This window comes from Neolamprologus brichardi, chromosome 2, assembly GCF_056152115.1.
Source record: "Neolamprologus brichardi isolate AB-2024 chromosome 2, ASM5615211v1, whole genome shotgun sequence".
In the NCBI taxonomy this organism is placed as follows: domain Eukaryota; kingdom Metazoa; phylum Chordata; class Actinopteri; order Cichliformes; family Cichlidae; genus Neolamprologus; species Neolamprologus brichardi.
In genome coordinates, this window is record NC_142105.1 from 2522671 (window position 1) to 2665287 (window position 142617).

Consider the following 142617-nt stretch of genomic DNA (forward strand, 5'->3'; position numbering starts at 1 on the left):
TCCAACTGGATAAATGTGAATACTTTAAAGTATTTGCGATAAGATTTAACAACGGTATGTTTATCGCTTTACAAGCCTTATTATAATTATTAAATGAAACGTCATTTTTATATTTATCAATAAATTCTTCGTAACATAGCAAGTTTCCGTTTTTGTCAAGAAGATCAAAAATAAAACATACAACCCTATCATACCAGTTGGATTTAAATAAAGACTTCTTATTGATGACTATAACCCTGTTATTCCACATCACAGAATTGTAAAGTGAAAAATTGTGGGTGAAAATTAGTTTCCCAAAATCCAAAGCCTGCTTATAGAAACGACACAACTTAGGAATCTTAGAAAATCGCATTTGAGCAAAAAATCTAAACCCCGACCTTATTAAAGAGTTTGTTTGGAATATGGTAGCACACAGATTGAGGATAGGAAATGCAATCGTTTAACCATGTGAGCCTGAATGCAGCAATAATGGATTCAAAGTCTAAAGCTTTTAAGCCCCCATTTTCATAGTCTTTAACCAATTGTGATTTGCATATATAATGCGTTTTATTTTTCCAGATAAAGCTGAATATAATAATCATTTTTGGAGATGTAAAAATTGAATAACAGGGGTATATGAGTCTTGAAAGTCCTTCTGCTTTAGACAGTAAGATATGACCTAATATGGATAAATCATTAATCATTAATCTAGCAGTTATGTTATTAATCTCTCGATCATTAATATTTTTGCTGATTATTAAACCAAGGTATTTTACCTCCTCTTTTACTGGAATATTGTTAATAATACTTTGATTACAGCTGTGCACAGCTAAGATTTCACATTTTGAAGATTTAGTGTTAAGCCGGATGCTTTTGAGAATGAAAGGATTTTATTAATTGCAACAGAGACCATATTTATATTCTTTAGGAATAAGGCAGTGTCGTCAGAAAATTGACTAATTTTAAATTCTTTATCAAGAATGTTTATGCCTTCCAGATCTGAAGAGAGTTTGATATAAATGGCATTTCTGTTGCAACAATAAACAATAACGGGCTAATAGGGCATCCCTGTCGAAGGCCACGATTAATTTTAAAACGATTAGAAAACCCATGATTGAGTGCAATACTACTTGTTATATCTCTGTACAACATTTTCACTACACTAACAAATCTGGGACTAAAACCCACAGCCTCCAGAGCTTTAAATAAAAAATTATGCTTCTAAGAATCAAAAGCTTTAAAGAAATCAAGAAATAAAATAAGGCTATCATCGATTAAATGACTGTAATCCAACATATCTAATATTAAACGGGTATGATGATGAATGAGACGTCCTTTTATAAAGGCTGTCTGTGTCTCATCTATTATTTGAGTTATTCCTGTTTTTAATCTGTTGGCATAGACGTGAGCTAACAATTTATAATCACAGCAAAGAAGTGTGATTGGTCTCCAATTATCTAAAAGGATAGAGCCCTTGTTTGGTTTAGGAAGTAAAGAAATTATTTCTCGTTTCATAGTTGGAGATAGCATCTGGTTATTTATACATTCATTAAATACCTGGGATGGAAAGGTGCTGCGCCTAACTGGAGGGCAGACTAACTGTGCATATGAAGAGCAGCGCCGCCCTAGGCCACAGTAACAAACAACAGCAACAGAACCTGAACAGTCAGCGCCCCCTGCTGGTCAGGCTCAGAACAATGTGGATCATAAAGATGAGGAGGAAAAGGAAGGAGAAGAAGAGCAGCCTGGTGCAGCAGGAGCAACAGGCAACAACTGCTCACACTGTCAAACCAACTCACCGGACAATTATATCCACACTCTTTGGCAGACAGAGAAAGAAAGCCAGGGACAACAACGTCACATTAGAAAGGTATAGTAATCATCCACAACTATTTTCAGTTGCAGATGATAAAGTATTCAGAAAGTTTATTCATGCAGGCCCATATGACAGAGAATATGCATCTTCTTTTTGTTTTCATATTTTAATTTATATTTAATTGTGTTGTGGTTTGCAGTGTTTTGTGTTGTTTCACTTTAAATTTGTAAAAGGAAAAAGCTGAAAATTTAAATAGTTAAAAGTTGAAATGTGAATAGTTGATTTTTGTATTATATGATTTATTTATTACATTTTATGTGGAGTGAATAAAAAAAAGTATATTTACGGTGCCCCCTAGAGACAAAGCACATACAAACTCCAAATCACGTACGAACTCTGAAGCACGTACAAACTCCAAAACACGTAAAAAAACATACAAACTCCAAAACATGTAAAAACACGTACAAACTCAGAAGCACATAAAAACTCAAAACACGTACAAAAGTCAACAGAAGTGCTCCAGAATGCTAGGCGCAGTGTTGAGCTTTTGTTACCTAGTGGCTACACAAGCCAGCAAGTACCAACGACCGGATTTGGTGTGTGGTAGTAACAGGTAAATGAACATTGTTTTTAAATTATTTGAATATATATGAGTGCCTGTGTATAAATACACAAACATGCTTTCAATTGTGTAATTTAAGTGATCTAGTAGCTCTGCTTTGGAAGTTCAGTTCATGCTAGAAATGTGTTTTGGAGTTTGTACGTGTTTTGTCTCTAGGGGCCACCGCATATATTTATATATAAACATATATAAATAAAACCACTCTTTTTACGTTAGTAATTCCTTTTGTGCATAATTTTATATTATTGTTAATAATAAATTAATTAAAGCAACAAAACAACCTGAAGAGCCGGTTCGGAGCCGAAAGAGCCGGCTCTTTTTAGTGAGCCGAACCGAAAAAGCCGGATCTCTAAAAAGAGCCGGAAATCCCATCACTAGTTGTGAGTGTGCGCCAGCAGCTGCAAGACTTTTATACAGCCGTATTTCGCACATGACTATGAAAGGCGGAAGAGAAAGTAGTTCCTTTGAATGTAGACAATCCGAATGATATAGTTTCTTTCCACTGTGTTCCTGTTAATGATAAACTACAAATTTACCCTAAATTACTAAAATATTGATATTTTAATGTGAGAATCGATTCTAGAACATAAATGATTGGTATCGGAGGAATCAATATTTCAGGATCGATCCGCACATCACTACTGTGTAGTAGAACTGAGACATTAGTTATTACAAAAATTTATTTCAAATAATATTAAAATTCTCAAACAGAATAACATTAAACATAAATATATAAAATGTAACTATTTACAGAGAGACTGGAATAAAAAGGACCCAGCTTAAAGTGGAAGAGCCTCAAGGAGAAGGAGGAGAAAAATAAGAACATTGTTTCTGCCCTGGAGAGCTGCTGCCTTATCAGAAAACTACTGATTGCTAGGGTCCAATGTTTACAAATTTAACACAGCTGTGCTGTTTTCAAAAACTAATTTATAAATTTGATATTTTACAAATTCTCTCGTGTGAGGCGGCATGCTCTCCAGAGCAGGAACAAGGCTGAGGAGGAAATGCTCCGTTGGAGACTGGCGTGGCCTCTTCAGGGACTCCGGGATGGCCAGCTCCACCGCCGATGGACCGTCCTGGGACCCGTCCCTCGTCCGCCTCGGAGCTGTCCTCCTCTGTGGGCCTGTAAAACACAGCACAAAACAACAAAGAAATGAGAAGGCTGCTACTAGATTTTCATTTTCAACATTGAAAAAAACAGGATATAAACAGATTGGCTGTAGATATTTAGTAAAGGTAATCACAAGGGAATCCAAGCGAGTAAAAAGTTATCAGTGCTTGCTGTACATCTGATGCTATAATTACATACCTGTGGTTGCAGCAGCAGGAGCAGAGGGACCAGGGACTGGGGAGCCAGGAGAAGCAACAGGGGATGCTCTGCTGCAGAATATTGTCTTGACTCTTTCAAGACAATATTAAATGTTAACAGGTTTTAAACAATAGTTAAAGAGAAAGTAAATACAGTGGTCCCTTATTTATTGCAGCAGGGGTTCTCAGAATAACTAGGCCCTCGCCACGCACTTTATACACTTTTTTTCACACACACATGAATATTACTCACAGTTCTCACAAGTTGATTCTCAAAGTGCAAACCTTTGTAGATTGCAAAACATAAAAGTATTATTATTCCAGACCCCAATCGGACGGCCAACTCCTCCTCCCAGCCCCCCCGCCCCAACAGGCAACAGAGAACGGGGGGTGTGAAGACTCCAAACCTCCCTCCGCCCGCTCATATCTAGTGTTGATGCATGTGTGTTCTAAGGAGCATTTAAAACCCAGGAGGGCATGGAGCTACCTGCCAGAGAGCAGCAGGTAAGCGCATAGCCCCTCCTGATAGCCCTCAATGTCTACATGTATTTAAAAATGAGAGGTGGGCAATGACACCAGGGGTGAGGTTGTACCCTGATGGTCTTCTGGATGCCGTGTAGTGTGCCCACCCCCAAGGTCCTATATGTATGTGTTATGAGAGTGTGAGTAATGTGAATGTTTTAGTTGTGGGATAAAAGAGGCAAGTGGCCCCTCCCTGAGGGGCCACTTGCCTCTTTTATCCCAAAGAAGAGGTTTGTTTATCTAACAAACAAATGTTTTCTGTTAATGATTCCTGCAAGCACGACCATGCATGTGTGTTAAAATCACAGCTGGGAATAACGTTTAGGCCAGTGAAGGCCACAGAAGTCGCTGCCCTTCTGTCGGAGTCGGAGAGGTGTTTGACTGATAAGCTAATGTGAGACAAAGGAATCTGCTGTGACAGTCTGCTTTGTCTTACGTGTCTGTAAAAGTTGAGTTTGGTCTTAACATTACTGCAGCGATTTACCAGAGATGTGCAGAGCACTGGAGGAGAGTTGTTCACAGCAGGCAATTTAGAATTATGCAATCCATACATTATTAGTAAAACTCCTGTTACGACATATTTTTAAATGTTTTTTACAAATTGCGTTATTAAAGTATTTAGCAAAGTATACTGTAGCAAACATTTTGAGGAATGTACCCAGGACTAGAAGACAGAAGTAAATTAAAATTCTCATAAAAATTTCAAACAAAGTATAACCAACTAAAATATGTTTTGTACTGAGACCTAGTGTAACTCAAATTGGTTTTAATCTGATTTAGCTTAATAAAAGCTATCACCACCTGCAACAGTCATAGGCAGTATGCAACATATATGCAGGGTGATAAACACTCCAAAAATGCTGTCCTTTTTTGTGAATAGTTGTTGTTGTTGTTCAGTACAACAAAATTGTGGGCAGTCCACACCAACTGTGCATCGTGTAAACATATAACTTGTTGGTCAGCAAGAATAAATAACAGACAAGAGGACTGTATATGACAAGAGGGATATATACAAACTAGAGAAATATCAAACAGGAAGAAGGCACACAATAGAGCACAGAGTACAAGGTTCATGGAGATGGGAGTGGCACGCCTGAGCTAAAGGTTTGATTTATTACAAGAATTTATCAACTCACCAGCAGGTGGAAGCAGAGTGTCTGTCATCACTTGATCAACATGCTGGGGCTGCAATGCTGCATTTATTCTACATTGACTTACATATTTCAACTAATCATAATGAAACAAAGTGCTATAAAGAAATTAGTATTTCATTTAAAAATAAAAACTGCATCGAACTGCTGGGCTAATACTTCTGACAAAGTACTATTCAGGTTTCAGAGCTCATCACAGCACAGAAACAGCTTTAGTGAAGGTTACAAATGATCTTCTTATGGCCTTTGACAGTGGAGTCATCTCTGTGCTTGTCCTGCTAAACCTCAATGCATGAAGTCAGATAAAACACACCAATTAGTTAAACTGCAGGAATATGTTAATAAAGACCTGGAAGGCCTCTAATTTTTGCTTCTAAATTCAGATAAAACTGAAAATCTTAGAAATATGATATCTAACAGGATTCTTACTCTGGATGGCATTACCTTGGCCTCCAGTAACACTGTGAGAACATTTAGGACCAGGATATGTCCTTCAATGCATATACAAGACTATTTTAGTCTTGTATATTTTATTTTTCCATGTGCGTTGTATCTGTAAAATTAGAAATATCTTGTCTCAGACTATTGCTGAAAAAATAGTTCATGCATTTATCCGGTCGTTAAGTCTGACGTCACTAGCCGTGTCTGGGCCTAAACTCCGCTGCAGGTCCATATATCAAACGATCACTATGGCATTACTGAGAGTTGAAAAACTGTCTAAAGTCTTTCATCTTTAATAAAATGATCAGCGTTCTGCTCTACCAGGTGTAACAATTGAGTTTAACATCCAGGCATCCATGAAAACGGAATTTATTACATTTAACGGAGTTAGAAGTTAGCAGGAAGTTAGCTCGCTAGCTTCTATCTAAATACAATATAGCATGTCCTGACTGTGGGGTTTTGGAAACAAATTCAAACGTACAGCTCTGTTATCACTTCCAACATAAATGAAGACAGAAAACTAAACAGCAGTGACGTTTGTAGGGTTACTGAAGTTTGGCTAGCTGGTATATAATGATGTGCTACGTGACCGCTAGCGACACAGCTATGTTAGCATAATATAAACAAGCTAACTTTTTTTCCTCTCGATAAAAGTTAACGTGAGTGTTCTCGGTGGTCAGGAACAAATGTAATCGCATGGCAGGATGCTGTAAAAGGACCAAACTTCAGCCAGGAGAACAACTGAGATAATCCATCCACAATACGAGGTTAGTCATTCATATACTGCTGCATGGGCTGGGCTGTAGCTACATCCTAAGGTTTTAAAAACTGAGCTTAAATAAATGATTAGCGGTAATAAAAGCCGAGGGAGGTCAACAGAGATCACTGACTGTTTTAGGAGCTTTTTGAGATTAAATAGAAGAAAATACAAAACATTAAACATGTTAACAACACAAAAGCCATATTAAACGCAGACTACTTTAGGCCCGGAAGTAGGATTCGTCACGTCATCATTTAACATTTTTCTAGGCTAGACTGCACTGTAATGTTTTGTTCATTTAACAACCCGCAACACACAAAAAATGCATGAAACATTCAGCAGCAGTTTGTGTGATCCGAACAAGGTGTGAATCCACTGAGAGGCATCTTTTTCTAGCAGTTTGCATCAATAGTATATGCATATGCTTCACTTGTGATATAAAAATAGTTTTATGAGAATTTCCATTGCAGCAGTGTGGTTTTCTTCTGTAATTGATCGTGCCTGTCATGTTTCGTCCTGCACATTGTGGTATTTGCTCACAATGATGTGGTTTAAAAGCTTCTACTTTAAAAAGAAGCATTTAGCATTTAGTTTTAAAAGTTGTAGTTGTATATTTTAAAGGTTATTTTTGTACAAATCTAGATTAATCGTAACAAAATGAGGCCACTTTCAGGAAGGAAGGTCTAAAAACTATTGACAGCTTCAGCTAAAAATAGTCTGCGGCAGCTTGTTTTGAACTAGTTACACGTCCTGTTGATGCGCAAATGCATTCTGAGTAAACAGGGTTGGTAGGGTGTTGAAAGCAGAAAAGTAGCCAGCCATAGTTTGCATCTTGCATGTGGCTTACATGTGGCTTTGCTTGTTCTTTCACAAGCATTGATACTGGGACATACCACAATACTGGAAAGTGAAAAAGTACAAGACTTTTGCTGATTCAGTCAAACTATTTTTAGATAGTTGCCTCGTCACTGGTAATTGTTAGCTTGTAAAGGTCAGTGTTTCCACCTATAAACATACATAAGGTCTGAGAAGTTTTGGAGAATCTTGATTAAGCAATGAAAAAACAAACAAAAAGAAAACACATGGAACAATAAGTGAATAAGCCCCAGGATTCAGCGATTTCCTTTATCTGTGCAAGAAGTTCTGCACTTTCCCCTGTAAGGGTGTTAGCATGTGTATGTGCCCATTTCTACCCCCTCCCGGTTTAGCATGTGAATAAGGGTGTTACATATCAATATACTAAAATATATTTTTACTTTATTTTCTTTTTTCATTTTTATTATGTCCTCGTTAAACTCTTTGGTCAGCACTTGCTGTTTTTAAATTGCTATATAAATAAGTGTGTTGGCAGGATGACTGACTTACAAAATGATCAGTTCTTGACATGTCTCCATGTCTCTAGTCATTTGTGGCTTCCCTTCATGTCCTATCCACAGCTCAGACACAACCAGTAGTCTCAGTTATGCAGAGCACATCATATATGAAGCTGTAATTCACCACAGGGTTGATAAGAACTTTCTAATCTACAATAAAATCTCTTTATATAATTTAAATAATGAATGAACAACCATTTTGGGTTCTGTGGGTTGTGTATTGGGTTATGTGTGGGCTTGTTCCCGTGCAGGATGCTTGAGTTTGAAGGCCAGATCAACACCTTGCACTTTTATTCTGTTTCCTGAACTGTTTTTGTCGCATAGTGGGACTTCTCTTAGAAATGAGATCTAAATCTAAATATCAGGAAGTAGGAACACGAGAATCTGGAGAAGTACCAAGGACTCTGAGAAGAGCTCGAGAAGATGTGGGGGGTGAAGGTAACAGTGGTCCCAGTGGTAATTGGAGCACTAGTAAGTAATAGGGGTGCAACGATACTCGTATCGATATTGAACCGTTCGATACAGTACTTTCGGTTCGGTACGCATATGTATCGAACAATACAGCATTTTTAATTTATTTTATCAACTTTCCTTCTGACGGTGCTGTCTGTGTTGAGCGCTCAGTGGATCTGCGCTCGACAGTGCAGCCTAGGTGGAGTAGTCGAACACAGATTCACTGAGCACAGGGCAAGCTAGCGAGACAGAAGTTAAGCTCTCCTTACAACATGGCAAATTGAACCTCCCCCACCCTCATTCAGATCTGGCATTTGGAACTATTTTGGTTTTCATGTGATGTATGACCCTGAAGGTAAGCGCGTCATGGACTAAAGTAAAACAGTATGTTGGATGTGCCAGCAATGTTCAATTACATGAGTGGGAACTAGTGCGTTAGCGCAGTTAGCTCGTTAACGTGTTGGCCGTCCAGCCCCGTGCATGGGGCGATCCGCGGTAGCTCGTTAAAGGAGATTTGCCGTGTTGTGGCGTTAACCTCATTTCAGATTAACGCTGACAGCACTAGTGGGAACACAACGAATATGACTGCACATTTACGCTGACATCATCCTAGTGCAAAGACAAGTGGAAGCAGACAAAAACAACAAGCACGCATGCTACAAACTTTAGCCGAGTCATTTAGACAGCCGTTAGCACATGATTCTCCTTATGGGGACCTGATATGTTTAATATGCTGCTGAGAATATAGCCCAGAAGAAGCGTATAGTATAGCTTTTATTTTGGAAAGAGACATTTCTCTGTAATAAACTCTCTTTTCCAAAGATGAGTGATTCCTCAATCAGATACAGGGCTCGCAAAATCGCAAGCCCGATGTCCCGGGCTAGCGATTTTTCCAGTCGGGCTGCCCTGCCCTGCCCGTCGGCCTATCGGAGGAAGGAAAAATATATGTCAATGCTTTTGCATTCTTTCGGAAATGTAGCTGGGTAATTATGTCATTGGCATTGGTGAGCCACTGTCAATATGTGACATATTGAAATCGCGTTTGAATTTTGCGCTTGTTTTTTGCTTTCACTTTGCAATCGCGCGAACTGTGTATAGAGAGCGACAGCACTGATTGGTGAGTGATGATAATTTGCGCACCAATTCCTCTGACATCGTCTTATCAATGTTAGCTTACTATGCAAACATGACAAGTGAAATCTCCCGCAGCTTAAACATGTGAGAGGTTGATCGCGCAGAGGATTGCTGAGCGTTATGTGAGTGCGTGTGTAAAAGCAGCAGGATATATATTTGAGTTCTGCTGAGCCAAATAAGACAGGTCAGAGTGAAGAAGGGACAGCCAAAGAAAAGCTTACCACAAAACGGAAAAGTTATGACAAATCAGACTATAAGGCAAAAAGAAAGTGCAGCTTTATGGTTTCATGGACAAAAGAATTTCTGTGGCTGCAATATGACGAGCTAAATAACCAGGGCTGCACATAAGTGGTCCTCAGGTGCGCATTCGCTGTCAAAATAAAAAACGCGCACAAGATAAGAAGTTGCAACGCGTGTTTGCATACATAAGATTTTCTGGAGGAGGACAGACATTTGTTTAGAACTAGAAAGATGTCGAAGAAGCTCCTTTAAGCAATTACTTTGGTGTTCCTCCACCTCCAAAGAAATGTCAGAAGGAGTCCGAACCACAAAAGAAGCGCGTATTCTCGGAAAAGTGGTTGCAGGAGGTGAGCTGGCTTTAAACAAATGATGAACGCACAGAGATGTGGTGCAGAATGTGCCGTGGAAATTTAATAAATGACAAATTAATAAAAAGGCATGAACATTTTTTGTATTGAAAAAATATCGAACCGTGACACCAAAGTATCGAACCGAACCGAACAGTGAATTTTTTGTATCGTTGCACCCCTAGTAAGTAAGTAAGTAAGTAAATAAAATTTATTTATATAGCACATTTCACAGATAAAAATCACAAAGTGCTTTACAATAAGATCAGACATACAAGTTAAAATTAATTAAAAGCCCGTTTGTATAAAAATGTCTTCAGCTGCTTTTTAAAGGAGTCAGTAGAGTCTAGACAGCGTAAAGACAACGGCAGAGAGTTCCACAGCCTCGGTGCCAGTGCCTGAAAAGCCCGATCCCCACGTGTTTTAAACCTGGTACGTGGGACCACCAGTAACCTCTGACCTGAAGACCTAAGTGCTCGGGATGAAGAATAAGGTTTCAACAGGTCAGAGATATACTGGGGAGCTTCACCGTGCAGAGCTCTAAAAGTTCATTTTAGGGTTTAGGGTTCATTTTAAAATTTTTAAAACGAACCCTAAAATTTACAGGCAACCAATGAAGAGAAGCCAAAACTGGAGTAATGTGTGACCTCTTGTTTGTACCAGTTAAAAGTCTTGCCGCTGCATTCTGTACAGACTGAAGGCGATCCAGAGCTGATTTGTTGAGACACGTAAAAAGACCGTTACAATAATCCAAACGAGAAGAGATAAAAGCACGAAGAATCATCTCATGTTCTGCCTTTGACACCAGCAGTCTGAGTTTAGAAATGTTTCTTAGATGATAAAAACAGACCTAGGTGCAGTGACTCCCAAGCTAGGCCAGTGGCTCCAGCAGATCCCGGCAACAACACTGTAGATCTTTGTCCAGAAGAGCGCAGTACTAGGAACAGCTAAGATCCTGCGCAGGACCCTCAAGTTCCCAGGCCTCTGGTAGAGGACCTGAGCTTGAAGGGCAAACCGCCTGAAGGGGCAACAGGGGATTTTTTTTCAAATACTAGGCTGCATACAGCACGCAGTGAACCAGTGTGCTTCTGTTTTGATGTCTTTTGAATTTTTCCTTCATCGTGTCACACCTCTGTGAAGGGTTTCACCTTCCCTGTCCTTTGAATGTAAAGTGAATGATTTATATGATTCTGTATTTAATCAGCATGTCAACAGTCTGCAAATTATAAAAAAAACAAGGTAACAGCTTACAAAAAAATAAGAACAATTTTCATTCATCTTATAGACAAAATTACATACGTTACAACAGAGATCTTGAAAATACTGAAAGTATGATAGAAATAAAAGACTCTGCAGGTGACTTCAAGTCCTTATTTGCAAATGAACTGAGTGAAGAGCAAACTACTTTGATAGTAAATTAAGGCTAATAGCAAAAGCACAACAAGACAGACAGACAGACAGACAGACAGGACACCACAATAAAGACTTTTGTTCAGTATTTTTCAGGTCATTGCATGTTTGATTATGAGTAGGTGTCTGCTAAGCTCTGATATACAGAAAACTAATTCAGTGCATCAGCACTGGCAGCACAGTATCAGTGAAGCCAGTGAAGGTGTAGTTGTAGCAACCAAAACTACTCTGTTGGCTTGTGCAACAAAAATACTTGGTTATGGTTGAAAAATGATCTTAGTTTGTCTACTCAGATATGAAACAAATTATGTAACATTTGTGTGCAGGGAGATAAAGTGTGTGGCAATGCGGCTGGGGCTGGTTTCACTTAATGTCATGTAAAATGGAAAATGTGACTTATTATTTAGGGCACAATAACTTGAAAAAGAAATAACTTAATAGCAGATAATTTAAAAAAAAAAAAGATGGATGGATCGATTTGTAGCACACCAAGCTGCACACAGCATACACTTCCTGCAGTCAGCTTTAATCAAAACAATGAGTGTACGTCTGTGGTGGCCTCTTTTCATATTTTCCCTCATTATTTCTCACCTCACAGAGAATTACTCGATAAACATCTTCTACTGTAAGTACTTGCCTACAATATCATGTCATGACAAAGGAAAAAAACCCTGTTTGTTGGTCATTCATGTTTCAAAGTGTTTTTGGCACTTACAGAACGGTTGGTAAAACTTTTAGTTTTTAAACTCTATTTTTTGTGTAAACAGAAAACAGAGTTCAGAATAAAGTTTACGTTACATTGTATTATCTCTCTGTAAAAGTAGAGCTAACAGGTGATCCATGTCAGTTTTGTCTATCATCATTTATTTTTTAACAGACTGACAAAGACCTAAATGAACTTCACAATTTTTTTTAACATTTACATTTACAAAACAATTAAATGTAACAATTTGAAGCTCAAAGGTCGATAAAGACTAGTAGATCAAGTAGAGTATAATAAAAATTATGGAATTACATTACAATTCTCAAAAAAGCAAAAGTGTAACACAACATAACTTATGTTAGCGAAAGCAGAGTGCTTTTTTTGTTCTGTCACCAGCTTGCAATAATGTGATTGCCTCTAAATATGTAAATGGTTTGCAAATTTTTACAGGAAGTGCATTTTGTGCTTCAGCCAATCACTGTGATTTCCACTTTGTAAACCTTAATCAGCTCATGACTAAATCTTCCTTTGAGTTTTTAAGTTTCCACTTGCCTGTTGTGGCAGCTGTTTTCCCATGTGTGTTCACTTTCCCAGTTACCCTCCAGTGTATTTAGGTCTTGTGTCTCTTACTGTTAGTTGTCTGGTGATCTGCTTATGCTCTCCCCCTTAGTCATAGCCACAGTAGTATAGTATCATAGTTTGATATCTCGAGTCATGTCACAGTTCAGTTTTGTTCCTGTAATCATTCAGGAGCTAAATAAACGATTCGTTGTTGGTTCGCACCTCTGCTCCATTTCCCTCTGTGTCTGCATTTGGTTCCACAGCTCACTCTCTTCGCATGATTTGCCTCCAACATATATATATAATATAAATTTACTTTTATGTTTATGTTAGTAAAAGCACTGTGCTGAATAATGTTCTTTGTTCTATCACCAGCTTTTAGTATAAAAAAAGGCTAAAGTATGAGTTAATTATTGGTTTACCTTAATTATACAAGATTAATAAAAAACAACTACAGCTAAAGTTTGACTTTTCTTTTATATACTGATGGAGTCGTGCTAAACGTGAACCGTATTTAACATCATGTGCTTAAAATGACAAATTTGAAATTACAAACAAACTAAAATTGTTTGATGATTAGCATCTAGATTCAATGGTTTGGTAAATGTTACAGGAAGTGCCTTTTTTTGCGTCAGCCAATCACTGTGATGTCGACTTTGCAAACTGTAATCAGCTTGTCACAAAATATTCCTTTGAGTGGGTAGACATCAGTTGTGCAAGAGAAGGCTGAGGTAACACAATGATCGGAAGACTGGCTTCTTTGATTCTTCTAAGTACACTGTGTGAGTTTACTTCTTCTACACTGCCAGATGTGTCATTGTAAAAAATATAAAACAAAATATATATTAGGCTTTGTAATATTCTACATTCTAACTGTTACTGTTTGTCTCTTTTCTTTAGCTGTGATGGAAATGAATGAGGTTCCTCAGCAGATCTCTGTAACTGTGGCTAAACTTGGAGATAATGTGACTCTGACATGTGTCTTTGAACAAGGGTTGTTTTACTGGTTTAAGCTGAATTTTGGATATATGATTCAAACAGTTACTAAAGGAAATTTAGGAACTGTTTCCCCCAATGGACAATCTAACAACTCAAGACTTAATGCCACAAAAGAGGGTAATGTGCTTTCTCTTACCATAAGAAATGTAAGCAAAGAAGATGAAGCAACATACTTCTGTCAAGCAGGATCATCAGAGAATATTAGCTTTATTAATGGCACAATTGTGGCAGTGAATGGTAAAGTATATTCATTTGATCGTTTATATCACAACTGTGTCTAAACCCAAACAATTACAATTAATACCATTAAATGTCTTTTTGTGAATCACACAGATCCTAAAACCCAGCAGAAATCTATCACCGTGAAACAAACTCCAGATGTGGAGTCAGTCAATCTGAGCGAGCCAAAGACTCTACAGTGTTCGCCCCTGTCTAAGGACAAAAATGGAAAACATGAGTCCCCAAATGAAGACAAAGTCCACTGGTTTAAAGGTGCAGCAGAATCCCATCCAGGCATCATTTACCACGGCAGTCTCAGAAATAAAGAGGACGGGAGATGTGACTACAGTTTGTCCAAAACTATAACAAACTCACCTGATGCTGGGACGTACTACTGTGCTCTGGTCACATGTGGAGAGATCCTGTTTGGTAAAAGAACTAAAGTGGAGATAGGTATGTTTTTAAAGTAATATTAACATCTTTATTAATCATTTATAATTCCTGTGAGTTTGTTCATGGATAAACAAGATATATTCTCAGGCCTCTAAAATGAATTTGAGTTAGATCGACTAGAAGTATTAACAGCTCAAAATACTTTAACATAAGATAACCTGATACTGAGTGGGTTATGTATACAGCTTATGTTACTAAGGTTATACTGCCAGGTTCATAATAAACTCACTTAAGGTTAGCATAGCATGCCAACCCATTAATCTTAATTCATTCTTGTGTGTAAAGAATAAAAAGTGCATTTGAGGTTGCTGAGAATAAATGTCGTCTGCACCCATTTTGTCATTAACTGCAGTTTTTAAAAATTACCATTGAACTTGTGATATGTAAACTATTGCTGGATGCATAAAAAAATGATAAACATCTATTTTACCTTATGATAATTTATCATTAAAGGAAATTCAATCAAGTAGTTGCAGTCTTAGATGCTTTGTTTTTAGCTTTTCCTGACACAAGTCTTTGCTTCCTAAATACAGAGATGTTAAGTGTCTGCTGCGATGTTTTCTCCTTCCAGAGTTCCCAGTCGTTACTGTGCTTGGGGCACTGTTGACCTGCTCTGTGCTTGTGAATTTTGCCATGTTCACGAGGTTAATTCTGTCTGGTGAAAATCAGCGCAAAGGTAATTTATACATACATAGGTATATATATATATATATATATATATATATATACATACATACCAATGAGCTATATTACTTACTCATTGGTTTTCACCATAATATGAATTCTAACAGCTGTCAAATACGGCTGTCAGCTGTGTATCAACCTGACTTCTGCACAACACAACTGATGGTCCCATCCCCATTAGGAAGGGAAGTAATTATGGTGGATGAGGTTCGCCCTGAGTTCCATGAAGGCTTTGGATGTTGTAGAGCAGGGGTCCCCAATCCCAGTCCACGAGGGCCGGTGTCCCTACAGGTTTTAGATCTCACCCTGGGTCAACACACCTGAATCACATGATTAGTTCATTACCAGGCCTCTGGAGAAGTTCAAGACATGTTGAGAAGGTAATTTATCCATTTAAATCAGCTGTGATGGATCAAGGACACCTGCAGGGACACCGGCCCTCGTGGACTGGGTTTGGGGACCCCTGTTGTAGAGCTATTTTGGTTGACACGTCTCTACAATGTTGTGTGGAGATCAAGGGTGGTACTCCTGAATTGGCAGACTGGGGTGGTGGTTCCCATTTTTAAGAAGGGGGGCCAGAGGGTGTGTTCCAACTATAGGGGCATCATACTCCTCAGCCTCCCTGGGAAAGTCTATGCCAGACAGCTGGAGAGTCCGTCCGTTTGTTGAACCTTGGATACAGGAGGAACAATGCGTTTTTTGTCCCGGTTGTGGAACACTGGACCAGCTCTTTACCCTCTCAAGGATACTCGAGGGTGCATGGGAATTTGCCCTACCAGTCTACATGTGTTTTGTGGACTTGGAGAAGGCATTTGACTGTGTCCTTTGCAGTATCCTGTGGGAGGTGCTTCGGGAGTATGGGGTGTCTGGCCCATTGCTATGCGCCATTTGATCCTTATACAACCGTTGCAAGAGCCTGGTCCGGATAGCCGGCAAAAAGTCAGACTGCTTTCCGGTGGGTGATGGACTGAGGGCTGTCCTTTGTCAGCCTTTTCATAACCTTTATGGACAGAATTTCTAGGCTTAGCCATGTGGTGGAAGGCTTTCCCTTGGGTGGTCTCAGAATCTCATCTCTGCTTTTAGCGGATGATGGAACCAAGTATGAAGAGGTTGGAATGAGAATCAGCACCTCCGAATCTGAGGTCATGTTCCTCAACCAGAAAAGGGTGGAGTGCCAACTCCGGATCAGGGACAAGTTCCTGCCCCAAGTGGAACAGTTTAAGTATCTCGGGGTCTTGTTCACGAGTGATGGGAGAATGGAGCCGGAGATCGACAGACGGACTGGTGCTGCGGCTGCCAGTCCATTGTGCTAAATGTAAAACCAAAGCTCTCAATTTGCCGGTCGATCTACGTCCCTACCTACCCTCCTACCCTCACTTATGGTCACAAGCTATGGGTAGTGACCAAAAGAATGAGACTGCAGATACAAGCGGCAGAAATGAATTTCCCTTGAAGGGTGGCTGTCCTCTCCCATAGAGATGGGGTGAGAAGTTCAGCCATCTGGGACGGGGTCAGATTAGAACAGCTGCTCCTCCACATTGAAAGGAGCCAGTTGAGGTGGTTCGCGCATCTGACAAGGATGCCTCCTGGGTAAGGTGTTCCGGGCTAGGGCTGGGTATCGTCACTGATTTCTAGAATCGATTCAATTCCGATTCACAAGGTCCCGAATCGATTCGATCCACGATTCGATTTAATTCGATTCGATTCGATTCACTTCGATTTGAATCTGGGAAATTTTGACAGTCAGAAATATTATAATTCAGATCAGTACAGTTACATATTTTTGTATCTATAAAAAGGAAGGACACACGCAAGACTTTATCAAAGGTGTGAGCGTCACAGCAGATGCCTTTGTGTCAAAGTAGCTGAGGATAAAACACAGAAAAACATGAAGGCGATTTTCCTGGGCTGGGATTTTATAAAAATATTCTGCAGTACATCAAAAACGAAAGAAAACCATTAATCAACACATGAACATTACCTCTGAAGTTACAGCGGTTTTATTAGAGACACGGCTAAGCATTTTGCATTTTGCATAATTCTAAAAAGTTTAAATTTGTTCAGTATTGAACGGCAGAAATTAGGTTTTCTTTTTGGAAGTATATAAAACGAAAAAAAAAACATCGGCCGACAGCGCTGTAAACAAGGGTAGACTTGTGCGTAACAAGCAAGCGAATAATGCAGAAAACAGTACAGAGAGAGAGAGGGGGAGAGAGCGAGAGAGAGAGCTGTGCATCGTGGTTGAAGCAAAACAGCAAAAGTCAGAGTGAATACATGACGACGTTTATGTGAAGTGTAGTTTGGATCTTCTTTTGCTGCTGGTTCGGTCAATATTGTTTGGAGGGAGATATTTTCAATTCAATTCAATTCAATTTTATTTATATAGCGCCAAATCACAACAAATGTCGCCTCAAGGCGCTTCATAGATACAGAGAAAAGCCCAACAATCATATGACCCCCTATGAGCAAGCACTTTGGCGACAGTGGGAAGGAAAAACTCCCTTTTAACAGGAAGAAACCTCCGGCAGAACCAGGCTCAGGGAGGGGCGGCCATCTGCTGCGACCGGTTGGGGTGAGAGAAGGAAGACAGGATAAAAGACATGCTGTGGAAGAGAGACAGAGATTAGTAACAGATATGATTCAATACAGAGAGGTCTATTAACACATAGTGAGTGAGAAAGGTGACTGGAAAGGAAAAACTCAATGCATCATGGGAATCCCCCGGCAGCCTACATCTATTGCAGCATAACTAAGGGAGGATTCAGGGTCACCTGGTCCAGCCCTAACTATATGCTTTAGCAAAAAGGAAAGTTTTAAGCCTAATCTTAAAAGTAGAGATAGTGTCTGTCTCCCGAATCCAAACTGGAAGCTGGTTCCACAGAAGAGGGGCCTGAAAACTGAAGGCTCTCCCTCCCATTCTACTTTTAAATACTCTAGGAACAACAAGTAGGCCTGCAGAGCGGGAGCGAAGTGCTCTAATAGGGTAATATGGTACTACAAGGTCATTAAGATAAGATGGGGCCTGATTATTTAAGACCTTGTATGTGAGGAGCAGGATTTTGAATTCAATTCTGGATTTAACAGGAAGCCAATGAAGGGAAGCCAAAACAGGAGAAATATGCTCTCTCTTTCTAGTCCCTGTCAGTACTCTTGCTGCAGCATTTTGGATTAACTGAAGGCTTTTCAGTGAGTTTTTTGGACATCCTGATAATAATGAATTGCAGTAGTCCAGCCTGGAAGTAATAAATGCATGAACTAGTTTTTCAGCATCACTCTGAGACAGGATATTTCTAATTTTAGAGATGTTGCGCAAATGGAAGAACGCAGTCTTACATATTTGTTTAATATGTGCGTTGAAGGACATATCCTGGTCAAAAATGACTCCAAGGTTCCTCACAGTGTTACTGGAGGCCAAGGTAATGCCATCCAGAGTAAGAATCTGGTTAGATACCATATTTCTAAGCTTTTCAGCGCCGAGTACAATGACCTCAGTTTTATCTGAGTTAAGAAGCAGAAAGTTAGTGGCCATCCAAGTCTTTATGTCTTTAAGACATTCCTGCAGTTTAACTAATTGGTGTGTGTTATCTGGCTTTATGGACAGATAGAGCTGGGTGTCATCTGCATAGCAGTGAAAATGTATGCTATGTCTTCTAATGATGCTGCCTAGGGGAAGCATGTATAATGTAAACAGAATTGGTCCTAGCACTGAACCCTGTGGAACTCCATAATTAACCTCAGTGTGTGAAGAGGACTCTCCATTTACATGCACAAACTGGAGTCTATTAGATAGATATGATACAAACCACTGCAGTGCAATACCTGTAATACCTACAGCATGTTCTAATCGCTCTAACAGGATATTATGGTCAACAGTATCGAATGCTGCACTAAGGTCAAGAAGGACAAGCACAGAGATGAGTCCACTGTCAGAGGCCATAAGAAGATCATTTGTAACCTTCACTAAAGCTGTTTCTGTGCTGTGATGAACTCTGAAACCTGACTGAAACTCTTCAAATAAACCATTCCTCTGCAGGTGATCTGTTAGCTGTTTGACAACTACTCTTTCAAGGATGTTTGATATGAAAGGAAGGTTGGAGATTGGCCTATAATTAGCTAAGACTGCTGGGTCTAGAGATGGCTTTTTGAGTAAAGGTTTAACTGCAGCCACCTTGAAGGCCTGTGGTACATAGCCGATTATTAGAGATAGGTTGATCATATATAAGATCGAAGAATTAATCAATGGCAGGACTTCTTTGAGCAGTTTTGTAGGAATGGGGTCTAAAAGACACGTTGATGGTTTGGAGGAAGTAATTATTGAAGTTAACTCAGAAAGATCGATTGGAGAAAAAGAGTCTAACTTAACATCAATGGAACTAAGAGTAGCTGTAGATAATATTACATCTGTGGGATGATTATTGGTAATTTTTTCTCTAATGATAAAAATTTTATTTGTGAAGAAGTTCATGAAGTCATCACTAGTTAACGTTAAAGGGATGGTTGGCTCAAAAGAGCTCTGACTTTTTGTCAGCTTGGCTACAGTGCTGAAGAGAAACCTGGGGTTGTTCTTATTTTCTTCAATCAGTGATGAGTAGTAAGCTGTTCTGGCTTTGCGGAGGGCTTTCTTATAAAGCAACAAACTATTTCTCCAGGCTAAATGATGATCCTCTAAATTTGTGACACGCCATTTCCTCTCCAGATTACGAGTCATCTGCTTTAGGGTACGTGTTTGAGAATTATACCACGGGGTCAGGTACTTCTGATTAGAGACCTTAGTTTTCACTGGAGCTACAGTATCCAGAGTCGTACGTAGTGAGGAGGTGAAATTATTAACAAGATAATCGACCTCTGTTGGGGTAGCGTTCAGATAGCTGCTCTGCTCTGTGTTGGTACAGGGCATTGACGATGATAACAGTGGCTGGATTATATTCTTAAACTTAGTTACAGCGCTTTCAGAAAGACATCTACTTTGATAAAGTCCACTCTCCACTGCTGCGTAATCAATTATTGTAAATGTAAATGTTATCAAGAAATGATCAGACAGGAGAGGGTTTTCAGGAAACACTGTTAAATGTTCAGTTTCTATGCCATATGTTAAAACAAGATCTAGAGTGATAGATAAAACTAACAGCTTTAGAATCAGCGCATAAAGGGCGTAAACACAAAGCGTGGACCCGCCGACAGATCAGAATCAGCTAGCTGTCGGCTTTCAGCCCCGACCGTGTCCGTGCGGTCAGGTGAGAAAGGCGACATCTCACTGATTCTGATCCGCAGGTTGCGTTGTGTGTTTAAGTCTTTGTGCAGAATCTGTGTTCCTGCTCTCATTTACTGTCTTAGCTGTTTGGTGGATGTTGAAATTTTGTGAGATTTCACCAGAGATTCTGGCATTTCGGGCAAAATAAATTTATATTAAAAAATCGATTCAGGATTTTAATGAATCGATTTTACGTTATCCAAGCCAGAATCGATTTTAATCGATAACTCGATTATAAAAACCCACCCCTATTCCGGGCATGTCCCACCGGGATGCGGCCCAGGGGCAGACCCAGGACATGCTGGAGAGATTATATCTCTCAGCTGGCCTTGGAACGCCTTGGTGTTCCCCGGGAAAAACTGGAGAAGGTGGCTGGGGAGGTCTGGGCTTCTCTACTTAAGCTGCTGCCCCTGCGACTCAGCTTCAGATAAGTGGAAGAAGATGGATGGATGGAAGTTTTTTACTTCTGGAAAAGAGACCAATGATATTTTAAACCAATGAGTCATGTTAAATAAAATGTGTGGATTTTCAGCATATTTCTGTATGATGTTTCTGTTGTGTGGGGTGAACTGTTAAAATTCACCTCTGTCAGAAATTTTAATTTTAAATCAATTCCTAGCAGTTCATGGACATTTTCCGGACTAATTTTCTTTTTCTAAAACTATTGTTAGCATTTTCACAACAATTCTGCATAGAAATAAACCAAAACAAAAATTGGCAGTGGGAAATGCTCAAACAATTGGTTCTTGATTTTGATGTGACAAGCACTTAAAATAATCCTTCTTCTTTTTATGAATAGGAAAAGTACCAGTCTGTAATGATGTTGGACAAGAAAGATCACCTGCCAACCAAATAAGTGATGAGGTACACACACACACACACACACACACACACACACACACCCCTATAGCAATCTATCTATAATGAAATGCATGACTTGACTTTGATCATAATATTGGATAGGTTGAAACACACAGAACGAGGAAGCTAAAGATTTTGTAAAAGAAATAGAAAGCAGTTTGATGTTGTGAAATACAAGAAAGGGCAAAAAAAGAAAACCTAGAAAAACTAGGTTTGATCTGAAAAGTAGGTGTCAAATGATGGTCTAGTAATCAATCACATCTGACATCCCACCTAGAAGTCCTTTAAAGTAAACAATGACATGTTTACTTTAGTGTAATATCACTTTAGATGTGTGTTTTCATGATCGTAACTAGAGAATGGTTATGAAACAGCTGCAGTTACCATTGCATAGAAACATGAAGTCATGTCAAACAAGACTGTTGCCTAAAGACAAACAATAAAAATAAAAAAATATCTGTGCATTGTTCTCTGTGTTGTTTGTGTTTATGTGTTCTAAGTGTTTAAAAATATTTTCAAAAGTTTGTTAATTTCTGTTAATAATTTACAGGAGGGTGAAGAAGTAGAATTAAACTACGTGGCTCTGGATTTCCCCTCAAGAAAATCTTCAAGATGGAAGAGTAAGAAGGAGTCGCCAGAGTGCACCATATACTCTGGCATCAGAGAGGGCCAGTAAAAGGCTGTCCCCATGAAAAAGGCAGAATGGTTTTTTTTTCTCGTTGTTTTATTGCCATAAGTCAAATTGTTTTAATTGCCTTTATGAAGATTTTTTGCCAAGATTCTTGTTCATGTACTCTAGACTGATTAAATAGGTAGAGTTGTTACCATATATATGCAATGTATGTTTATTGTGTGGCAGACTGGTGCCTGTGCAAAAAGATGTTTTTTAGTCTTTATACAGCATGTTTGTACTTTATGGTCTTGTAACCTCTTACCTCTTTGCTTGTTATACCTAAAGCTAAATAGCATCATGCTTATCTGCTCACTGTGGAAATACATTTATAAAAAAATTATAGAAATAAAAAATATTGATTGCATCCACCATTGGGTTTGTTATTCAAAAAAGTGATGCATTACACATTACTGGTTATTTTTCTTAAAAGTAATGTAGTATATTACTTATTTACTACTTGAAACTGAATGGCATGGTCAGATAAATACAAAATATTTAACGACATAAAAAAGGTTTTTATGGATGCTCAATTATCCAGGTAAGTAAATCTCCAAAAGTTACTGGATGTAGCGTTTTGTGGGAGAAACGTTTCTCAGTCTCAGTGGACTGCAGGTCTCCCCAATCTTATAAACAGTACATTTGCATAATGACTGAAACCAGCCCACTGAAGGAACAATGGGCTGGGAGGTTATGCAAATCCTCATGACCATTGATCAAAGACCACTCATCAATGACCATGAGTACTATTCTGCCCTCGCACTTAACTAGGCAGATAGATAACCATCATCTCATGTAGAAAAAACACACACTGTTGTTCCTTTCTGGCAGATTTATTCAATTGGATGCATAGCATGGCTTTTTGACATACATGAAAGGATGAATGGCAAAACTGTAAACAAAACACAAAATATCCTGTGTGAGCTGACATATGTAAACATTTTACAATCAGAAGATGATATGACCCATTGCAAAGCAAAGCAAAACTAAACAAGCTAACAAGCTAACAAGCTAACATTTGCGGGTAGCTAGCGCTAATTAGCGTCTAGCCTAATATCAAATGAAGCACATTATTAGATGAATTCACTTGCTCAAACTATCACAAGCAACTCACAGCAGTTAGTGCCAAACACACACTGGTAAAACACAACATTACTGCCAACTTACAGACTGTGATGGCTTAAGAGGTAGCATAGGCAGGCACAGGAGTAGCTAACTGTCCTTCTCCCGTTAGACAGGAAGTAGTGAGAGCCCGTTTGGTAGGATGTCAAAATAAAACGAACAGTGGCCCAGAAACAAATAAAGATTGCATGAACATATATAACACCACATAACATGTGGGGCGACTCTTAAGGAGCCAGAACAAATACCATTCACAGAGAGCTGGGGAATGGCTGCAATCACAGCATTGTAAGATGGTGACAGATGTACCCTTAGGCCCCCTCCTCGATTCAGAGATGGTCTTTCCCTTTTCACGTTAATGGCCTCCTTGATTCTGCGCTCAAACCAGCGTTCCTCCCTGTCCAGGATGTTACATCCTCATCATTGAAAGAGTGTCCACTGGCCTGTAGGTGTAAATAGACTGCTGAGTCCTGGCCTGACGAGTTAGCTCTTCTGCGTTGTGCCATCTGCTTCGCCAGAGGTTGTTTGGTTTCCCCGATGTATAAATCCTGGCAATCCTCCTGCACTTAACAGTGTACATTATGTTACTCTGTTTATGTTGGGGGACCCGATCCTTGGGGTGGACCAATTTTTGGCGCAGTGTCTTTTGGTGTTTAAAAGCCACAGAGACCCAGTGTTTAGAAAAAATGTGTCTCAACTGTTCCGATACTCCTGACACGTACAGGATCACTAGAGGTTTTTGCTTTGTCAGTGGTTGTCCTTCTCTATTGAATCGGCTGGAGCTTTTTTTTGGCGACTTCCCATCTTTGACAAAAGTCCATCTGGGATAACCACATTTACTCAGGGGCTTCTTGATTTGATGATCTTCTGCTTCCCTGTCCGCTGTGTCTGTGGGGATGGTGTTCGCTCTGTGTTGTAACGTCAACTCTCTGTGAATGGTACTCATGGCCATTGATCAGTGGTCTTTGATCAGTGGTTGTTGATCAATGTTCAGGAGAGTTTGCATAATTATGATGAAGGAACTGACCTCCCAGCCCATTGTTCATTCAGTGGGCTGGTTTCAGTCTGTATGCAAATGTGCTTCTGTGAAGAAGTCACTTGGATGAGTGAAGAAACGTTTCTCCCACTGAAAACCTTACGTCCAGATGAACAGAATCTACTTTTGGAGATACATAAAAATTCAAATCAAATTTGATCTTGAAAAAAAATGTCAAAACATCATATTGTGTAATATCTCATATCAAAAGGCCTGGAAAGAACTGTACAACACACTTTTTTATTTATCAATACCTAACAATCTCACAATGATGCCAAAAAGTTTAACATAACCACAAACTTCTTGAATAGATCTTAAATTGAGAGATTAAGCTAAGATGGGGTCTGATCAACTTTCTTTGTTAGGAGCAGGATTTTAAATTCTATTCTGGATTAGTTACAGCACGTTCAGAAAGTGTGTGCTTTGGCGTTTGAAAGCCACAGACACGTGGTGTTTTGAGAAAATGCGTCTCAGCTGTTCCGTTAGGGCTGGATATCGTCACTGATTTCTATAACTGACTTGATTCTGATTCACAAGGTCTAGATTCGATTCATTAAATTTTTACTCAGACAGTCAGAAACAATATAATTCTCATAATTTATCAGTACATATCTATATTTTTAACTCCCTTAAAATATTCTGCAGTAGATCAAAAACTGAAAAAAACCCCCATTAATCAGAATATGAACGTTGATGCTGATGAAGTGAAGCAGAGCAAGTTTCCAGACTTTTATTTGAGACACAGTTAAGCATTCTGCAATTTGGCATATGTTGTAAAAGTTTAAGTTTCTTCTATATTGAAAAGCAGAAACTAGGCTTTCTTGACACAACGGTAGACTGGTGTGTAATAAACAAGCAACTGAGTTTTCCCCTGATGTGTCTGTGTTCCTCCCATGCTCCTCTTGAGATTCCTTGTTTCCACGTTTTTTCTAGTGATCTGGGTTTTGTGTTTATTTATTAGTTCTTCCCAGTTTAGTTTTGTTATCTTGGCTTTTTTCAGTTTGTAAATTTCCCTTAATAAGCGGCATGCTCTCAGTTAATCTCACTTTTTCTCCTGTGGTTTGTGTTTGTTTTCTCACATAAAAAGTAAAACACATGAGCTGCCTCCGCAAATCATGACACTTTCCCTTTATTTTCAGTGTTGCCTCTTTCTAATGATACAGTCAGAATTCCGTGTTTGCTTTAACAATTCTCACGTTATCTTTAGAATACTGATACACAGAATTCTCACTGTTACTTCAGAATTCTGATTTTCTTGTCAGAATTCTCACCTTGTTCTCATTCTATTCAAGGCTTTACCTCAGAAGTTTCACTTTTTTGGTGGTATTTTGCATTTAGAATTCTGTCTCATCAGAATACTGATGAGGTAATAATGAGAGGACCATAATCTCTGATAAGGAAATGTTTCAAGTTCCCGAGATATGTCAGAATGTATTAAAAATCAGGGACCAAAATGGTGAAAGTGCACATGGAAAGGACTAGCTGGGGCCTGGTAGCTAATCACATGTTGGCTCAGTTCAACTTTAACAAAGATGTATTCAGTAAAAGACTAGCCATGGCGTATATTAGCATGGGAGAATTTCATTAGTTACAAGATAAGATTTGAGTGTTTGTCATCACTTGGAGAATATGTTGGGCCTGCATATTTTCCTATTAGACAACAGCAAATGAACGTAACCAATATTCCTTTTATGGATCCATTTTAATTATTAAAGTAGTGTTTTGTAGTCCTTTTAATTGTCGCATTACTTTGTTTTTTTTTGGAGTTTTACTCTTTAGAATAAAGACATAGTTGACATTAATGCCAACCGTTCATAATGAACCAGAGTGCTGTAAACAAATAATAGTGTTCAATTTAAATGTAAAAACTGTGGGAAACTGGTGGACTAACACTTAAGTAAAATGATAAATTACAAATTAAAAAATGCACAGAAAATTCAGTAATGTATTTGTATAATCCAAATGAGATGCAAATCCACAGGAGGTCTCTTTTTCACGTTTGCTTTTTATTTTTAGTTTCTGTGTGGGGAGCTAACATTTTGAACCCTTCCCACAGAGTCTACGTTTTTTTTAACACTAGCAGATATCAGAAATATTTTACTTCTGAAATAAAAGTTGGTCTATGAGAATTTCCATTGTAGCAATGTGGTTTCCTTCATTGTTTGTACAAGGAAAGAAATGTGATTGCGCTATCCTCCACAAGTTTTTTTGCTTATCAAAGTCAAGAGTCTAAGGACCTCAAGGACATTTGTGGTAAGTTTAAATTGCCATCTCTGACTTGGTTTAACTTAAATTATGTGTAGAAATCAAAGGTTGTACAGTTTAACCACCTGTGTGGTTGTTAGGTCTGAATATTGTTTTTTAGTCCCCCACACTCACCTTAAAGGAAACCAAACAACATTCATCGTGGTTTCTAATACTTGACACGTCTTTTTTCTTAGCTCCTCAGTCACACAAGTCAGATATGTGCTGGTCTGTAAACCTCATTCAGAGAAAGCGACAGTAAGATTAAATCACACAAATCTAAATACAACATATTTAACCTCATGAATCATAAAAACTTTCCCTCAACGGAGAATTATTTTGAACTTTGAAACAGTTGTAGTTATGTGCCTAAAAAGTGTTTTTGTACAACGTTACATTACTTGAAACAAAATGAGGCCATATTCAGGAAGGAAGGTCTAGACCTATCGACAGCTTTAGCTAAAAAGAGCCTGTGGTGAGTTCTTATGAACTAGATTCATGTCCTGTTGATGCCCAGATGCATTCTGAGTGAACAGGCTTGTTGGGGGTGGGAAGCACCGAAGTAGCCACTCACAGCTTGCATCTTGCAGTCCACTTGTGGCTGTGCTTGTTTTTTCACAAACACTGATACTGGCACTTACCGCAATACTTGAAAATGAAAAAGTACAGGACTCCTGCTGAATCAGCTGCCTGTGCACCGCCGATGTGATCGCTTTTAATGATCACTGCTTCCACACATGAAATCTTAGGTCAGGTCACGATCAGATTGTGCTGTTACAAAATCTTTTTATCTTTCATTTTTAAAAAACACACTTTGATGCTAGAATACTTTTGCACTTGCATGCCAGTATTGGAGACAGGATGTCTCCATGACTCTTGTTTCTGGCTCAGTATGTACTTTGCACCAGCTCTGCCTGCAGTGGTCTCAGTTGTCTTCACATAATACACAGCTTTAATTCCCCACAGGGCTGTTTAGAACTTTCTAATGTACGATATTGCTCATACGATTGAAATAATAGTATTTTCTTTATACCTTTTATATTTAGTAATATGAGGATAATATACTTTTTCATACACTTATACTTAGCAGTATCAATAATCCTGTAAACATACACGGCAGACCCAGTGGCATTTTGATCATCTTTATTTTACCAGTTGCCGTACACACACACAGAGCTACAGCTCTCCCGCTGCCGGCTCAACACAATAGCAACCAAATTAGCCCAAAACTCTAAACTTTTAAGCTGGCGTGGCGTGATCGCAGATGCTGCTCAGGTGGGTCAATCGCACCTGGAGCAACAAATAATTTGGATCATCCGAATTATACACTTTGATTAAAAGTCATTTTAAGAGCAATGGAATATAAATCCCTTTTTCATGTTTTACATGAAACAGCAGAGAAACAAAAAATATAGATCAGTTATCAGTTTCTTACCCGTATATTGATCGGCATGGAAACAAGAAGTAAAGCCTCAGAAATCTGTTGTAATGCATTGCTTTGTGAGAGGAAAGCAAAATTTTTCTATTACAGAGAGAAAATCCAGGCTTTGCTGTCAGAATCACACAATTTCAGCTATGCATTGAAAAACATCTGTCAATAACAGGTCACAGTAACTTGGAAAATATGTAGCACTAATTAAAGAAATCTGATTTGTAGGATGTTAAGCTGCACACAGCATATACTTACAGCAGAAGACAATGAGTACGTGTCTGTTGTGGCCTCTTTTCATGTTTCCCCTCATTATTTCTCACCTTGCAGAAAATTACTCAGAAAGCTGCATGTTCTTCTGCTGTGAGTACTTGCCTTCAACGTCATGTCATAAAACAAACAAACAACCCCCCCCCCCCCCCCCAAATAGTGTTTGTTCATCTCATCTCATTGATTATGACTATTATTAATTCTGAGTTTATTTATCGTTATGACTTCTAGTGTAATGTTTCTGTTTTGTACTTCCAGCACTCCAAATTTTCTCTGTTCTATAAATTCTAGTTCTTAAGTTTAGCTCCAGTTTATTTTGAAGGTCTTGTTGCCACATTTCTATGTGTTTTGTTTCCCCCTGCCTGTTGTGGCAGCTGTTTTCTCACATGTGTTCACTTTCCCAGTTACCCTCCAGTGTATTTAGCTCTTGTGTCTCTTACTGTTAGTTGTCTGGTGGTCTGCTTATGCTCTCTCCCTTAGTCATAGCCACAGTAGTATAGTATCATAGTCTGATATCTCGAGTCATGTCACAGTTCAGTTTTGTTCCTGTAATCATTCAGGAGCTAAATAAACGATTCGCTGTTGGTTCGCACCTCTGCTCCATTTCCCTCTGTGTCTGCATTTGGTTCCACAGCTCACTCTCTTCGCACGATTTGCCTCCAACATATATATATAATATAAATTTACTTTTATATTTATGTTAGTAAAAGCACTGTGCTGAATAATGTTCTTTGTTCTATCACCAGCTTTTAGTGTAAAAAAAGGCTAAAGTATGAGTTAATTATTGGTTTACCTTAATTATACAAGATTAATAAAAAACAACTACAGCTAAAGGCTGTTTGACTTTTCTTTTATATACTGATGGAGTCGTGCTAAACATGAACCGTATTTAGCATCATGTGCTTAAAATGACAAATTTGAAATTACAAACAAACTAAAATTTGATGATTAGCGCCTAGATTCACTGTAAATGGTTTGGGAAATGTTACAGGAAGTGCCTTTTTTTGCGCCAGCCAATCACTGTGATGTCGACTTTGCAAACTGTAATCAGCTTGTCACAAAATCTTCCTTTGAGTGGGTAGACATCAGTTGTGCAAGAGAAGGCTGAGGTAACACAATGATCGGCAGACTGGCTTCTTTGATTCTTCTAAGTACACTGTGTGAGTTTACTTCTTCTACACTGCCAGATGTGTCATTGTAAAAAATATAAAACAAAATATATATTAGGCTTTGTAATATTCTACATTCTAACTGTTACTGTTTGTCTCTTTTCTTTAGCTGTGACTGAAATGAATGAGGTTCCTCAGCAGATCTCTGTAACTGTGGTTAAACTTGGAGATAATGTGACTCTGACATGTGCGCTCTCTGAAAGTGATAAAGAGTTATTTTACTGGTATAAGCTGAATTATGGATATATGATTCAAACAGTTGCTAAAGGAAATTTGGAAAAAATATTATTTCAAATTAACAACTCAAGATTCAGTGCCACAAAAGAGGGTAAAATGCTTTCTCTTACCATAAGAAATGTAAGCAAAGAAGATGAAGCAACATACTTCTGTCAAGCGGGATCACAATACAGTATTACCTTTATTAATGGCACAATTTTGGCAGTGAATGGTAAAGTATATTCATTTGGTTGTCTTTGATAAGATCGAACCCTAAACAACTACAGTGAAGTTCATGTCTTTTTCTAATTCCTACAGATCCTAAAACCCAGCATAAATTTTTCACAGTGAAACAAACTCCAGATGTGAATTCAGTACATTTGGGAGATACGATGACTCTGCAGTGTTCGCTCCTCTCTGAGAACAAGAATGACACAGATCAGTGTCCAGATGAAGACAAAGTGCACTGGTTTAAAGGTGCATCAGACGTCCATCCAGGCGTCATTTACCACGGCAGTCTCAGGAATAAAGAGGACGGGACATGTGACTACAGTCTGTCCAAAACTGTAACAAACTCATCTGATGCTGGGATCTACTACTGTGCCGCGGTGACACGTGGACAGATCCTGTTTGGTGAAGGAACTGAAGTGGAGATAGGTATGTTTTTGAAGTATTATTTTAATATTTGCTTATCTGTACTAGTTGTTCCTGATTCCTGATGATTTGTGCGAGATAATCTCAGGCCTTTAATACTTTTATACTTTGATCATTGGTAAGTAAACTGTTACTGGATGCATAAAAATTAGCATCCAAACTAGCTTTTATGATAATCTTTTACTGAGATACTGCATACCTTGGAGACTGAGTTAATTTAAACCATCTATATGAAATGTTATTACTGTGGATTAACTGAGTGAGTAATGCACAGTATTATACTATTATATAATCAGAATGTTATTTGTCTGCTGGGATGTTTTCTCATTCTAGAGGAGTTCCCGCTCGTTACTGTGCTCGGGGCACTGCTGACCTGCTCTGTGCTTTTGAATTTTGCACTGATTCTCCCCAGAAAAAAAATCCAACCTCGTAAACACCACGAAGGTAAATTAATCACATGTATAACATACTGTGTACATATAATTAATATCAATAATTAATATACATATTAATAATTAATAATAATTAATAATTAATATGAATACAAAGTTTCCTTATTTTACTTTTTACTACAGTTTCCTGTTCTTAGCTGACAGGCGTGGTACTCAGTATGGTCGATATTACTTAAAATTGTTGCATTAACTATTGATATATATTTGCTAACTTTGTTTAGAAAAAGTGTTACATTGTATTATTATTACATTCCAGAATTCGAATCTTCACTAATTGAGATTTTCAGATTGATCCTTTCATCAATTATTGTATTTTACTATATAAACAGACTTGACAAATAGATTTTTGGATAAATGATTATTTATTATCTTAAAGCGATCTGTCATTTTTAACAAAATTAACAAACTTTTTTTAGCATTTCCATCACAGTTGTTATAGAAATTAATATACAGAAATAAACAAAAACAAAAATTGGCAGAGGCAAAATTATTCCAATCATACATGAAGTGACACATTTCAGTTGCTTCTGAGGCATGAACAGGGTCAGGATTATTTGCTAAGGGCACCGATCTTTCTATCGTTCGTAGCACATAATTATATCCCTGCTTTACTACAGCTCAAACTGCTACTTAATAGATGAAGTGACAAATGCAGATAGTGAAGCAGAAGTGGTTTCAAACTGGTTCCAGTAGACACATTTTAATCTAATAGATCCAGATTTCTGGATATTCCCATCATGTATATAGCACAACGAACTAAAGCTGCTGCGAGAGCAAATGGAGGCCCTATAACATATTTCTACAATCTCAAACGATTGGTTCTTGATTCTGACCAGACGAGCACTTAAAATAAATAATATTTCACTGTTAATCTTTTCTCTTTATGAACAGGAAAAGTAGAAGTCTTTACTGATGTCAAACAGGAAAAATCATCTGGGGATCAAATGAGTAACGAGGTACACACACACACACACACACACACACACGCACACGCACACATTATATTTATAGCTATCTAGCTATTATAAAATACATGACTAGACTTATTCTGCACTACTGATGACAAAGTGACTTCTTATTTTTAAGGTTGAAACACTCAAAACAAGTAAGTTAAACATTTTGTATAAGAAACTGGAAGCAGTTTGATGTGAAATACAAGTACAGACAGAGAAGATCAAAAAACGACATTTGCCCTGAAACTTAGATGTCAAATGTAATCAGTAATCAGTCGCATCTGACGTCCTCCTAGAAGTCCTTTATTGTAAACGATGACATGTTCGATTAGGTCACACTTTAGTGTAATATGTGTACTTTTGTGTTTTCATGATGGTAATTTGTGACTCGCTTTGAAACACTTGCAGTTGCCATTACCCTGAAACATAAAGTCATCTCATGTTAGACTGCCATCTGAGGACAAACAAACAATGGCTATGCGATGTTCTCTCTTTGTGTATTTATGATTTTCAATTTTTTATATTTTTGTTAATAATTTACAGGAAGGTGAAGAAGCAGAACTGAACTATGTGGCTCTGGATTTCCCCTCAAGAAAATCCTCAAGATGGAAGAGTAGGAAGGAGTCAGCAGAGAGCACCATATACTCTGGCATCAGAGAGGGCCGGTAAAAGGCAGATTTAAGGCTGATGCAGATGCCACTCCTCTGGGTAGATGAAAAAGGAAATTACAATGACAAAGACAGATTCTTTTGTAAGACGGATTCTTTTAACCACCTTAATGAAGATATTCTGTCAGGATTAGACAGGTAAAATGGGACACAACCATTAAGATACAAATGGATTCATAAATGAACTGGAAGCCAGTGAAGGGAAGCTAAAACTGGAGTAAAGGGCTCTGACTTGCTCGCACCAGATAAACATTGTATATAAAAGCATATATTCATGTTTCACGGTTGTGTTTGGCCTGAATAGTTACACAGTTGCCTCAGTTGGAAAAAGCAGCGTCAGGACTTAAACAGATGGAGTGCTTATGAGGATATCATGGTCCACAGGATCAAAAGCAGCTGTTAAGTCTAAAAGCACGAGTAGCACGCAGTCACAGAATCAACTGCTAAAAATATGTCAAAAGAATGGTCTCTGTACTGTTGTTTTGAATAACGTGAGTATACAAACATGGAAGTTTGTCTTGAAACAACAACTGTTTTCACCTTTATTTTTATTTTTCTTAAAATAGATTCTTGACTTTAATCTCAAAATTTCACATTTATTCTTAGAATGGGGTTTTTATTCAAAAAGTAATGCATTACTCTGTTTAATTCTCAAAAGTAATCCAGATATTACTTAATTATGCCCCAGAGAAAGTGATTGGGTACACGCCATCACATGAACTGAACTACACTGTCACAGTTTAACTACGTAAACTGTGGGCTACAGAGCCACACACTGACAAAAATCTATGTCCGTCATGAGAACATGCGTACTGTTTGATCTCTCTTTTAGTGTTTGAGCATAAACACAAAGCCGACAATACAATGTTTTTTTTAATTTCTTGTGGATAAATGAAGAAACCTGGGTTATCCACATACCAGAAAAAACAAACTTTACAAAACCTGGAGAACAACTAAACCACTTTTAAAAGGACACGCAAAATGGAAGCAAAATAAAAATGAATGAGGGGTGACTGAAGACAAAACTAAGCTGCCGTGATAGAGGCATTGTGGCTTGTGTTGTTGTGCAACGAGTGACATCTATTGACAGCCACATATCAGTCTTCAGAGGAAAACACAACCTCAGGAGGATGCAGTGTTGTACATACATATTTCAGTATAAACATTATGCTCCACATGCTGTTTTAATGAATTGCAATCCTGATATTTGTTTCCTAAATTTAAAATAAACATCGTTGAGGAAAATTCTCCATCTATTGAATTCATGGGCATAGAGGTGCCTCACTGTGCACCTTTTCTTGTCTTTTTCTCTACATTTCAATTTCTTGGCTCAAAGATTCTTAATATAAGCTGTTTTTTCTCAATGTCCAGCTAATTGATGCATTACCAAAGTGTTTGAACTCCCTCTAGTGGTTCAAAACAGAATCTTTCTGCCTGGACGAGCCTTATTGTGAGTCATAGATAACTGTAGGTGAGCTAGAATCAGTGGTGATACGGTTATAATCACATTAAGTAAAATAGAGCTTTAGTCTTTTTTTTCACACTCTATGTGAATATCTCCTAGAAACAAAAAGTTAAACCTGCAGTAAGTGATTCTTTATTTAAGTTTTGCTCACTAAAATACCTCAATCATGTATGTTTTCCCCTCCCTGAAGTATCACATATGGCCTTCTGGAAGAGTACATGAGCAGAAATATCACCATAACCCAATATTCATTCTTAACTTAAGGCTAGAATACAGAATACAGTTTTGCTTACTGCAACTGCTGCATGCACTTTTCATGATTTGGAGAAGCAAAGCATGAAATGGACACAGTGGACCGGTGTGTCCGTGACACGAGTTCCACCAAACATAGCGCTGGTACTTCCGAAAGGGCACACTCAACTTTTATTGTAAGAACAACAGAAGCTAAATAAAGGAGAAAAAAAGGTCATCTCACAGAGCAGAGAACTCAACAATACACAAAATACTTGCAAGGTAAGTATTCCAGACTCAAGCTCAGCAGCATTATCTTGCTAATATACCACAGTAGTTTTACCTCTCGGAGCCCTCCGTGTTGGTTTCCTGTGTGCAACCTGTATTGGGCAGTCCACTGTTTCTTTGAAATTATGGACTCATGTAGTGTGAAGTGAGTGGTACTGCACATTTGAACCTGAGTGGGCTGCCCTGTACTGTACTGGCATGAAATGTGGGTCACATGGATACCAGTAGGTAACCTCACATCTACATTGTGGGCATCCTGTGGATATGATGCCGGCATGTGGGCCCACACCATACCACAGAATGGTCAAAATCTAGGTGTGGGCTGCCCTACTGACTTGTGTGGATGTGTTGGTCATGTTGGTCTGCCCGCAGCGCCTAGATATGAGCACATAGGGGGCATATTTCCTGGGTAATAGGTCGAGTTCAGTAGACATGCTTTATTGGATTTAGGCACATTTAGGGACTATGTGCCTAAATATGCACTCACAGGCTTTATCTCGTGCTCAGCAGACTCATTATATACATTGCATGTGTATAACGGTGCTTTAAATGAATGGATTGAGTCTGCAACATAAGCATGTTAAGGATGTTTAAATATTACACGTGTCATAGCTGTGGCGTTTCTGTGAAAACCCTAAAAGGTTATTTAAAGATCATCAAGGCCTATACAAGATGAGGCACATCACCAAAGTGCCTGTTGTTACAATGTTACAAGTCTCACGTGTGTGTGTGTGTTTTTCCCCAGGAATCATTTATAGAGCAACATGATTTTTTTTGTATTTAACTAGCAAGTAACTAGCAGGTTGCTTGCTGTCAGTCTTTCCCTGATTAAAAAAAAAAGTGTTAACCCACTCTTTTCAATCTACATGGTTTTGGGCTATTAACACAGCTCATATTAATGGATGCTGGCCAAAAATGTACACATGTGATCTGCTGGAGGTCATTTTATGTTGTTTATGTTGTTATGCAGTGTTTGTGATGTTTTTTCTTGCACAAAGATGCAGATACTGATGCAGATACTGATGCAGATACTGATCCTGTGGCCGGGATGATGCACTTCTACAGCCCTCTCCTCCTGCCCTCTTGAGACTCTGCTGAGAGATACAGCAAGCCTTCTGGCAATGGCACATCTCATGTTATCAGTAGTGACAAAAACAGTAGCAAAGAGCAAAACTAGAACAAAAGGAGGGATAAACAGAACAATGGTCTTTGACCACCTTTCCTTGAGGTCGGGCATTATACTTCGAACCTCAGCTGCACCTGTAGTCAGGTGAATATGTATTGAAATGCAATTTTGCAAGTACCCAAATATAATAATAGACAGATTTTCTGTATTTTGATTATGAAAAATTTCAGTAATATTTAGGTGACTGTAAATTTCAGTTATTTTAAGCCATCTGGCAACCCAGCTACTATAAAATTTCCCACTTGAATTTCATTTGAGGAGAATGAGAAACAAATGTCATGACGAAAATCTTAAATGTTCACAATTTTAATAACAGAACTTAGAATCAACAAACAATAAATACCTTAAATCCTCTAAATGTCAAACACAAGCTTTTAGGATTTACATCACCAACCAAAAATGTCGGTCATTCAATTAAATTGATAAACTGACAAATGAATATTTGTATGGCATTTCATGCAATATTTGTAAAATGTAGATTTAAGTAATAATTAACATTTCCACTTTATACAAAACATAGTGTAGTAACATTTTTGTCTCCTATAATCACCAGGGCATTGGAAAAGAATTTCACAACTCACCAGCAGGTGGCAGCAGAGCCATAACATTTTGGGCCTACAATTCTTCTTCTTAATGCATCGGAAGTTAAATGATTTCAGTTTACTTCCATAAGACAATAAGACTGAAATTGTAGCAAAGGTTTTTGTAGTAATAGCAGGACTACATGTGGCCTTACTTTGTGTTTGACTTTTTACTCTGGAATGTAGTCATGAAAGGGGCTTGACCTTAGTAACCATTTACAAGAGAAAAATGTGCAATTAGTGTTCATTTTAAAAATAAACATACTGGGAAATTGGTGGGCTCATGCAACACAGCATCACATTCACTTTGTGGTCATCAAACAAGATTTTTACTGATCAGAGTTTCAATGATCTGCGTGTTTGCACTGAGTTGATTTAACTTACGCAAAACTTAAAAATAAGTATCTTGTAAATAATTCATTCATACATGATTCTTTGGTTGTAGTTGATTTTTCACATGCAGCAGCATGAACAACGAATGGAAAATTAAGCAGTGATGTGGTTGTGTGGTGTGAATCCACAGAAGGCTTTTTTTTCTCGTTTTTTATTTTTAGTTTCTGAACTTTTCCCACTTTGTTTTTTTAACGGCAGCAGTTCATATACAAAGCATTTACACATTTGTACTGTAAAATACAACAGCTGTGCTGTGAGAATTTCTATTGCAGAAATGTGGTTATCATGATTTTTTGTTTTGTGCTACTTAGTCACCCGGTACATGTTAATGTTTGTTCAAAGTGACGGCAGAGATGGCCGCCTCTTTTTCTTACCTTTATGCATTGTGCCAGTAAATAGTGAGCTTATAGTAAATAATAACATCAAAATTGATGTAATGAAGCATTTAAATAGAAAAACTTTGCTGCTGTTCTCCAGTGCATCGGTCATATCATCCCCATGCTTTTGCACCTTCTTGGTATCATGTCTGAGTTTTCATTTAGTGCAGCTCATTCTCATCCCCAGACTATCCAATAACTATCACTTTCTCGAAGCTACTAATGTGGCTAATTTACATACAACGTGTCTGTCAGGGGTTGCTGAGTGGAGGCGAGGAAGTGACCCAAACGCAGGACTCGTGGATAGTTAGGTGAAGGTTGGTGTTTATTGCCGATTCAGTGAACAAACAGAACAGAGGTAGGAAATGGCTGGCTGGCTGGACGACTGACTGACTGAATGAATGAATGAAGGACGGACTGAATGGCTGGCTGGCTGGCTGAACGCAGGCGGAAACGACAACATAACATCAATGACACGACAGAGAACTGGTGAAACCGAGGAACTTAAATACACAGGTTGAATCATGACAATGATTGGAAACAGGTGAGTACAGGGCTGAACATAATCTGACTAATGACACGAGAGACAAGCTGACACGGGGAAAAACAGGAAGTGAAAGCATTGATGTGGCAACATAACCTAAATGTGACAAAACTGAAAACACTGGGTCACCGACCCAGGAACCCTGACAGTGTCCTTTGACGTGTGTGCTGTAATGAATATTTGTCAGGCCATAATTGAGAGGTCAGTCACACATATATTGATGTAGTTCCTAAACCAAACTGAGTAGAAATGAAGATGAAAAGGGAGAAGAAAAAAGTGAAAAACACACACCTTAATCAAATGATTAGTTCATTACCAGGCCTCGGGAGAACTTCAAGAAATATTGAGAAGGTAATCTAGTGATGGATCAATGACACATCTAACTGACTCTGGAGTTAGCCACCCCTGTCCAAATTGAACCAATCCTGACTATCACCCCTCCAGCCTTCTAATGAGGACTCTACGGATTTGTTAAATGTGGGTGTTGTCAGGGGCCAGCAGATCTCTGACAGGAGAGTCATTGTACTAGCACTGAAAGACATGCAACAGGAATACAGCAAATACTGCTGACAAAGCAACATTACACAATGTGGACTGGGTTATGTGATGGCTCTTAAGATTGTTTTTAGTCCCCCATACCTGCCTCATAAGAAACCAGACAATATTCATCCTCGTTTCTAATATATGTCTTTTCTTTTTTCCTCTCTCCACAATTTTACGCAAGTCAAGGTCACATCAAGGTCTGCAAACCTCATTAAATAATGAAAGAGTTTAACTCTCAGAAGTTCACTGAAATTATTTTTTTTAACTTAAGCACACTTGTAGTTGTTCGGTGTTTAGAGTAATTAGTTTTGGCCTTATAATAATCAAGGCCATATCCAGGAAGGCTGAAAACTGAAATCTGTCTAACGGTTTAAGCTAAAAATAGCTCGGGGAGGCTTCTTGTCAACGAGCTACATATCCTGTCGATACCAAATATCATGTGCGTTCTGAGTAAACAGGATTGGCGGGGTGTCGGCAGCAGAGAAGTAGCCAGCCACAGCTTGCATCTCACAGTTCGCCTGCCACATGTGGCTTTGCTTGTTCTTTCGCAGCCGCTGACGAATACGCAGCAACATTCTTTGAAAGACAAACATGCAAAACGTTTGTTGTGATTTGGCACAGGTGCAGGTGCACTGGTGCTAAAACATGTGCATCTAATCAGTGCAATGTTCATTGTTTCCATACATAAATGTTTCTGGTTTTGGCGCTGTTGCACCAAAATCTTTCAGTTATCAGAAGTGTGCAGCAATACTTTTAAGAACTTCTCTGTAAAGGTATTAGAATGTGCATAAATATTAATTTGTCTAGTAAAGCCTATTAAATTGTTATAATAATACTTTCCTCTGCAGCAATCTCGTGTTGCATTTTTCACACAGATAAGTAGGGAGGAGGATTTTTTTACACCCCAATATCCTACACCTATCTGGGGCTGGGGTCATACATGCCAACTCTCCCGATTTCTCCGGGAGAATCACGAATTTCAGTGCCCCTCCCGAAAATCTCTGGGAGCCACCATTCTCCCAGAGATTGGTGGACAACAAAATTGAAAAAACATATCCCAGAATTCATAGCGGGGCCCCGCCAATTCCAGTTTCCAACAATGGCGGCAGCTACTTTGTTTTAATATTGCTCTTGTTGCTCTTTCTGTGTCACAAAATAAACTTTTAGCAGATTTTCAGGCGAGAATGAACCTGTGTAAACTTCAAATATCTGAGCCGGCGAGAACAGCGAACTCCCGGCACATCGTTTTCAAACCCCCGCAGTCTTACTCTACTCAGGTTAAACATGATATATAAGTCACTTAGATAATCTAAAACGTGATTGTTTGACTTTTTTCCGTGTTTTATTTGTTCCTGAGTAAATCGGTTTGGCTGAGATCAAAGTTATTAGACTAGATTAGATTAAATAAAACTTTATTAATCCCTCGGGAGGGTTTTCACACAGCTGAATAAACGTCAAACAGAAAACTGATTAAACAGAAGTGTGAGATGGTCGAGAATTTATGCCAGTGTCCTGTTATATTTAGATAGCAAGGAGCAGACGGCAGAGTTTCCCTCCACCGAGAGAGCTCGTCATGTACAATCACTCACTTCCGGCCTACCTGGCTTTCGGAGGACCCGGCCCACTTAGACCACGAAGGCCGGGTCCTCAGGTGGATGCAGCGTCTGAATTTTGACAGGGACAGTAATAACGGTGACAATTTACTTACTTTAAATAAATAATTAAACTCTGTGAAATTGAAGTTTTTTTTGTATATGTATATTTGAATGTCCCCCTAATTCTGAGGTGTCAAGGTTGGCTGGGGTTGGCTGTTGATTCGGAGGGATTTTAACTACATCCCGGGGACACTGCTGACTCTAGGAGACACCATACTTCAGAGGGTGGCGTAGTTTGTGTGTTTGTGTGTGTGTTTGTGTGTGTGTGTGGCTAGGCCTGGTTCTGGGGCTTACTGAGCCTTAGTCCCTCTGGGAAACTGTAAGAGTACTAGGATTCCCCTCCCTGCTGCTCCTCACTGGTTGTTGCCCCCCACTGCCTGTGCTAACATCTCTTTCACATGCACGGACACACACACACACACACACACACACACACACACACACACACACACACAAAGAGCAAATGCAATGTTCATTTGTGTACCTCCCTTTGTCTTGTCTTTCAGGTGCTGTGATTGTTTGAGTTTGTTACAGCTGTTACAGTTGCATCAGTTGGAGACCCAGACCTACCTGTTTGATCGCACCCCCTTTCTTTTCTTGTCCTCTGCTTTGTTCTCATGCTGTTCACCCCCTGTCTGCACCATCATAATAGCCACACAGATAATAATATGAATAATAAAATCAAAGATATAACGTTGATCCTACAGGGAGTCCAAGGTGCTCCTCTTAGGAAAGAAAATGTGTTTGGCACAACAAAGCTTTCAGACCGTGATGCTGCAGGACAGGAAAAAGAGACAACGAAACCCCCCCCCCCAAAAAAAAAAAAAACAAACATTAAGACTGTCTGATGCCCAGGGAGGGAAATGAGACAGACATAGAGACAGTAAAGATAATTTAGTGATCTGGCAGAGTGTAGTGTTAATTTGCTTTTGAACCGTCACAGTCTTTAACCTAACGTGCTTTCCTAATCAGCAAATAACTAGTTTTAACATCAGTTAAAGTACAGCGGCATTAGCATTAGTGTTGCCGAGTCCATTAGGCAATTGTAGCTGTAACAGGTACTTTTTTAGTATCTACTCCACTGGGGTTTCAAGCAATTCGATAATGTGACGTCCACAGACTGCATGCAACTGACTGGCAGATCACCCAATGTCACTCAATGAGTTGTGACAAACCTGGCAACGAGGAGAAAGGCTACAAAACACTGCAAGCTTGAGAAGAAGCCACAGACCAAGCAGCAGGTATATCACTGACTTCACATCCTCCTTTGTTGTGGGGTTTTTGTAGCATACTAATTACATCATGGGCCGCCTGGCGCTATTGCCATCTGGTCTTAAAGTCTGACGTCATTAGCCAGGTCCGGGTCCAAACTCCGCTTCAGGTCCCAAAGTCAAAGACACACTGCGGCGTCAGTGAGTTTAAAAACTGTCTAAATTATTTCATGATCAGCGTGGCTGCTCTACAATTCAGTTTAACATCCAGGCATCCACGAAAAACAGGATTATGAAATTTAACGGAGTTATCTCACTAGTTGTGCAGTATTATCCTAATATATTAATATTAGGATTAGGGAATCCCAATATTTATCTTATTTTACATTGTGTTGCTTTGATAATGTAAAAGAATCAGGGGGAATAATTTTGTCGTATATATTTGACTCAACAATACATACAACAACAAATAAAGTGTTTAGCCCAGCTCTGTTTGATTAGCACTCAGGGAAAGTTTCATATCACAGTTCATGAGATAAGAGGATTACAATCTGCTCTGAAGTGGCGAGGCTCACCAACCAGCAAACGTACAGAGACCTTTAATCATCAAAGCAGCTGATCTGCTTTTTGCACCAAGGAAGAACTATTGTATCATATGGTAATTGTGTTGATCTGTTGATTTTGTATTTAGTCACTACGTGGTGCAGCTTTTGAATCATCAGATTACAAATTACAGACTACAAAAAAATTAACACATAGCTTGCAAAAGAGAAAAGAATTTGAAATATTTTCAAAGGTACAGGTACAAAAAACAAAACAAACAAAACAAAAAGTTAATTTAATGGGAGAAAATGACCACTAATCTCCTGTTTTAATTTTTTAATTATATTTTTAGTGTTAAAAAATAGCATCTAAGTTAAAACAGAAGTCTTGAAAATACTGAAAGTGTACTAATAAAAACATGCACCACCACAAAGACTCTTGTTCAGTAGGTTTCACTACATAGTTATTTGTGAGTCCAGTAAACTTTGCACGAGACAGCTAATTTAGTGCATCTGCACTGACAATAGTCTCAAGATAGTTACTTCTGCAAAAACATTCTTTGGACAGTTAAAACCATTCTTCCATATGTTATGTTAGACTCTGCCCTGTATCCTAAAGTTACTCCATGATGTTGAAGTCAGGACTTTCACACCAAACTCTGTCTGTATGGACCTTGCTCTGTCATATAGGAACAGGAACGGGGCCATCCCCAAACTGTTCTCACAAAGTTGGCAGCATGAAATTGCCCAAAATGTCTTTTTATGCTGAAGTATTAAGAATTTCTTCCACTGGAACTTCCTGAAAAATAATGCCATACCATAACTTCCCCTTACATGGCCCACCACTTCATGGTGGAGTTGCTGTCATTCCTATTTGCTTCCGCTTTGTTATAATACCACTCACAGTCAGTGTTGGGACTAACGCGTTATTAAGTAACGCGTTACAGTAACTACGTTATTATTGTGGTAACGAGCACGGTAACTAGTTATTATGCCAAAATCAGGAACGCGTTAGTCGTTACTGGGATTTAGGTAGGGTCGTTACTTGTTACTTCGTGTGGTGGCTATCGCGGAGCTTCCACAGATTCTGTAACATTAGCAAGTGGTGGAGGCAGCAGGTGGAAGAGACCCGAGGCGCCCGCCGGTCCAAGTGTGAACTGAACTTCAGGTAAGAAGTTATGACCTGCAGTCTATCTGGGTCAGATATAAACCAAGTTTAGGTGGAGTTTATTTTCGTTATTCTGACTTTTTCCATACTGCTACTAGCTAGCATGACGGAGTTTCTATACAGCTGGGTGGGTGCTATGAAGTTAATGTTGAACTTTATTTTGTTCATAAGTTATTAGAGTTGCCAACCGTCCCGTCTGGTATTCAGAGAAAATATTACGTGTTTCTTATTGAGGCGAAGAGGAACAGTTTGTCCCGTAATTCAGCTACAATGAAAAAGACACAAAGCTGGAGTTATTCTGTGTCTTTGCTGCACAGCTGCCTCTTCTTCTCTCATTCTCTCCCCTCTCTCTCCTGTTGCTGCTTTAATCCTGAAACTGATCAATGATCAGCTGATCGGCTCTCTTGTTTGTTTATCGTCCACTTTGCGCCAGAAAGAGGAAACCAGCCGAAGTCGCGTTAAACAACAGCAGCACGTTTAAGCTTGATCAGCTGTTGTTAGAATTTATTTAATATTAATTTCTAGTATCAGCTGATGTTTGCTGGAGCCACAGCTGCAAAAAAGCTGCTGGTCATGATGTGGGTTTGGTTATCTGGTGAGAGGGAAACATGAAGATGAAACCAGGAGATGTCCTTACTGAATCATCAGAGCTGAACAGGTGATGGAGAAACAGGTTTACCTTTTAGGTGACATAAATGAGTTGAAGGGAAGTTATGAACTGTTTCTGAGAGACAAATAACCCCAGGATCCTTTTTAGGTAGCTGACAGCTGATAGCTGTGCAGGGGCGGGACTAGCAAAGTTTTGCCAGGGGGGCCAGGTAGGGCAATGAAAAGGAGAGGGGGGCACAAAGAAATACTTTTCTTTCTTATTCTCATTTAAAATGTCTCGCTTTTAAAAAATAATTATCTGAGTCTTACAACAAACGATTGATAGATTGATGCATATATACCATCAAAACAATGTACATCACTGTCACAACAGCGTTTGCTTTCATTCAAAGGCTTTATGATTTTTCCTATAATGGTGGGCCGGTCTCTAGTCAAAATGCCCGGGCCGATTTTTTGTCCCCGTCCAGCCCTGTATGCAGCTCATCTGCAGTCTGCTGTTACCTACATCTTCCTATTCAGAAGGCAGAATTTCCAAGTTCTGAGTACAATCAAAGCACCACGACTGCAGTTTTTGCGTTGGATGTAAAAAGCACACATGACGCTGTGACGTAGGCTAGAATCATGGCAGCAGTCAGTGACGGTCCAGGCGTGGGATTTCTCTCGTGGAAATATGCACATTATCTTTTCCTTTCTATTGGTAGGTGGCACAGTGCACTTGTGGCAAGTAAGCAAGCTAGAAGACTGGCAAAGTTATGGAAGCAACACATTAACAAGAGAATTCTGAGTAAAACCAAAGTTACTTTCCCTAGTAACTAGTTACTTTGAAAGTAACGAGTAACTTGAAGTAACTGAGTTACTTTTGATAGAAGTAACTAGTAATGTAACTAAGTTACTATTTTAAAGTAACTTACCCAACACTGCTCACAGTTGACTGTGAACCATTTAGTAACAATTGTGACGTCCTATCACCAACGTTCCCTCTAATGTTTCATGTGTCTGAGCGAACGCACAAACCTCCCAAGCGGACACTTGGACCACTGTGAGCAACAGCAGACGTGTGCACTGTGGTCACGCCAGCATCGAATCATCCACGTTACATGTTTATTAAAATAATCAAATTACAACATTTACATTTATGTTAGACTACTTTTAATTAACTGCTTTAGCCCACTTACAATGAAAATTAAAACAAAAATCTTGTTCATAATCTGTGTAGGATGTTAACACTATTGGAAGTAAAAATAACTTGAACTCCAATTTTGAAAACACAACTTTCTTTTTTTTTTCTTTTTTTTTTATAAAGCTCTGACTTGTATTATGAGTCTGTGGTCTGGGAGAGAGTCTGTAACTCTGTCTGCAAAATACAGTAAATAATGACCAATGTTGGCCAATTAATTATATAGTTACTTCTTCAAAAAAGTAACTCAGTTTTGCAAACAACAAAGTTTTTTGCAGCTGTTTACCTAAAAATGCAGCCAAGGTGTTTTTTAAATAAACATTTCAAACTATTTACAGAACAATCAGCTGTTCTGCATCAAATCTGATGCCACACAAATGATTTGTGCCACTCCAAAAATAATTTCTGTCACTATGAGATGAAGGAGAACAACAGCCTGATACCTGCAGGCCTGACAGCAGCAGATGTGTCACTGCTGTAACACCTGTAACACTCAGCAGTCGCCTCATTGTTCTGACACACACAACAAAACTACTGACTACACTACACACTAACTACACAAGATTTGTGCTAAACGCCGCAAATCTCTCACATCTGAAAACACCGCCGTCACTCCTAAAACTTCCTCCCTCCCTAAACAACAAATGCCATGTTTTGATTGGTCGACATGGTACATTTTTCGACAAATAGGAAAGGGCGGGTTTTTTAAATTTTGTTTATGTTCACAGGCTTTCGAGCGTTTTCCTTATAAAACGCTGTTTTCACCGTTTCTTCCTGCAGTAAATAGAAACAACGACAGTATTCAGGAAGAAAAACAAACATTGCAGATATTTTTTATCATAACTCTGGTTTTACGTGGCCGATCAACACAATTTAAAAACTGGTATAAAGTCCAAACTTTTTCCGTCAGTTGTTCCGTCTGTCCTGCTCACATCTCCAATGGTTGTACACGTTGTCATTAACGTGGCTTCACTCCTCATCAGCCGCTTTGCTCGCTGTGTCGGTACATAAGGACGCTGTCATAGCCTGTCAGCCACGTTGATTAGCTGCATATATGCGAATGTGAATCGCATCATTGGCTGGACTTTGGGATAAGGTGGCATCGTTCTAATCAGCCAGTCACTGACTCACACTGCAAAACAGAATTGTTAAAGTATTAATTTTAATTTCAATTCAGTTAGATTCTTTTTCTGCGCAACGCGGTTTTTTTCTGCGCAGAGACCGCGCCAGCAGTGCGCAATTGCGCACGTGCGCAGCTTAGAGGGAACATTGCCTATCAGGATACCAGGCTGGAGTTCACTGAGCTGTTCAAAGCAAGCTGTTCTTTTATAAACGCTTGTAGAAGCAATTCTTATTTGTTTGTTTGTTTATTTATTTGTTTTTGACCAAGAGAACAAAATCCAGTCATTATACATACACTGTAAAATACAAGCTTTAGAAATACAGCCATTGTTTTAAGGATATCTTTCTGTCTTTTAACCACCAATTTGATTTTACCATTTACCATTCAGAGATATGTGTGTAAAACAAATAATGTGATGGCAGAAAATAACCAATATATTTAAAAAACAATTTCATTTCATTCTTTACAGTGTACACAACTGCAACTAAGTTAAAACAGAAGCCTTGAAAATACTGAAAGTATGTCATAACAGAAGCCCTCACCACAACAAAGACTCCTGTTCAGCAGGTTTCAGTTCACTACATATTTGTTAGTGGGAGTCCAGTAAACTTTGGTTGCACATGGCAGCTAATTTAGTGCATCTGCACTGACAACAGTCTCAAGATAGTTATTGTAAACAAATTTGAATCCAGTGATACATGTTTTTCCAGTTTTTAAAAGAGAAAAACTCCATAGGTTGGAGGGCTGGTAGAGATGTAATTCATTCAGAAACAGCAGTTAAACTTAACTATGGAGACACCATGCAATGCCTTTTTATACTACTTTTATACTTATTTTTTTCGCGAGTTTGGGTGGGTTTATGAAAGAATAACCTAACCCTATAACTTGCTAGTGTTATAGAAAAATCATAACTTGTGATATATGAGAAGTCATGTCTGTTCTTGAGACTTAAGCTAAGTAAAAGTCATTCTATGTCCATGTAAATATACAGATAAATTACTATTTCATGGTTTGCCAATAGACTAAGGCAGCATGGAGGGAAATAAAATCTGGGTTTGCTAGAACATTCCTGTCCAGTTGATAGAAAGATTAATAATTCACACATATAGGGGACACACTAAACTAGGCTGGACCATGTGAATGAGACACATAGTTGCAGGAAGCATCCAGTAGATCTACAGAGATAAGTTGAGAAAGTGCTTACATACATTTTTGATCCCAAAAGAAACAAAAGTAACCATTAAAAAGCCCTCTTATTGCATTATTGTATAAAATGAGTACTGATGTCCTTCTGTTTCAGCTCATGTTTGGCTGTTTCAAGTATGCATGTAAAAAAAATTCAATAAAAAAAAGACTAAAACCAAATTTATTCTTCAGTGGGGGAAGAAACTGCCTAATAAAGAGCTACTTTAATGTTTTGTTCAACTATGTGCAGTATGTTGGATGCCTCAGAAAGCAGCTATCCAGATGAGTGGACAGCTGCTTGTATAGTGAATTCAAAGAACCACAGATTTACAGGTTACAGAGGGTTTGTTAGTTTGCAGACAGAAAAAGACGACTCTGCTTTTTTCTGCTTTTTTGGGCAATGACCAATGAACATATTATTATTAACTTTGTTTGAATATACTTTTACTTATTATCTATTTGTTTTCTGTAACTTTCTTCAGATTATCATTTTAAAGTCACAACACCAAATTATAAGTACACACACTGTAGCCATGTGAAATGGGGATTGCTTTGCTTGTATTATGGAAAATATGAGTTGCATCATGCACTTGCTGCAGTCGAGTACTTGTGTGGTGGCCTCTTTTAAACTCCCCCCCCAACAATCACTTCTCACCTCTCAGAGAATTGCTCAATGTGCTGTGGCTTCTTCAACTGTAAGTAGTTTCTTATTATATCATGTCAGATTAACATGTTTGGTCACTGATGTTTAAGGGTATCAGCCTCTGAAATAACTGTTCACAGTATTGATATAATTTGCTGTATAGTTTTACTTTCACACTTTCACTTTGACCAGAAATAGAATCAGAATAAAGGTTTTTGTTGTTGTTGCTGTTTTGTTTTTAGAATCAAGACTTTTAACAGTGATCAGAATACTTTCTCTCTTTTAGCAACGCTGAAAGTTTTCTGATCCCATTTGAAATTTTACCACACTGTAAAAGTATGATTGTTTTTTTTAAACTTACACATTCTTTAATAACTGAAGATAACCAGAAAAACCCAACAGATCAAACATGCATTGATCTGTGCTTTGCATTTAAAATAATTATTTGAAACCTTTTACCAAAATGTTGGGATGTAGATGCATAAAGTATTATTGTGTAACTTGTAAATCAGTAAAATCCTGATACAAGTTCTGTTTTGCTTCTTTTGACTTTCATTTTTTCCTCTCCTGTACCTTTAGTCTCCAGGCTGTCTTCCACTGCCTCCCTACCTTCACGGTAAATAATGTTTAAATATCACAGTCTATAGAGACTCCTGCCTGATTTTATCACCAGTCAATCACCATTAAAAACAAGAAAGGGCTAAGAGATCCCTGTTGTATTAAAATGTGCTTTGATCTTTCTATGTTTGTAACGATTTTCTTCTAAATATCAGAATGTTTTTCTTCCAAATTCCTCGCTAGCTTGATTACGACTTTGACTGGAAAAAAAAGACACAAATCAGTTTGTGTGCAGTCAAAACAAAACTGCAGCACTTGAGTTGTGCGCCACTGGATTGTACTGGCCATCACATAAACAAGTGTGTAGTTTGTGAACACTGAAAACTTTATTCTTTTAATTCATACTTTGACCTATGCTGCCTGGTTATAACTGTAGGAATTAGTTGTTATTGTTATTCTTCAGTTATACAAGATTAATAAAAGCAACGACCAATCAAAGTTATTCCTGCAGAATCAGCAGCGACAACAGTGTAGATTCACTGTAAATGGTTTGAATTTTACAGGAAGTACATTTTCTGTGCTTCAGCCAATCACAGTGATTTCCACTTGGTAAACCTTGATCAGCTTGTGACTAAATCTTCCTTTGAGTGGGAAGACATCAGTTGTGCGAGAGAAGGCTGAGGTACCACAATGATCAGAAGACTGGTTTCTTTGATTCTTCTAAGTACATTGTGTAAGTTGACTTCACTGAAACATGTGACATTGTAAACAATATAAAACAAAACTCTGTAAGGTTGAGTAATGTTTATATATAGATTATACCTTTTTAAGTGCTTTGTCCTGTCATGTTCTAACCAATACCGTGTTTTTTTGTTTTGTTTTTAGCTTTGACCGAGGGGGATGAGGGTCCTTTCCAGAGCTCTATAACTGTGACTAAACTTGGAGATAATGTGACTCTGACATGTAAAATCCCTAACGATGATGTTGGGTTGTCTTACTGGTATAAGCTGAATTTTGTAAACATGATTGAAACAATTGCCTCAGGAAGTTTTGACAAAATATCACTAAAGGGAAAATTTACCAACTCAAGATTCAGTGCCACAAAAGTGGGTGATATGTATTCTCTTACCATAACAAATGCAAGCAAAGAAGATGAAGCGACATACTTATGCCAAGGAGGAACGGCATACATAATGGAATTTTTTAATAGCACGTTTTTGGTCGTGGATGGTAACGTATTTTAATTTGACTGTTTTTGTCATATCTGCTTCTAAACCCAAATAATTACAGTTAATGCTATTTCATGACTTTTTATGATTCACACAGATACAAAAACGCTGCAGAAATCTGTCACTGTGAAACAAACTTCAGACGTGGAGTCAGTACATCTGGGAGATACGATGACTCTGCAGTGTTCGCTCCTCTCTGAGAACAAGAATGACACAGATCAGTGTCCAGATGAAGACAAAGTGCACTGGTTTAAAGGTGCATCAGACGTCCATCCAGGCGTCATTTACCACGGCAGTCTCAGAAATAAAGAGGACGGGAGATGTGACTACAGTCTGTCCAAAACTGTAACAAACTCATCTGATGCTGGGACGTACTACTGTGCCGTGGTGACATGTGGACAGATCCTGTTTGGTGAAGGAACTGAAGTGGAGATAGGTATGTTTTTGAAGTATTATTTTAATATTTGCTTATCTGTAGTTGTTGCTGCACTGATTTTGTGAGCATGTAAGAGAGCAATTTAAGTTTGATCGATCTTATATAAACATTATAATGTTCTTAAGCCTCACGGGTTTCTTTGACCTATGCAGTAGTTTTTCAGTTTACAGCCCACATGAGTTGATGAATTCACAGGTGGCATTTAGCTGCCTCTGTGACCTTTGCTTCCTTTTCTCTGTACTTTTCTGTGTATGTGTTTTATCCCCATTTCCTGCAGTGTTCTCGTAAAGGCCCGTCTGTTTCAGCTGCTCGTGTTGTCTTGTGTGCTTCACATGATGATTTTTGTTGTGACTATGTTAGATCACTGTTGTTAATATGAACACTTAAAATACACAATCCAATAGGAAAGTTGTATAATAAAAATATGTCACATGGAGTTTGCAGGCATGTTAATGAATTAGTTTTGTTTTAGTTTTTCAACTGTGTTTAAACTCTCCCAAATATGAACGTGCTGATGTTTAGCAGAGGGGTGCACTATGACACAAATGCAATAAGAGGTGATTGGTCTCATTATCATCTTTTGCTGCAGAAAATCATTAATCTTGTGATTTGATCACGACAAACCCACTGATGAGTAAGATAAATATATCTGTACAAAACAATTAAGGGAACACTTGAACAGTTATTCATATTAAAAAAAGGCTACAACTGTATTTGTGAACTCTTTCTGCACCACTCTCTTTTCTTTCCCGTATATGGACAAATTTCCATGAAATAGTAATTTATCTCTATTTTTTTTAGTTATATTGTACAATCCAATGGTGAGTAAATGAATGCATTCAACACGAGGTGCAACATTCATTTTGCCAGATTCAAAGAGCGTCACCTTTGTGAAAGTGAAAATTGAACTAAGCTACACATAGTTCACTGGCCCATTAATCTGGCTTTGTTGTACAGCTGTTACTGTGTGATGTAGGGAAGAAAAAGTGCTCTTGAGCTTGTCTGCAGGCATGTCATGAAGTTTTTTTTAATATAATTGTTCTCAAGTAGTGTTTAGTAAAAGTTGAACGTATACATAAAAATCATGACTGAATGTCTGAACTAACTTTTATGATAATGTATTACTGCACATGTAGGAAAATGAGTCAATGAAGTGGTTTGAGTCCAGAATGATTTTTGTTTCTGATACACAGACTTGTAAATGAGATGTTAAACGTCTGGGATGTTTTCTCGTTGCAGTGGCGTTCCCGCTGGTTACTGTGCTCGTGATACTGCTGAGCTGCTCTGTGGTGGTGAATGTTGCACTGATTCTCACCAGAAAACAAAAACAAAAACCAGATTGGAAACACAGCAGAGGTAGGTTACTGACACATGCATACACATATGTACGCATGTGCACACACACACACGTACACACATGCGCGCGAGTAACATCAGGTGTTTCCTTCTGCTGCTGTTGCTCATCTGCTTCAAGGTTCTACTCAAAATTCAGAGATTCTCTTCTGGATTATAATGAGTGTTTTTTTGAGTTACTGTTTTCACTGCTGTTTACTGTCATGCTCGTGATTGGCCATGTCTACAAAATTACATCTTTCAGCACTTTGCGTGACAGGTTTCAGTTTGGGTTTATTTAGTGGATGGTCCTCTGAGGGAAAAAAAGAGAACAAAGTTGCCAGTTCATGAACTGCAAAGTTTCTGAACTAGTAGAAATTCAAATGTCATATCAGGTAATATTACCTCTGACTGGGGTGATCGTGGCTCAAGAGTTGGGAGTTTGCCTTGTAATCGGAAGGTTGCTGGTTCGAGCCCCGGCTTGGACAGTCTCGGTCGTTGTGTCCTTGGGCAAGACACTTCACCCGTTGCCTACTGGTGGTGGTCAGAGGGCCCGGTGGCGCCAGTGTCCGGCAGCCTCGCCTCTGTCAGTGCGCCCCAGGGTGGCTGTGGCTACAATGTAGCTGCCATCACCAGTGTGTGAATGTGTGGATGACTGGCTATGTAAAGCGCTTTGGGGTCCTTAGGGACTAGTAAAGCGCTATACAAATACAGGACATTTACCATTTATTAGTTCAAGTTTTCTCGGCAGTATACCCCAAACATGTTTGTATTTTCATCGCCATAGTTTTTTACGAATTATGAATGTCAGAAATGAACTATGTCCCAACTTCCCATAGAGTACGTAAACAGAAGAGCTTCTGCTGAGCCTTTTATAGCAATGACAAAAGTTTGAGGTGACATTGGGGAAATCCTCACTAATAATGCATGATGTGATAGATTTCAGTCAGAATTAGACATAAACACTAGAGATCTATCAAATCTGTCTTGTGCATTTTCAAACACCAAACCTGAGAAGCCCACTTCCTGGATGAGTCACGGATACAGAAAGCGAAGCAGGAGTCGTATCACGTTTCGTTTTATGACCATGACAGTGACTCCATAGACTAATGCAGCCGTTGTGGTAGACAGATTTTACTTCTTGATGTAAAAGAACAGGATGTTCAGAGTATGAATCTTCTGGTGACAGCTAGAGTAGACTAAACTATGAAATGAATGCATCCATCATAATATTTATAGTAAAAAGAACTGAAGCTATGACAGCTAACTGAGTCCCTGTGCAGTATTAATTTAGTCTTGATGATTAGATTCTTGGTTCTGACCTGGGAAACATTTACATCAAATATTTTTAACACTGTTAACATCTCATTTTTAGGTCTTCTGCCAATGGTAATGTCTTCTTTTTATTAACAGGAAAAGTTACAGCCAATCAATCTCCAGTCAGTCAACAGGAGAGATCGACTGTGGATCAGCTGAATAATGTGGTATATAAAATATTAGATTTTCAGACAAACACAGAACCAGTAAGCTTAAAATTTTCTTTAAGAAAAACACTTTTATCATGTGAAATACATGAAAAATGTCAAATGAATCTGAAGCTGAAGTGTAAAATTACAGTGTAGTCATCGATCACCACTGGCATCCCTGTAAGAGAGGGGGCTGGACTGATGAGTCAACAAGAATTGAACTTTGACACAGAGAGACACTCGTTAATGTTCAATTTTCAACTAAACTCTTTGTTTGTTTTTTCATTTTCCTTTTTTTTTAAAATTTAACACTAAAAAAGTACTTTGGTTATGGTTATTAATTTATATGGTTATTCTTACAGGAAGCAGAGTTTGTGAGGTATTTGCAGTTAACTGTGACTATGTTCTGTGTGTTTTTAACCGTATAATGTAAATCATAGCCAGGCTTGAAATTGATTGTTCAATTACAGTTTGCTCTTACTAATTTGCAGGAGGGTGAAGAAGCGGGAGTAAACTATGCGGCACTTGATTTTCCCTCAAGAACAGCTACAAGATGAAAGAATAACAGGGAGTTACCGGAAGACGCAGCATGTACTCTGGAATTATTTATATATATAAATATATATATATATATATATATATATATATATATATTTACTGTGTTAATATTGTATGCATGCAATATTGATTAACCACTCAAATGGATAAATGCCAATAAATAATCTGCTGTCATTAAAACTATGTTATATGTACCTCATGTGTTCATGATTCATGTATTTGACAAAGACAAGTCACAGTTTATTGTTTTTATTCCTTATTTCAACTTCACAGAAATTATGCTTTAGAGCAGGGGTCTCAAACTCAAATGAGCTGCGGGCCACTTCTGGCACTGTCATCTCATTGGAGGGCCACTTTAAAGTGGCCACTTAAAGGGCCATGCCTGTAACACTCTGCCGTCATATTAAATCATTTTTCGTATAATAATTAAAAAAATAATAATTTCTTCACATCAATATGCGGGCTGAAAGTAGAGGTGACGTGGGTCACAAATGGCACGCGTGCCGCGAGTTTGAGACCCCTGCTTTAGAGTAAAACAAAGCTCATGTTTCCTGAACCTATACTTTTAAATTTAAGTTTACCAATACACATAAACACGTAATCATATTACTAATTATATTAATTTATAAAAAAACAAAACAGAAAGCAGTCACCGGCATGGGATCTGTAACACAATGTGAGGTTTATTTTAAAATTCAGGACATGCTCAATATTTCCTTTAGCATTCAACTCAACATAGAGAGCACACTGTCCTCAGCTTCTTACTCTTGTTTCTCTAGCAGAAAAGTTCAGTGCAGCATATTTTATATCATCATCAGCTTCAGTCTGCGTAGTAACAAAAAACATAAAAAAGTCGTTTAGATGAAGATACAAAAGTCTTTAGACATATTTAAACTAAATTATAGCATCATTTTCATTACTTACTGGTTGGTGTAAGTTGTCAGTTTGTACTTTCGATACAGCATTTCCTATTCCTGACATAAAAAAAATATTATCATGATAAATATATGATAGTGAAATACACTTAATGAGACATTGCCTTCTCAATTTACTGCAGTTACTGAAGTTTCACAAAGATACCCACTCTGGAGCATAATCCATAAAAATATCATCATCAGTCGGTTCAATAATTTTTTCTTATGATTTTAAAGTTGAATTGGTTTCATGTTTTTAAAATGCATGAATGTTAAACCAGTGTTAACGCTTACCTTTACATTTCTTACATATCCTTCGGTTGCAGAAGAAAACGTTTCCAATAACAGAAACGGCCAAACAGGCTATTAATATTGTCATTTGAATAAATACTGGTTGTGTTGTTTGCTCTATAAAACAAACAAAAAAATCAGTTCTTAAAAACATGTTTTGAGTATAACTTCCAGTACGGGAGACAAAATCAGGTACAGGTACCTTGAATATTAAGTTTAGTTCCATTTCCAGATATTATCTCCCCACATGCAGCCACAGCGCAGTAGTGAGTCCCAGCATCAGAGGAGCTGACGTTCTTAGAAAAGCGATAAACACATCTTTTCTGAGGGTCAGATCTGTTCTCATATTCATGTCTTTTCCTGTCAGTGTAGATGATGTTTGGATGAGATCCCGCTCTGAACCAGAAAACATTTTGATCTCCTGGACACGTCTTGTTCTCAGAATCAGAGAAGACTGAACACTCGAGAGTCGCTGTGTCTCCTGAATAGACTGGATTTGATTCCATCTGCTTTTGGACAACGATGTAGTTTGATGACCTCTGAGTGTTTCCTGTGTGATACAAAACACAAAGACGTTCTTCAAAAGATGCTCAGAGAAGTTCAAAATGTTTGTAAAAGTAGAACAGCTGCATACCTTTTACTAACAAATACATCCCGCTCCATTCACTACTAACACGACTGCCTTGCTCACAGTGATAGTAGCCCTCATCTTCTTGGACTATCTTCACAATAGTCAGGTTGACAAAATGTTTGTCAATTTTTGCCTCAAATCTTGATTCAGGAAACTCTGGAGTGTAAACAGGTTGTGTAGTTCCATAAAATGTAACAACTAGTTTAAGAGTATCTCCGACACTCTGCTTGTACCACTGGACTCGACTGCTGATCTCTGTAGTAGTTCTAGCACATGTTAAAGTTGCTGCTTCACCAAGATGAGCAGTTTTCACTGGAACCAGAGAATCTGAGTGAAAACAAAACATAGAAAAAAAAATAATGAGGGGAAAATATTCCAAAATATTCCAATGTATCTATTCAACAAAAATAATTATATTTCAAACATGTGATCAGAGTAAGAAATAAAAAAGCCCTTACAGCCTTCATGGAGAAAAACCAATACCATCCATAATATGACCATCTTGACACTGGTCCTTGTTGAGGCATTTCAGTAGGTTTAAGAGGTGACATGTGCTTGTTTGTTAGACCATCTGATTGGTTGAAGCATCTGATTGGTTAACACAGAACAGACTTAAAAGTACACTTCCTGTCACACTGATCTTAACATTTTTTGCCTCTTTTTCATCTTCTTCTGCAGTGTTTCAGATGTCTGTCTGATAGTAGTTTATGTTGTCAGATGTTAAGCACAGGAAAAGCAAATGGCAATTCTACTCCAGGTTGTAATACGTGCTGCAAGAAATACCTCACATCAAACTCTGCACTAGAGGAAGTTTACTATCTGTATTTTTTAATTGGTGCGGGGCAATAATATTTTGTTTGTCATAAGATCTGAAGAGCAGGATGAACAAATACTATACGGTTTAGCTTATCAAAAAAACACAGTTAATGTGCAATTTGTGGACGAAATTACACGAAAAGCAGCAGCAGATATTTTGGTTAATATCATATAAATTATCCCTATGGTGGAGCTACAGGTAAAGCCAGAATCATGCCAAGTGCAAGATCTCAACCATCACATGCCTGGACAACAGCAACACCCATGTGAGGATGCTCTCCCCTTAATACAGTACTGCCACACAGAGTGGTTTCAAAGCAGAGCAACCTGGGCCTCAGCACCTCGCTTTGCACTACCAGACCTCTTTAACAATAGACCCCAGAACATCAGTATGTTCTGGGGTCAGTAGAGATGAAATTAAGTTTTCTATTGTCAAAGACAGTTTTTCTTAATCAGGCTCTGTGCAAATTTTCCATTAAGACTGACATGCAATTCAACCAATTTGCAAACAATTCATCATTGCAATTCAATATTTTTATGATTTTACAAGGTTAATACTGAGGTGGCAAAATATGCATAAAGGCTAAAATTCAATTCAGTCCAAATTATTGTTATTTATGTAGCACCAACTGACAACAACAGTCCAAGAAAGAGAAAATATCAGTGAGAAATGTTTCTGTGGAGGAAACGACTGACGTGTTTGATTTTTTAATTGATCATTTATACAGCGTTACTCATCTTTAGTATATAATTTATAACTACAGACATAAATGTTTATTTTTGTTTAACAACCCCATATATAATGTGTTCATGGTATCATTTATAAAATCTAAATAAGTGATGTGTTTATAAGCACATTTATCTATATAATGATTAAGATATAACCTCATTGCTTGTGAGTGTGTTAATAGAGGTTTTATTGATACTTATTTCAGAGAGTAAATTAGGGTTATTTTATCTAGTTACTAATTGTTAGTTAATGAGATAGGTAGATGAGAGAAGAGAAGTGAAGAAGCAAGTGCAAGCAAGGTGGAGTGAGTGGAGTGGAATTGCCACAGAAGGATAGCAGCAAAAGTAAAAGTCAAAGTTCACATGACGGCAGTGAGCCCTGCTTTAATGTTTGAGACTTAGTAAGGGAGGCAAACTGATTCACTTGTGGAGAGCAGGGACTGTGCATGTTGTGAACAGTGTTGGTCAAGTTACTTGAAAAAAGTAATCAGTAACTAATTACTGATTACTTCCCAAAAAAGTAATCCAATTACTTTACTGATTACTTATTTTAAAAAGTAATTAGTTACTTTTTAAAAACACGATTTACAACCTGAATAGGTGATAAAGCGATAGATCTTTCAGCCCAATTCTACTTTTTCTGCATAATCATCATACAAAATGTAATCAAATGGAAAAGTCTCTTTTTAAAACTTGTTTTATTAGTTTTAATCTTTTAACTTTATGCATCAAGCAAAAATTTAATTATATGCAACATTCTCTGACTGGAAGAAATTAGTTTAACATTTAAACCTATTTTCTGCACATTCCAGCACATAAAATAAAATATTTTGTGTGTTTACACTCAGTCTTTCAAATAGATGCAAGTAAAACACAGCAGAAAATAAATAAAGTCAAAGACTAGCGGTCCTGTTGCTCTATTTTCACCATGATATTAATACATTATAGAAAGATTTAAGTTAAAAGAAGTTTTTCATTTAGGCAAAATATAACAACAACAACAACAACAACAATAATAATAATAATAATAATAATACATCGTATTATAATTGTAACTTTTTTCTTTCACTGGGGAATTACATTTAAAGGATTTAAGAACTCATCAGCAGGTGGCAACAGAGTATTTGTCATCATATCATTAACATGTGGGGCCTGCAAGGTTCCTGCTCCTCCTATCGGTGCATCTGAAACTAAATTAATTAATCTCAGGCAATAACACCAGTCATCATTACTTTTATGAATTTTAACTTTAGCACTTCAACAGTTTTTGTAGTACTTGTGTAGCAAACTGTTTGTGTGTCACCACTCACTAGAAGATTGTGCAAATTAAATTCGATTTTGTTCGTGTTGTCTGTTGACCTTAATAACGTCGAACATTCATAATGAAACGAAGGACTAAACAGTTTTGGCTCCTGTGTTCTGCTGTCACATCTCTCTGATCAGCTTCTTGTAAAAACTCTTCGGTTCATGTTTCACAAGCAGTGAGAAACGGATGATGCATGGAAAATTCAGCGGTGGTTATCTGGTGTGAATCCACAGGGGGGATTTTTTTCTCTCTTGCTTTTTTATTTTTAGTTTCTGTGTAGGGGGCTAATGTTTTTCTCTCCTTTTTCACAAGACATGCCAGATAAAAATAAGGTTTTAAACAACAGCAGTTTGCAGCATATCAAGCACTTGATAAGAACAGTTGTTCAACAATGTGGTTTCCTTAATTAGTCACTGCTCTCGCTTTAATGTTTGTAGAAAGTCTCGGGGGCTGAAACAGCTGATCTTCCCCTCACGCACTTCTTTTTCTGACCTTAATGCAGTCTGTGACTCAATATAGTTCAACACAATAGCTAAAAACACAAGCATGCTTAAGAAAACAAAACAACATCTGTTGATATTTGGATTTCAACAAAACTACACTGATACAATGCAATGCTTCCAGTGTTGCATTTGTAACTGAATTGTGCCTACCCCATGTTTGCCTACTGGTGGTGGTCAGAGGGCCCGGTGGCGCCAGTGTCCGGCAGCCTCGCCTCTGTCAGTGCGCCCCAGGGCAGCTGTGGCTACAATGTAGCTGCCATCGCCAGTGTGTGAATGTGTGTGTGAATGGGTGAATGACTGAATGTAGTGTGAAGCGCTTTGGGCTCCTTAAGGACTAGAAAAGCGCTATACAAATGCAGGCCATTTTACCATTTACCCTAATTAGTTTTTTTCAGAAAGGAAGTACGGTGGCCCTGAGAAGCCAAACAGACTTTTCTTTTTGCAGAATTTTTCTTTTTGCAAGTGTTTTTCTTTTTGCAGGTGTTTTTCTTTTTGCAGCATTTTTCTTTTTGCAAGTGTTTTCGGAAGTTGCAGTCCGTTTGGCCTCTCAGGGCCACCGTAAGGAAGCCATCAGAGGTGCAAACAGCCAAAGGGAGGATATCCTCTTAGCTATCGTGTCTGAGCATTCTTTTAATGCACCTTATTCTCCATCCTCGAGGTGCTATTTAGTACTATTTAGTCAAAGATGCTAGTGTGGCTAATTTATGTACAAAGTGTGTTTCTGCTGCAATAACAAATTAAAGGCCAGGCTTCTAATATCTGTCATGTCTTTCTTTTCAGTCACATGCAAATCACCTGGTGGTCGGCAAACTTCTTTCTGAGATACTGATGAGATTTAATTTGACCTCTGATCAAATGAGCCTTAAGTGCAACATATTTAACATCATGAGTGCATGAAAGATTTTACCTGACGAAAGTCGACTATTACATTTTAAAATGTGAGCACAGGTGTGTGGCGTTTGTGTGACTGAGAAGAATTACTTTTGTACGACTCTGCATAAAACTGAGCGAAACATGGCCATGACCAGGAATGAGCTTGTTAATTGTTTAAGTTTTAAAAAGCCAGCGAAGGCTTCTTGTGAACCAGCTGCATATTCTGTTGATAACAAAATTCATGAACATTCTGAGTAAACAGGTTTGAGGGGATGTCGGAAACAGAGAAGTGGCCACAGCCTGAATCTCACACTTCAGCCGCCACATGTGGCTTTGAGTTTTCTTCTACAGACTCCGTCACCGTACACACACCACAATTCTTTGAAATAAAAAAGTACAAGACTTGATTCAGGCAAACTATTTCTGCGCTGTTGCATGCTCACTAGCCAGTGTTAACTAGTTTACATGCACCTAAGTAGTGCAATGCTTGTTTTTTGCACACATAAACAGCTCTTGTTTATGCAGCTGAAATTTGTTAACACTTAGAAGTCCTTTACTGTCTTGATTAAGCAACGATAACACACATGGAACAATAGATCCAGATCTGAGTGACTTCCTTTGTCCGTGCAACTGGTTTAGTAGTCTTGTAAATGCCACAGTGTGTGTGTGTGTGTGTGTGTGTGTGTGTGTGTGTGTGTGGGGGGGGGGGGGTCATGAGTTTTCTGGTTGTTAGCTACAGCTAGTTTTTGTTTCTTTGGTCTTGCATTGCGATCGCTGTTATTATTTTTTTTCTGTTTAAAGTTCACTGATGTTTTGGTATTTAGAGGCCTGGTTTCTTTCCTTATTTCCCTTTTATTTCCTTATAACTGTGTCCCATTCCCCTGATTGGACCTCAAGGAATTGAACTTCTGTCTCTCCTGTTCCTCTGTCAGATTTTTTTGTGTGTTTTTTTTCAAGGTGCAGCATTACCAACTCCTCCAGCTTCTCCAGCTCACACACTCTCAATCCAGTCAGAAAAGTCTTTCCAGCATGTTTGAGAGTGGGGCATCCTCCAGGAATATCTCATCAACAAGGTGCCCAGAGGGGAGTCACGTCCGATGCATGAATCTTTCTTTGACCTCTTTCTTTCGATCACTACCAAGAACTTGTGACCACATTTGAGTGTAGGATTATAGATCGACAAGTAAATTGACAGCTTCTATTTTACATTCAGCTCTCTCTCAAACTCAGCAGACAGGAAAAATGTCTGCATTGGCCTCAATCCATCTTTGACCACGTCTACAAATTCTGTCCGTCAAAATTGCAAACCGGATCATTAACAAAGGGGGGAATCCAACACCCACCAGTAATTCCTTTGACTTCCAGGAAGGAACACCAAGCTCTGTTTGTGTGTTTACAAGGACCTTCTTCAAGCCTTCTCTCTCATGAGTAAATTATCAGACAATTACATTCGTCAAACATAAATTCAATAACACATGCAAATTAAAATGAGCAGTCACGTGTACAAAGAAGCCATAAGACAGACTACGGCAGATTCATGCGTTTGGATATCTCTGCTTTCAAAGCAGTGAAAACACAGCAGAAATCCCTAAGAAGTTATAGCGCTGCCAATCAGTGATCTACGTGAATGATGTCATTTCCTTGTTACCCAGAAGCTGAAGCCCTCAGCTACAAACGCTACAGCTAAGCTACCAGTATTGCAGCCAGTCTTGAATCATGAATTGCTGAGTATTTTCAGCGTGGCTTCACAAATGATGAAATCCTTGTGTTATTAGCTGAATCACATGGCGTTACTATCAGCAAACGTACTCTTCAAAGCACCAATTTGTTGCGATTCGATTTTGAGTGCACATTCCTCTGCGCCATAGTCCTTCCCGGTAACAAGAAAATTACGTCATTCACGTAGATTACTGATTGGCTAACTCGAAATTTTGAATTACTTTTCTCAAAATTTCCAGTTAATGAGTCTAAATTTTGAGAAAGATAACTTGAAATTTCGAGTTATGGATACTTTTTTTGTGTGGCGGAAAAACGGGCTTCCATAAAATGGTGAAGCCTCTGCACTCCGGCGCCATTATCTGTTTTACACTATCACATATCTTTATATATCAGAAACTAAATGGTAGAAACACACATCATTTCTAAGAAAAGGAAATGTAGTTTTGGGATTTTTGTAGTCAAATGTGTAAACTTAATTAATTACTTAATTAGTTAATACAAAATATGAACAAGAAAATAAAGTCATTATACTTTATGACTGGTTTCAAAGCAGCAACGCCACAGGCTATGCGACAGGTTCAGTTTACTGTGTTAACCACTGTTTAAAACTGTATTTATTTAGGATTTATTTGTTGTGTTTGCTATTAACACTTGTTGTTTGCCATCCGATGGGTCATTTAGAGTCTTTGCAGGGTTGGCTTTCCTCCAGGCTTATGTTTCACACCCCTGGCTGGTCTGAAGTGGTGAGGCCTACCCCCCAATTCATATGTTAATTTTTCACTCTGTTTTTCAGAAAGTTTAATCTTTTCTGTTGTTTGGATGTAAAGTGATTGATTTGTACAATGGCATTTTTGCAATTAGTCAAAATGAGTTTTCTTAACAGTCTCCCTGAAAATTCACACATAGCTTGCAAGAGAAAAGGAGAACTTAATTTAAAGCATCTAAGTCACGGGTCTCAAACTCAACTGAGCCATGGGCCACTGCTGGCACTTTCATCTCATTGGTGGGCCACTTTAGGGTTCAACAAGTACAAAAACAAACAAAAACAAAAAGAAAACACCCACTAAAATGGAGTATTTTGTTTGTTTTGTTAAACTTTCAAATATTGTATGACAAGACAAAACTGCAAACATGAATGCATTTTTTTCAATAAACACATTGGTGCTCTCTTTCTGGCCAGACACGTGGCAGCTCTTCTACTATAATCTGTTTGTATTTAATAAAATCAAAATGCAGACATAAGTGTAGACATTAGTTTTTGACCCCTAGCAAAAGTGTTTTCTTACCTAATTAAATCTATCATGAACTAACACAGCCAAAATATCAACATGTTTGTACTCTCTTGTTACCTGGGCCACGGCTCTGTCCGTGGTAACAGGAGCTCTGACTAATACTGCGCTTTCCGTGTCTGGCTCGTAGACAGTAAATAGCTTCACTGTCTGGGTCAACTTTACTAGCGAGAGACAGAGAGAGGCGTTGAAAGGCTGCTCCAACGGAACTTTATTGTTTTGTATGGCAAGCCATTAGTGCCAAAAATCGCCACTTTTCTAACCCGTTTGGTTAAGAAATGGCATAAAAAACGCTGTTTAATTATTCAAAACGCCAAAAAAAAAAAAGCGTTCTGTTCCGACAAACGCCGCTTTTTACATCACTCAGATTGTGCGTTCAGGGCGCCATCCGAGTGACGGCGAACACAGTCGAGTCTTAACAGCTTACTTACAACTGGGCTGGTCAGGCCCTCTTTTTGGCTGCAGTGGTTATTATTATATTTACATGCTTTCATCTTCTGTTTCTTGTCTTGGGTAAGGTGTATTCTCTGACTATAAGAGATGTAAGTTTTACTGTCACAGTAAATTATACCCAGATCATTCAAGTTAGACTGATCTCATATAAACTGCTTTCAGTTTTTAGCCGACATGAGTTGATGATTTCACAGGTGGCATCTGGCTGAGTCCGTGACATTTGCCCTCTTTGTTCTTTCTCTGCATTTCTGTGTTTTCTTCTCATTTCCTGTGGTGTTCTCTGTTACATAAAGGCACCTGAGTTTCAGCTGCTCACGTTGTCTTATGCAGGTTACATGCTGATGTTTGTTGTGAGGTTGATGGAGAAACATGCCGACTGCAGGCTTTATGTCATAAGCTGCAGTATGTAGCACAGTTTTTTAATTTTTTTAAAAACATTTTTTGAAGTTGTGCTAAGTAAAAGATTCATGGATCCATAAAAAATAGCAAACTTTATCACAAAGATAAAGCACATCTAGGAGATGGAGTCAGTGAAGTTGTTGCAGTCCTGAATGTTTTTGATTTGAGCTTTTGCTGAAAAGATTCCTTACTTCCTAAGAACAAACTTAAAGATGCTTCTGCTGAAAACTGTCCAAATATATGACACTGACCTGGTGTGTGCTGGTCAGGCAGACCAGAAGTAAATGTCAACACCAATTTACTATCATTCAAAAGAGAATCTTTTATTCGCCTTTGTGCTGCATGTGCTGTACGTGGATTGGACCCAGAAGCAGAATCAACACCGGATACTCGCACAGACCATGACAGCACGAGCCAGCTTATGTATATAGCTGTTTGATAAACAATCCAAAAGACACAATTTAATGTTTTAATTATTTCAGCTTCACAAATTGTTTACTTTACGGTGTGAATTGTAAGAACTTGTTGGGTGTTACTTGTGGGATTCTCCAGTATGATGATGATGATGTTTCATGTCCTGTTTCCACTGTTCTTTCTACTGTCGTCAGTTTCTGAACCTATACTTTGACATTGATTTTGAAGTGCTATTAAATTTAACTCTAAAGTATCCTTAAAATGATTTGGAGCTTTGTCACAACATGGAAAAAACGGTAACATATTAAGATTTTGTGCTTAGTCTGGTGCAAAGAAGGTTTCAAAACACAAACAAAATTCTGATTCTGCAGTGATTTTTGCATTTTGGTCCTTAATTATTATTTTGACAGGATCCTCATTTTCGGTCTCTCTTCTGATTAATAGATAGTGTTATATGCACATGCAGTGCATGTTTAGCAATGCACAATGATATATAATTTATTACTACAGAACTTATTACGTTTTTCTATTTGTAGTCACCAGAGCTAAATATCTTCTTCTATCTACAGCTAATATCTTGCAGTTCAAGATATTATAAAAAATAAAATAAAAAATAAACTGAATTGAACAACAGGTGAATCCTACATTCAAACTGCCTGGATTGTTATGATAATTTGGAGGACAAAGTTTTGGATAAAAGTTTTATTGTAGTCTCTGTGGAGGTATGGTAATGACTCAGTCTTAAAATAATACAACACAGCACACAGAACCAGAAAAAATAAGTTCTTGGGTCTCTCTTCATGTTTACATTTGCAACTGATCTGCGGAGTGACATTACTTGGTAAAAATGTAGGATTAGATATCACTCTTTGTCTGAAACAAGGCCCTGTTGTAAATGAGACACGAGTCTCAATAGGACTACATGTGTGAAAAAAGGTTCAATTATAATTAAAAATTGAAAGTGCACTTACATTAAGACAATTTCAAAGCAAATTAAGTAACGTGCTTTCCTTTGCTGCACTGTCGTACACATAAACACTAGATTATTTTTTCTTGGAGTGGGGGGCTGTGGGGGTTAGTTTTTAACAAAGATGGAAAAATTAGAAACTAAATGAGAAAACAAAGGGTGACAAATAAAAGGCCCAAACTTAATTTAAGGTTTATTTTAATATAATGTCATATTCATCAGCATTTAACTCAACATTTATGAGAAAACAGCGTCCTCGGTTTGCTCTCTTGTCCTTCTTCCTCGTGTTTTTCTTTCAGAGAAACTGAGCGCAGCGTAGTTTATATCATCATCAACTTCAGTCTGTAGTAACAGAAAGAGTACACAGTACACAAACATGTAGATGTGGAACTGTGCATACATATTTAACCTACACAAAATCTGTTTGATTACTTACTGGTTGGTACGAGTTGCCAGTTTGTACTTCTGTTGTATCACTTTTTATTTCTAAGATAAACAAAATAATAACAATAAATATATGATAGTGAAATGCACTTAATGGGACATTTCTCCTCTGATGTTTTTTTTTTTTTTTTTTTTACAAAAATCTTACATAAATGTATCATTCAAGTGAAGTGATAAGTTACGTTAATGAGAAGTTAGATTGTTTAATGAGGTACACAAAGAAATAACAACCATTATGTCCCTTAAACATTAACAGATAGTACGATGGTTGCCTCCTTACAGTTTTACAGCAAACTTGTTCTTATGATTTTATACATAAATGTTAAGCTACTGGCAACACTTACCTTTACATTTTTTGCATACTCTTCGGTTGCAGATGAAGAAAAGATTTCCAATGACAGAAACGGCCAAACAGGTTATTAATATTACCATTCCAATAAATACCAGTCGTGTTGTTTTCTCTACAAAACAAACAAAAAAGGTTTTATCACTGATCTTGATATGAGCATGTTTTAAGCACAAACTGAAAAGTACTTGAGACAAAATCAGGCACAGATACCTTGAACATCCAGTTTAGTTCCGTTTCCAAATAATATCTCCCCACATGTGGCCACAGCACAGTAGTAAGTCCCAGCATCAGAGGAGCTGACGGTCTTAGAGAAGTGATAAACACATCCATCCTGAGGGTCGGATCTTTCATCACATTGATCAGTTCTGTTTCCATGAGTGTAGATGATGTTTGGAAGAGATTTATTAGATCCATCTCTGAACCAGAAAACATTATGATGTCCTGAACATGTGTTTTTCTCAGAATTTGTCAGAACTGAACACTGAAGAGTTGCTGTGTCTCCTGGACGGAGTGGATTTGATTCTGTCGGCTGCTGTACAACAATATAGTTTGATGTCCTTTCAGTGTTTCCTGTGTAATACAAAATGTAATACAAGTAAATTATTCACCACATTCTCAGAGGCATTTAAAATTTTGTAAAAGTTGGTCAGTTCATTACCTTTTACTAACAAATATGTCCCACTCCATTCAAGTTTAATCCAGGTGTCTATTCCACAGTGATACATCCCCTCATCCTCTTGGACGACATTCCAAATGGTCAGGTTGCTGAAATCTTTACTGTTATGTGCAGAAAATCTTGACTGAAGAGACTCTGAAGGTTTTCCAGGAAGTGACACTAATAATTTAAGAGTATCTCCGACTCTCTGCTTGTACCACTGAACCTTTCTGCTGCCGAGCTCTTCATTTGGTAAAACACATGTTAATGTTGCTGTTTCACCAACATGAACTGTTTTCACTGGAACCAGAGAATCTGCGGTAAAAGAAGACGTTCAGTTTTATGTTATTATCTCTCTTATTATCTCTCTGTCTATCTATATATGAATCTATTCAACATAAATGACACGTTCAGTTTGGTCAGATGGTCAGATAAAACAAACAGAAACAAATCCCCCTTACTTCCTTGATGAAGCAAAAGCAATGTAATCCATAAGACGACCATCTTGAGAATGCGCTTTGGGGTTTTTCAGTAAGTTACGACGGGGAAATGAGCACACTGGGTTAGACCATAAAATGCATCCGATTGGTTAACAGAGAAAAGACTTAAAATACACTTCCTGTCACATTGGTCTCTCTTCAGCATTTTCTAACTCTTATTATCTCTGTTTTTTTTCAATTTTTCTTATTATTAATTGTTAATTTTTGACTATTTCTGTCTGATCATAATTCACGTTCTCAAATGTTCAGAACAGAAAACATAAAATGCATGACTTCTACGACTGGTTGTGGTGTGTGCTGCAAGAAATACCTAAAATACATCAAACTCAGCACTTCAAAAGAAATGTGCAAGCTGTATGTTTCATTGGTGACATTTTGTTCTTCAGAAGAGCTGAAAAGCAGACTGAACAGCGATGCATGGTTTAGCTTCTTGAAAAAACAAAACTAATGTGTAATTTGTGGAGTAAAACCAACAGAACTCAATAACCCACTTTTTAACACTTTTGATTGTCTCATTTAATCATTCATGTTATCCCACTCGACCTAAACATGAATGATTTGATACTTTTATCTACTATTATCTGCAGAACCAGCAGTCTAATCAGTTTTCCTTCTTTCTCTCTTCTTTCACTTTTTTAATATCAGCAGTATAAAAAGAACTTTAAAGCACATTTGGTATTTCTGCATCATGAACTGAACACATTTAGGTTTCCATGGCAATTCAACATGTACATTTTGCACATTATACAAAATTTTGTGTAATGTGTAACTGCACAGGATCATCTTTATTTACTAATGGAAACATTTTTAAACTAAAGTAATAGCACAATACACTACAGTCACTGCTCATATTATCAGTTGCACCTGTTTAATTCAAGTTATTGTTAGCGTTTTATATGCGTGTGTGCATGTGTATCTCCTTAACCAAAGTATCTAGTCAGGAAATCAATGATTAGATACTGCACATTTGTAGAGCACAGGTGAGTACAATCAGTGGCTGATTGGTCCCTTTATTATAATAATGGAGTGCATTTATACAGCGCTTTTTAAGACCCTTAAAGCACTTTACAATTCCACTATCCACTCTCAACACTGGTGGAGGCAGCTACAGTTGTAGCCACAGCTGCTGGGGCAGACTGACAGAAGCGAGGCTGCCATATTGCGCCATTGGGCCCTCTGGCCAACACCAGTAGGTGGTAGGTGAAGTGTCTTGCCCAAGGACACAATGACCAAGACTGTCCAAACCGGGGCTCAAACCGGCAACCTTCCAATTACAAGATGAACTGTCAACTCTTGAGCCACCTTTCCCCGGAGGTGCCACCCACGGGTCACCAGCCAGCCAATCGTCTGTGGGTCCTGGCACGCTTGGATTTCCTTGAAGGCCAGCTCACTTCCCCCGAGGCCAGGGGCTGTAACACTGATCAACTTGGAGTTTTCCAGTTAAACCATCTCAGCCATGATAATATACATGTACAAATGTTAGATAGTCATACATAATTTAATTCAAATCAATTTGATTTACACAGCGCCAAATAACAACAACAGCTGCCTCAAGGCACTTGTTGAATTTAAAAGCAGTATTTATGATTTTAAAATGAAAGGTAACTTATAGGTGTACTACATATGATGCTTGTTTCTAGCCACATAGTTAAATGTGATGAGGAGGAGTGGCAAAGGCCATCTCGGCCATTGTATTCATGATGGGGGCAACATGGCGGTTTCCAGAAATCAACACCCAGTCCTCTGGATTTTTAATGTATTCATTCTTAGTTTATAAGAATACAATTTGTTGGAAGACATAATTACACACTGATCAATGTATATTTATAAGTATTATATTCTTTTATTCTTTAAATAACCTAAAACAAATTTGCTTACTGTACTTTTAAGGCCAGGTTCTGTGCAAACACCAAGTAAGCGACTGAGAAATAGTTTAAATTTTCTTCCAAACAACCTGGACTCACTGCAAACAGTGTAACTGTAAATTATGAGCAGCAGACAATGATTTCTCATGATAATCTATCTATACAGTCACCTCAGTCTGTCAGTTACTAAATTAACAGCTTTGCAGGACAGCTAACATAGCAGTCCAGTAAAGTATCGACTCTACTCCATCTGTTAGTCTCCTCCAGTCTTCCACACACTTGTGAACAAACGGTTCTCCAACCTGGAGTCAGCATTTGACCCGTTTTCAGCTGAAAAGCAGGGCCTCAAACCCGGGGGTACCAGTTCTTTATGAGTGTTTGGTCAGTTAAAGCAAAGTGCAATCTAAAAATATACACATATCAAAGTGAACACAATCTCAGAATCTCTACCAGAAAGCCTTTCTGTTCTCTAAAGAATTGCATAGAGCCTGTTTGCAAGCTTCCTGTAAATTACTGACATCTTTTGGTGACAGCTGCTTATTGTCTTTGAAAGTCAGTTTGGCCCCAATCCACTGGGATTTTCATGTCTCATTACCAAAGGTTAGAGCTTGATAAGCTGACAGGCATTTGCACTTACATTTTTGATAACACTGCATTTTGACAGGTGACTGACAAAAGATTCGGGTGGTAGTAAAACGACCTTTTGTCATAAAACAGCTGTGTGCAGGCAGGATAGGAGCAAAACTGTGATGGTCCTAGGTTGGTGACCCAGTGGTTTTTTGTACTTTTAGTTTTTGATTCCACCATGGTTGATCATGGTAGTGTTTTAGTTTCTTTATCAGTAGCTCCTCAGCTCTTTAGCATTTCCTGAGTTCTAGTTTTAGGTTTTGTTATCTGGTTCTCCGTGTTCTGTGTTTACTGTTTTACTTTGAAGGTCCATGTCTTGTATTTTGTTTTGTTTCCTCCCCGGCTTGTCATGCTTAATTAGGTTCATCCATCTCTCCCTCCTGTGTGCAGTTTCCTCCTGTCCTCCAGTTTCCCTGCTTATCATCCCGTGTTTCCACACGGCTTGCCTCGCAAACCGTGACAAAAACACAGACTTACTGAGATGAAACAAAAACCCAAAAAACAAAAGAAAAAAGCCCACAGCTTTATTTGCTGAACGAATAAACAGTTCAACACTAAACTGGGAAATCTAAAGAACTGATCACGCTAGGAAATAGATGGAGAATCACACACAACTATCAGGGACTGAGGGAGATGCTGACATAAATACACAGAAAGATAATGAAAAAATGAGAACATACGAGGAGCACAGCTGACATGAATAATCATAACGAGACAGGGGGAGCAAAACTGAACAGAACAAACATGGAAACACGAGACCTTCACAGGAAAAAGGATAAAACAGGAAACAGAGGAACATGATGCACGAGTGGAGGAGAGGCAGATGAGAGGGAGTGAGGGAGAGAGCAGACATGATGGGCCGAAACATACATCAACATGATGGAATAAAACAGGGGGAGGTGAAACAAGACACAAGAACTCATACAACTGTAAACAGACACACAGCAGGAGGCCGAGGGTAAGGACACAAGGGGAAATCTAATAAACAAATCTAAACAGACCAACCCAGGTCTCATAGAATAAACCCCAGACTAACACAGCGGACCTAAACATAAAAAGTAATACAAAATGACAAAAGACACAAGAAAACTCAAAACACTGGGTAAACTGAGCCAGGACTATGACACCTTTGGCTCTGAAAGAGATGACAACGGACTGTTGAACAGCTAAAATCCTATATCAGACAAACAAAGGCCAACATTTTTAAGGTGTTGTGTTTACAAACTTAAAAGAACAGGCGATGCTACTCATGGCCCTTTATGAGGTTTGGAAAGCATTGCATGAAGTGTTATTTACATGTTATTTACTTTTTACACAGTGTCCCAATTTAAAAAAAGACTTTCAGTTATATTTAAAGAGTTATATTTTGTCCACACATGTGAGTAAATGAATGATTCAGAATGAGGGATCAAAATTGTCCCTGTACACATGGACAGGAGTGACTGGGACCTGCACCGGTAGTGGAAGATTTTATCAATTTAATGGGAAAGTGCCAGGTGATATCAAATCAAATAGTTACTTCTGAGCTCAAAATGAGCTAAGAACTATTTTAAGAAGCTTAAAATAAGTCAAGTGAAGTTTCTGTCCATGTCATGAGCAATATCCTGCAGTATAAAAATGCATCTTCATACTACATAAAGAAACACATGAAATGGGTGACAGAAGCAGTTGTGGTACCAAAAGTCTAAAGTTTAATCCCATTCAAAACCAGCCCAGAAGATGCACTGTTAAAAACAAGTTAAAAACAACAACAACAACAAAATATCAAGATAAAAACCCTAAACTGGCACATTTTTGCTAACATACCTGTGAATGAATCAACAGTAAAGAGAAACTTTTACCCCCAAACGTCTTCCTTTCATTCATTTGTGTAACTGACAGATTGACTCATGAATATTGGACTTTTTATAGGATATTTGTACAACGTAGAAAGATTAGGTAAAAAAAACCTTTTCAATTTATGCAAAATATAGTAGCATTTTTTTCTTAAATATTCACTGGGGAATTACATTACTTTACCAGCAGGTGGCAACAGAGCCTTTGCTACCACATTCAAACTGTATGGCCTCTAATGCTCCTGCTCCTCTTCTCACTGCAGCTGAAACTAAATGACATAACTCAGTTATGAAACAGCACTAAATAACCACATTCATCATTACTTTAATGTATCCATTTTAATTGTAGAACCAGTTTTTATGGTAATAGCAGGATTAAGTGTGGGCTTACTATGTGGTTTTGACTCTAGAAGACAGACAACAAACAAAGCCTAACATAGTTTATCTAATAACTTTATAATTTTGACTATTTACAATGTAAACAATTGCTAAACAAATTAGTGTTCAATTACACTTTGCAGGGGATTGGTGGGTTAACATTTCTGACACATACGGCGCCACATCCACCCTCTGATCAGCTACCTGTATTTTAATTCGTTTCAATTATCTACTTCTTTGTTTGCATTGACTCATTAAATGTAATATCATAAATAAGTAACTAATAGACAAGTAATTTATACGTGATGTTTCACAAGCAGTGAGAAATAAACCATGCATGAAAAATTCAGCTGTGAGGTGGTTTTCAGGTGTGAATGCATAGGGGGTATTTTTTCTCTCGTCTCCGTTCATTTGGGGCTTTGCAAACCTTTTCTTGCAAGGAAAGTCAGATGAAAATAAACACTTTAAATACGTTTTCAGTGTATCATGCAAATGCATGCTCTTTGATATGAAAGTTGTTCTATGCTGCATTGTGGTTTCCTTTATTATTTGTTCAGTTAAGGAAAGGTGTTGCTTAGTTACTGGTCTCATCTTGAAAGGTGTAAGCGACTGAGACCGCTAATCTGCCCCTCACACACTTCTCTTTCTGACATTTATGCATGCTGTCACTTAATATGGTAAGCTTAACACAATTGCTGAAAACATTAGTACACTTTGAGAAAAAAACACTATCTTTTGATATCGGGATTTAAAAAAATCTAAATTGATACAAAGTAATGCTTACATATTCATAACTGAATTGTGCCTGTCCTAATTAATGGTTATAATATGTTATCAGAGAAGAAAACATCAGTAGAAGAGCCATCAGACAGGATAGTTCATCCTGTCTGAACATTCCTTTATTCTTCCATCTTATTCTTATCCGTATGCCATATCATTTTGTCAAAGCTACTGGTGTAGATACAAGTTGTATACAAAGTGTTCGTGTGTGCTGTGTGTGGCATGTGATACACATTTGTAAGGCTTTTAACCCAAATTACTGCACAATCTTTTCTTATTGTCAGCCTGGCTGCAGGTAGTGCCTACACTTATTCAACAAGTCAAAATAAAACATAGTCCTGACAGGGGAAGGCTTCTTGTGAAAAAGCTACAGATCCTGTTGATAGCAAAATTCATGTGCGTACTGAGTAAACAGGTTTGGCGGGCTGTTGCAAGCAGACAAGTAGCCAGCCACAGTCAGAATTCTGACTTTTTCATCAAAATTAGTTTTTTCAGAATTCTGACAAAAAAGTCAGAATTCTGACTTTAATCTCAGAATTCCGACTTTTTTCTCAGAATTCCGACTTTAATCTCAGAATTCCGACTTTTTTTCTCAGAATTCCGACTTTTTTCTCAGAATTCTGACTTTAATCTCAGAATTCTGACTTTTTTCTCAGAATTCCGACTTTAATCTCAGAATTCCGACTTTTTTCTCAGAATTCCGACTTTTTTTTCAGAATTCCGACTTTTTTCTCAGAATTCTGACTTTAATCTCAGAATTCTGACTTTTTTCTCAGAATTCCGACTTTAATCTCAGAATTCCGACTTTTTTCTCAGAATTCCGACTTTTTTCTCAGAATTCAGGAAAAGAAGAAAAAAAAAGACGTGCCCACTTTTTTTCCCCAGTGGCCCTAATCCTCTTCTGTACCTTTGGGTGTCTTGAAAGGTGCTTTCAAATAAAATTATTATTATTATTATTATTATTATTATTATTATTATTATTATTATTATTATTATTATATCAACATTATCTAGTTGTGTCAGTGTATCCATCCCTCCATCCACCCATTTGTCCTGTAAATTACACACCAATGTAGATAGAATATTTAATTTGCTAGTGTTCCCCGTGGACTTTATGAGTGGTCCACAATTCTTATACTTCTAAACCTAAAAAAAGACGTAAGAGAAAATAATTCTGATATCCCAGAATTAATTACTTAATTTATTTACTGAATTGCTTGACCTACCCTGCTAATTTGCCCAGGCGTCCTCCCACAGTGACATGTTTTCTGGGCTAGATGCATAAGCACTGTTAGGAGTGCCTTTCTAGGATAGAGCTCTATAACTGTTTAAGTATTATATATTTAACATAGATAGCACTGTAGATAGATCGATTCCTGTTGTTTGTATTATTATTCACTCAGTTTTATTCATTCATTTATTTATTTTTCTTCATTCACATTTCTAACCAAGCACTCCATCTCACACACAACACACACTGGATTAATCCTAATAAACCAAACCAGTTTGTCTTGTGTCTGTAATAACTGGGTGTCCAAGACACTATAAGTTAAGAAGCTTAAGTTAAAATTAAGTCATGAATGTTGAAATGAATGACACGTGCTGTAAATGATTAATATGTACAGTTTGTCCAAAAGTTTAGCAAACTCAGGCAGGTCTTGTTTGGTGAAAAAACTAAAGTTGAGTTTGTTTGTTTTTCTTTCTTTCTTCCTTTTTCTTCTTCAAAGTCACACAGTGCTGAACAAAAGCATCACAGGTGTTGAAAACCTATAAAGTCGTTCTTCAGCTTACACATGTTGGTCACCTCACAGGTGTCATTTTGATGCCTTTGTCAGCTTTGCTATGTTTTTTTTTTCTCTGTATTTTTCCGTGTGTGTGTTTTCTTCTCATTTCCTGTGGTGCAGTCTGTCACATAGAGGCTTTTCATAGCTGCTCGTGTTGTCTTGCACAGTTCAGACGGTGATTTTTCTTGCACCTATATCAGAGACAGTGTGTGGTTGATGTTATCAGTTATCAAGTAAATTCCTATCACAACATGGCTTATACAGTTTGTGCTACTGCAATTTTACAGCTGGGCTTCAGTCAGTAGTGTTAGTGAGGTGCAGCTTAAGAAGTCACACATTTAAAACATATTCCTTCAGTAGATAATATGTCTGGCGCTTAAAGGTTACTGTATTAATATTACTGCTGACCATGTAATGCATTTAGTATGTTGATTTAGCCAAGTTAAAGAAGAGCCGCTGAAAAGTCTGACTTTAAGTTCAACACGTCTTATAACAGAACCCGTTAATCTTTATACACAGTGTGCTCATCGGTTGTTTAATGAAGAAAATGTGTGGTTGAGGCTGATGACAAAAATGCTGTTTGCAGCCATTTCACCATAAGCTGTAGTGTGAGGCAGATTTTCTAATTGTTCTGGAAGTGGTGGGAAGTTAAATTTTACTATGCAAAACATTATGAATGTCTTGAATTATTTTTTCCATCCTGGAAAGTTGAACCTGAGGAATGAACTAAAGAAACAACAGAGACATTTTCCATTTATTATGATAATGGTGTTTACACTTGTTTGTGAAGCTCTGTGAAATATTCACTGTGATTTTGTGATAACCTTATTTATATTTTATTTTAAATGAAGACGCTTTAGTATGCAGTACTAATAATATTCACTATATTACTGTATGTTTTACTGTACTGATTTAACCAACCTTAAAAACTTTTGATTATGCAAACCTCAGGTGGGTTATGTTTGCATCTGCCAATAAATATTTGTAACTGCCTGAATTACCAATTAATTACAAAATGAAATAAGCTCATATCTTAATCACCATATACATAAATGTGCATAAAATACTTTTTTAATTGCTTATTTAGACTTATAATGGTACCGCAACCTTGTTATATATTAGCTCATTAAGGATAAATATTTATTTTTACATTTATAAATGACATTTTAAGGCAGGTTAGCTTGTTCAATGATGAGGTTTAATGGATATGAATTTCAAATTTCTCTGTGCCATGGGCCATCTGTCCACTCTAACCTCCTCTGAGTGCTCCTGATATGAGCTTAAGTCCTTCATGACGAGGGCCATTCAAGAGTAATCCTCGGTATTATAGGATGAAGCTGGTTGATTAAAAAGTTCAATTTCTGGATGTAATCAGTGATTACTGTTAGCCCAGATGAAATATCCATGAACACACAGTGTGGTTCAACCAACTCATGGCTGCCTTTAATCTGTCTCAAGCACATGCTTCTCTTCTGAAAAACAGGTGAATCTCATACACACAAAATTGAAAATCATGACAATTTTAAATTCAAGTTTAGACTGAAAGTGAGCTGAAAAGAAGCTGCTCAGTTTTTAATTGTACTGAATGTTTCTCATTCCATTCTGGATCGAAGTCTTAGCTGAATATGAATTTATTTGACAGACTGGTGGACCCGATGAGCAGCTTCATCAGCTGCAGGTAACGAACTAAACAATCAGCTGAGAGCTCTGTCACCACTAATGAGCAACAACATACATAGATATGCACACAGATAGGATGGAGAAGCAATATGTCGAGTCAAGCAACGTTTATTTAAGATTAAAATTAAAGCACCAGAAGATCTGTTGATAGATGACAATGTCTGAAGAACAAAGGGGTCAAGTTTGGTTAACAGGTTTTATCATGCAAGGAAAATAAAACCACTCTTCTATTATGCAACAAGGATAAACAGCGCCAGACAGTCAGATTTGTGTTCATAAATTTGAATAATTTCAGCATTAATGACAAATGTGTCTTGAGGTGACTGTTGTGATTTGTCCCAAAATAAATAAAATATAATTAAATTGAATAAAGACTGATTACAGGACACATGGAATTTCTTTTTCACAGACATCATTATTATAGTCATAAAACTTTGCAATTTCTTACATAGTATTTATATTATTATAATTATAATTATATCATTATTAATACTTTTTATATTATTATTATAAATATATGCATGTATTAAGCATCTAAAGAATAAATATCTTCTCTTAAAATTGTTCTGCATTGCTTTAGGCCGCTGTGGGCATCTATCAGGTCACATCCATTGTGTGATTTCAGTAATGGCCATTTTCAACATTTTCAACATAATTACTTTGATGTGTTTAGAACTTAGATTAAAGCCAAGACATAAAAATAAGAAATAAGATTTAAAAAATGCAATATTCAGTCAGAAATACAGCAATTTTGCAGTTCAGCTCTGATCTACATGGATATACAAATTTACATACACAACTACAACAAAACTAAAATCTTATTAACTATAAGCAGTCATGCTTTTGATCACCTATTCAAGGCCAAAGGCCTTCACAGCTCTGTAGATTTCATGCTTCTCCACCACCTTTGACTCTTTCATTTCACATCTGTCAGCTTCCATCACGGTAAAGACAACAGCAGAAAACATCCATGTGTCCTTATTCTGGGAAATGGGGAAAGAAAAAAATATATTGGAAAGATCAAAACTTAACCATAAAAGATTCATATTTCTGAGATATTGCTGTCATTAAGTACTTTACCTGTTGTGTTTTCTGACCACACAAGTTTTTCTGCTGCACAAGTGCTTGATTACAGAATAGACAGATGGCAATAAATACAAATGTAAGATTTTTTAAACTTTTGATCTGCAGCGAACTGTGAGTAACTTTGATTACCTTTGTGATGATCATTGTTGTTTCTTTTGAATGTGTAAATGAGGACAGCTGTAACAATCAGAATTATACCCACACACAGCAGAAAAATAACTGTACTTCCTGGCAGTGACGACGGAGTGTCTCCTGAAACAATATTAAAAGTTACAACAACAAAAAGTTAGGGGTTGCTAAAATAAAAAGATGTTTGATGTTACCTCAAAGTTATAAAAATTGTATTAATTAATTGTCACTGTACATACTGGCACTTAAATATTATATAATTTACATATTATATGGATTAATTTAAAAATCAATGGGGCAGGTACCTTGAATATTAAGTTTAGTTCCATTTCCAGATATTATCTCCCCACATGCGGCCACAGCGCAGTAGTGAGTCCCAGCATCAGAGGAGCTGACGTTCTTAGAAGAGCCATTAACACATCTTTTCTGAGGGTCAGATCTGTTCTCATATTCATGTCTTTTCCTGTCAGTGTAGATGATGTTTGGATGAGATCCCGCTCTGAACCAGAAAACATTTTGATCTCCTGGACACGTCTTGTTCTCAGAATCAGAGAAGACTGAACACTGAAGAGTCGCTGTGTCTCCTGAATAGACTGGATTTGATTCCATCTGCTTTTGGACAACGATGTAGTTTGATGACCTCTGAGTGTTTCCTGTGTGATACAAAACACAAAGACATTCTTCAAAAGATGCTCAGAGAAGTTCAAAATGTTTGTAAAAGTAGAACAGCTGCATACCTTTTACTAACAAATACATCCCGCTCCATTCACTACTAACACGACTGCCTTGCTCACAGTGATAGTAGCCCTCATCTTCTTGGACTGTCTTCACAATAGTCAGGTTGACAAAATTTTTGTCAATTTTTGCCTCAAATCTTGATTCAGGAAACTCTGGAGTATAAACAGGTTGTGTAGTTCCATAAAATGTAATAACTAGTTTAAGAGTATCTCCGACACTCTGCTTGTACCACTGGACTCGACTGCTGATCTCTGTAGTAGTTCTAGCACATGTTCAAGTTGCTGCTTCACCAAGAGGAGCGGTTTTCACTGGAACCAGAGAATCTGAGTGAAAACAAAACATAGAAAAAAAATCATGAGGGGAAAAAAATGTAAAATTGAAAAATACTCTTGTTATTGTATATACACATACAAATCTATTCAACATAAATAATTATATTTCAGACATATAATCAGAATAAAAACGCACTTACAGCCTTGATGGAGAAAAAGCAATGCCGCCCACAATATGATCATCTTGACACTGCTCCTTTGTTGTGGTGTTTCAGCAGGTCTAAGAGGAGAACTGTACATGTTGGGTTAGACTATAACATGTATTTGATTGGTTAACATAGAACAGGCTTAAAAGTACACTTCCTGTCACACTGGATGTGTACTTACCTCCCCACACGAATGTTCTAAAACATATTTAGAATTTTTGTTTTAGAAAAAACTCTTTTTCTTGTTTTCTGAATATTTCAGATTAGTCAATTTTCACATTTGACTATCTGATAGGAATTCATGCTCTCAGACGTTAACCACAGAAACAGTAAAATGCAGTTCCTGGTCGTACTACTTGCTGCAAGAAATATCTCAAATACATTATACTCTGCACTTTAGAGAAAATTTGCAACCTGCATGTTTCATTGGTGCAAGGCCATGTCGTGTTGTTCTTCGGAAGAGCTGAAGAGCAGGATGAACAAATACTAAATAGTTTAGCTTCTTCAAAGACAGAACTAATATGCAAGTTGTAGAGCATTTCATAGAAAACAGCAGCAGACACTTAATTATCTTAAGTTTATTACTTAAGTAATAAAATTCTATCCATCCACTTTGGTTACCTCAGTTTTGTCAAGAAGAAATGCCAGACATCTTTATCGATAATCTGCAGCATTTCCAGGATTAATACTAAGGTGTGTCTCCTACGTTCGGCTCCTGCTTCAGTGGAAAATCTATGACATAACGTGTCCATGTCTTGGCCAATATCTTGCAGTGTAAAAATGCATTTACATAGTACTTATAGAAACACATGAAATAGGTGGGAGAAACAGCAGTGGCGCCAAAATATGAAAATTTATCCTCATTCAAAACCAGCCCAGAGGACAACTGGCAAAAGCTCCAAGGACAAAGTTTCTTTTTCATTACCATCCAATATAAGATAAGATAAATTATGATAACCGCTGCAACAAAGTACATAAACATCTAGAATAAAACCCTAAACTGGCACAATTTTGCTGACAGACCTTAGAATGAATAAGCAGTACAGATAATTATTCATTCATTGGTTTAACTGATAGATCGACACATTTGATTGGATGTATATTGTTCAATGACTTTAGCTCATAAGACAGCACCAAATAAGAGTATTCATCATTACTTTTATCTATCCATTTTAATCGTAGAACCAGCTTTTGTGGTAGAAGCAGGACTAATGTTAATGAGGTAAAATCATAAACAAGTAACTAATACAAAAGTAATTTATGGCTGATTCCTTGCTTTTTGTTTGGAAAATTCAGCAGTGATGTCGTTACCTGGTTTGAATCCACACAGGAATTTTTTTTTTTTTTTGACTTTTAGTTTCTGTGCACGGGGGTTATTGTTTGCAAACCTTATCAGGATTTCCAAAAACTCTAAATCTATATAAAGCATCGCTTCCTGTTTTGTACTCATAACTGAATTGTCCCTGCCCTAATTAATGGGTTTGAGAATCTATCAGAGAGGAAGGCTACGGTGCCATTTAATATCATATTCTGAAAGCTACTGGTGCAGACAGCTGCATACAAAGTGTCCTTGTGTGCTATGTGTGGCATGTTGCATGTGTGCTGTGACACATTTGTTAAGGCATACGTGAGAGAGGACTGTCCACGTCTTTTGAGTTAAACTATTGTATTTGATCTTTTTGTAACCGCGACCTAGCTGTGGGTAGTGCGTGCAGCCAATCAGCAAGTCGAAATGAAAGTCCTAACACTGAACTGGCTACACATCCTGTAGATAATATAATACTTGTGTGTTCGGAGTAAACAGGTTTGCAGAGAAGTAGCTAGCCGCAGCCTGTATCTAACAGTTTAACTGCCACATGTGGCTTTGCTTGTTCTTTCACAGGCACTGACGTACAAATACCACTGCACTGTGAAATGAAAAAGGATACATTGATTCGGTTAAACTATACTGGCCATTCTTAGCTTTTTGATGTGCTCCTAACAAGTGCAACATTTTTGTTTTCATACATGAACGGTTAATGTACATGCAGCAGTCATGTCAAGATTTCTCTGTTTCTGTAGAAAACGTGTTACTGCCTCTTTCTAAAAAGTACTTACTGGTTTAGCTTGTAAATAAGGCTGTTATATTATTGTTCAAATTATCTGGGTGCATCAGTGCATCCATTCATCCTTTCCTTTTCTGCCACTACACTGCTTACAGTGATGCTGAAGAAATAGTTCATGCATTGATTACTTCTAGGTTGGACGACTGTAATTCATAATTATCTTCAGTTGATTCAAAATGATGCAGCAAGATTACTGACAGGGACTTGAAAGCGAGAACACATTTCTCCTATATTGACTTCTCTTCCTGCTTGTTAAATCCAGAATCAAATTTAAAATCCTGCTCCTCACATACAAGCTCATGAATAATCAGGCCCCTTCAGTGACCTTGTAGTACCATATCACCCTATTAGAGCACTTCGCTCCCGCTCTGCAGGCCTACTTGTTGTTCCTAGAGTATTTAAAAGTAGAATGGGAGGGAGAGCCTTCAGTTTTCAGGCCCCTCTTCTGTGGAACCAGCTTCCAGTTTGGATTCAGGAGACAGACACTATCTCTACTTTCAAGATTAGACTTAAAACTTTCTTTTTTTAAATAAAGGATATAATTAGGGCTGGATCAGACATATGACATATGATGCTCTCTGTTCTCTTTGTATTATCATAGGGTCTTTACATTAAATATAAAGTGCATTTAGGCAACTGTTGTTGTGGTTTGACACTATGTTAACAAATCTGAATTGTGTTGAATTGAATGGAGGCAACCAGATGTCCCTGTCTTTCAGCCATCTCCTCCTTGGTCCTGGTTTATTATGGTTTATTTGTGGCTTGTTCCAGTGCATCCTGTGAACGCTTGAGTCTGAAGGCTGGGCAAAATGTCGTACTCTATCTGAGCTGTCTGCAGCTTTTGTGGAGACGGGTTTTGTTCTTCTAGGTGAGGCTGCTGAAATTGGTGACTGACTTTGCCATGAGAGGTTTGCTTGTGCTTCAAAAGTGTTTAGTTTGCTGATACGTATCACTGTAATATTTACACAAATGCCAGGACCTGGTTTCAGTGTCAGTGGTTTTAATGTTACAGTTATTGAGCGTAAAAGAGGACACCACTTGTGTGGCAGGATCCTTTACTGTTTCCTTTCATCATTTTTCACCTCTCAGGAAATTGCTTAGTAAGCTAAGGCTTCTTCTAATCCATGTACTTAACAATATCATGTCAGATGAAAACAAAAACAAAAAACAAAACTGTCAATTCTGAAATTAGTGTCAGACTAATTTCATGCTTTTAAATCTTGTAAACAGGTAAACAAAAAACACCTGAGGACAAAAGAGGGATAAAAACCACTTTAAAATTATTATTATTATTGTTGTTATTTATCTTATTTTATGCAGACACTGAAGATTTTTCTTGCTTTTTTGTTTTCTTAGCTTTAGAGCATCCAGGAGTTTGGACACCTGAATATCAAAGAATACCTTGTAAAGACCAATCAAGGACTGTTTTACTGAATTTATAATAGTCATTGTGAAATTATTCCCCTTCATACTAATATTGACTTTTTCATTGATGGAAAATCCACGTCTGAGCACAATACATGCTCTGGATGACTCATTTTTTGCAGAGCTCACAAGCTGTAGCTGCGAGACCGACAGAAGGATATATGACTGTCTGAAACATACAAATTGACAAGTTGACTATAATATTTTTTTTTTTCATATAACCATCGTGTCATATTGTCACCGTATCTTTTTGTTGTTGTTGTATGTTATATTTTGTGCCATAAAAATATGTATATGCCTGAAAACTCTACCTGAAGTATAAAAGTCTATTATCAGACATTACTGTTACCTTTAGATTTGTATTTTTTGTTATTGTGCTTTTGCACCAGTGTCTATCATTATTGTATATAATATATTAGACAGACTATGTTAACATGACAGTGTAACAAATGTGTAACAAGTGATACCCTGTGAAAACTTCTTGAATGCTGTATATATAATTATTACAACATACAATTAACACAGGCATAGACAGAGGTGCGAGAAGCATCAGTGTCTGTCTTTATTGTTATTATTATTATTTAGAATATATTAGAAGAACTATGCAGTGCATATGTTAAGCCAAGCAGGGCTTTGTAACCTTTTAATTAAAAGACAAAAAACCAACTGTTAGAACTCAGAGCAGTGTTGGATGAAGTTAAAAAGGGAAGAGTCAAGTTTGGTTAAAAAGTTTAGCATGCAAAGAAAAAGGCAAATGCTGGTCTCTCATCTATCAAGGATATGCAGTGTAACACAATCAGATTTTCTTCCAGCAATTTTTATTTCCACATAAACACTGATTACAGTACATAAAGATTGTCTTTAACACAGACACCATGACAAAACTTTACCATTTCATTAATAGTTTTATATTATTACAGTCTCTATGCAGATATTTTAATGTTGTTGTTTTTTCAACAGTGGAAGACTAAATGTGTTTCAGTCTCAAAATACCTTTTCTACGTAATATTTAAATTCTGTATCCATTGAAGTTTTAACAGATTTTTGTTTACAACACAGGTGTTTTATTTCATAAATTTCACATCAATTGTTTTGTGCCAAAAGATGAAACATTGTTATGCAAATCAGAGATAGTCAAGCAGAAAAGGTTAAAAATAAAAGAGCTGATCTGAGATTAAATGACCTTTCAGTCAAATTTGTGGGGAGAATCAGAATGAGAATACTTTAGGCTCCTGGCTAAATTTTCCTCGGTTATGAATATCACCCTAAAAATGTAATGATATTTACATTAATACTTTACAACAACCTTTCAGTAATTTACAAAAATGTTAATTAAAATGAAAATAAAACACTTAGTAATGGGAAATGTGAGGTAAGAAGGCAGGGGAAGGATGTTGGTGCCCATTTAATCACACCCATGGAAATTATGTCAATTTTTAACATAATTGCTTTGATGTGTTTAGAAGATTTATTTATTTATTTGGGCTTCATGAAAGACAGCACATACGATTGTAAATAAGACAGAAAAGCAACTGAAATTCTTGATACACTAGGACACTAGGAATCTTGCAGCTTAGATGTGTATGCAAAATTTCAACATATGAAAGCATATTATAAGCAACGCGCCATAAGTAGATAAAAAAATCCTCTACTGTAGATTGTTTCATACCAAGCAACAGTAAGTAGATCTAATCCAGCCCAAAAGCTTTGACGGCTGTGTAGATCTGCTGCTTCCCTGCTCCCTTTGCATCCTTTTTGTTGCAAATATCAGCTTCCATCACGGCAAAGACAACAGCAGAAAACATCTGTGTGTCCTTAATCTGGGAAATGTAAATGGAACATATTCAAAAATGTAAAAACGCTTATTAACCTTTAATATTTATTTTTAATTTTCATATTTGTGAGAACAATCCTAGTATTTAATACTTCACCTGTTGTCTTTTCTGATCACTAAGGTTTTTCTGCAGGACAGGAGCTTGATCGTAGTACAGAAAGACAACAAGTTAATATCAATTTAAGAATCTTTTATTTTGTTTATAGTGAACTGTGAGTAACTTCAATTACCTTTGTGATCACTGCTGTTGGCTTTTTTGGTTAAGTAAATGAGGACAGCAGTAACAATGAGATTTATACCCATGACAGCACAAAACACAAAAACAACTGTACTGGCTGTCTGTGATGACGCACTGCGTTCTGCAACAATAGTAAAAGTGAGAAAACAAAATTAGAGTTGCCTAATAGTAAGATTACAGTTATGAAATAAAAAATTGGATTAATTACTGGTACTTAAATATAAATATTATCTGATTTATGTATATTATATATCTTGATTTAAAAATCAGGCACAGTTACCTTGAACATCCAGTTTAGCTCCAGTTCCCAATAATATCTCCCCACATGTGGCCACCGCACAGTAGTAAGTCCCAGCATCAGAGGAGCTGACGGTCTTAGAGAAGCGATAAACACATCCATCCTGAGGGTCAGATCTTTTCTCACATTGATCAGTTCTGTTTCCATGAGTGTAGATTATGTTTGGAAGAGATTTATTAGATCCATCTCTGAACCAGAAAACATTATGATGTCCTGAACATGTGTTTTTCTCAGAATTTGTCAGAACTGAACACTGAAGAGTTGCTGTGTCTCCTGGACGGAGTGGATTTGATTCTGTCGGCTGCTGTACAACAACATAGTTTGATGTCCTTTCAGTGTTTCCTGTGTAATACAAGTAAATTATTCACCACATTCTCAGAGGCATTTAAAAGTTTGTAAAAGTTGGTCAGTTCATTACCTTTTACTAACAAATATGTCCCACTCCATTCAAGTTTAGTCCAGGTGTCTATTCCACAGTGATACATCCCCTCATCCTCTTGGGCGACATTCCAAATGGTCAGGTTGCTGAAATCTTTACTGTTATGTGCAGAAAATCTTGACTGAAGAGACTCTGAAGGTTTTCCAGGAAGTGACACTAATAATTTAAGAGTATCTCCGACTCTCTGCTTGTACCACTGAACCTTTCTGCTGCCGAGCTCTTCATTTGGTAAAACACATGTTAATGTTGCTGTTTCACCAACATGAACTGTTTTCACTGGAACCAGAGAATCTGCGGTAAAAAAAAACAGAGTTTTTTTCATGAAGTAAAAACATTTAGTTTTCATGTTATTATCTCTATGTCTACACAATTTATATGAATCTATTAAACATATATAACACATTCAGTTTGGTCAGATGGTCAGATAAAACAAATCCCCCTTACTTCCTCGATGAAGAAAAAGCAATGTAATCCATAAGATGACCATCTTGAAAATGCACCTTAGGGTTTTTCAGTAAGTTAAGAAGGGGAAATGAGCACACTGGGTTAGACCATAAAATGCGTCCGATTGGTTAACACAGAAAACACTTCCTGTGACACCAATTTCATCTTGATCTTTTATGATCTTTTTTCATCTCCTGTTACAATGTTTGTTCACTTCCTTTTTTTGACTCTCTATGGTTTAATATGTACTGCAAAAACTGCCTAAAACACCACAAGTTCTGCAGTTCAGGGAAATGTTAAGTTGAGGGACCGTAACATTTTGTTCTTCAGTTGTGTTGAAGAGCAGATTTGACTCGCACAGCATGATTTATTTTCTTCAAAACCAGAACTAATGTGTAATTTGTGGTGCAAATTACATATGAAAATTACATAGCAAACCAAACTGACTGTTCAGACTGTATCTTTTCTTTGCACTACTTCCAAGCACTTTTTAACTTGTAACTTTGTAACTAATCTAATGTGTGCCTTTGTGTTTTAATGGTATTTTGCATATATTCCTTTTGATTGTATATATTTCTCCTGTTTGCTATTTATTCCTGTTGTCTACTATTTAGACTTTATTCTGGGACAGCTGGTATGGAGCACCCACAATTTCATTGTACATGTACAATGACAATAAATGGCTATTCTATTCCATTCTATTTTGTCTTGTGAGAATTAGAGTACAGAAGGTGAGAAGGTGTGTCCAAACTTTTGACTGGGAGTGTATAAGTTTTAATTTTCTAAGTAATCACATTTCTAAAGGTACTACTGATATAGAATTTCCACCAGATCTCATTAACAACCCATCCAATCCACACATGCAATGAAAACAAACTATAGATGTGTACTAGAAAAAGTTTTATTTCCTGCGAAAATGGTGTGTGAATGCCATGTAGCAGAAATGTAGTGGAAGTGTTGCTGAAAACAGCAGAAGAAGGAACTATCTGCTGAAAAGAGGTGAAGAAGCTGAACTGTCTGCTGAAGACGGCTTTATTTGAAAGGAAGCAGAGGGAGAGAGAGCGGGGAAGACATGCGGCAATGGCCATAGGCATGATTTGAACCGGCGCCGCCTGCTCTCAGGGTGCCTACTCATCTCAGGAGGCAAACCGGCACTCATCCCAGAGAGAGATATGACGTAATGTAAAAAAAGAAAAAGTAAAACAGGGAGTAACGGGAATGCACACACAGAGGCGCAGACAGACACACGGAGACATGACTGAGGAAATATGGATAACATGACAGGGAACAGAATGAAACACGAGGGAAGCAAGTCTCAAGAACTCACAACAAAGACAATCACAGCCACACAGAGGGAGACATAGAGGGCAAAGACACAAGGGGGGAATACTAAATAATAAAAATCTAAACAGAAACAAACTAGGCACTAGAAAATCAACGTAAGACTACCAAAGAGGACTTAAACATGAAACATAATGACATCAAAACACGAGAAAATTCAAAACACTGGGTCAAATGTCTCAGGATGGTGACATCCACCACTTGTAAACAAAGCTTCTCTGCCTGGAGAAAAATTCTTCACCAATCAGGAGGATGAGATGGTATCGTATTGATAAGATGGTTACCTCAGGGAACTGATTTAAGATTTAAAGTCTGAAGTCATATATTGTCCACACATGTCAGTAAAAATAGGATTAAAAATTAGTGACCAAAATAGTTTTAGGGGCCTGGGGCCTGGTGGTATATCACATCTGTTTGGTTCCTTCTGCCCACACAAGTGGGCTTTACGAATCTTACGATTAGGTATGGTATGGTGGCATTTACAAATACAGGACAATTGTACAATGACAAACACAATGTAACTGCAGAGTGTTAAGTCATCTTTATAATTACTTTTTTAAATGTAGTGTAAAAATGCATTTACATTCTGCATAGAAAGAAAACAAAAGCAGCAGCAGCGGTGGTCTTTATTTATTAATCATTTACTGGTTTAACTGACAGATTAACAAATGCATATTTTTTTATTTTCATAATCTAATATTTTTACAAAGCAGAGACATTTACATGAAAGCATAATTTTTCATTTAGGCAATATATTTTGTAATTGTCTTCTTCAAGAATCACTGTGGAATAACATTAAAAGAATGAAAAACTTACCAGCAGGTGGCAACAGAGCATTTGTCACCTTGCTGGGCCTAGATGTTTCAGTTTTTGTGGTAGTGCTAAATAAACTGGGGCTAGTGTATCTTTTAGGTGAGGCTGCTGCAATTGTTGACTGCCTTTGCCATGAGGGGTTTGCTCGGGCTATAGCAGTTTTTAGTTGGCTGGTATGTATCACAGTAATATTTCCACTAGTACAATGGCCTGGTTTCAGTGTCAGTGGCTTTAATGTTGTGGTTGATGAGTTTAAAAGAGACCACTTGTGTGGCTCTTATTGAGAATTGCTCAATAAGCTAAGGCTTCTTCTAATGCACGTACCTGTCTGCAATGTAATGTTAGATGAAAAAAACAAAAACATTGTCAGTTGTTTGTCATTGATGTTTTGAGGGTCTTGGATTGATTTCAGCCTTTAAAACCTCTGATCAAAGAATTGATAAAACTTCTTGCCCAACTGTCATTTTCAAATACTGAATTTGATGAGAAGACGGTCTTTAAAAACAGACTATGAATACAAGGGTTTTCTTTATCACTACCAAAATCAAAGTATTCAGATCACTTTTGTGATTTTTAAGAGAGGAAGAAATCAAGAGATTTAGTGGAGAATAGACTATCATGAAATCATGCATTGCGTTACAATTTTTGGAGTAATTACAATCCTCAATGCCAAATCTATAACTGTAGGAATTAGTAGCTATTGCTTTATATATTTTTAACCTATATCTATGTACAATTTAGGTTTTCAAATACAGATTATGCTGGAGAATAATCAGTGAAAACAAACTGTACAGCTAAGTTTCACTAAAATGGTTTGTAAAATTTTACAGGAAGTGGATTTTCTGTGTTTCAGCCAATGACTGTAATTTCCACTTTGTACCCCCTGATCATCTTGTGACCAAGTCTTCCTTTGAGTTGGAAGACATCAGTTGTGCAAGAGAAGGCTGAGGTACCACAATGATCAGAAGGCTGGTTTCTTTGATTCTTCTAAGTACATTGTGTAAGTTGACTTCACTGAAACATGTGACACTGTGATATAGGGTTGAGTAATATTTGTTAAATTGAAGGTGCTTTGTCCTGTCATGTTCAAATCTAACTGATACGGTATTTTGTTTTGTTTTGTTTTTAGCTTTGACCGAAGGAGATGAGGGTCCCTTCCAGAGCTCTATAACTGTGACTAAACTTGGAGATAATGTGACTCTGACATGTAAAATCCCTGACGATGATGTTGGGTTGTCTTACTGGTATAAGCTGAATGTTGGAAACATGATTGAAACAATTGCCTCAGGAAGTTTTGACAAAATATCACTAAAGGGAAAATTTACCAACTCAAGATTCAGTGCCACAAAAGTGGGTGATATGTATTCTCTTACCATAACAAATGCAAGCAAAGAAGATGAAGCGACATACTTATGCCAAGGAGGAACGGGATACATAATGGAATTTTTTAATAGCACGCTTTTGGTCGTGGATGGTAACGTATTTTAATTTGACTGTTTTTGTCATATCTGCTTCTAAACCCAAATAATTACAGTTAATGCTATTTTGTGTCTTTTTATGATTCACACAGATACAAAAACGCTGCAGAAATCTGTCACCGTGAAACAAACTTCAGACGTGGAGTCAGTACATTTGGGAGATACGATGACTCTGCAGTGTTCGCTCCTCTCTGAGAACAAGAATGACACAGATCAGTGTCCAGATGAAGACAAAGTGCACTGGTTTAAAGGTGGATCAGACGTCCATCCAGGCGTCATTTACCACGGCAGTCTCAGAAATAAAGAGGACGGGAGATGTGACTACAGTCTGTCCAAAACTGTAACAAACTCATCTGATGCTGGGACGTACTACTGTGCCGTGGTGACATGTGGACAGATCCTGTTTGGTAGAGGAACTGTGGTTGAGATAGGTATGTATATTTTTTAAAATTACTTTGCTTAATTATATAGAGATCTTAAATGGTCACACTTCTAATTGGCTAAAATCTTTTGCTGATTTTTTCCTACATGCTAATTCACTTCATTGAATCAATCATCATTTGATAGGACTTTAAAAAATATCTGTAATTCTTATATTATGCATTAATGTAAATGTAATATTTGATTTGCTACTGTTACCTGTGGACTTGTGGACTTAAATGGCATAAAACTCTTAAACCTCTAAACCTAAAAAAAGCCCAGAATTAATTTCTTAATGCTTTCCACATTTATCATAAAGCATTTCATGGCTCACAGAGACTGACTTAAAATGTTATTAGTAAGTGAAATCCACTAATGGTAAAAACTATTCAGTGTTTCTTTTATGACATTTGATAATATTTTCCATTTACAAATTATAAATGAGAATGAAAGAATTTTGTGTGTTTTGTTTTCTGATTTTAGGACAAAAGTGGGACCCAGTTGTCATTGTGCTCGGCATGCTGCTGGCTCTCTGTGTGATTGTGATCGCAGTTCTTATTTTATCCTGACACTAAAGGTTTTTCTTGCTTTGCTTTCTTAAATTTAGAACATCCATGATTTTTGGAACCAGAATATCAAAGAAAACATTGTAGACAACAAATTTTAATCCAAGGGCTGTTGTATTGAATTAATGAAACTGATTATGAAATTATTCCTTTTTATACTCATATTGGCTTCATTAATGAAAACATATAAAAGGCCCATGTCATAGCATAATACATCTGGTGGACTGGTTTTTGTTTACTCACTGTAGCTGTGAGACTAACAGTAGGATTGACTAACTGTAACATACAAAATAACAACTCTCGCAAAACGCCTTGAATCAGCTGTTGTTTTTTTTATTTAGCACCAAAAATATGAATTTTCAATTAAAATTGAATTGATTTGAATGAATTTGGTCATAAAAAACATTGTATCATATTGTTAATGCATTTAGTTATTCTATGCTATATTCTGTGTTACATCTCCTTTGATGAATAAAGTCTATCCAAATTACAAAAGTCTACCTGTCTGTTCTCATAAAACAACACTGTGTGTTTGCACATCTCAAAGTGAATAGCACTATTACCTATATGTTTGTGTTTATTGTTATTGTACTTTTGCACCAATCTCTGTCTTTATTGTTATGAATGTATATGATAGATTATGCAGCAAATTTTGAACACCAGTCTTTACTACTACATACTACTCCTCATACATGTTATATTTCTGTATTTTATTTTTAATAAATTTGCAAAAAATTCAAGCAAACTTTTTTTTCATTTTGTCATTATGGGGTGTTGTGTGCAGAATTTTGAGGTGAAAAATGAATTTAATTCATTTTGGAATGAGACCTAACCCTAACACAACAAGTAAAGTGCTGTGAAAATCGAGTTTTATTGTCAACCCATCAAGTATACAGTGGGACAAAATATCGTCCTCCTGGATCAAAGGTGAAAACTGTAAAAAAAAAAAAAAAAATCAAATATACATGTATACAGAAATAAGATAAACTAAGAATAATCCCAACAGTACTTGAATAGAAATAGAGTAAGAATAGAAAGGAATGAGAATGAAAATAAATAAATGCAGCTCACACAGCACATACAGGGAGCAGAGTAGCGTAGTCATTAACACTGTCACCTCACAGGAACAAATTGTGCTGAATTTGCATGTTATCCCCATGTTTGCGTGGCTGCTCTCCGGGTACTTCAGCTTCCTCCCACAGTCCAAAGACATGCAGTTAGTGGGGAGAAGTGAATTGATATTTCTAATCGAATAGGTGTGAATCTGAGTGTGAATGGTTTTCTGTCTCTTTCAGAGATAGGCCAGAGTCCCTGCCAGGCCCTATGACAGTGTCAGAAATAAAGAGGAAGAGACATGTGACTACAGTCTTTCCAAAGCATCTAATGCTGAGTCGGAATTAATATATTTTTAATTTCATATTTTAATCTTTGTTTATCTGTACTGATTACTGCTGTATTGATTTCAGTGAATAGAGGTCTTCACATGGTAGGTTCAGGCTTTCAAAGGTTATATGAGTTAGATCAGCTTAATGTGTTCACAGCCCGAAGTGTCACAGTGGTTGGAAACTTACATACTACTTCTTCACTTTACAGACTACAGTTTTACAGTTTTTTGGTTATTTCATATGTGCCTTTCTGCTTCCTCTGTCAGCTTTGGTCTGTTTTTTTTCTCTGTACTTTTCTTTGTTTGTTTTCTCTTCATTTCCTGTGGTGTCACGTAGAGGCACCTGCATTTCAGCTGCTCGTGTTGTCTTGCACAGCTTAGATGGAGGTTGTTGTTGCTGTTCTGGTCACAGATAATGGTTGATTATGTTATCAACTTTCTCTGCTAACTCAGAGCTTCTGTTTCAAGCTCTGTCACATCATTTAATTCTTGTTATTTATAAAAGAGATTTAGTCTTCTTCCATTCCGCATGGAAATAAAAGAGTGAGAAATTTTGAAGAGAATTTTAATTAACAGAGAAGTAAACATGATCAGCAGGTAGTCTCGCTGAAACTCCAGGCAACTAACTGAACATCACAGGAAGCACAATCGGCCAACAGGCGGCGTTGCCAGCACCACTAATGATCAGCAATCTTTCACAATAAAAGCATTCAGAACGCTGATGTGATGGAGGATCAATATGTTAAGCCAAACGGTGGTTTGTTCACCTTTTTAATCAACAGACAAGGAAAACTGTCGATTTTACAGGTGTCGTATAACGTTAAAGAGGGAAGGGTCAAGTTTTAGCATCTTGCAAGGATATGCAGTGTAACACAATCAAATTTACTTCCAACAATTTTTATCCATCCATCTTCTTCTACTTATCTGGGTCCGGGTCGCTGGGGCAGCAGCCTAAACAGAGACGCCCAAACCTTCTCCAGCTTGAACATAAACACTGATTACAGTACATAAAGAATTTATTCATCACAGACTTCATGATGAAATTCTGTGATTTCAAGCATAGTTTTATATTTTTATAGTCTCTATGCAGGGATTTTAATGTTGTTGTTTTTTTTAACCTTGTAAGAATAAATATATTTAAATACCTTTTCTACATAATATTCAGATTCAGAGTAAATACAAGGTTTTCACATATGTTCTCTTTATGCTGCTCTTGGTTCTAACACAACACCGAACGCTATGTGTACAAACTTCAAAAACGTTTATGCAGAGACTATCAGACTATCTGCTACAGCAGGGCTGTCAAACTCAAATACACAGTGGGCCAAAATTCAAAACTGGAACAAAGTCGCGGGCTAACATTAATATTTATTGAAAAAAAAATTCTTCCTCCAGATTTAAGAATGAATCTTTTCTTATGGACTCAAACAAGTTTTGCTGAAAAACTGAATATGGAACAAGCAAAGCTTAATACTAAACAATATATATATTAGCTGTATAATGCCAGTAGGCCAGCTCTAATAGTAATTTGGCTTCGCGGGCCAAATGTAATTAGGCTGCGGGCCAAATTTGGCCCGCGGGCCAGAGTTTGACACCTATGTGCTACACTATCAGAGACAGTCTAAAAATGTGCTGGTCTGAGATGAAATTACCCTTCAGTCAAATCTGTGGGGTGTTTACTGGGTAAACATTTTCAATGTGAGTTGATATCACCCTGAAAATGGTATATTACTTAAATTAATACTTTAAAACAACCTTGCACTATTTTGCTGAAATGTTAAGGAAAACACTTGGTAATGGGAAATGTGAGGAAAGAAAGCAATTTTTAACATGATTACTTTAATTTGTTTGGAGGATTTTTTTCTTTTACTTGGGCTTCATTAGAGGCAGCACATAATAATAATAATAATAATAATAATAATAATAATGTAAATAAGACAGAAAAAAGCAACAGACATACACATTAGGTGTGTGTGCAAATGTATATGTACAGAACTACAACAGAACTTTAACACATAAAAGCATATTATCTATAAGATGAAAAAATCCTCTACTGTAGATTGTTTCATACCAAGCAACAGTAAGTAGCTCTAATCCAGCCCAAAAGCCTTCACAGCTGTGTAGATCTGCTGCTCCTCTGCTGCATTCACAACCTTTGTTGTGCAAATATCAATTTTCATCGCAGCAAAGATAACTGGACGCAGTGATTTTGAATCTATTGGCTGCTGTACAACAATATAGTTTGATGTCCTTTCAGTGTTTCCTGCATAATATAAAATCACATTATTACATTATTATTACAATCACATTCTTCAAAAAAATGTCAAGATACAAGTTTGTAAAAGTTGGTCTGTTTATTACCTTTAACTAACAAATATGTTCCACTCCATTCAAGATTACTCCATGCTGTCATTCCACAATGATAAATTCCCTCATCCTCTTGGATTGTCTCCAGAATAGTCAGTTTGCTAAAATTATTTGCATTCTTTGCAGAAAATCTTGATTTCAAAAGCGCAGAAGCATACACAGGTTCTGTATCTCGATATAGTGTCACAATTAATTTAAGAGTTTCCCCAACACTCTGCCTGTACCAGTATACTTTACTGCTGATGTCTTTGGATATATCACACTTTAAGGTTGCTGGTTCACCAAGCTGAACCATTTTCACTGGAACCAGAGCATCTGAGTTAAAACACAACAGCATTTTGTATTAGGTTAAAATGTTTTCAAAATATTATTATAAAAATATTATCGATAAATGCTCACAGATGTATTTGACAAAAATAATCCAGTTTCAGATTTATGGACAGAATAAATTTGCACTTACCTCCTTGATGAAGAAGAACCAACATCATCCATAACAGCACCATCTTGACACTGCTCCTTCTTGGGGGTTTTCAGTAAGTTAAGTTGGTGAACTGAGCGTGTTGGGTTAGATCATGAAAGGAATTTGATTGGTTAACACAGAAGACACTCAAAAGTACACTCCCTGTGTACACTCCCTAATCTCATCTGTTTCTAAAGCATATTATCTTTTTATTCTCTTTGTTCACTTTTCATTTTTGATTGTCTGGTTTAGTATTGCAAGAAATGCATCAAATACCTCAAGCTCTGCACTTTAGTGGAATGTTGAGTTTAGGGGCATTTTGTTCTTTAGCAGTGTTGAGGCCAGTGTTGGGTGTAATGCGTTACTGTAATTAAATTACTTTTCCACTGAAAAAGTAGAGTAACTAATTAATGTTCATTTTTAGGTATTTTAATTACAGTTGCTTACAATGTACTTGTGTTACATTGTAAAATAATTAAACTCGCTGAATATCATTATTAAATTTCAATAATTTATCTTCTAAACGTAGAAGTAAACTTTCTTTTTCAAAGTTCCACAGCAGTTGACAGAATCAACTATTTGGGATTTCCTGACCTGGACGTGTGAGCATACATCAAGACATTTAGTAATGCATGTACAGTACCGTGCAAAAGTCTTGAGCAGCAGTTCCTGTCTTTATATTTCTCTGGGAAATATAGTACATAAAGCAAAAACAGTTTGGACAATTCTGATGAGCTTGAACGTGAATATTTGATATATTCAACTTTATTCTTATATTGTTTTTCTTCTTCTTTCTTGTATATTGCTTTCTTTACTTTCACAACTTTGTGGTTTTGCTACCTAATTTCATTGTGCAAGCAACTGTACATTGACAATAAATCATCCATATCTGACCGCCGTTTTCTGCAATCATTTAATTTTCTCCAAATCGTCTCCTAATATGGACGAATGCTGGCTGTAACCTCAAGGAAGAAACTGGGAAGTGTTTTTAAAATGTGGAGTTAAATTTGTTAGAAAATGCATTAACCCTTTAAAGCTGGTCGGAGCGGGCACGCTAGCGCAATAATTTTTTTGCATATGAAATGAAAAATGTAGTTTTTTACTTGTAGGCCTTATGAGCCTATACTGGTGTTTTTATAAGTCATGTTTGACTTTATACTTTTCTGAATAGTTTCTGTGATGCTTAGAACTTGAATTTCACTGCTTAAAATAGTTTATTTTGATGCACATGCTGTTTTCTTTGCAAATTTGCATCATAAGATTGTTTTTCGTTTTTCCTGCAGTATATAAAAATTGGTGTATCTCACAAATAAAACTATGAAGACACTCAAAATCAATTTCCTGTGGTGGGAAACTATTTTTTGCAACTTTTTTGTATTTAAAGTTTTGAGGGATAAGCCTCTTAAATTTCTCCAAGTAGAAATATTTGTAAAAAAAAACAAAAACGATTTTCAATTCTTTTGTAGTTTATTGCACTTTTTTGCAATTAATGTAGTTACTATGGACTTAATGCCTACATATTATTAAAATATGGGCTATAACAGTTGTATTGATGTATAGCAACTTGAAATGCTCCCAAAAATGGCTCTACAGCATGTAAAAATATAATATAAGCTCTGGTGGACTTGGTTCTATGGTAGGTCTTAAAGGGTTGGTGGTTCATTGATTTCACACTGATGTCAAGTAGGCTTCTACAACGTTTCTTTGCCATTGCCATGTAAGATGACATGCGGTAACTGCTCCGTTAAAAAACAGGCAGCAACAAACATCTAGACAAAAACCTTTAATGGACTCAATTTTAGTAGCTGACCTTAGAGCAAATAAACAGTAAAAAGTTAAAAAACACTTACTTCAAAACTTCTGTATTTCCTTTTTATTCAGTCAAAATCTCTTCTTTTATTAGTTACATTTAATTTATATTTCAGTATAGTATATTTAATAGTTTAAAATAATAGTTGTATTGAATTTTTAAACAATACTTGTACAATGTAGAAATATTTAAGTAAAATTACCAATAAGTCACCAGCAGATGGCAACAGAGCATTTGTCACAACTTAGTCAACATGTTGGGCCTGCAGTGACCTCAGCTCAGTCATCCTTTAAGACAGCAGCAAATAAGAGCCGTCATCATTACTGTTACACACTCATTTTACTCAATAATGAGAGCTAATGTAACAACAGTTTTTACTGTAGTAACATGACTAATTATGGCCTTTTATGCCAATCCAGAAGATAGAAATATATTTAAAATCTAAATCTAAAATAATTTATACAATTGACCTTAATAACTTAAAACATTTATAATGAAAAAAAAGTCCAAACAAATTTGTGTTCAGTCGAAAAATCAACATTGCAGGGAGCTCGTCGGCTGTCTTATACATATTATGTTGTTGCTTTGAGTGAATTCTGTTGCATCATATCCATATAATACCAGCTTCCTTTTATTAACAAACAAAATACGGAGTTTTATTTTCAATCTGACTGTTTGCATTGAGTTCATTTTATGTAACAAACATAAATAAGTAACTTAGAATAGGTAATTTATTCACAATACTTGAGCTGATGTTTCACAGGCAGTGAGTGGAAAAATCAGCAGTGATGTGGTTGCGTGTTGTGAATCCACAAGGGGTATTTTTTTTCTCTCTTGCTTTCTATTTTTAGTTCCTGTGCAGGGGCTAACTTTAAACCTGTTTCCGCAAGGCAACTCAAGTTAAAGCAAATATTTTGTGCACTAGCAACTCGTAGCATATCACGTTAGCACTTGACATGTGATAGGACAACTGTTCTGTAAGAATTTCCATTGCAGCAGTGTGGTTTCCTTCATAATTAGTTTAGAAAAGGCAATGCACTGCTTAGTCACACAACATAGTTGTGTTGTAAGCTATGTTATGCACAGCGTCCACAAACATTAGTATATTAAATAACTGATTAGTGCCTACCTTGAAGTTTTGAGATGCCAACAGACAGGAAGCCATCAGTTGTGCAAATCACCATCTGATATTATAGTCCCTTAATACTAGCTATATCTTATTCTTATCTCTGGGGTGCCAATTAGTATTTGTCAAAGCTACTAAAATGGCTAATTTGCATACAAAGCGTCATGTGGCATGTGTACTGCAAGGCCCATTTGCTATGGAATATGTGAGGGAGGTCAGTTGCACGTGTTTTAACTCAAACTATAATATTTCACTAACTTTAATCTACCTGCATATAGTGTCTATATTTATCTGGAAGTTGAAGTGAAACACAAATTCTTAACAGAAATAACCCTAACCACCTCCCCTCCAGTTTCCTAATGAGGACGTTGCAGGTTTGGTAAATGTGGCTGTTATCAGCGGCCATGACTGGAGCTTCAGAGCACCAGTGCTAAAGAACACATTGCACACAATAGGAAAGCACAGCTGGTACCTGACAACATCATATAATCCAGGGGTCCCCAGTCTCAGTCCACGAGGGCCGGTCTCCCTGCAGGTTTTAGATCTCACCCTGGGTCAACACACCTGAATCACATGATTAGTTCATTACCAGGCCTCTGGAGAACTTCAAGACATGTTGAGAAGGTAATTTATCCATTTAAATCAGCTGTGATGGATCAAGAAGACATCTAAAACCTGCAGGGACACCGGCCCTCGTGGACTGGGATTGGGGACCCCTGATATAATCAGTATGAATTTGGAACCAACTGAATGGCTCAGAAAGGATAGCTTAACCTTTGAACACTGTAGGAGTGTCATGTTCCTGGGTCTGTTGAGCCAGCGTTTTAAGTTTTCGTTTATTTGGATGTTGTTTATGTTTAAGTTCATTAGATTAGCGAAGTTCATTTGGTTATTAGACTCCTTGTGTTTTCTTCCCCTGTGTTTAAGTTTCCCTCACCCTTTGTGTTTCATGCTGCGTGTCTTATGTTATCAAGTTTGTATTATCATGTCTGTCTCGTGTTTCCTGTTTTATTTTGAAGGAGGTGTGTGTGTGTGTTCTTTGTTCATTGTATTTAGTTTCACTTCCCTTGTCCTGTCATTAGGCTCATGTCAGTCAGCTGTTCCTCCATGTGTTCCCACTTCCCCGAATCACCTCCTGTGTATTTAAGTCCTCTGTTGTCAGGTCGTCTGTTGTCCACGCCATGCCATGCCTCCAAGTTTCTTGTCTAGGTTTTTCTTATTGGTTGTTTAGATTTCCCAGTTTAGGTTTGTGTTAATTTTGCTTCAGTTTGCCCTTTGTTTGTACCTTTTTTACCAGCCATATTAAACGGCTCGCTTTTTGTTAACATTTCAAGTTCTGTTCGCTGTTCCTTGGAGTCTGCGTTTTGGGTCCTTTTTGTCAACCCCTACAGTCTGCCCTCCCCGGACTGTGACAAGGAGTTTCCTTTACTCAGTATGAATCGGGTTGAAGGCTTTTGCTTATCAAAACCAAGACTCTAAAAGTAGAGTATGTTGTACATATTATGAAGCCTGTTGTGGTAAATGAACTAAACTTGAACAGTGTTTAAAAATCAAAGGTTGTTCACTTTTAACCAAACTGTGGTTGGTGGGTCTGCAAATATTTTGATCCCCTGACCCACCTCATAAGAAACCAGTCAGCAATCATTGTGGTTTCTAATATCTGTCTTCACTTTCTCCCCAATCACACCCAAGTTAACCTGGTGGTCTGCAAACCTCTTCTGACCTTTGATCGATTAAACTTTATATGTTACATATTTAACATCATCACATTTTAACCTGACTGAAATTATTTTTATTTCCATCTTTAGCACAGCTGTACTTGTGTGGAGTTTGTGATTGAAAGCAGTTCTTTTTGTCCACCTCTGCATTGATGCATTAATTAAACAATGTCCAGTACAGCAGATCTGAAAATGATCAGTTTAACAGTTACAGCTAAAAATAGCTTGCCGAGGCTTGTTTTCAGTGAGCTACATATCCTGTTGATACCAACATTCATATGCGTTCTGAGTAAACAGGTTTAGGCGGGGCGTCGGAAGCAGAGAAGTAGCCAGCCACAGCCTGCATCGCACAGTTCAGCCGCCACATGTGGCTTTGCTTGTTCTCTCACAGACACGGACGCACCTATACCACAGTGCTTTGAAATGAAAGGACAAGAACCTTGTTGATTTTGTCAAACTGCATCTGCACAGTTGCATGTGCATCGGTCATTGTTAACTAGTTTACATGCATCAAGCGAGAGCAATATTCTCCACACATAAAACATTCCTGTCTATGCACCTGTCATGCAAAAATCTGTGAATTCTGCAGAGTCCTGATTAAGCAACGATAAAACATTTGCAACATCTGAATGATTTCCTTTATTTGTGCAACAGGATTCACACTCTTCACCTATACATGTCATACTGTGGGTTTTTGTTGGGTTACTTAGAGTTTCATGGTAAATGGTAAATGGCCTGTATTTGTATAGCGCTTTGCTTAGTCGCTATTGACCCCACAGCGCTTTACACTACATTCATTTATTCACACACATTCACACACTGGATGTTTCTCATTGTTATCTAAAGATGTTTTTTTTATTGTTTCTATGTTTTTGCATTCTGAGTTCTGTTCATATGTTTGTATTCTGCTTTCAATTAACTCATTTTCCAGTATTTATTAGATCGGCCTGCTTTGTGTTGTCTTTTTGTCAAGTCTCTCTGAGATGTTTCCAATTTGAATTACTTCTTAATTCATTTTGTAGTTAAAAGTCTCTGTTTTGTGTCTTTGTCCTTAATTAGCGTCACGTATATTTATCTGTGCATCAGAATGATTGGAGGCAAATCGTGACCTACAGGTGAGTCACCAGCCTGGTTGCTGAATTGAGTGACTGGGTTCTGTGGTTAATCTACTCACTGTAGCTTTTGCTTGAAGTCTTCAGTTGTCCTTCAACGCACGTATTAAACAAATATGTAGGACTGCTTTCTTCCATTTGCACAATATCTCTAAAATAAGAACATTTCATGTCTCAGAGTGACGCTGAAAAACTAGTTCATGCATTTATTACTTCCAGGCTGGACGACTGCAATTCATTATTATCAGGAAGTCCTAAAAACTCCCTGAAAAGCCTTCAGTTAATCCAAAATGCTGCAGCAAGAGTCCTGACAGGGACTAGAAAGAGAGAGCATATTTCTCCTGTTTTGGCTTCCCTTCATTGGCTTCCTGTTAAATCAAGAATTGAATCCAAAATCCTGCTCCTCACATACAAGGTCTTAAATAATCAGGCCCCATCTTATCTTAATGACCTTATAGTACCATATCACCCTATTAGAGCACTTCGCACTAGAGCACTTTGTAAGTAGACATCTATGCATTGAATCATACTTGTTATTAATCTCTGTCTCTCTTCCACAGCATGTCTTTATCCTGTCTTCCCTCTCTTGCCCCAACCAGTCACAGCAGACGGCCCCCCCTCCCTGAGCCCCGTTCTGCAGGAGGTTTCTTCCTACTGTCCCCAAAGTGCTTGCTCATAGGGGGTCATATTCCCAACGACAACGCATCCGTGGAGGGCTTCCCCACTGTTGGGGCTCTGCAACCTGTCTCCTGGAGAGGGGGTGGACTCTGTCTCAGAGTCTCGGGTGGGTATCCTGGTATCCCCCCTGCTTGCTGCCTGTATGTTGGGGTTTCTCCCAGTCAACGAGTGGGTTTGTTCCCTGCGCTTCCGGGTCGGGGAATGGGTCCTGACCGTCGTCTGCGCTTATGCGCCTAGTGGCGGTTCAGAGTACTCAGCCTTCTTGGAGTCCCTCAGTGGGGTACTGGAGGGTGCTCCACCTGAGGACTCTGTTGTCCTACTGTGAGAAAGCTGAAGGCCCTGCCTCCCATACTACTTTTAAATATCTTAGGAACGACAAGTACAACAGCAGTCTAAAAGCGAAGTGCTCTATTGGGGAGATATGGTACTATAAGGTTATTAAGATAAGATGGGGCCTGATTATTCTAGACCTTGTGTGTGAGGAGCCGGATTTTTAAATTCAATTCTGGATTTAACAGGAAGCCAAGAGAAGAGAAGAGAAGGACATGTCCCGGTCAAAAACTACCAATAACCTCAGCTTTATCTGAATATAAAAGCAGCAAATTAGGCGTCATCAAGATCTTTATGTCTTGAAGACGTTCCTGCAGCACACTGCAGTTCAACCAATTGGTGTGTGTTATCTGGCTTCATGGATAGATTCATTTGGGTGCTATCCACGTAGCAGTGAATATATATGCTGTCACGATATGATTGGCTGGACATTCCCATCAGATTCCTGAGTTTCCTTGGCAGGGCTGTCATCTCTTCAGCAGTTCCACTCACCTGAAGCTGATCTGAGGCGATCAGGCTGGAGAGATTTAAGCTCTACGCTGACGTTCCTTTACTGGCAGTTTGTAATCGTCTCTCCATGCTCCATGTTGTTGTTGCGACATGCTTTACTTACCTTGTTGTCTTGTACCATAGCTCTCCTGGACTCTCCGTGACTCTTACATTTGGCTTCAGGCTCTCATGCCTGTTTCCAGCTACTGTCAAGTTCACCCAGTGATAGATCAATAAACATTGTTAAACACTGTGCCGCCTCCGCTTTGGGTTTCTGCGTTTGGGTTCAGTTCAGTTCTGCCTTTTCGGCCATTGTGACGTATGTTATGTCTTCAACTGATCCTGAGTCTATTAGATAGATGTGCTGCAGTGCAGAACCTTTAATATCTACGGCATGCTATAATTACTGAAGTAAAATATTATTGTCAACAGGATGAGCAGAGAAATGACTCGACTGTCACAGGCCAGAAGAATCATTTGTAACGTTCACAGATTCTGTTTTGTTGCGGTGATGAGCTCTGAAACTTGACTGAAAATCTTCAAATAAACCATCCCTCAGCAGATGATCAGTTAGCTTGTCATGGTCCGTGGTCCTGTGTGTGGAATGTGTGATGCGCGGGTAGCCACACCCCCAGGCTGGGCCATCACCGGCACACCTGCTCTCCATCGGGGTGATTACCTGAAGAGCTACTTCCGGCGTTCAGCGTCTGCCACCTGCCTGTCCTCCTGCTTAATTGGATCACCCGGTACATCATCTGGCCCATCCACTACCTCCACGGATTTCCTTCTCACGGACTTCCCTCCTGAGCTCCCACGGTCCCGCTCTGATCCCTCCCACGGCCCCGATTCCGGCTTCCTTGCATCATTGTTTTCCCGTGTTTTTTAGTTCCTCGTTTTGCTCCTTTGGTTTTCCCAGGTCGCCTTTTGTTGTTATAATAAAGTGTCATTTTCTGCTAGCGCTTGAGTCTGTGTTTGGATCCTTTTGTGCACGCACGCCGCCGCGCATGACATAGCTACCCTTTCAAGAATTTTTGAGATAAGAGGTAAGGTTTGAGATTGGCCTATAACTGGCTGCGACCACAGTGACATGTAAGTGAAATTTTAACTACTGCCATATTGAGGTACATAGCTGATAAATAGAGATTGACGCATTGATCAGTGGTATGACTTCCTTTTGCAGTCTTGTGGGGATGTGGTCTAAAAGACTGATGGTTTGGTTCACTCAGAAATTCAGAAACTCAATTGGAGAAAAAGCAAATATCCTAAAGCCTGCTCTTTCAGTCCACTCACTCTCTCACTCACTTCCACATTTTAATCATCATGTTTTATTTTTACATACATTCAAAATCCATGTATTACTTGTACCTTACATTTTCTCAGTACATGTTTATTTAAATAAAATAGGAATTTGTGGTCACAGACCGAGTAAAGAATGAGTGGAGGACCCAAGTGCGACACTGACGAGGAGTTAACGAAAAATGAGCCTTTTTTTGAGGCTGATACTTAAGCATACAAAAATAAAGCAAACAGGCTGAGACCAAACTAAGACAACTATGAATAAACTGTGACAAGACTAGAGAGACTATGAAAGCTATGAAGACTGATAATACTATGAAACATGAAGGGACACTATGAAGTCTAAAACTAGACATGGGGGAGGGAACACAGACGACACCACACTGAACGCAGGAAGATGGAGGGCTTAAATACACATGAGGTGACCAGGGGAAGTGGAGACACGTGAGGAAACAGCTGACTAGGACGAACATAATGATGCCACAGTGGAAGTGAAAACCAAGTACATAGAACTTCCAAAATAAACAGGAAACATTACGAGACATGACAAGAATTTGACCACAAGCACCACAGAGACATGAAACATAACAGGTAGACATGCAGGGAGACTTAGAACAGGGGAGAAGACACAAAAAGATCTACAAAGCAAAGGACTAACACAGCAGCCAAGGCATCGTAGCACTTAATGAGGTCAATTAAACTGAAACTAGAACACAAGTGGAAAACAAAATACAATAAAACTCAAACACTGGGTAGTTTCATTATTTATGTAACCTGTAGTGTCTCATGTCTCGTTTCCTGAGATTAGAGGATTACCATTCTGCTCTGAAGTGGTAAGGCCCACCAACCAGCATGCGTACAGTGAACTTTAATCATCAAAACACGAGTTTAGTTAATTGATCTCCTTTTGCTCCAAAGAAGAACTTTAATATCATAAGCCACGTTTATTTCTCACTCTTTATTTCAGTTTCATTCAAAGTTTCATCTTGTATGTATTTCGGCCATAAAGCAGTTGATTTGCACTATGGAAATATTTTAGTCAATATGTGGTGCAGGTTTTGAATTATCCCAAAAGTGTATAAATTAAAATCAAACTAACATCCACACATAGCTTGAAAGGGTAAAAAGGAACAAACTTTATTCATTTCATATACGAAAGCTACAAGAATGAACAGGATTCTTGAAAATACTGAAATTATACCAAAATCACCCGAAACCTAACAAAACCAAAGACAAACACCAGTGTTTTACTTCATTACATATTTGTTTTCGAGTGGGAACCTCAGTAAACAACTGCACTGAAAACAAAGTCACAAAGCACTTAGTATTATACAAAATGTAATCCAATGATTCATGTTCTCTGACAAGAGTTGGCAGTTAAACTCAGTCATGTAAATGATGAATTACACCTTCATTTATGCTGATTTAATATTAAGCTTTGCTTTATTTAAGTGGATTTAGAAAAAAAAAAAATCAAACAAAAGCTGCTTAGAGAAAGATCATAACATGTTGTGTATGAGAAGTTATTTCTTGAGACCGAAGTTAACGGTTAGCTTATTGAATGTGTGAAAAAATTACTGTTACATGGATTGCCATGAGACAACGCCAGCATAGAGGGAAATAAAATGTAGGGTTGTTATAATGTTATACTTTCTTTGCACAGTTGATAGCAAGATTATTAATTCTCGCATATAAGGGACAAAAACGTTGGGCTGGGCTGTGTGACTGAGATGGAGAGTTGCAGGAAGCAAACAGCTGCACTGCAGATAAAAGTTGAGAAAAGTGCCAAAAAGTTTTGCTTACACTCATTCTGATCCCTGCAAAAACACATGTAAGGCATTATAGATCTATTGTACCGCTTTGGTCAGTGAGAGGAGTGCTGATTTTATTGATTACAGATAGACAACTCAGGCTTTGTTGTTGTTTTAGATGCTTAAACACAACATAAAAAATGACTAAAACAAAGTTGATCTTTTTAGGGAACAAACCTTCTAAGAGGGTATTTACATCTTACATGTGTGCAGTATTGTAGCTACATCTGAAAGCAACTATCCAGTTGAGTTTGTCAATCATAGCAAATGCAAAGAGGATCTGCTGTTGGGATCAATCAAACCTAACTTTGTTTGATTGATCATTATTTATTTAGTTGTGGCTCTCTGCATTTTTTAAGTCTGGATACTAAATTTAAATCCAAAATCTGTAATTTGGGTATAAGGATGGTTTTGCTTGCATGGTTGGGATGTAAATTATGGAAAATATAAGGTTCAGGGTGTGAGATGAGATATAATAAAATAATAAAAAATATTATTTTAATAAAAAACTGTCAGTTGTTGTTCATTGGTGTTTGAGGGTATGAGGATAATCATAGGCTCCTAAATCTTTGTACAAATGATCGGTAAAACTATCTGCTCAAGATTTTTGTGGTTATCCTGTGTGGATTGTTCATCATAAACAAACTAAAACACAATTTTGTTTTGAATACAACTGTATTTCTATGTATGTATAATTTAGGTTTTCAAATGCAGATTATGTTACTCTGGAGAATCTTTGAAAACAAACAGTACAGCCTATATTCACTGTAAAGGGCTTGTAAAATATTACAGGAAGTGCATTTTCTGTGTTTCAGCCAATCACTGTGATTTCGACTTTCTAAACCTTGATCATCTTGTGACTAAATCTTCCTTTGAGTGGGAAGACATCAGTTGTGCAAGAGAAGGTTGTGGTACCACAATGATCGGAAGACTGGTTCCTTTGATTCTTCTAAGTACACTGTGTGAGTTTACCTTTTCTGTACTGTGGGATGTAGCATTGTAAATCATAATCATCATCTCTGTAATATTTTAAACTGCATGATGATTATACATATTTTTAAGTATTTTGTCCTGTCATGTTCTAACTGCTACTGTTGGTTTCTTTTCTTCAGCTTTGATTGAAATGAGTGAGATTCAGCAGATGTCTTTACATGTGGCTAAACTTGGAGATGATGTGAATCTGACATGTGTGAAGAACAATGCAGAGATTTCTTACTGGTATAAGTTGAATTTTGGATACATGCTTGAGACAGTTGCTAAAGGAACTTATAGAACAATATCCCTCAGTGGACAATTTAACAACTCAAGATTCAATGCCACAAAAGTAGGTCACGTGCATTCTCTTATCATAAGAAATGTAAGCAAAGAAGATGAAGCGACTTACCTCTGTCATGCAGGATCGGCATATGAAATGGAATTTATAAATGGCACGATTTTGGCAGTGAAAGGTAAAGAATATTTATTTCATTGTTTTCTTTTTATATCTGTGTCAAAATCAAAACAAATACAGACATGTATTTTTGTGAATCACACAGATCCTAAAACTCAACTTAAATCTGTTACTGTGAAACAAACTCCAGACATGGAGTCAGTCAAGCTGGGTGATACGATGACTCTGCAGTGTTCACTCCTCTCCAAGAACAAAGATGACACAGATCAGTGTCCAGATGAAGACAAAGTGCACTGGTTCAAAGGTGGATCAGAATCCCACCCAGACGTCATTTACCACGGCAATGTCAGAAATAAAGAGGACGGGAGATGTGACTACAGTCTGTCCAAAACTGTAACAAACTCGTCTGATGCTGGGACGTACTACTGTGCTGTTGTCACATGCAGTGAGATCCTGTTTGGTGAAGGAACAAAAGTGGTGACAAGTATGTTTTTGAAGTCTTATTTAAAATATTATTATTCATAGTGATCATTGTTGCCTGTATTTCTGTGAATATATACTGGAGGTCTTCACCTGCTAGTTTCAGGCCTCTAATAAAGCAACTCTACCTAGATCAGCTTGAAATACATTAAACATACAATGTTCTTAACGCTTACAGCCGCAGCCTGTTTGTGTTTGTCATATTGCAGGTGCCATTCTGCTGCCTTTGTTCTTTTTCTGTTCTTTTATGTGCATGTTTTCTACTCATTTCCTGCAGCGTTCTGTGTCACGTAAAGGCCTCTGCATTTTAGCTGTTGTTATATGCATTTAGTTTAGATGGTTTTATAGTAAGTATGTCAAGCTAGAGGTCACAAACACTTAGGATGCAATACAATCTCAAAATGCAACGCTTCATAACAAAATGGCACATAAAGAATACAGACAAGTTAGTATTAGTTTTGTTTTTTTAAACCCCATCAAAGATCTGTGAAGCCATACTTGGAACAGCTAAATAATAATGTGTTGATGTTCAGTAGAGGGTTGAGCTATGAAGCATCTTTGTGGTAGCTGGATTTGAGAAAACCTAAAATCTAGTCAGAGACAACAGGTATCATGTTCAGCTTTTTCTGTTAACCTAGATTTAACCTCTGCACAATTACACAAAGGGACACAATTAAAAAAATAGATGAAGTGAGCACTATTTACTCCAATCAGAACATTATTAGAGGAATGTGGGGGAAAAGGAATGTAGTACTTAACAAATGTAACTGATAATTTTCTTTTATCTGAGCTCTATTAGCTCTAATTGCAGATATGTAAAAACACCTAGAAGCATTAAGACAAAACATAAAAATAAGTCATATATGTTACAGATGCAGTACTACTTTAACCTCCTAGGACCTGCGTCCACATATGTGGACATCACATTTTGGGTTATTTAGACCAAAAGACTCAATTTTGCTCTACAAGGGCCTGATATGCACTTACAAGGACATTATACTGCTACTGTTCTATCAAAATTTTAAACGAATATCCTCATATGTGGCTCTGATTTTTCTTAGAAACAAAAATTAGGTAAAAAATAAAATCTGGTAATTCTTTGTTTTTACATCCATCAGGTCCCAATCAGCCCAAATATCAAAGAGAAATTAAAAATGCTGCTGTGGAAGAGTTCAGGTCTTAGGAGGTTAACTTCAGTTTCATATGGTGGTGTTATTATGATACGGCCTAACAAGTGACATGTGTATAAAATGTTTTCCTTCAGGCTCTTAAAGCTTACTTTCACTAAAAATAATTAGCTAAAATATTGGACTTTCAGCGAAATGAAACTAATATAACCTGCTACAGACAAGACTGTGTGTTCATCGTATGTTACCGTGGTGATAAAGTCAAGTAGACATCTGCCTTACTGATGCTGAAAATGCAATACACTCTGTTGTGTAGTAAAAAAAAAGTGCAGCTGAGGTTGATGAGAAAAAACATCGTCTGTAGGCATTTTTCCATAAACTACGAGGAGAGAATGATTTAATTTTTTATTGTTATTAACTTGGTAATGAGTAAAATATTAGTAATTAATATAAATCAATAAAAGCCATCTGCATGAAATTTAATTGGGTCTAACAGTGAGTCGTGTAGATGTGCGCTATTACACAATTACATAAATGGGATGTAAAGTGTCGGCTGGGATGTTTTCTCGTTCCAGATGAGTTCCCGCTCAGTGCTGTGCTCGTGGCGCTGCTCATCTTCTCTGTGCTCGTAAATTTTGGTCTGATTGTCTCCAGAAAAAAGAAGCCAACTTGTGAACAGTCCAAAGGTACAGTGGTGCATCACATTTCCATTACACCACATTTGTGTGTGTACACATTAATAGTATAACATTAGTTACCTTGGTAGTACCGGTTGCCTTTAGAACTGCCTTAATGTTTCACATCAGAAATTCAACACAGTGTTGGACTCAACAAGGCTTTGCTACTGAACTAACGAATCACATGATAAAGCATTAAGAAATGATACTAAAACCAGGACATAGCTATGTATTAAACAAACTATCTTAAAATAGAGTTGGTTCTTTGTAGGAAAGCTGTAACTTGGAACAAAATCTAACAGCCACCATGTTGAACTGCAGTCCTGTACTCTGCACCCAGTAATGCCTGGGTACAGAATTATTATCAACTGCATGGATCGATCAGACCTGCCGTGTGAGTCCTTACATATCTATGTCACCAAACTTTAAGTGGCGACTTTCTGGATGAGTCAAAAACGTAGATTACTCAAACGTTAAGCACAAGTGCTTTCAAACTGCTTTCATTAGCATGACAATGACTCCACTAGACCTAAGCAGTCATTTCAGCTGTTCACAGATTTGAATCTAATAGTCTATTTCAGAAGTGGTAAAGCAAGAGTTTAACAGCATGAATCTTCAGGTGCAAGCTCAATAAGGAATAGAAAATGATTTATTGATATGCAGAATTCAGTTAAACTATTTGGAGATTGGACTCTGATGCCCCATTGCAGCAGAATGCAACGCTGGTGGTGGAGATGAAGATGGAAACTTGGATGGAACCTGAGTAACATGAGAGAGGCAGGGATAGGGAGGAGGTGGGTTTCACAAATGAAAGAGGATGACAGATTAACAGTGAGATTTAATGTACGCGGAGTGGAGGCTGAATGGCCTGAAGAAGGCGGACAGAAAGATGATTGGACCAGACCAGTGATGTCAGCATTGGAACAATGGTAGTGTGGGAAAGTGGAAGTGATGTAAAGCATAAATTAACCAGCAAATACCCAGAAAGCAAACGTGTGACTACAGAGCTTCCTTATAAGCTTCATGTAGGAAAGACTAAACTCTCAAATGAATGTTTCCATGAATGAAGCTGTTTTCAGAGCAAATGGATGCCCTATGCAGTATTACTGTAATCTTGATAATTAGCTTCTTGGATCTGACCTAAAAGGCTTTAAAAATAAATCACTCTTAATGTTTTCTTTTCTGAACAGGAGGAGAAACTGTCTCCACTCAGCCTCCAATCAATGACCAGGATAGATCAACTGCAGATCAACTGAGTAATGTGGTACATATTATAAATACTGCAAAAAGCATGATCATAATGTTAGCATCCTACACTGGACAGATGCCATGGGTGGCAAAGTCAATGCAGATTCTTAGTGAAACACACAGCCAGCATTTTCTATGAGAAAACCGAGACATACTGAGATACAGGCAAAACTACAGGGTAGTAATCAATCAAATTCAAAAGGTTTTAAAAGTAAACTGTGGGAGATTTAGTAAAGTTTAGACATGAAAAGAGTTTGATTGGGCCTCAGTATCACACTTCACTTTCAACCTATGTTCTGTGTGTTTAATATAAATTGCAAAACTGTTTTAAAATTGTTATTAAATTCCAATTCTGTTTTTTATCTTCTAATTTATGTTAATAATCTGCAGGAGGGTGAAGAAGGAGGAGTCAACTATGCGGCGCTGGACTTCTCTTCTTCAAGAAAAGCTAAAAAATGGAAGAATAAGCGGGAGCTACCAGATGACAGCATATATTCTGGCATGATAGACTACCAGTAACATGCTCTCCTCATCAAGAATGAATATTTAACAATTTTCGTGCTGATATATTATTGTTAGTAGCACTGCAAAATAGATTAGGCTAGAGATGGGACATGTGTTTTATAATGCTGGATATTTAAATCAAAAATATATATGTTAAGATTATGTGGATCTTTATATTATGTACGATCAGATTTGAGTTGAGTAATATCAAACTGAAATGAATATCAATCATAATTTAGTGTCATTAAAGAGTGAATTTTATATTCTCCTTTATGTTTCATGAGACACTTTAAATATACATAAAATTGACGAGAACATGACATTCCACAAGAGGATATGCTTTTCAGGGGTGTCGAACTCCAGGCCTCGAGGGCCGGTGTCCTGCAGGTTTTAGCTCTCACCCTGGGTCAACAAACCTGAATCACGTGATCAGTTCATTACCAGGCCTCTGGAGAACTTCAGGACATGTTGAGGAGCTAATTTAGCCTTTAGATCAGCTGTGTTGGATCAAGGAAACATCTAAAACCTGCAGGACACCGACCCTCGAGGCCTGGAGTTCGACACCTGTGCTTTAGATTAAAACCAAGACTTAGCTAGATGGTGTAACAACTCGTAGGGTGTTACTGACGGGATTCTGCAGAATGATGGTGGCAAATGCTAAAGGTTCTCTTTTCAAATTTATTTTCCCTGTTATTGAACCTAAACTGTACCTTGACACTGATTATTAAGTGATACTAAATTTAAGTTTGACGTATCCTTAATAGGGATTGCAGCTTCGATGTAAGATGAAAACATGACAGCTTATTAAGATAATGTAAAGTTTGTTGTTTCAAAACATAAACAACAATCAGATTCTGCAGACTGATGATTGCTTCGTCTTTATTTAATATTCTGGCAGACTCTGTACCTATTAACAGATAGCTTTGTTAGCACTATCTAGTGCATGTTGGTTGCAAGGCAAGCAAGCAGATAGCAGTGTGCAAAATGAAATAGCTTACAACACATTTATAAAATGATAATATAAACAAACACTGAAATGAAGTAACATGTGAATCCCATACACTTGGACTGGCTGAACATTGGAAACCATCATAATATCACGAGTCCAAGGTTTAGGCTCAATGCTAAGAGAACGAGGCTCCTCAGCTTGTAATTGCAGCTGAATATTTCTTGTGTGTTGTTGCTTTCTTCACGGAAATAAATTAATGAGACTGAATTTTAGTCTGACTGCATCAGTTGACTGAAGTTTTCTAATAGTGGTTTTCATTGTTTTTTCTCAGTCTGTCTGCATCTGTTTGGTACCTCTGTGCCTCTGTAGTCAGTTATGTCTCTGTTTATTCTCTTTTTGCCTTTGTCAAGTCTGTATGTCTCACAGTTAGTTTCCTGTTTTAGTTTGAAAGTCTCTTGTCCTGCATGTGTTACATTTAGTTTTGCTTCCCCTGTCATTAGTCTGACTTCGTTTAGCTGTAATTTGTTTTTCCCAGCTATGCTCCATATTTGTAATTGCCTCATGTGTGTATTTAAGTACTCAGTTTCCTCCTGTTCTTTGTTACGTCATTCAATCAAGGGATGCTGTGTGGCAGGTAGAGAGTGGACCCAAATGCAGAACTTTGCAAACAAACATGAACTTAAAACATAGCACTGGCAAACATGACAAAACATAAAGCACAGTTAACTGGAGTAGGCTTACTGAAATGCTAACGCTGACTGATAGAGCGTATGCAACATGAAGGATATGATGACGGCATGGTAAATGGGCTGTATTTGTATAACAATAAGCACATAGATGTGTATTTATTCTGAAAGAACTCTTGTGCAAAGTAATTAAACATCCCAACACCAGCCCTTAAAATAAAACTGAAAAAAACCCCTCATAAATAAAACCTGATGCCCATAGTGTGAACTAAAGTGTCATAGGCACTAAATGTAATCTTCTTCTAACTGTGAAAACCAAGGCAACCATTTTTCACAGATAAAAAACTACAGATGTCACAAGTACAACAAATACTGACAGCACAAATTGCATTAGTGATGAAGCAAATTTATGGCAAAGACTGAAACTAACAATACCAAAAAGTCACAAACAGACTCTGTAAAAGGATGTCAGGTTTATTTTCAAGGACATACTCAGTATGTTGATACTTCATCAACATCAGCATTTAGGAGTAGACACTAGTCTCAGTGAACTCCCTCTTCCTTCTTCCTCTGGTTTTTCGTTCAGAGAAATTCAGTGCAGCGTAGTTTATATCAGCTTCAGTCTGTTATGATAAGAATACACAAACATAGTTTAGATGGTGATGAGGAACTCTTTAGACATATTTGAACCGAACAGCTGTAATTTCTATTACTTACTGATTGGAACAAATTGTCGGTTTGGACTTCTGTTATAGCGCTTTCGTATCCTTAAAATATACATTGTAACAAGAAATTATAATAGTGAAATGAAATGTCATATTACTCATTTACTCATAGACATAGATACATGCATTGAACACATTCAGGTAAAGGCAGTCACTGTGGGGAAGGAGGTGTCGTACAGATTCATTAACAATTAATTAACAAACATTTACCTTATTGTGTTATAGGAGAACTCATTTAAAGGTTTTGTTTGTAAAAGGCATGACTCTTTACCTTCAAGTAACACTTACCTTTACTTTTCTTACATACGCTTCGTCTGCAGACGAGGAAAACGTTTCCAATGACTGAAATGGCCAAACAGCTTATTAATATTGCCATTTGAATAAACACGGGTTGTGTTGTTCGCTCTACAAAAAAGAACAAAAAAATTACATTCTTAAAAAGTCTTATAACGTATCTTGATATTAACATAGTTTAGCATAAATGCTAGCAAATAAAACAAAATCATACCAAGTTCAACTGTAGTTCCGTTTCCCAATAATATCTCCCCACATGTGGCCACCGCACAGTAGTAAGTCCCAGCATCAGAGGAGCTGACGTTCTTAGAGAAGCGATAAAAACATCTTTTCTGATGTTCAGATCTTTTCTCACATTGATCAGTTCTATTTCCATCAGTGTAAATGATGTTTGGATGAGAGTTATTAGATCCATCTCTGAACCAGAAAACATTATGATCTCCTGGACACGTCTTGTTCTCAGAATCAGAGAGAACTGAACACTGAAGAGTTGCTGTGTCTCCTGGACGCACTGGATTTGAATCTATTGGCTGCTGTACAACAATATAGTTTGATGTCCTTTCAGTGTTTCCTGCATAATATAAAATGTATTACAATCACATTCTTCAAAAAATACTCTGAAACATTAAAAAGTTTGTAAAAGTTGGTCTTTTTATTACCTTTAACTAACAAATATGTCCCACTCCATTCAAGATTACCCCATGCTGTCGTTCCACAATGATAAATTCCCTCATCCTCTTGGATTGTCTCCAGAATAGTCAGTTTGCTAAAATTGTTTGCATTCTTTGCAGGAAATCTTGATTTCAAAAGCGCAGAAGCATACACAGGTTCTCTATCTCGATATAGTGTCACAATTAATTTAAGAGTTTCCCCAACACTCTGCCTGTACCAGTATACTTTACTGCTGATGTCTTTGGATATATCACACTTTAAGGTTGCTGGTTCACCAAGCTGAACCATTTTCACTGGAACCAGAGCATCTGAGTTAAAACAAAATGAAGAAAAACAAAATTTTGTTTTAGATGAATATCTTAAAAATATTATTAATATAATTATTGATAAATCCTGACAAATCTATTCAACGTAAATTATCAAGTTTAAGATTTATGTACAGAATGAATTAGCACTTACTTCCATGATGAAGAAGAAGTAATATCATCCATAACACCACCATCTTGACACTGCTCCTTCTCGGGGTTTTTCAGTAAGTTAAGTTGGTGAAAGGAGCATGTTGGGTTGGGCCATAAAAGAAATCTGATTGGTTAACACGGAAGAGACTCAAAAGTAAACTTCCTGTCACTCTGGTCTCATTTTGAGCTTTTTAAAAACACATCTTCTCTTTTCATCTTCTGTTGAAAGGTTTCACGTTGTTCACTCTTTATGTTTGACTGTCTCTGTTTGATTTTCATTTTAAATCTTAAGCACAGAAACAGTAAAAGGCAATTCTTCTCTTGATTGTCTTGGCTGTGATATGCACTGCAAGAAATACCTCAAATACATCAAACTCTGCACTTCAGAGGAAATTTGAAAGCAGAACGTTTCATTGCTAAGAGGTCCTAACATGTTGTTTTTCAGAAGACGTGAACAGCAACATGAAACAATGCTGCCTGGTTTTACTTCTTCAGAAAACATTATTTTATTTATTCATATAGGAAACTACCTAGAAGCAGATATTCCACCAAAAGTCACATTAACCACATGTCCAGAATAAGAGCAACATTTTAGTTGTAACTGTCAGTGGACTGAAAGTAGTCAAAGTGCTTTTTTACTGCAAGCCAATCCATGCAGTCATGCAAACATTCATACAAGCTCTTTTCCCAACACCTAAACACCGCGATGAACATTTGTGGACACATTCACATTGGGAGAAACCAGGGGGGCAGTATCTTCATGAAAAATACTTCAACATGCAAAATAGATTAGCTGGGGAATGAATGACTAAGCTTTTGATTGGTAGAAGACTCACTTTTTTCCTGAGCAGCTGCCACCCCAATCTGAGGATTCAAAATAAGCAGACTTTATTATTTCAAGACAGGGTAGTAATAAGGAAATGATGCACAAAAATATTAAGCATATCAAGGCTGAGCACTGGGGGTCGGTGTGCATCTGTGAGGAGACTCACAAGAGATTGAGATGCTTATAAAGCTGACTCTGACTCTCCTCTCACCACTGTGAGATTACTTATGCTGTAGGATCATTATTATATGCATGTGTATATTATGTGGAAACACAGGCAGCAGAAGCAAGTTTAGGAGCAAATGATCCTGCAGTTGATCATCTCAGCACATCTGAGGTTTTCTTCACTAATCACCTTGGGCAGTGTAGAAGATTCAGACTTTAATGTGAATAAAACTTTTATTAAAACATTTCTGAAAAGGATTCAGATCATCAAAAGGGGACAGAAAACTCCTACGCTGTCGAGTTTGAAAGTAAAACAACATCAATGTCATCAGTGTCTTGGGTTGACCAGATGTTTTAAGTTCAACCAGTTGTTTTATGAAATACACCCACTTGTTACGAAACTGTATATTTTAATCTGGTCCAATCATTTTTTAAAATGTATTAAAAAGTGATTGAGCCTCTTTGCACTTGGCTACAAACAGCCCCAGTGTGAGCTGGAGGTCACTGCTTGATGAAGGCATAAGAAGCCACATCATCTGCAAAAACAAAAACCTTCTTCCTCTTGTCTGCCTTTAGAAATTATGTCCTTAAAATTATGAAAACATTGACAGAAGGGGAGCTGTGAATGATGTGGCCTGAAAACTGTCTTGATATCACACATTCTCAATGCACCCAACCCAGGCCAAGTATGAAGTCATGTTTAATGAAAGAGTACAGATGGTAGTCAGAACCCGCACCCAAAGGTTATAGCATTTGACACAGCCGATCACATGGCAGGTTATCTCAGCTGTATTGAAATCATAAAAATAATTTAAATTGCTTTGAATATGGGATGGTTATTGATGCCACATGGGCTGGTTTGTGTTTTGAAGAAACTGCTGATCTACTAGGATTTTTCCTGCACAACCATGCTAGTGAGAAGCAGTTCTGTGGGAAACAATGCCTTCCTGAGGGGTACAGCAACAGATCACCACGGTAGGTGCCCTTCCTGTCAGGTACGAACAAGAAAGAGTTTCACAGAATCATCAAAATCTGATGATAACAGATTCTAAAAGTAATCTCAATTTCCACTTCAACATTCAGCTGGCAGTCTTAATTTGCTGTAAATAACACAAGAGTATTGCTCTATTCTGCCTTGTTTCAACAATCCAGCCTGTTGGTAGTATGTTGATGTGGGGATATTTCCCTGGCAAACTCTTAGTACCAATTAAATATAGTTTGAAATGCCACAGTCCCTTTATGACGACAGCGTTTCCACTTTCTGATGACTACTTTGATTAGGAAGCACACACAATGTCACAATGTCCCTGCACTCAGTGACGTCAACCTGCAATTAAACCAGATCTCATTCCAATACAGCACGTTGGGATGTGGAGGAATGGGAGAGATGCATTTAAGCGTTGCAGCTGATTTTCAGCAACTTCATGATGTTATCATGTTAATATGGACCATTAATATGCACCAAGATCACAGAGGAAAGTTTCCAGCACCTTGTTAAAGCGTCCAGTGTTGGGAAGGTCACTTTTAAAGTGTAGATTACAGATTACAGAATACAAAATGTATTATGTAATGTATTACATTACGTTACTCAATGAGAGTAACGTATTATGAATACTTTGGACTACTTATATGATATATTATCATGCATTTTAAAACTACATGAATGTACTATTGCTGCGTGATTTATTACTATTACTGAAAGTTACTCACCATACCAATACCTACTCGATTTTTAAATCTGAATATAAATGAGTAACAGTAGGTGGACATTAGGTAAGGCTGCACTTTTTGCAGGGATCTCCTATAGAAAATTATTCCGCACGTATATAAAACAAGTCCGCGGCTCCGAACTGTAGTAAAGGGACCTCTGGCTAATACGTCGGGTTCATGTCGGGCTCGTAGCCGAAAACGAGAGTTTTTTACTTTGCTGTCAGGGTCAACAGAGACAGAGAGAGGCGTCGAAAGGCTCCAAATTAGTAATAGCTTAATAGCTTACTTACAACTGGGCTCGTCAGGTACTCTTTTTGGCTGCAGTGGTTATTATTATATTTACATGCTTCTCCCATTTCTGGTCAGTGACAACTCTTACTTTATGACTCTTCTTTTTCTCCCTCCCTCGCTCACAGACACATAACAGGTATGGCAGTCCATTCTCCCTGCAGCACGGACTACACTGCCCATGAGGCTACATTCTTTAGGGCTATGCCTGTAACACTCTGCTATTGCCTTCATATTAAATCATTTTTTCAATAATAATTTTACAAAATATTTCTTCACGTCATTATGTGGGCCGCAAGTAGAGGTGACATCGTCCACGAGATTGCATTAGAGCCTCTTATTGCCTGTTTTGTTCGGGTTTCCAGAGGGCATAGCCTCACATATAAAACAGGAAAAGACCGCCATGTAATCCATTTACTTCAACAAAGTAACTGTATTCTGAATACCGCTTTTTTAAATGATAACTGTAACTGAACACAGTCCCCAACACTGGCTATGTCATAATGGATTATTGCATTTGACCCACTACTGGTTAGGTGTATGCAATAAAGTATTTGTTGAGTGTATGCAGATATTTTTTATGTTTTTATATTCTGTCAAATGTTTCTCAAACACAGTCTAAATTTCCACACACTATCAGAATTTTAAATTTGCACAAAAAAGAGCTTTAACCTGTTTTTCCTTCTCTTGTTTGAAGTCACAAAATAGCAGAAACAAATAGATACCATTGACCAAACATATAAAGCATTGGAGGAATTAAAGAAACATTTATTAATTCAAAATTTAAAAAAAGACAAGGACTACATACAGTTTCAAATTTTGCCCTCAGATATGCAATAACTCTAAGTTACAGCCTTTGAGAGCCCAAATGGTGGAGCAAACAAATTGCCAAGTCTCACATATAAGGTCAATAACAGAATATGAGGTTCCTTTTAAAATTCAAGAAATGCTCAACATTGTCATGAAGTTCAACATTTAACTGGAGAGCAGACGCTGTCCTCAGCAAACTCTCTCTTCCACCTTCCTCTTGTTTTTCCTTACAGAGAAATTAATTGAGGCGTAGTTTAGCTCTTCATCAGCTTCTCCCTGCTTTATAATTAAAACCATGAGCAAAAACTGTAATAAAGAACTGGTAAAGCAATATTTTAACTAACAATATTTGTTATTACTTACAGCTTGGTGCAATTTGTCATTTTGTGCTCCTGATATCGCACTTTCTGTTCCTGTAAATATGACAATATGAAAAAATGCACTTCATGTGGCATTCGTTCCTGAATTTGTCTGACATGTACATATAGAATATATGTTTATTTTCCATTTTCCAAGTGCAATGAGATCATTTTTGCCTTTAAGAAAGTCTTTAGCTTCTATAACACTTACCTTTATATGGTTTCCATAATCTTTGGTAGAAGATGAGGAAAACATTTCCAATGACAGAAATGGACAAGAACACTAATAAGGTCATTTGGATAGATATTGATTGTGTTGTTTGTTCTGGAAAATAAAAAACAAATAAATCTTCTTAAAAAGTTGTATGCCTCATTTTAGAACAACATGTTATTGTGTTTTAATTCCAGTACTTAATTCATAATCATACCAAGTTCCACTGAAGATCCATTTCCAAATATTATCTCTCCACATGTGGCCACAGCGCAGTAGTAAGTCCCAGCATCGGAGGAGCTGACATTCTTAGAGAAGCGATAAATGCATCTTTTCTGAGTCTCTGATCTTTTCTCACATTCGTTTTTTCTATTTCCATCAGAGTAGATGATGTTTGGGTGAGATTTTTGTGATCCTGCTCTGAACCAAAAGACATTATAATCTCCTGGACATGCCTGAGACTCAGAGAGGACTGAACACTCAAGAGTCACTGTGTCTCCTGGACGGACCGGTTCTGATTCTGTCGGCTGCTGGACAACAGAGTAGTTTGATATCCTCTGAATGTTTCCTTTATAATACAAAACACAAACATTCTTCAAAGCATGCTCAGAAGATATTCGATAAATTAGGGTGTAAAATTACCTTTTACTAACAGGTATGTCCCACTCCATTCAGCATGAATCCACTCTGTGATTCCACAGTGATAGATCCCCTCATCCTCTTGGATTGTCTTCAGAATGATCAAGTTGCTAAAATTTTTATCATTATTTACATTAAATCTTGAATCTGAAAATTCAGGACCATATTCCGGTGGTGTATTTTTATACAGTGCCAATATCAATCTAAGAGTTTCTCCAACGTTCTGCTTGTACCAGTAGATTGCTTTACTGCTCAGCTCTTTCGGTAAAGCACATGTTAAGGTTGCTGCTTCACCAAGTTGAACTATGTTCACCGGCACCAGAGAGTCTGAGTTAAAACAAAACACAGAAAAACAAAATTTTGCTTGAAAATTTTTAAATTGTTATCATTTCAAAAATATTATTGTTATTATCTATAACTCTACACATATATATATTACAATAACAACGTATATCAGCTTTATGAACAGAGAAAAGTAGCCCTTACGTCCTTGATGAAGAAATAGCCATGTCATCCATAACCCCACCATCTTGACACTACTCCTTTTTAGGAACCTCATTGCTCTTTCTGTGAGTGAAGGAAGTGAGATGAGTGACTGGGTGAGACCATCTATGCATATGATTGCTCTGATTGGTTAAAACATAATAGATTCAAAAGTACACTTCCTGTCACATTGATCTCAACCAGAGGTTTTTCTTTTTCATCTTCTATTGCAGTTGTTCAGATTGTTCAGTTTTCATATTTATATTCGAGTTTGTGATTGTAATTCATCTTCTCAAACAATAAGCATGGATAATAATTATTGGTACATACAACAAGATGTACCTCAGATATGTAACACTTCGTAGCACTTTGTATTTTTGAGTAAATTTGCAATGTTTCTTTGGTGGGAAGGTCATGAAATTTCTTCCTTGGAAGAGTTGAAGAGCAGACTGAACTACCAGAATAATAAGTGCAAGATTTATTTGTGATTTTTTTTTGATAATCACAATATGCAAGCTCTTTTTCTATTAGTTAGCTCCAGGTACACCCTTATTCAGAGATCATGGGTATCATGATTGTAGTTATGAAATCAATTTTTTTGTCAAAAGTTTTTCTTTCCTTTCCTTTTTGCTAAAGCATATAGTTAGGGCTGGACCAGGTGACCCTGAATCCTCCCTTAGTTATGCTGCAATAGATGTAGGCTGCCGGGGGATTCCCATGATGCATTGAGTTTTTCCTTTCCAGTCACCTTTCTCACTCACTATGTATTAATAGACCTCTCTGCATTGAATCATATCTGTTATTAACCTCTGTCTCTCTTCCACAGCATGTCTTTATCCTGTTTTTCTTCTCTCGCCCCAACCAGTCGCAGCAGATGGCCCCGCCCCTCCCTGAGCCTGGTTCTGCTGGAGGTTTCTTCCTGTTAAAAGGGAGTTTTTCCTTCCCACTGTCACCAAAGTGCTGCTCATAGGGGTTCATATGATTGTTGGGTTTTTCTCTGTATCTATGAAGCGCCTTGAGGCGACTTTTGTTGTGATTTGGCGCTATATAAATAAAATTGATTTGAATTGAATTTTTCATCCCCGGCTCAAACTACCATCAGGTTCCTTACCTCCAATTTTTTTCTGGGGGAGTACTGTGGTGTATCTTTAAGACTGACTAAAGCTCACCACAGTCCATTTGTTTGTCTTCTCCACTTCCAAACAAGAGTTGCTCCACCTGAGACAGCAACTCTTCAGAACTTCAGAAGGAGGAAGTCTGTGCTACTCCACTCAGGCAAGTCTGCTGGCCAGACAGGATGAGTCCTTGTGTCCTCAAGGCCTGTGCAGCCCAGCCTTATGGATTCTTTAAGAAACTGTTCATGTTGAGTCTGAGTCTGCAGAGGGTCCCATTGCGGTGGATGACATCATGCCTCGTTCCTGTACCAAAGATGCCACGTCCCAGTGGCTCCAGGGTTTCGAGCCTGTGGCACTGACTTTCCACGTCATGACGACCCTGGAAAGAGTCATCCTTGACAAGCTTCCAACCTATTGTCAGGCCACATCAGCATCCCCTTCAGTTCTCTTACCAGCTTACCAGAGCTGAGGACGCCATCGTCTGCCTGCTCAGTCGTGTCTATGCCCATCTGGACCAGCCAGCGAGCACAGTGAGGGTCATGTTTTCAATAACATCAGGCTGACCCTCCTGGGTGATAAGCCACAGCAATGCAGGTGGATGCCTTTCTGGTGTCCTGGGTTGTTGATTACCTCACAGGAAGACCACAACATGTGTGTTGCACAAGGTTAGCAGCAACACAGGCGCACCACAAGGGACTGTCCTCTCCCCTTTCCTCTTCAACCTCTACACCACAGACTTCAGCCACTGCACAGAGACCCGCCATCCTCAGAAGTTTTCTGTTGACTCTGTGGTGGTTGTATGCATCAGTGAGGGCGATGAGATGGAGTACCTGGCTGCGGTTGAGGCCTTTGTAAATGGCGCAAGCAAAAATTATCTGCAACTCAACGTGACAAAGACCAAAGACTTGAAATTGGACCAAACCTGTGACGCCTGTTTCAATCCAGGGAGTCGATGTGGACACTGTGGTGAACTACAAATACCTCGGAGTACACATGACAATGACCAATATTTTTTATGAATCTGTTGTGGCTAGTGTCGTCCTCTATGCTGCATTCTGGGGTAGCGAGTTGTGGGTGACAGATACCAACAGTGTTGGTCAAGTTACTTAAAAAAAGTAATCAGTAACTAATTACCGATTACTTCCCCAAAAAAGTAATCCCGTTACTTTACTGATTACTTATTTTCAAAAATAATTAATTACTTAGTTACTTAGTTACTTAGTTACTTTTTAAAAACATTATTTACAACCTGAATAGGTGATAAAGTGATAGATCTTTCAGTCCAATTCTACTTTTTCTGCATAATCATCATACAAAATGTAATCAAATGGAAAAATCTCTTTTTAAAACTTGTTTTATTAGTTTTAATCTTTTAACTTTATGCATCAAGCAAACATTAATTATATGCAACATTCTCTGACTGGAAGAAATTAGTTTAACATTTAAACCTATTTTCTGCACATTCCAGCACATAAAATAATTTTTTTTTTGTGTGTTCACACTCAGTCTTTCAAATAGATGCAAGTAAAACACAGCAGAAAATAAATAAAGTCAAAGACTAGCGGTCCTTTTGCTCTATTTTCACCTGTAAAGCAGGAGTGGGGTAGGCGGAGGTTTACCCTGGTGCAGGTGTGCAGCAGTCAGTGGAAGAATCCGCGAGTTTCTCTGTGAGTTTCCCATTACGTCGTAGCTACTCGGTGCTTGTTTGGAAGTTTAGGGTTTTTTTCGCTGTAAAAAGAAGTTTTCTTCCCACGCACAACGGACACTAATGTTTTTGTCACTTTTTATGGAATCAAACTCAAAGTAAGGTCAGTACTTCCACGCTTTAAACGCTGCACGCTCATACTCTCTCTGCACTCGATATATGATCCATTGTTGATCTGCACACAGCTGTTGTCACGAACGTCGCACTCGCTTACGTCACTGTCATGAGACATTCTCACAAAAAATCACGGATTTAGTAACGCAGTAACGCAGCGTTCCTACGGGAAAGTAACGGTAATCTAATTACCGTTTTTGCAATAGTAATCCCTTACTTTACTCGTTACTGGAAAAAAGTAATCGGATTACAGTAACACGTTACAAGTAACGTGTTACTGCCCATCTCTGGATACCAACAGAGTCAATAAACTGATCTACAAGGCCAATAATGTTGTGAGTAAGGAGCTGGACTCCCCTAAGGTGGTGTAGGAGAGGTGGATGTAGTCCAAAAAAATGCTGGACTACACCTCCCACCCACTCCATTATGTGCTGGCAGGTCACAGGAACACGTTCAGTGAGAGGCTGAGATTAACCAAGTGCACCACTAATCTCCCTGTATGACTCCTCCATCTAATGCACAGTTCACAGTGCAATAGTTTTGCACATGCTCTGTAGTAAAATTAACAAAGTGTTACAGTTGTCAACCATATTTCCCCTCTATAATATACTGGATATTTATGATTGAGCTATTTGTATATATTAGAGTTATTTCTTATATTTCTTAACTTTGTAATATATTGTGTTATTTAATTTAATCCAGTCTGTTGCAGCTATTGTCCTGGAGCAACTGTAACCACATAATTTCCTTTTAGTGATTCTGATTCTGATGATGATTGTGAATAAACATGCTCCCTGTGGGGACACTGACGAGAGATTCGGCTGGTAGTCAAGCTGCCTCTGGCTCTGTTTTCACTCCTCTTATATCAATTATGATATTGTTAAATTGTTATAGACATTTCCAGATGTCTGTATAAACAGAGGCAGTGAAATAGAGCAGGTAAGTTTTCCCTCACTAATCAGCTTTGCTAACATGTAGAGGAGTGCAGTGTAAATAAACGTTTAATAACTTTTCTAGACATTAACAATGAAAGCCTTAATAAAGAGAGCGGCACATTTTGAAACTGGACAAAGATAACCAGAGTAAACACAAAATTTATAATCATGATTTTATTTATTAAAGAAAAAAATCTGTCCAAACCTACCAGGCCCACAGTAACTGCCCTCTAAACCTATTAAATGGTATGTTTAGGTCTAAACTATGTTTAGGTGTTCACCTGAATAATAAACTGGACTGGATCCACAACACTGATGCTCTTTACAGGAAGGGTCAGAGCAGACTCTACCTGCTGAGGCGGCTGAGGTCATTTGGAGTCCAGGGAGCGCTTTTAAAGACCTTCTATGACTCTGTGGTGGCATCTGTCATTTTTTACAGTGTTGTATGTTGGAGCAGCAGTTTATCGGCAGCTGAGAGGAAGAGGTTGGATAAACTCATCAGGAAGGCCAGCTCTGTTCTGGGATGCACCCTGGACCCAGTGCAGGTGGTGGGAGACAGAAGGACTCTGGCCAAAATAACATCTCTGATGGACAGAGTCTCCCACCCCATGCATGTAGATGTTGCTGCAGAGCTCCTTCAGTGACAGACTGCTGCATCCCCGATGCACGAAGGAGCGTTTCCGCAGGTCCTTCCTCCCTGCAGCTGTCAGACTGTACAATCAGAACTGCTCCCAACAAACATAGATGTTTACATCAATACTGTAACTGCAATAAGTTAATTAACCAATTCTCACTACAACCTGGTTTGCCTCTTACCTGTAATTATTTTTATTTAATTTAATAACTGTACAGTACTCTCTGTTTATAGTAACCATTGTCCTTAATGTAAATATGTAAGAAAAATTGTGTATGTTTCTGTTCCGTGTCCTGTGTACTGTTTGTTTGTATATTTGTCTTTTTGGCTGCTGTTACAACCAAATTTCCCCTTGTGGGACAATTAAAGGATTATTCTATTCTATTCTATTCTATTCTATTCTATTCTATTCTAAACTAAAATCAAAAATTTGCAATAACTGAAAATTAAATTGTGTCATGGTCCTCCAGTCCTCCTGTGCTGGCTTTGGGGGAAGGAGCTGACTTGGGTTCAGTGCATATTTTTTACATTTATGATTTTCTAGTTTCTCTGTTACTTGATTGTGTTCTTGTATTAATCACACAATCTGCTGCAGGGGCAGGTCCTCCTCTGGTTGCCACCCTGCAGTCCAGCACGCAATGTGTTGATTAACTCACATGTTGACAGTCATGTGATCAGCCTGTCTGTTATTTAAACATCTTCTTAAGTAATGCAATAATTACTTTTCCTAGTAATTAATTAATTTACAATAAGTGTTTTGAAGAAGTAACTAGTAACTATAACTGATTACTTTTTTAAAGTAACTTGCCCAATCATTATGTTAAATGTCCAAATAACCATGGAGAATTAGCACCTCCAAGTTTGAGGCTGTGGTTCCTAGCTGGTCTGTTGTGGTGATCAGGAGTCAACTTGTTCAAACTACATCCCTGCCATCACCAGTGATCATGAAAGAGTACGTGAAAGTACATGAAACTATATAAATAATGCATGTAGTCATCTATAATTGGTTTGTGGTGCTTTAAAACCTCAATCTTAGCATTTTGGCCTGTGCCATGCTAGTCTTCTGGAGCTAAAAGCAACCATATTTGGCACATGGAGCACAAAATTACAAGCCAAAGCTTGCAAGCTTACTTAGTAAGGACTTTATGAGTTCATAGCACACAATGCTTGTGTCAGTGTTGGGATTGTTATGCCAAAAAAGTGAATGTATTACACATTACTACTTTTATTACTACTTTTCTTAAAAGTAATATAGTATGTTACTTACTTAGTCACTGAAGAAAGCAATTCATTACATCGAAATAGTTTCAATTTTCGCATCACAACCTTTGATCTGTATACAAATTTTCCTTTGATTTTTCGTTCTCCCTTCTGGATTAAATTCACAAATGACTAATGATTAATGGTGAGTTATTACTCACTATTAATCGTATACCGTATACCTTTTATAACTAGATGTCATTAAATAAACATAAAAAGCATCAGGAGAATTAATTTTGATTTATTGCAGAAAGGATGACAAGTTCATACAGTTCAATCAGGGATGACAAAAAATGCAAGAAAAACTATGTTGGCTTTGAGAGTCCAAATAGAATAAGTAAAAAACAGACCTTTAAGTTAAAAAGAGTAAAATCAAAGAGTTTCAAACACGGGTTCTGTAACAGGATGTCAGGCTCACTTGAAATTTCAGTTCTATCATTTAACTTGAGAGTAGACGCTCTCCTCAGCGGGCTCTCGCTTCTTTCTTCCTCGGGTTTTTCTTTCAGAGAAATTTAGTGCAGCATAGTTTAGTTCTTCATCAGCTTCGGTCTGCATTGTAAGTACAACACACAAAACAAATGTTTCTTAATCTGGTTTAGATGGTTATACTAACTTTTCAGACATTTTAACTAAACACCAATATTTTTTATTACTTACCGGTTGGCGTAAGGCGTCATTTTGTGCTCCAGTTATTGCACTTTCTGCTATAAACATGAGATCATAGTAACAAATACATATTACTAAAATGCACTTAATATGCAGTTTCCTTCTGAATTTGTTATAACCATAAAATTCACTGATAGAAATAAGTTTTCCAATAATTAACAGGAAAAATAACCACCATGGAGTGTTAATAATATTTGCAGTGCATACAATGACTGTCTCCCCCATGGATTTATTTTACATAAATGATTAGTCTTTAAATTATTTAAGTGTAATGGGATAATTTTAGATACCTGTAGCTCTTACCTTTAATTGGTGTACATGTTCTTCGTTTGCAAACAAGGAAAATATTCCCAGAGACAGAAATGGCCAAACAGACTATTGAGGCTATTTGAAGAAACTCAATTTTTTTGGCTTGCTCTATAAAAAACAAACAAAATAATATGTTCTCAGAATGTCTCATCACTCGTATTTTAACATATTTGAAGTATAAAAACCAGCACTGAACACAAAATCATACCAAGTTCGAGTGTCGTCCCATTTCCAAATAATATCTCCCCACATGTGGCCACAGCACAGTAGTAAGTCCCTCCATCAGAGGAGCTGACGTTCTTAGAGAAGCGATAAACACATGCCCTCTGAGTATCAGATCTTTTCTCACATTCATTAGGTGTATTTACGTTAGCGTAAATGACTGGATGAGATTCATGAGATCTGTCTCTGAACCAAAGAACTCTGAGACCTCCTGGACACGTCTTGTTGACAGAGTGAGAGACTGAACACTGGAAAGTCACTGTGTCTCCTGGATGGAGTGGATTTGATCCTTTCAGCTGTTGAACAACTACTGATGCTTTCTGATTGTTTCCTGGGGAATAAAAAAGACATTACGCTGTCATAGTAGCTTAAAAATATTGTAAATGAGTGTTAAGTTCCCCTAAAAAGGTTCAGGGGAATGTAACAAAATGTGTCCAGGTCGAAAAAAGGAGACAGAAAGACAAAATAGTTTTATTAAAGCTTATATTAAGGATGTACACTTACCTTTTACAAACAAATATGTGCCACTCCAGTTAGTCCTAATCCACTCTGTGAGCCCACAGTGATAGATTCCCTCGTCCTCTTGGACCGTCTTCAAAATAGTCACATTGCTGAAATTGTTATCATTATGTTCCTTAAATCTTGATTTAGAAAATGCAGGACCATATTCCGCTGGTGTAGATTTAAACGATGTCATAATTAACTTTAGGGTATCCCCGTGATTCTGCTTGTACCAGTGGACTTCTCCACTCTGGAGCCCTTTGGGCAAAGCACATGTTAAGGTCACTGGTTCACCAAGTTGAACTGTTTTCACTGAAACCAGAGAATCTGAAAGAAGAAAAATGGAAAAAGCTTTTTCTTGCAACAATCAATGCACGCAAATTTTTCCACATAACAAAAAACCCCTTACATCCTTGCTGAAGAACAAACAATGTCATCCATATGACGATCATCTTGACACTGCCCCTCGCTCAGGACTTCACTGGTGTTTTAGTGAGTGAAAGAGGGGGCATGATTGTATTAGATCAGACGCTAAAATGTATCTGATTGGTTAACACTGAAAAGACTTAAAAATACACTTCCTGTCACATTGGTCTCATCCTGGGCTTTGTAAAGCATATCACCTCGCTTTCAACTGTTCAGATGTACAGAAATGCATCACATTTTACATTTCAGATTATATGTTGCCTCACAAAAGGGGACAAAGAACAAGCAGAGTCCTTTTTCCAATTAATGTGGCAAAGTTCGTGGTAAAAGATTCAGCAGTCGCATTAAATATCACCCAGCTTTACCCCATGGTGGAGCTAGAGGTAAAGACAGGGTAATGGCAACTGCAACATTTTAGCTGTCCTCAATTAAATTAGAAAGACTTCTTTCACATCAGCTGGATCCAGAAAACCTAAAAGCCAATAGTACGGTTGTATCATGTGTCATGATAGTAGCCATGAAATCAAGTCATTATTTGTCAAGACAGTTTGTCTTAATAGGGCACTGACCAAACCCTCTTTCAAATGTGCACCATATAAACTTCCTCTGAACTGAAATACACGGATGGAGGTCAGAGGTCATAGAGAGAAATGGGAAATAGGAAAAAAAACACAAACAGAAAGGATTTCTGAATCTTTTAATCTTTAGTTTTTAAATGTATTTAATACACGCTAAATGCCCATAATTTATTTTTAACTTGCAAACTGCTTTGAGATCTCAAATAAAGTTAAAGTTAAAAAAAATTAAATTAAATTCATACATCTATTTTCTACTGTTTATAAATCGTGTCAGGAATCTATCTTATATACAATGTTCCCAAACACCTCACCGAAAAGGTGTCGAAGGTGCATCAGTGTCAGATACCTGCATCTTCAGCTGTTTCCTTTGATTCTGAACTTTTCAAAAAATGATCAAAGTGTGTTTGAGGTTTGACAAAGTTGCTATCAGCAAAGGCTTACCAGCAAACCTCCCACAGAGCCTTTCCTCCTTGTTATCTATGCAAAGCGTAAACAACAAAAGCACAGAAGTTAAGCTGGCTCAAAACTCAAGCATAAAATCAGAAAATGCATATTTCATTTCACTGGATATGCTCCCTTTCTTTTAAATCCCAACTTTTGTAATAAAGTTATACTTTTCATTAGTAGTTTTTGTTCCTATGACCTGCGTGATGCAACATCGCCTCCACTTTCCCATGCTGCCGAGCTCATTGCTGAAATCACTGGTCTAGTCATCTTTCTGCTCACCTTTGAGTTTTCACTGCTGGGATCACCAAATACCTGGGTTGACTGAATACTGTACTCTCTATGATAAATGCTTCAATTTCACATGGTTTATTGAGACAGAGAAATTAATGTATCTATTTTTGCTGATGACACTCTGATGACTCATCATAGCAGAACAAGCGGCAATAACATTTAGTACAGGACCCGCTGATTCTAGATGTTAGTGGTGGTGTAGTTAAAGATGGAGGTTCGGATGAAACTTTGAGTGAGACGGGTGAGGTGGGTTTCACAAATGAGAGTCTTAAAGGGAGAATGACCACTAGTGGTGTGCAGATCGATACTGAAATATCGATTCTTCCGATACCAGTAATTTATGTTCTAGAATCGATTCTCATATTAAAATATCGATATTTTAGTACTTTGGGGTAAATTTGTAGTTTTTCATTAACAGGAACACAGTGGAAGGAAACTATATCATAAATTGGAAGGAACTACTTCCTCTTCCGCCTTTCACAGTCATGTGTGAAATACGGCTGTATAAATGTGTCGCAGACCCTGGCGTGCGCACTCACAACAATGGCTGAGCGTAAACAGAGTCATGTGGAGACGTATTTTACCTCCACAAACAGCCAAGACACGGTTTGCGATACATGTGGCAAGACAGTGAGGTGTTGTGGCAACACCACTAACTTCGTCAAACACCTCATCGCTTAATAATGCAGAATTATCATATAGAAATAAAAAACCTGAAGTTGTGCGCTATTTGAGCATGTTGCCTGAGTATTCTGAGTATCAGCAGTCTGCAATCAGCACAATGCAAGCATTGTTTGGGAAACGATTCAGTGAGTTCAGAGTGGAAAAACCCACATTATGCTTCCCTGTCCCTCCTCTGACCATCAATCCATCCCTATTAAATGTGACTGCAGGTGTAACTCAACCTGATCTGGAGATCGAGCTGGCTGACATAGCTGACAAAGATATGTGGGAGTCCCAATTTAAACACTTGACAGAGGATGTTGCCCATAGAAGGCCAATAAGTTCAGAATCACAAACATGGAATGCCCCAGCGCCTACATAAACATGAAGACATATACATTTCGAGTCCTGTTGATCTTCGGATCCGTGTGTGACTAGCTATTCTCCACCATGAACTATGTTAAAAACAAAAACTGCTCGTGCCTCACAGATGACAGCTTACAGTTCTGCGTAAAGATGAAAGTTGCTTGTACAGCCCAAATTTGCAGATGCTGTGCGCAGAGGTTCAGGAACAGAAGTCCCATTAACCAGTTAAAATAAATATTTATGCAAATATTTGGAAAATATTTGTTTTTCATTGTTTAGTGACATGTTGTTTTTTTCCAATTTATTTTTTTTATTCAGGTCAACGCTCCAAAAGCCCAAAGGTGATATACAGATGACCCCTCACAATATTTTTTGTCTGCTACATGGATAATTTAAGTTCAGATTTTTAATTCATTTGAAAGACACCAGCGTGTTTCTCTTTTGTTATTATTTTTTTAAGAGTTCAAGATGATCAAAATGTGTTCATTACATAAATAAAATCTAATTTTCTCTGTAGCACTTCATGGCTTTCATAAGCAACACATTATAATTGATTATACAAAGCATGAAGGTAAAAAAAACAACAAAACAATATATACAGTGTTATCTGCATTTTAGATGTCAAAAAGTATTTGTGGCTCCCAGTGTTTTGTTTAGTTTTTTTACATGGAAATGGCTCTTTGGGTGTGAAGGTTGCCGACCCCTGAGCTAGCCATTCTGGGTGTGTCTCATTGACTAGCAGCTGGTTCATTTGTGCTGCCAGACGCTCATGGAGTGCAGTCAGCTTCTTCAGCCAGTAGGTGTGAATCATGTCAGGGCCTGGTACAGTCCAGCTCTTTATACTGGAAAAGCTTTCTTCTTAAAAGTCTGGCACTGTGGTTACTGGACCCTGTTCAGGTTCGTTGCTGTGGTCTGCTCTTAGAGCCACTAGCCACTGAGCATTGCCTTTATGGGTTGTGTTCTTGTATTGCTCTGGAAGGACACGGCCTTGGTGGTGCTGTTCATCTATTGTTCCCCGGCCACTGAGAGTACACCTTTAATGATTCCATGAAGTAAAGCTGCTATATTGCTTCGAGCTGCTGGTCAATGCTGTGAGTCTTTGCTTGGAAGTTTCCAAGTCCTCAGGTACAATTTAGATTGACAGTAAATGGACAAACTTTACTTTTATGGTTTGCTTGGTCTCTGACTGCTGGCTCACTTATTTACCTAAAAGTCGAATGGGAATCAGCCTTTAGCTTTCATGCCCTGTTTTTGTTAAACAAGCCTCCTGATTCAAGTGACAGACTTCACTTATCCTATTTACTCACTATGTAAGTATTTAAACGACATTTTGCACTTAATCATTAATTATTATTAAACTATCGCTCTCTTCCACAGTATCTTCTTTATTCTGTCTTTAGATGAAAGTATATGTAGTTCTGCTGAAGGTTTCTTCTGTTTCCCTTCCTACTGTCACCAAGTGCTTGCTCAAAAAGGGAAGACTGATTTTTAGGGTTATCTCTCTATTATTGTAGGGTCTTCATGTTACAAAACAAAGTGCCTCAGGTTGTAATTTGGTGCTGAATAAATACAAATGAATTGAATTGATTGGTCAGCTATCTCTTAAACACACTCTCAGACTTGGAAGTACTAGAGCCCAGTTAACAACAAACCTTCCCAGCAGGAATCAGTGGGCACTTGTTGAAGCCAGAAAGCCCACATAAAATATAAATTAAAAAGAAAAATATTCCCATGATCTCTGAACTGGAAACCTCTGACAATTTGACTATGGCTAAAAATTATATCCTTAAAAGTTATGGATATAATTATAAACAGAAAAATTAACAAAAAGCACCACTTGTGTAGCTCAACACCTACCAGCAACTAACATGTTCATAGTGCCATTTAGAAAGTCTATTTGATTAACAAGATATTTAGTACATCTGTACATGTAAGATATGAGAGTGTGGTAGTCGAGATTTATCGTTTTTATATTAATTCCATATTTTATGTTTATTTAGACAGTTTTTATTTGTTAAGTATTTTGCGTGACTTCATCGAAAGTAAAGACTATTTTTTCTTTATAAAGCATTTAAAAAAGAAACTGAAATGTAATGAAATGACACACACAAGGCACAAAGACACATAAAACATACAGATATTCATCCCCAGATGCAAACATAAACTGGACCCAAACGCAGACAATGGAGATGAATGTGGATCTTTAACAAACAAACCTTTATTCTTGACTGCACAAAAAGCTACAAAACAAAAGGTGGCGGAGGAACTGAGAAAAAACAAACCAAAATCTAAACCGGGAAAAGCTAAATTAAAGAACATGAGGAACATAGAAAACATTACCAAAAACCTAAAACATGGAAACCTTGAGGAGGAAATGCAGGATGAAACACGGGGATGACAAACAGAAGAAAACGCAGACAATCTGACAGAGGCAAGCGCACACTATATATTACACACAGGGAAGTGAGGAAATGGCAGAGAGGCAGACAACACAGCTCACAATAATGAGACGAGATGAGACCAGGTGGCAGCAAAACAGAATACACTGATGCACAGGACTCGAAGTAAAACAGGAAAGGGGAACATAGAACCAAGAACACTAGACACAACACAAGTAACACCAGGGAGGCACAGAGAGACCTAAACACTGGAAATAATAACAAATAACTAATAAACGAACAAAATCAATGAATATTAATAAACATAAACTGGGAGTCACTTGACTCCGGACCCTCAAAGAAAGTCATATTCATCATAATACATGTCATTATTATTGTTATTATTATTGCTGTTGTTGTTGTGATTATTAGCAGAGATGATGCATTGCAAGGCAGCTGTGCATGATATAACACTAACATGTAAACTAACATGGGACTATAGGTAACCTAGCATAAAAACAAAGAAAGCTATAATTCACATTGAAATTTCCATTCAACTATTTAAGGTAGAAACAAACGACATTATCTAATCTTAAAAAAAAAATTAAAAGCAGCAAATATAAAGTCAAGCTCACCTAACAGGAAAGGCAAACAGACAACGCAATGCTACTGGAGTAACAACATGGCTGCACGGCTCAGTTCAGCTGAACTCACCAACACAGTTTCTTGACTCTCACATTCCTGAATTTATACTGTCAGTCTGCACAAGTGTTTTCTCACACTACAGTTATCTCCAACAAAAACAATTTGTTTTTACAAAAACAGCTTCTAATTCAGCAGCACTCAACTTCATTTCTCTTACAAAGGTCAGAAAGCTGCTTATGGAGTGAGCGGGACTCAAGTTTCCTCTCCAGCAGGAGTGTGAATTCACTGATTAAGTAAATCACATAGTAGTTTGAGGATTTTTTTTGTTTTTGTTTTTCCTCTTTTGCAAAATTTAAAGTTGATGTGTTGATTTTGTTGTGGCGAATCCACTAAGCCAAAAAAATGGATCGGACATCAGTTGTAGAAACGATAGTCTTTATATAAGGCTTCAAAAAGGGGAATGTAGAACAAATAAACTGCTCGACATCAGAGCAACATATAATGGCTTCCCGAAACTTTCTTTGCTAGCTAAAAAAAACCCAGAGTAACTTTCATCTACCGCAAAGGATTCTGGGAAACGCAGTTTTCTAATGAAAATACCTGTTAAATGCTCCCCTTTAGCAGAAATTTAAATCTATAATTAACAGCTCTCACTAAACATGTGACTAACACTTAAATCACTTACAAAATAACCAAAATGCTTTTATCAAACAATAAACTGCAATAAAGTTACAACAGATTTTTCTTTTCTTTGATATTTTTTCCGTATTTTCTTTTATTTTCTGTGTTTTTGTTTTTTCAAGAAAACACACAAAACTCAACTTTGGTATTGAAATCAGGATTTAACTTGAGAGTAGACGCTGTCCTCAGCAAAGTCTCTCTTCCTTGTGCTTCTCAATTTTCTTTCACTGAAGTTCAGTGCAACATAGTTTACATGGCTGTCAGTTTCAACCTGTGTAATAAAGATATGCAATAATAACAACCAGTTAAAATAATAATAATGAGCTTTTCAGTCATATTTTAATTGAATAACAAGCATTTTCATTACTCACTGGTTGGTGTGAGGTGTCAATTTGGTCTTCCGATATAGCATTTTCTATTCATAAAGATGAATTTAATTATTAGAACAAATACAAAATAGTAAAATGCATTTGATGTGGCAACTATTTCAAAATGTATTGCCTAACATATAAATATATAACACAAAACATTTTATATGTATTCATATTCAATTCAATTCAATTCAATTTTATTTATATAGCGCCAAATCACAACAAAAGTCGCCTCATATTCATATTTAAACAATGGAAATGCTGCTTGAATAACAGGACAATCTTAGCTTTGGAAATCATCATACAACACTTACCTTTATTTTGTATTCTTTGGTTGCAGATGAGGAAAACATTTCCAGTGACAGAAATGACCAAACACACTGTTATTACGGCCAGGTGAATAAATGCCGACTGTGTTTTCTGCACTACAAAACAAACAACCAGAAAGATATATCACATTTTCAAAAAAAAGTCACTCATATGCTGCCAACATACCTTGAGTATAACTTAGTATCATACCAGCTTTCAGATCGGTTCCATTTCCAAATAATATCTCCCCACATGTGGCCACAGCACAATAGTAAGTCCCTTCATCAGAGGAGCTGATGTTCTTAGAGAAGCGATAAACACATTTATTCTGAAGGTCAGATGGTTTCTTTCTGCCAGCGTAGATGATGCCAGGATGAGATTTGTCTGAACCAGCTCTGAACCAGAACACATCACGATCCCGTGCATATGTGTTGTTGTCAAAGTCAGAGAAAACTGAACACTGGAGAGCTGCTGTGTCTGCTGGATCGACTGGATCTGATACAGCTGGCCACTGAACGACAGTATAGTTTGATGCCCTCTGAGTGTTTCCTGTTTAATAAAAAATATAAAGACAATTGTCAAAACATGCTCCAACACACAAACACATTTTTTGAAAGTATGCCAGTTTATTACCTTTTACTAACAAATATGTCCCACTCCATTCAGGATTAAGCCATTCAATGATCCCACAGTGATAGATTCCTTCGTCCTCTTGGACTGTCTTCAAAATGGTCAGATTGCTAAATGTTTTCGTATTACATGCGTCATATCTTGATCTAAATATTTCTTGACCATACTGAGGTGGTGTAGTTCCATACAGTGTTGAAATCAGTTTGAGCTCATCCCCGATACTCTGCTTGTACCAGTGGACTTCCAGAGTGCTGAGCTCTTTGTTGCTGGGTAAAGCACATGTTAACGTTGCTGGTTCACCAAGCTGAACGATTTTCATTGGAACCAGAGAATCTGAATTAAGAGAATACAGAAAAAAAATGATGTTCAAATGTTCAAATGCAAAATAATTCATTTTATTTTCGACACATTTTTTCTATTTGACATAATTTATCTTCATAGAATAGTTGTGGAGAAAATTAAAGAGCACTTACATCCTTGATGAAGAAAGAGCAAAGTAATCCACAGCACCACCATCATCACGACACTGCTCGTTGTTGAGAACATCTTTCAGTGAGTGAAGGAGGCAAGATGATCGTGTTAGGTAAGGCTGTACAATGATTCTGATTGGTTAACACATTTAGATTCAAAAGTACCCTTCATGTCACACTGGTCCCCTCCTGGCCTCTGTAAAACATTTCACCTCTCTTTGATATTCTGTTGTAATTATCCATTTGGTTACTTTTTACTTCTCTCTTGGTGGTTATTAGTTATTCTATTCCTTCCTTTTCTTTTCATCTGAAGGACATGAACAGTGGAACAGTCACCACTTCTGTTTGTGGTATGAAGTGCAAGAAATAACACAAAAACATTACATATTGAATTTCTGATGAAATTTTGACTTGGAGAAAAGCTGGCGCACAGGATGAAGCGAAGCCTTTTGCCCAACTAATGTGCAACTTTATTTATTTATTATGTTTTTGCATTTTTCATAACAAACCAATCAGCACTTGCATTAAACGTCACCCATGTTAACCCCATGGTGGAGCTAGAGGTAAAGACAGAACAATGTTACCCCCAAGACCTTAAGCTGGTATACTCTGTTTTACTTTCTCAATCAAAATGGCATGTCTTCTTTAGATCAGCTGGCTGTATAAAGAATATCAAAACCTCTATACAAAGATATGGTATATGATGACCTAAGTTATGAAATCAAATCATTATGTTCTAAGACAGTTTTCCTTTATTAGTCTGAGCAAACTCTGCACAGCATGGACTGATTTCATGTCCCCTTTGAGATTGCAGATTTGTACACTGCTCAAAAACTTCAGAGAGGCACTTTGAAAACATATCAGACCTCAATGGGAAAAAAGTCCTGAGGCATCTCCAACCAGATCAGGATCAGGGCATCACTGAGCTCCTGAGCAGTCTGAGGTGCAACCTGCTGGTGTCAGATGGACTGAAACATAATGTCCCAGAGTTGTTCTAATGAATATAGATGACTTGAACATGGGGCCCATTCAATTCCTTTATCCTCCAGGACTTGCCTGCATACTCTTGCAACACGAGGCCATGTATTCTCATACACCAGGAGGAACCCACAACCCACTGCACCAGAATAGAGTCTGTCAGTGGATCCAAGGACATCGAATGGCAGTAAGGGTACTGCTGCCTATCACTTTGAGGTCTGTGCATTCTTCCATGGATTTTCCTCCTCAGACCACCAGTGACACACCAACAAACTGGTCATGCTAAATGATATTACAGGAATGTTTTCCATGGCTTCTACAGACCCTTTCCATCTCTTACATGTGCTCAGGGTGAACCTGCAGGTCACCAGTGATGGATCCTGTTCGTCCTTGCACAAAGGAGAAGATACCAGTCCTGCTGATGGATAAGGACCTTCTATAACCCTGCCCAGCTCTCCTAGATCAACTGCCTGTCTCCTAGAATCAATTTAATTAAATTCAGTTCAATTCAGTTTTATTTATACAGCGCCAAATCACAACAGTTGCCCCAAGGCACTTTATGTTGTAAGGTAAAGACCCTACAATAATACATACAGAGAAAAACCCAACAATCATATGACCCCCTATGAGCAGCACTTTGGCGACAGTGGGAATGAAAAACTCCCTTTTAACAGGAAGAAACCTCCAGCAGAACCAGGCTCAGGGAGGGGCGGGGCCATCTGCTGCGACCGGTTAGGTTGAGAGAGGAAGACGGGATAAAGACATGCTGTGGTAGAGAGACAGAGATTAATAACGAGCCAGCATCAATATTCTTGAGACTGTGCTGGGAGATACAGCAATCATATTTGATGTGCTATTCTTGAGGAGTTGGGCTACCTGTGTAATACCTGTAGTGTCCAGTAGTAATTGAAAAATTGTGCTATCAGTTATAATTGATTTGATGCCATACGCTGATTGAAAGGTGTTTCTTTGTTTTTGTTTTTTTTGTTTTGTTTTTTTAGCAATGTATGTAGGTAAAAATTATTTGAATGTGGAGAAAACTGTTTATTGAATGGATAAAGCTTCTAGAAGGTCTTTGCAAAAGCCCATTCTTAAATCTATTGAAAATTTGTAGACAGTGAAAAGTCATGACAGTGCAAGGAAACCAGTCAATTTAAGTCAGCGCTACCAATTCTGCCAAGAGGAGTGATCCAGTATCCATTCAGAGTACCCAAAAGCATCTGGAAGCATAAAACCAAATATCACTGGAAGTGTATGCATATATCTAAGCCTATTTATAAACGTTTGACTCTGTGTTGATAGAAGAAAATGCACATACATTAAAACTTATAAACCCTATTATTCAAGGTATTTTTGTATTTATGCTATGTAATCATTCTACTTTGGCAAAAGAACAGTTAAAAGAGATCATTAAAAGCTCCAAATTGCCATGACATTTGTGCCTATGATGAGTGTAAATGCGTCCAGAACGGTATATGACCTAAATAAACTGTTTCTATGCAGTTCTCATTATACATCCATCAAAAGTTTAAGACCACTTGAAGAATGGCAAATAAATTGTATTTTGCAGGGTTAAATCTTAACAAAGTTCCAACATGTGACAAGAAGAAATGGTAGGGAGACAAAATATTTGTTAGAGCATGCATATTGAGAACAATGCTTAAAATGAAACAGGCTGTTTTACAGCTGACCTAAAGTTTAGGACCAAATCTGTGCAGAAATGTGGATTCATTGTCATTTTCTGTCAGGTAGTCACACTGTCATGACGTTCTGATGGCAAAGGCAAAAAAAAAGTTTCATTTTTGAACATGTTCAGGTTATTAAACTGCATAAGCAGCACACAATCACTGCTGAGGTGGGATGTAGTAAGACAGTGCTGGTGAGATTTTTTGGGGTCGGAGGATCCCATTGGCTGTCATCAAGACACTGGATGAACCTGGACCCAAATTAAGGTTGTTACTGGTGCCAACTTCAGCCCCATAACCATCAGATGGCATCTGAGACTGAAGGGCTTCAAAAATAAAAAATGTATTCAAAGGTCTCCTTGAACAGCACAAAGCTCACCTTTTGGACGTTGCAAGAGAGCATCAAACATGGGACAGTAAAAGGTGAAAGAAGGTTTTATTCTCTAATGAGAAAAAAACTTGATGTTTCCGATAGTTTCCAATGTTACTGGTTTGACAAGCAGATCCCACCTGAGATGTTTTCTTCAACCCACAGTGGAGGGGGCGCAATAATGGTCTCAGGTGCTTTTTCCTTCTGTGGAACAATGGAGCTTCAGGAGGTGCAGGGGCATCAAACGTCCAGATGTTGCCGAGAGCATCCCTCATGACTGAGGGCCCTCGTCTTTGTGGTAGCGACTGGGTTTTTCAACAGGACAACGCTACACAATGCCTGCAGGATAAGGATCTTCTTCCAGAAGAATAACATCACTATTTTGGCTGGTCCTGCATGTTGCCCTGATCCAGTTGAAAACCTTTGGGGATGGAGGGCAAGGAAAGTTTAAAAAAAAAAATTAACAACAGTTCCAGACAGTAGATGCCCTTTGTGCGGCCATCTTCACCACTTGGAGAAATGTTCCCACTCACCTCATGGAAACGCTTGCATCAAGCTTGCTGCAACAAATTTTTGAAGTGATTTTAAGCTAGACTGGTTCAGAGGAACCGTAATGTAAGGTTAAATCAAAGGTAAATAAAGAAAAAATCAACTGAAGTTCAAAATACAAATTTATGTGTGTCTTTTTTAAAAAAAAAAGCCTGTCCAGATTTATCATTACACTGGATTTTAATGTTCCATCAACTGTCAAATTTACACTCAAATTAGTGGGAGCAAAGCCTATTCTAGTCTATTAATGTGTTCTCTGAGATGAAAACCAACAGACTAATCATTCGTCTAATCTGTGTGTTTTTTATCTACAGTTCCATTTGTATAAAGTAAATGAAGCACAAACACACACACGGCTTCTCTAACATTAATAAGGTATAACCCATAAAGGTTTGCATATATATAGTATAAATTATTTACCGCAGTTTAAAACGAACCACTGAAAAAAAATGGCTGTGCCCAGATTGCTTACATATCAAACAGATACGGGATAATAAAATAATTTCTCTACTTTAACATAAAAGAAGACACACTATTAGCAAAACCACCCAAAATCTAAAAAACTGACCAGTTATTGTCCCTGTAGTATCTTCCCCTAAACATAAAAAAGAATCCAAAATACTGAATTAAATAGTTTTTAATCAAAGAAAACAAGGAAACAGGTTTATACAGATAAAAAATTCAGGGATTTCAAAAATGTGACAAGACTTTGTTTTAGTTTGAGAGCCCAAACTTGTCAGCGATGAGGCAAATAAACTGCTCACAGTTAGTATTTAATCAAGGCAGCAAAATAACAAGACCTGTCACAAATAATAGCATCTGCAATCATGTTTCAGCTTCAATTTAATTTTTAACGGGCTCTTCATCCCTGATATCAGCATCAGCTTTTAACTTGAGAGTAGACACTGTCCTCGGTAATGTCTCTCTTCCTTCTTCCTCTTGTTTTCCTTTCAGAGAAATTCAGTGCAGCATAGTTCAGCTGGTCATCGGCTTCAATCTGTTCATTAAATATTAGAAGACAAATATTGATGCTGAGCTTTTCATGTAGACAATATTTTAAGTAAATAACATTTATTTTCATCACTTACTGGTTGGTTCAACCTGTCAGTTTGTGATTCTGATACAGCACTTTCTTTTCCTAAAGATAAATAAAATTATTAAAACAAATATATAATAGTGAAGTGCACTTTTTTTATTTTAGATTGCATGATCCTTAATAAAAATCCTGCTGATAAGAACGTATTATTCATAAAAATAAGTTGGTACACTAAGCAGCGACAGCCACTCATTGTAAGCAGGTTTATTAACAATAGTGTGATTGACTCCTGATGATTTTACAGAATAACTTATTATATGATTTTGTACCTTAAACCCATGAATGATTGGTCTTTCCATTATTAAATCTAATGAGATCATTTATGACTTTTAAACAATTGTAATGTTTTATAACACTTACCTTGAGATGGTTTACATACTCTTGAGTTGAATATGAGGAACACATTTCCAATGATCGAAATAGCCAAACAAACTATTAATATTAGCATTTGAGTGAATCCTGATTGTGCCGGTTGCACTACAAAAACACAAAGAAAAAGTTTTAGCACTCAAATTGGTATAAAAATATCTTGTTTGTTGTTTAGAACAGTTAATGAAAAATCATACCAAGTTTCAATGCAGTTCCATTTCCAAATAATATCTCCCCACATGTGGCCACAGCACAGTAGTAAGTCCCAGCATCAGAGGAGCTGACCGTCTTAGAGAAGCGATAAACACATCTATCCTGAGTCTCAGATCGATTCCCACATTCATCACGTGTATTTCCATGAGTATAGATGATGTTTGGATGGGATTTATTTGATCCGGCTCTGAACCAAAAGACACTAAGATCTTCTGAACATGTTGCTTTGTCAAAGACAGAGATGATTGAACATTGCAGAGTCACTGATTCTCCTGGATGGAGTGGGTCTAATACTGTAGGCCACTGAACAACAGTATAGTTTGATGTCATCTGAGTATTTCCTGTGTATTGCAAAAGATACGGAGATGCTTTAAAGCTTCTAGTAGAACCTTTAAAGTTTGTAAAAGTAGCTCAGTCTTACCTTTTACTGACAGATACGTCTCACTCCACTGAATGGGATACATCCACTCAGCTATTCCACAGTGATAGATTCCCTCATCCTCTTGGACTGTCATCAGAACGGTCAGGTTGCTACATTATTAGCATTTTCCACATTAAATCTCTTTCTAGAAAATTCAGGACTATATTCAGGTGGTGCTGATTTGGACAATGTCACAATTAATTTAAGACCATCTCCAGCGCTCTGCTTGTACCAGTGGACTGTTATACTGCCGAATTCTTTAATGGGTAAAGCACATGTTAATGTTGCTGCTTCACCGAGCTGAACGGTTTTTACTGGGACCAGAGAATCTGAATTGAAAGAAAACACATAAAAAATAAAATGTTGTAAGATGTGGAAAATTTTTAATGCAAAATTAAATTTATTTGGTTTGTTCCTGCAGGTCACAATATAAATCATCATGACACGTTTTTCACTAAGAATAATTTTGGACAAAAGAAGAAAAAAGTACTTACATCCTTGATGAAGAAGGAACATTGTAATCCACATCACAATCATCTTTACACTGATCTATGTTAAGGACTTTGTTGGTATTTCAGTGAAAAGGAGGTGAGATGATTACAATAAGTCAGACAGTAATGTGCACCTGATTGGTTAACTCTGAAAAGATTCAAATCTACACTTCCTGTCACATTTACCTCCTCCTGGGCATAGTAAAAAAACGGCCACCTCTCTTTTATCTGGTGTTAAAGTAATCCTTTTTTTTTAGCTATTGTTTTGTACAATTCCGTCTATCCCTGGATATTTATTATTTTTGTCAGTGAATCTTAAGCATGTGTGCCGTATAGTCTTAGAAACATATTAGTTCATCATGGTTTGTATTTCAGAGGAAATTTCCTGGTTGGCTGTTTTGCTGGCAATGACAGTTTACTCCTGAGAAGCACTGAAGAACTGACTAAACCAATATCCCCTCCTAAAGAAGATAACCTCACCTCTTCAAAAACAGAACTGCCATATTTGCAGCAAAATTCATTGCGAATCAATCAACATTACTGAAGTAGTTTAATAACGATCACACATGTTAACCCCATGGTGGAGCTAGAGGTAAATCCAGAATGATGCTAAACTTATACTGCAGCATTTTACTGACTAAATCCAAATAGAAAGCTTTTCTTTGCATCAGCTGGATTGACAAAACCTTCAACCTCAGATAATAATTATGAAATCAAGCCTTTATTTGTAAATGCAGGCATCTTTATCTGCCTCGTTGAAAACTCATCGTTTTATGCATCATTAAAAGTTTCTTCTGGGCAACATGAATCAACTAAATGCCCCCTATTTCAGTCAAGAACAGGTAATACAGAGCAATGAAACACATTTCAAAAGTATTTCAACACAAATTATGAAGATATTTGATGATCATGTCAATAAAATCTATTTTCACCTTGATGCCTTCTCATTACCTGCTTTCTATTTTGCAATACATTCATTTTTATGATGTTTTTTATTTAAAGGGCTTTAGAAGATGTGATTTTAATCATACATTATATAGCATTTTATTCTATACACTTAAAGTACTTTATTTGCCTCATATTCACAGTCAATTTAGAATTACGAATTCAACTAACTTGGATGTCTTTTGATTGCGGGAGGAAGTTGGAGTACTTGGAGGACACCCATGCATGGAAAGAGAGATCATGGATGCACCACACAGAAAGGTCTCAGCAAGGACTTGAACTATAAGCCATCTTGCTGTGAGGAAACAGTGCAAACAAATCCATCAGTGGACCAACTATTTGCAACTTGTGTGCTCCAAAGAACTCTTAAAGTCATGAGAATTTGCATAATTATGATTAAGGAATTGACCTCCCAGCCCAAAGCAGTTGTTTTTTAGCCAAATCAAAGCTAAGTCAGTTATATTAATCACATATTCTCTGGAATAAATATCAATAAATGAAAATGTTTTCCAAGTTTGTGTTGTGTTATCACTGACATGATTCTGGATCTTTGACCAATTAGCAGATATCACCTGGTTCATGTTCCTATATTATATTCTCTGGCCTTCTTAGATTTAGTTTTGCTTCTGAAATCTGTTTATAGTTGTAGTTTATTCTAATTTTACTTTACACCGTCTCTCCTGTGTTCCCTGTGACTCGTTAAGTCTCTGTCACCGTGTTAGTATAGATTCTGGTACCCATGTGTCCTTTGCCTTGTTATTTAGATTTACTTCACCTGTGTATAGTTTCCATTGTGTCTCCACTCTGCCCTCACCTCTTGTGTTTTTGTTACCTCAGTTTGTTTCAGTTCCTTATTGTGTCATTCTGAATAACAAGGCATGGAGTAACCATTTCATGTTTACTGTTTGTTTGCTCATGAGCTCCCCCCCTCTTTGGATCTATGGCAGGCATAGCTGGACTGGCCATCGGGCATATCGCTGGAGATTTTTTGTTTTTATGGGCCGATCGATTTTTTTTTTTTTTTTTGGAAGGGTATAAATAATGAAAGGTGTTGGATTGGCCAATTGGTCATGATCGACTCTGGGCTGGACCAATTACAGCCGAGGAGGTCGGATGCACACTCCCCCTTGTTTAGCAATCTTATAGGCCATCCATCCGCTCTTTGTTACTTCGGAAACATGGCTTAAACAATTTCCACGACGTAATCCGATAACAACCGATCTCTTTACCCGTCGGCTTCCCGTGGCTGTCATGCAACAGGTGTTGTGCCAAAAACTGATTTCCAATGTTTGCGTGTATTTTTTATGTGTAATATCTATGTTGGTAAATAGACTTCGGTGAACAGCGTTTACAAAGGGGCTATATATGGAATTTAAAAATTATCTGTTTCTTCAAGTATCTTTACAACTCTGTGTTATTGTACTTACATTATAACCAATCCGGTCCTTTATCCCCACTTTAAATATTTTTACAGAACTATTGTAATATTTGAGCCATTTCTGCTGTCCAACTACTTCTTACAAAATACATTTTTAATGTTAATTAGACTTTTTTTTAACGACATAAATAAAGGTTACATAAAGTCACTGCCAAAGACTGATTGCGGCTTCTACCTTGTTACACTAATGTTGTTTGCAGCTCAATATGACTTTATGTCATCCATGAGGGATGCATTTGACATATGTTTCACATATTATAGCCCAACAAGTTACTTATAGCAATTTAAATACGAGCAATCAGTTTTTGGCAAATACCGGAAATCAGTTTTTGGCAGACAATCACTTTTTGGCACAACACCG

General features: G+C 37.6%; 12 protein-coding genes and 2 pseudogenes across 14 annotated transcripts; 5 read left to right on the plus strand and 9 right to left on the minus strand.

The window, feature by feature from the left end:
- Window positions 1-13559: 13559 nt before the first annotated feature.
- On the plus strand, window positions 13560-21963 carry LOC148106037 (uncharacterized). Its single transcript, XM_087852098.1, has 6 exons — window positions 13560-13602; window positions 13721-14056; window positions 14153-14491; window positions 15063-15167; window positions 21226-21290; window positions 21838-21963. The coding sequence occupies exons 1-6, from the start codon at window positions 13560-13562 to the stop codon at window positions 21961-21963; spliced, it is 1014 nt and encodes a 337-aa protein (XP_087708224.1).
- Window positions 21964-29175: 7212 nt separating this feature from the next.
- LOC118455839 (immunoglobulin kappa light chain-like) lies at window positions 29176-32171 on the plus strand. The gene is made up of 6 exons (XM_035915821.2): window positions 29176-29218; window positions 29337-29675; window positions 29762-30100; window positions 30431-30541; window positions 31441-31505; window positions 32046-32171. The coding sequence occupies exons 1-6, from the start codon at window positions 29176-29178 to the stop codon at window positions 32169-32171; spliced, it is 1023 nt and encodes a 340-aa protein (XP_035771714.2).
- A 16136-nt stretch (window positions 32172-48307) lies between these two features.
- LOC102785768 (uncharacterized) lies at window positions 48308-52669 on the plus strand. Its single transcript, XM_087852113.1, has 6 exons — window positions 48308-48382; window positions 48535-48879; window positions 48976-49314; window positions 50554-50670; window positions 52060-52130; window positions 52604-52669. Exons 1-6 carry the CDS (start codon window positions 48340-48342, stop codon window positions 52667-52669), a joined length of 981 nt encoding a protein of 326 aa, XP_087708239.1. The 5' UTR covers window positions 48308-48339.
- Window positions 52670-53423: 754 nt separating this feature from the next.
- Window positions 53424-55007, minus strand: LOC102787435 (signal-regulatory protein beta-2-like). The gene is made up of 6 exons (XM_087852120.1): window positions 54965-55007; window positions 54510-54833; window positions 54078-54425; window positions 53879-53992; window positions 53595-53644; window positions 53424-53495 (listed from the first exon to the last, which is right to left on the minus strand). The coding sequence occupies exons 1-6, from the start codon at window positions 55005-55007 to the stop codon at window positions 53424-53426; spliced, it is 951 nt and encodes a 316-aa protein (XP_087708246.1).
- A 9204-nt stretch (window positions 55008-64211) lies between these two features.
- LOC102787734 (signal-regulatory protein beta-2-like) lies at window positions 64212-65926 on the minus strand. Its single transcript, XM_087852124.1, has 6 exons — window positions 65884-65926; window positions 65426-65737; window positions 64978-65337; window positions 64763-64879; window positions 64411-64460; window positions 64212-64316 (listed from the first exon to the last, which is right to left on the minus strand). The coding sequence occupies exons 1-6, from the start codon at window positions 65924-65926 to the stop codon at window positions 64212-64214; spliced, it is 987 nt and encodes a 328-aa protein (XP_087708250.1).
- A 9752-nt stretch (window positions 65927-75678) lies between these two features.
- On the minus strand, window positions 75679-77339 carry LOC102788313 (signal-regulatory protein beta-2-like; annotated as a pseudogene).
- A 5181-nt stretch (window positions 77340-82520) lies between these two features.
- Window positions 82521-92957, minus strand: LOC118455840 (signal-regulatory protein beta-2-like). The gene is made up of 6 exons (XM_087852153.1): window positions 92915-92957; window positions 92449-92769; window positions 83185-83544; window positions 82897-83025; window positions 82764-82807; window positions 82521-82652 (listed from the first exon to the last, which is right to left on the minus strand). The coding sequence occupies exons 1-6, from the start codon at window positions 92955-92957 to the stop codon at window positions 82521-82523; spliced, it is 1029 nt and encodes a 342-aa protein (XP_087708279.1).
- On the plus strand, window positions 87165-88917 carry LOC118455841 (M1-specific T cell receptor beta chain-like). The gene is made up of 4 exons (XM_087852166.1): window positions 87165-87239; window positions 87369-87713; window positions 87810-88148; window positions 88621-88917. The coding sequence occupies exons 1-4, from the start codon at window positions 87197-87199 to the stop codon at window positions 88704-88706; spliced, it is 813 nt and encodes a 270-aa protein (XP_087708292.1). The 5' UTR covers window positions 87165-87196; the 3' UTR covers window positions 88707-88917.
- Window positions 92958-104203: 11246 nt separating the features above from the next.
- LOC118453511 (uncharacterized) lies at window positions 104204-108725 on the plus strand. 3 transcript variants are annotated; one of them, XM_087852146.1, is made up of 7 exons: window positions 104204-104246; window positions 104397-104732; window positions 104820-105151; window positions 105882-105885; window positions 106857-106975; window positions 108172-108222; window positions 108597-108725. In XM_087852146.1, the coding sequence occupies exons 1-7, from the start codon at window positions 104204-104206 to the stop codon at window positions 108723-108725; spliced, it is 1014 nt and encodes a 337-aa protein (XP_087708272.1). The 3 variants fall into 3 exon arrangements, with proteins under 3 accessions (XP_087708272.1, XP_087708265.1, XP_087708260.1); XM_087852139.1 differs by lacking the exon at window positions 105882-105885 and having other exon boundaries at window positions 104820-105158; XM_087852134.1 differs by lacking the exon at window positions 105882-105885 and having other exon boundaries at window positions 104820-105158; window positions 106857-106967; window positions 108149-108222.
- A 2144-nt stretch (window positions 108726-110869) lies between these two features.
- LOC102788600 (signal-regulatory protein beta-2-like) lies at window positions 110870-112538 on the minus strand. Its single transcript, XM_087852158.1, has 6 exons — window positions 112496-112538; window positions 112024-112344; window positions 111579-111935; window positions 111359-111475; window positions 111063-111112; window positions 110870-110968 (listed from the first exon to the last, which is right to left on the minus strand). The coding sequence occupies exons 1-6, from the start codon at window positions 112536-112538 to the stop codon at window positions 110870-110872; spliced, it is 987 nt and encodes a 328-aa protein (XP_087708284.1).
- A 4525-nt stretch (window positions 112539-117063) lies between these two features.
- On the minus strand, window positions 117064-118031 carry LOC148106038 (signal-regulatory protein beta-2-like). Its single transcript, XM_087852169.1, has 3 exons — window positions 117989-118031; window positions 117506-117829; window positions 117064-117431 (listed from the first exon to the last, which is right to left on the minus strand). Exons 1-3 carry the CDS (start codon window positions 118029-118031, stop codon window positions 117064-117066), a joined length of 735 nt encoding a protein of 244 aa, XP_087708295.1.
- A 6004-nt stretch (window positions 118032-124035) lies between these two features.
- On the minus strand, window positions 124036-125898 carry LOC102788899 (signal-regulatory protein beta-2-like). Its single transcript, XM_087852178.1, has 6 exons — window positions 125856-125898; window positions 125450-125773; window positions 124932-125276; window positions 124712-124831; window positions 124406-124449; window positions 124036-124297 (listed from the first exon to the last, which is right to left on the minus strand). Exons 1-6 carry the CDS (start codon window positions 125896-125898, stop codon window positions 124184-124186), a joined length of 990 nt encoding a protein of 329 aa, XP_087708304.1. The 3' UTR covers window positions 124036-124183.
- A 6177-nt stretch (window positions 125899-132075) lies between these two features.
- LOC102780365 (uncharacterized) lies at window positions 132076-133750 on the minus strand. The gene is made up of 6 exons (XM_006804551.3): window positions 133705-133750; window positions 133235-133564; window positions 132812-133150; window positions 132607-132717; window positions 132293-132336; window positions 132076-132192 (listed from the first exon to the last, which is right to left on the minus strand). The coding sequence occupies exons 1-6, from the start codon at window positions 133748-133750 to the stop codon at window positions 132076-132078; spliced, it is 987 nt and encodes a 328-aa protein (XP_006804614.3).
- A 2773-nt stretch (window positions 133751-136523) lies between these two features.
- On the minus strand, window positions 136524-139919 carry LOC118455285 (uncharacterized; annotated as a pseudogene).
- Window positions 139920-142617: the final 2698 nt, after the last annotated feature.

Excerpts from the sequence above, each read along its gene's own strand:
- LOC148106037 (XM_087852098.1), top strand. The coding sequence starts at position 13,560 with ATGATCGGAAGACTGGCTTCTTTGATTCTTCTAAGTACACTGT. Across the intron at positions 14,057-14,152 it reads CACAATTGTGGCAGTGAATG|ATCCTAAAACCCAGCAGAAA; the intron begins GTAAAGTATATT and ends TGAATCACACAG. Across the intron at positions 14,492-15,062 it reads AAGAACTAAAGTGGAGATAG|AGTTCCCAGTCGTTACTGTG; the intron begins GTATGTTTTTAA and ends TTCTCCTTCCAG.
- LOC118455839 (XM_035915821.2), top strand. The coding sequence starts at position 29,176 with ATGATCGGCAGACTGGCTTCTTTGATTCTTCTAAGTACACTGT. Across the intron at positions 29,676-29,761 it reads CACAATTTTGGCAGTGAATG|ATCCTAAAACCCAGCATAAA; the intron begins GTAAAGTATATT and ends TAATTCCTACAG. Across the intron at positions 30,542-31,440 it reads ACCTCGTAAACACCACGAAG|GAAAAGTAGAAGTCTTTACT; the intron begins GTAAATTAATCA and ends CTTTATGAACAG.
- LOC102785768 (XM_087852113.1), top strand. The coding sequence starts at position 48,340 with ATGATCAGAAGACTGGTTTCTTTGATTCTTCTAAGTACATTGT. Across the intron at positions 49,315-50,553 it reads AGGAACTGAAGTGGAGATAG|TGGCGTTCCCGCTGGTTACT; the intron begins GTATGTTTTTGA and ends TTCTCGTTGCAG. Across the intron at positions 52,131-52,603 it reads TGGATCAGCTGAATAATGTG|GAGGGTGAAGAAGCGGGAGT; the intron begins GTATATAAAATA and ends ACTAATTTGCAG.
- LOC102787435 (XM_087852120.1), bottom strand. The coding sequence starts at position 55,007 with ATGGTCATATTATGGATGGTATTGGTTTTTCTCCATGAAGGCT. Across the intron at positions 53,645-53,878 it reads GATATGTAAGAAATGTAAAG|GAATAGGAAATGCTGTATCG; the intron begins GTAAGCGTTAAC and ends TTTTTATGTCAG. Across the intron at positions 53,496-53,594 it reads CTGACAACTTACACCAACCA|ACTGAAGCTGATGATGATAT; the intron begins GTAAGTAATGAA and ends GTTACTACGCAG.
- LOC102787734 (XM_087852124.1), bottom strand. The coding sequence starts at position 65,926 with ATGGTCGTCTTATGGATTACATTGCTTTTGCTTCATCAAGGAA. Across the intron at positions 65,738-65,883 it reads GCTTTTGCTTCATCAAGGAA|ATTCTCTGGTTCCAGTGAAA; the intron begins GTAAGGGGGATT and ends CTTTTACCGCAG. Across the intron at positions 64,880-64,977 it reads AACTAAACTGGATGTTCAAG|AGAAAACAACACGACTGGTA; the intron begins GTATCTGTGCCT and ends TTTGTTTTGTAG.
- LOC118455841 (XM_087852166.1), top strand. The coding sequence starts at position 87,197 with ATGATCAGAAGGCTGGTTTCTTTGATTCTTCTAAGTACATTGT. Across the intron at positions 87,714-87,809 it reads CACGCTTTTGGTCGTGGATG|ATACAAAAACGCTGCAGAAA; the intron begins GTAACGTATTTT and ends TGATTCACACAG. Across the intron at positions 88,149-88,620 it reads AGGAACTGTGGTTGAGATAG|GACAAAAGTGGGACCCAGTT; the intron begins GTATGTATATTT and ends TTCTGATTTTAG.
- LOC118455840 (XM_087852153.1), bottom strand. The coding sequence starts at position 92,957 with ATGGTGCTGTTATGGATGATGTTGGTTCTTCTTCATCAAGGAG. Across the intron at positions 92,770-92,914 it reads GGTTCTTCTTCATCAAGGAG|ATGCTCTGGTTCCAGTGAAA; the intron begins GTAAGTGCAAAT and ends GTTTTAACTCAG. Across the intron at positions 82,653-82,763 it reads GTGATCAGAAAAGACAACAG|ATTAAGGACACACAGATGTT; the intron begins GTGAAGTATTAA and ends TACATTTCCCAG.
- LOC118453511 (XM_087852134.1), top strand. The coding sequence starts at position 104,204 with ATGATCGGAAGACTGGTTCCTTTGATTCTTCTAAGTACACTGT. Across the intron at positions 104,733-104,819 it reads CACGATTTTGGCAGTGAAAG|ATCCTAAAACTCAACTTAAA; the intron begins GTAAAGAATATT and ends TGAATCACACAG. Across the intron at positions 106,968-108,148 it reads AACTTGTGAACAGTCCAAAG|GAGGAGAAACTGTCTCCACT; the intron begins GTACAGTGGTGC and ends TTTTCTGAACAG.
- LOC102788600 (XM_087852158.1), bottom strand. The coding sequence starts at position 112,538 with ATGGTGGTGTTATGGATGATATTACTTCTTCTTCATCATGGAA. Across the intron at positions 111,476-111,578 it reads CGGAACTACAGTTGAACTTG|AGCGAACAACACAACCCGTG; the intron begins GTATGATTTTGT and ends TCTTTTTTGTAG. Across the intron at positions 111,113-111,358 it reads CGTATGTAAGAAAAGTAAAG|GATACGAAAGCGCTATAACA; the intron begins GTAAGTGTTACT and ends GTATATTTTAAG.
- LOC148106038 (XM_087852169.1), bottom strand. The coding sequence starts at position 118,031 with ATGGTGGGGTTATGGATGACATGGCTATTTCTTCATCAAGGAC. Across the intron at positions 117,830-117,988 it reads GCTATTTCTTCATCAAGGAC|ACTCTCTGGTGCCGGTGAAC; the intron begins GTAAGGGCTACT and ends GTTTTAACTCAG. Across the intron at positions 117,432-117,505 it reads GACATACCTGTTAGTAAAAG|GAAACATTCAGAGGATATCA; the intron begins GTAATTTTACAC and ends TGTATTATAAAG.
- LOC102788899 (XM_087852178.1), bottom strand. The coding sequence starts at position 125,898 with ATGATCGTCATATGGATGACATTGTTTGTTCTTCAGCAAGGAT. Across the intron at positions 125,774-125,855 it reads GTTTGTTCTTCAGCAAGGAT|ATTCTCTGGTTTCAGTGAAA; the intron begins GTAAGGGGTTTT and ends TTCTTCTTTCAG. Across the intron at positions 124,832-124,931 it reads TGGGACGACACTCGAACTTG|AGCAAGCCAAAAAAATTGAG; the intron begins GTATGATTTTGT and ends TGTTTTTTATAG.
- LOC102780365 (XM_006804551.3), bottom strand. The coding sequence starts at position 133,750 with ATGATGGTGGTGCTGTGGATTACTTTGCTCTTTCTTCATCAAGGAT. Across the intron at positions 133,565-133,704 it reads GCTCTTTCTTCATCAAGGAT|ATTCTCTGGTTCCAATGAAA; the intron begins GTAAGTGCTCTT and ends CTCTTAATTCAG. Across the intron at positions 132,337-132,606 it reads CCAAAGAATACAAAATAAAG|AAAATGCTATATCGGAAGAC; the intron begins GTAAGTGTTGTA and ends CTTTATGAATAG.